Genomic DNA, 141,780 nt, shown 5'->3' on the forward strand with positions numbered 1-141,780 from the left:
TAATGTTTTTCTCCACAAAGACCGGCAAATTTCGAAGCATTTAATGGACCAAACCTATTATCGATCACTCTCTCGACCAACCGGTGAATCTTTATTTTGAAGAGGAAACAAGTAGTTTAACTTTGGTCATGCAATTCCAAAATTATTCTTTCAACTAGTTGAAATTATATCTTCACCAAACCAAACAACTTTTCTCAAAGGCAGCTGAATTTTGAATAATATTGTTCTTTCAAAAGAAGTTTATTTTCAAACTAAATGCTCGAAATCATCAAAATTACTTTTCATCGCAAAAATTGATCCGACAAAAAGTTTTAATCGTGTTTAATGGAACTTTCTTGAAAATATTATGATAAAATTTGGGTTTGGCATACATTTGATAGATATTATTCATGAATGTATCTGGATAACATCCATACAAATTTTGGTTCATGGAGTTCTAACAACACCTTCTAAACCAAGGTGTGGTATTAGGCAATGTGATCCACTATTCCCTTATCTCTTTTTCTTAACAATGAAATTCCTTACTAGAATCCTTGACTTTGGACATGACAAACTTATCATGGGTATTGCTATTTCAAAAGAAGGCCTATCATGTTATCACCTCTTTTTGTCGATGATATCAATTGTACCAAAAGTCTAAGCATCAAAGCAGCAATCAATACCATTATTATTGAAAAGGGATCAAAATTTGGTCAATATCTTGGTCTCCCACTTTTGATTTCAAAAGATTAAGCAAAGGAATGAGATTTCATTGTTGATCAAATGAAAAAAAAATCCAAAGTTGGAAATCAGCTATTCTCTCATTCTTTGCTTGCTCACTTCTTATAAAAAAATGTGTTTCAATGTATTCCTATTTTGGTGGGGTTTTGAAGAGGATAAAAGACATTAGATGTACATTCATTAAAGAATGAAGATTGAGTTCTTAAAAGAAAAACATTATAATATGAGTCTCTTTGTAAAACTAGTGGGAAAAATTGCTCATGATCTTGACCATACCTCCTTTTTAAAATAAGAAAAGATGATTCAATTTTGTATAGAAACTCAGGCAAAACATAACATCTTCTTTTTGAAAGATCTCATCAAAGTTAAAAATTCAATCATTCATGAACTTTGCTTCAAAGTGAGGATGACTCACATTAGTAATTTAGTATTTGTTTAGATCTTTGAATTCCCTTTCTCAATTATCCATTTATCACTCAAATAATTTATTGACAAAAAAAAAATCCCATCTACAAGTTTTTTTAACAAAAAATAAAATAATTGTGAGAACCAGGACGGACCGAGACTGAGAATTTAAGAATTAATGCAAATTTAAATTTTTAGGCTCTTAAAATAATAAATAATTTATCATTCGGAGCAGCTCGAGCCCTTTTGCTTCGCCGATGCTAAAATTTTAATAATATAAAATGAGATATAAATAGTTAATATATTATAATACGAGAAATAAGAGATTAAAAATGAGATAAAAAAAGTTATATATATATTATATATTATATAATATATATAATATTAAAAAAAAATAAGATTAATAATATAATATATAAATAATAATATTATTAAATATTAAAAAATGGGGTCTTATAAAAGTGGAGGCCCTATGCAATTGTATAGTTACCTTACCCAAATCGGACTCCTTGTGAGAACTGAGGATCTTATTATTTTTTTATTATATATATAAATTATTCTATTATTTTTGTATGAAAATAATTTAAAATGTTAAATGCAATTTGAATGACACGTACTAAGTGAACGAGTTTCTTGTCATGAATTTCGTATATATAAATTTCTTAAATAGTCAAACATATATAAGTTCTTTTCGATTTTCCTCAAAATGTTGAGCATTATGTATGAATTTTGTAAATTATTTGTTATATTGTTGAATTTTTAAATAACTTATTATACATTCATTAATAACCCAATTTCTAATTATGTTTTTGAGAAAGTAGAGAATACTACCTAGAAGTCATAGATATTAGAATATCATTATTTTTTATGAATGTTTTAATTTTTAAGTGAGGTATCTAATTATCTCTTGTGATGATCATCAACCTATAAATTAAGATGATGAATTTATTCTTAGATGAAGTATTCAATACAAATATATGCAATTTGTAACTAATCAATTGACATGATGAGTCAAATGATCATTTTGGACCATTAGTACAATCCAAATCCATGAAGAGGAACCCAAATATTTAATTTCTTCATGGGTAAAATGACAAAAATAAATAAAATTGATAATAGGTATTTTAGTATTCTACTCTATTTACATTATATTTCGGTAGAAATATTTCACTTTACACTAATTTATTCAATAAATTTCTTATTATATTTTGTTTGAAATATTTTCTTATAAATGAATTTGTTTAATAAACCTCTTCAAACATTTATTTTTATTTGTTTTTTACTCTTTATCATTGACACCATTAATTTTACTTTTTTTTATGTGACTTTGTTACATATTATTGCATTTTTTTTAGTTACAAACAAAATATTATTAAAAACTTTTATTTTGATAATTTTTTTTCTTCATTTTTTTAATCTATTTTTTGATATAATTTATTTAATCATTAACTAATTAAACTAAATAAAAATCTAAATAACCTTAAAAAAATAAAATAAAAAAATGGACAAAATCAGAAAAGCTTCCACAAAATACCAAGATCAAACAAATTCGTAATATTTTTAAAACAATATAATATTTTTAAAATAATATAATATTTATATGAAACTAAACTTTAAAAATCGATATCAACTATCTATTATTAGGTATATTATTTTTGTTAATAAGGATATCTTTTTCATATTTTTTATTCTAATTACAACTTGTAGAAACTAATTAATTTATATAATTTATTTTAAAATAATTTTTTTTAATATTTATATTTAAGTTAAAAAACTCAATATTATAACTAATAATAATAATAATAATATAATAAGAAATCAAAATATTTTTTTAATAATATTTTTATTGTAATTATAATTTTTTTTTTATAATTACACGTAATTACACCGTCTATCTAGTTATAAAAAAATCAACCATGGAGTAAAATTAAATATACAATAAGATTTATGAAACAAGTTAATATACATGGAAATATTTCAAATAAAATATAATTTATAAGAAGATATTTCAAACCAAATACCTATTACCATAAAAAAACAAAAATCAAGTCTCAATTTGTTCAATGAAAAAGTATAAGACTTAAATTGAAATGTTTGAGAGACTATAAGCCTATAATTTATTGTTTTGTCTAACATCAAATCAAGAACCCAGAAACAAGTCATTCAGTATTCCACAGTATATATATATATATATATATATATATATATGGAATGAGAAACCCACCTCTGCTGATCGTCTTCAATCAGGGATCCAATAAAGAATCCTCTTTTACACAGGACCCGTCTACTTGGAGCCATTTCTCTTTCTTCAGATAAGTTTACAGAGGTTTTGGCGATGTTACTTCAGCTCCCACGGTTAGCACACTCCCTCAGAGACCCATTCGATGTCGACCAGGCTTATCTCCAGCGTAAAACCATCTTCCAAAATCTCAAACCCCCCAGGTATTTCTATGTTACTCCAATAGTTATAGACACTGCAACCCATATAGGAGAATTGAAATTTGTTTAGTGGGTAGAAAATTGATCATCTTTGATAGGTGCAATTCTTAAAGTATAGGAAATCATTGTGGAGAAGCAACCAAACATGATCAAATCAATTCAATCATTAATTCCATCTTTACTGTTTATGGGTTTAGGAATGGAAACTCTCATGATGGATCAAAATTGGCACGAAGAATAGTTCATCTATGGGATGAAGGTAAAGGAAGTGCTAATGCTTGCATATATAAAAGTTGGATATACTCATTGTTAATCTTTGTGTGTACGCAGCGTCAATTGAAGTGAGACAAGCTTACAGACAGTTTATTGGGGCTGTCGTTGAATTGATGGGTGGAGAAGTGGAGTCTGAGGAGTTCTATGAGTTGGCTTTGACAGCTTACCGTCTTTTCGCCAGGCCAGAGGGTAACATCACGGTTGTTGAGAAGAAGTAAGTATTAAGCTATTTGTAAATCATTCTAGTGATCAAGTTTTGTTCAATTCATGGTCAGGTTCAGTAAGTTTAATTCTGTAATAGAAAGCAGGATCCAGCTTAAGCACAACTTAACTGAACTAGTCCTTTCTTATGTTATAAAATCTTAAATCTAGACTTCTGAAAAATTTGTATTCAGGTTTAAGCTATAAAATGGGTAAATTTTTAATCCCTTTTGCACATAAATCCTCCTTAACAAATTTACAGTAGGCAGGTTTCATTTGCAAAAAATCCGTACTTGATCTTGTTGCAATATTATTACTTTTAGTTCTGAAGATAGAAACATTAAGCATGCCCTTACCCCCAAATAATCAAAACAATATGCCCCACTCATTAGTGGGTTAAGGAGATTGCTTTGTGTCTGGGTGAGTTTGGTCTGTGCTAAAATTGCTCAAATCCGTGCTATCTTCTTTCTTGCACCTTAGGCCTTGTTCAGATTGGGCTATTTGAATAATCAATCTCTCGATAACCCACCATCTTTTCATCCATCCAATCATCAATCAAATCATCCACCAAAATACCTTATATTTCTTAAAAAAAATAACTTATATATTAATACCCTTTAAGTCTTTTTACCCAAATAACCCACATTTTCTTAAACCGAATTTAAATATTGAATCACCCATGGAGTTATTTAAATAACCCAAATTCAAATAAGGCCTTATTGGAGATACTTAAAGATATTACCTTGATTGAAAGATTTTGTGTTATGAATAACTAATTAGTGTCAATTTTGTTATTTATGTGTAGCACTAATCTTAAGTCCACATTTGCTGTTTTTGCATTTTAATATAGGCTGGAATTGCAAAATCTGCTTGGGTATGCTGCCTCAGATGCAGTCATTACTAAAATTGCCACCCTAGCACAGAGCCTTTATCACTTGCAGCCTACAGCTAGTTTTGACTTCCTTGGTCCAGAGAAAAAGATAATTGGGGCTGATGTGGATGTTGAATTTGGTGCTAACCTTGCATTTCAACCCCCTAGTCGGTTTGTGGTTGACACATCTTTTGAGGATGTGGACTTAGTGGGAGAGGAAATCATGCCATCTTTATATCTCCTTCAACAAGGATGGGGTGATAATGGTGACTTAACTGGGAAAGAATTAAGTGCTAAAGGTATGCAATTTGATCTCTGGTGGTTGAGAGATGCTTGTGCCAAAATGGTGAGACAAAGTACATCCCAACTTTCTCAAGATGAACTAGCAATGGCCATATGTAGGGTTCTCGATTCAGAGAAACCTGGTGATGAGGTAATCCTGTCTATGTCTACTTTACACATTTAATCAGTATGCATTACATTTAAACTTCTGTTTTGCAGATAGCTGGTGACTTATTGGATCTTGTTGGGGATAGTGCCTTTGAAACAGTTCAAGACCTAATATCAGTGAGACAAATGAAGAACTATATCCTCATTATATGTCTGGTTTATTTTGATGGTTAAATGTTATGTCTTGGGAAAAAAGATACATGAACTCAGTCCCATTTTATACAAATATGTTATTATCATTGTTCATAAGTTGCTTATTTTTTTAATGTTATTTTCTTTGACCTTTTAACCTTATTTTTGGGATGTGACTTACTTTACATAATATAGATAATAGTATTTACATATATCGGCATAGTTACATCCATAAATACTGACCTTTTCGGCATGTGTATTTCCCATCAAAATCACATTCACTTCTGAAAATTGTCAAAGTAAAAGGTGAAAGTGATTTTGATTGCATTTGGTATGAAAACTGTGATTGAGTTAGATGAAACTTTATTAGGTGAAAACATGTAGGTAAAAAGTGTTGTTTTGCAAAACCTTTTTGATTCAGGTACAAAAAAATTTTAGTTGATTTTTTCCGAACATATTCTTTTGTAGTTGAAAATCTGATAACTTACCAAAAAGGCTTATATAAGTTTTTATCTATCCGTGTCACAGTTCATTTTCTAGTTGTCATGTTTAACTTAACATTCCTTTAACTTTGGAGTCCTTCCATGAAAATGGTCATCGACTAGATTTTAATTTATCCTAGGATTTGCAGCCTTCAAAGTTTTAGAAATATACACCTGTGATTTGCAACAGCTTATGGGAGTTTATTGTTTAGACTACTATTAAAGATCATACACCCTTTTGAAACTGCATCTTTTGTGTGGCCCATCGGCAATTGGGAACTTGCTTATTATCTATTCTATCACAATTTATCATATGATAAGAGTTCAACTGACCAGTTTCACCATTTTCTTGCTTATTACAGCACAGAAAGGAACTTGTTGATGCCATACATCGTGGATTGCAATTACTCAAATCAAATAAGACTGCCACAAATACACAACCACGCCTGCCTAGTTATGCAACTCAGGTATGCTGTTGTGAAACAACTTGAATCCGTAAAAGTATAGATGCAAGTTCTTGTTATCTATTGAGCCTATTTGAAAACTTGTATTTTGTCACAATCATGATCACATTGGAAAATCTCCAAAGTTGAAAGTGATTTTATTTTTCCGTTTGGTATATTATTGTTTTTTTATCATGATCCAGATTAATTTTTGGATCATGATCTAGATTATAATGTGGTTTTTGATTTCATTTGGTATGCAAATAATTTTATGGATCATGATTCATATTATGGTGTGATTTTTGGTATCATTTGGTATAAATATTATTTTTTGGATCAAGATCCAAATTATCTCTTAGATTATGATGCAAATTAATTATAAAATCATTGTGATTCTTAGATTTTTCTGGATCATGATCGGATAATAAAATGTAATAGCAAATAGGCTCTACTACATCATTATGATAGAGAATGACACAACTGTTGGTTTTGTATGCTCTTTAGGTAACAGTACAAACAGAAACTGAACGCCAAATTGATAAACTTCGACGCAAGGAGGAAAAACGTAATAGACGGGGGACAGATTATGGAGTTGAAGACTTGTCCACCATAAGTTTTAGCTCTTTGCTTCAAGCAAGTGATAATAAAGGTGTATTTGATGATCTGGTGGGTGCTGGTGAAGCGTTGACTGCACCTGCCCTTCCACAAGGTACAGTTAGGAATCATTTCAAAGGTTATGAAGAAGTTATTATCCCTCCATTACCAACCGCACCCATGAAACCTGGGGAGAAATTGGTAAGGCCTGTGTCTATCTACATCTGTTCCTCTCAAATGCTATTATTTTGAACTTGGTTTGCTACATTTGAGATTCAAGCTGAGGTGACAATTTTTTAACAACAGACATTAATGCTGTCACTGCTATGAAGAAGGCTCCTTAATGCAGTGTCAACATGTAACTAGGTTTTTTACCCTTCTTCCAACTGTGGATGAAATATTTGGTTTGTGCACACCTGGATTGTTCTCAAAACTTCTATCAACATGCAATTTTGTCATATATTTGACCGGAGTATGCTACTTTAAAGATATACCTGTAACTGAACTGAAATAATAAAACTGCATGCCTGTTTTAAAGAAATTTTCTGTGATGCTTCCCGTTCTTCCAAGATTTTCCCATCAGTTGCTTAGCTTCTGAATCCATTTCTCACTGTAATATGGAGGATTTGCAATGCTGCAATTTTCCATTTTCCTTTCTTGCAAATACCTGAAAGCAGAAAATGTAGTACTAACCCAATCTCAATTAGCACTCTCATCATTTACTTCTGAATCCCTGTTAGAAGTTTAATGCAATCTTTTCGTTTGTTATAATCTTCCATACTTTTGCTTATAAATGTCGCCAGATTGGGATAACGGAGTTAGATGACTTTGCTCAAGCTGCTTTTGAGGGATACAAGTCCCTGAACCGTATCCAGAGTAGAATATTTCATACCACATATCACACTAATGAGAATATACTTGTAAGTGGTTGAATTTTGTAGATTGCTTTTTCCCTACTGTGAGATTCCAATTTTAGTCGTTTTGTCGTGTATCTGTTGGATTTGCAGGTTTGTGCTCCAACAGGAGCTGGTAAAACAAATATAGCTATGATTGCAGTGCTGCATGAGGTATAAATAAAATCCTCAGCGCTTATTAACCTCTTCAGCTGAATTTTCTGTTCTTACTGCACAAAGAAACAAAATCAAACTCATCTACTCATATTTCTGCTCGTGGCCTCCTTCTAAATATGTAGGAAATGTGTAGTATTTTCAGAAAAATTAGCTCTCACACACTGTGATGGGTGTGCATTGGATTAAGAACCTGATGTGTCACTATCATTTAAAAGAATGTGTAGTTTTTTTATCTGTTCTTACAGTTGAGAAGTTGTTTAATTAATAAAGATTACATTCTTATTGTTTAGCTTGTTATGCAACACATTTTAGTTTTAATTTGATTAATTGTGGCTTGTAAAATTTTGAAGTGTAATTACGGTTTTCAGTTAGTCATGAACCTAAAAAAAGGGAATTTGGAAGGAACACGTGTGATTAAGTTTTTGTTTAATTTTAAGGGTATATACAGTTTGATTAAAGGGTTTAGTCTTACACTTTACCATGTTGCATATATAATGCCATGCTGGGTCTCCTTTGCATTTTCATCATCATTTATGTCACTTTTATAAATTTATAGCGCGTAACTGTTTGGCAAGGCATATGAATATCTGATTTATTTTTGAGAAACAAATTTATAGATTGGACAGCACTTCAAGGATGGTTACTTGCATAAAAAGGATTTCAAGATAGTTTATGTTGCTCCAATGAAGGTAGGACAATTTATATCTTATATGTGCATCTCTTGGAAAACCTAATATATTGTACTCTTCAACCTAGGCATTAGCTGCAGAGGTAACATCTACTTTTGGCCGTCGTTTATCCCCACTGAATATGATAGTCAAAGAGCTCACAGGGGACATGCAACTTTCCAGGAGTGAACTTGAAGAAACTCAGGTTGGGTCCTGTCTTGTATTCTTGTTTTCCATATTGCTTGAGCAGAATATATTTCATCAAATCTTTGTGGTCAGATGATTGTGACAACACCTGAGAAATGGGATGTAATAACTCGTAAAAGCAGCGATATGTCACTCTCGATGCTGGTGAAACTATTAATTATAGATGAAGTACATTTACTCAATGATGATAGAGGTCCTGTAATTGAAGCCTTGGTAGCTCGGACTCTTCGACAGGTAAAGTATCAATATAGAAACTTGTTATTAAATCATGTGCAACTGTACTAGTATTTCATCTTTTCCCAAATCATTACACTAAATGCTTAAAAATTGAAATCATAAAGCCTTGATGATTACCATACTTCATTTATAAATTTTCAGCTATAACATTGTATTTATGTGTATTTCTGTCATTTATATAGCTTATTTGAGTGAAGAGGGTACTTTACATATTGTTATTAATGAGCTCATGGAAATTCCAAATTGTAACAAATTCATAGCCGGAATAAAACAAGTGGTGTCACACCTGATATGGGCATCTCACTTAAGTTTGACATCATATCCACATACACTCTTAACACCGACTATCAAGCAGTCGCCACCACACTCCACGACATTCCCTGCGAGAATCTCGACATTGACCCTTTGTTCGGCGATTGTCCTTTAAGCCATTTATTTTGAGTTGAATCAAATTCTTTCGAACTCCTTCGTTTGGGTTGAAATCTACTGTCTAGATTGGGGTTTGTGTGGAAATATCAATCTAGGCTAGAGGTTTTTGACTATCTAGCATGCCTACTAGCAACCCTAGAGACAAAAGTATCAACGATTGTTGTATCACCTTGTTTACTTCAGCCATTGCCACTACCAATCAAGAGTTTTTTATGTCTAATCTTGATGAAATCTAACTCTACTGACATGGACTTGGACTTTGTGAGTGCTGAGCATTCTAAGTTTTTTCAATAAAAGTTGACCTTAACAAAAACAAAATTCTTGTTCTGGGTTTATTAGGTTAAAGGGTTTTTGTCTTCACATTTTCTCTTGTAGCCTATGAAAGGAACATTTTGATTTTACTATTATCATGTATTGTTCAATCAAATCTAAAAATATAATTTTATTGGCATTTATTCTTATTTTTCTCCTTCTGTTTTTTTTTTGTTTCTCTTCTCCCTCCCATCTGTAATTCACTAAACGCATCTTGCGTTATTCTTTCAATGAAAAGTTGACCTTTTTAAAAAAAAATCTAAAAATATAATATGCCCATGATATGATTGAGGATAATCATAAGTAATTGGATTTGATTATATTATTCTTTACTCATGGGAAGTAATTCACGGGGGAGTGTTGAGTCTATTGACCACTGTCAAACTTAAAAGGGAGGGGACACACCTATATAGTAGGTGTGCTATCTGTGAGAGCAGTGAAGAAACTATTGATCGGACTCTCCTCCACTGTGATCTTGCCATAGACATGTGGGCTGCAGAACATTCCTAGTTTCCATTAGGATGTGCCACTTAAAGTCATAAGCTTCTGGGATAATGAATTAGTTGGGGAGCAAGGAATAACATCTCTGTTGGAAGCCTGTCCCTCTTATCATGTAATGGATGATTTGGAAAGAAAGAACATAAGAACATTCCAAGGGAAAAGTTTTGGAGTTGAAAGAATCAAAGACTTTACTTCATGCGTTCGCTTTTATTTGGAAAAGGAGTATTGCACGGGATGAGAATTTTATGATCTTATTTGCATTTAGCTTTGTACCCTTGTTTTTTTTCTCCCTTCCCCACCCCCGTTTTGTAATGCTCAAACGCTCCTTGTATTCCTTTTTGTTCTAATTAAAAGTTGACCTTTTTAAAAGAAGAAGATGATCTTTGTCTCTCTTAAGTAAGTTAATGTATTCTTAATAATATAATTTCCCTTTGGTATGAGAGTTTATGTTTACAACTAAAGGATTTCTTCACTAGATAAAGATATCATACAATTATTCCAAACTGTTATGTGATTTGGATCCGTATCTAGATGAAAAATGCAGAATTGTCCAGTTCCAAATAATCTATATGTTTTATTTATAGTTGCTATACATTAAAGCTGTCTCCTTAATGTGCATAATTTCTTTGAAGATTTTGGTCAAATTGTGATTACCATTTATGGTTGAAAGTTGAAACCATCTCGACAGCTCATGACTTGTTCCCTTCTTCTGATGCATGAGACTCATAGTTTCTAATGGGTGTTAACAAGTTTTAATTAGCTATAATTAATTGTTATTGTCTGAGCTTAGGCAATCGTAGAGGTGTTGCTTTACCGCCTACAACAATTAATATTCCCCCCTCTAATTTTTCCTGCAGGTGGAATCCACACAGTCAATGATCCGCATTGTGGGTCTTTCAGCTACACTGCCAAATTATTTGGAGGTCAGTCATCTCATGTATTCATGTAGTTCTTTCTGGAAATAGTTATAATAAGTTTGTCTGGATTAATAACTGGAATATAATAGCTAAAAAATTTCAGCCTTGTTGTCAAAGTGAAATATAGAAAACACAGTCCAAGTTTACCACTTATTTGGAAAGAAGATGAACGTTAGAGTTAAAAATAGAAGAGTTAAAAGTAATGTTGAGTTTATATGCTTGTAAGAGTTGTTAAAGAATAAAAATTTAGAAGAACAAAAACTCTGGATGTAAGGAATGTTTTTTAACTCCAACTAGAGTTTAAGAAACTAAGTATTACCTACCCTTATATTATATTGTTAAACAAAAAGCTTTTGTGATGTGTCATACATTTATTTTATTATTTGTAGGAATCACTTGTACTTCTCATGCTTTCTATTCATGGATTCAAAAGTGTAAAGCATTGTGATATGACTTTTATACAGTTGCTAGGGATATGCATAATTAACTGTTGATGTGCAATTTTACCATACCTGTATGTTAAAGATAATGGAATATTTATGTGGTTATTCTTATAAATATTTTTAGGTTGCAGAATTTCTGAGGGTGAACCCAGACACTGGTCTTTTCTATTTTGATTCCAGCTACCGTCCTGTGCCTCTTGCACAACAATATATTGGCATCAGTGAGCATAACTTTCAAGCACGGAATGCTCTGTTGTCAGACATATGCTACAAGAAGGTCTTCTTCACACACTAGCTATTGTAAAACTATGTCAATAGCAATTTTCTGAGTAGGATTCTATGGCACAGGTTGTTCAATCATTACACCAAGGGCATCAGGTTATGGTCTTTGTTCATTCAAGGAAGGATACAGGAAAGACAGCTAATAAGCTGGTAACAACTTAAGTCCTTCTAAAAGTGCTCTTTGTTTGTTGTTTATGGATCCTATTATCATTTTTTAAAATTCTTTTTATTTTATGAATCCATCTAGTTTTACAATGCCAATGCATATATTATTGTCTCTGTAAATTTTGATTTTCCTTTAGAAATAGTGAGTGATACAGGCATGCCCATTGAGGAGTATTCAAGTTTGATTTTTTGTCATATTTTATACATGATACATTGCTTAGGTTGATGATGCAAAGTTGAATGGCGATTTTGCGTTATTTAGCACTGAAACACATCCACAGTTTGGACTTATCAAGGCAAGATTTATGTACCTTGAACTTTACTATTCCTTTTACTCTGGTATCCTAGTCATGCGCTATAATTTCTTCTACTACATTTTTGTCCATTTAAGAGGGATGTTTTGAAGTCTAGAAACAAAGAGCTTGTTCAGCTTTTTGAGTCCGGTGTTGGCATCCATCATGCTGGAATGTTGCGAGCTGATAGAGGGTTGACTGAACGCTTGTTCTCTGATGGACTGTTGAAGGTTGTTCCTCTCATCTTAAGAATAATTTGGACATTTTGATTTTTTTTTCCCCTTTTTTAAGTTCTTTTATATTTGCAGGTACTTGTTTGCACTGCAACCTTAGCATGGGGAGTCAATCTACCTGCTCACACGGTTGTGATTAAGGTATGTTAAGTCTTGGCCCATTTAGTTTTAAATATGCACCTTTGTTTTCTACAGAATAATAACATTGCTAACTTCCTTACTTTGATAAGCAGCAGCAGCTTTGTGTTTTTGAGTCACTAGAACAGAAAAAACAGACCTCTCATGTGACCTGAGTCTGTATTTTAAAAGAGGGTAAACTTTTCATTAAAGAGAATTTTTTTGTGAACACAAGAAGCATTCAATTAGTACAAAACGAGCTGAAGAGAAAGGATACATAATCAAAGAAAAATTAGATTCCAATAAAATCAAGGAAGTACCATCCGTTGCATTTTCCTTTCTTCTTGATAGATGCGAGTGTAAGGAGAATGAAGCCTTTGATCTTAGCAATGCCATGCTTTTTCCCTTAAAAGATTCTTCAGTTCTTTTTTTCCAAATAGACCACCACATAAAACGATCAGCTTCTAGCTTGTGCCAATATTGTTAGGGGTGCTCCTCTCATTCAAATTTTCCCAACATTCCCCCAAAGTTAATGGCATCTTCCATTGGAAATTATGGAGGTTTTGAATGAGAGTCACATTTCCTTTGCCATATGGCAATGCAAGAGAAGATGATTGGCTGTCTCCTCGGAAGTCTTACAAAGAAATTAATAGATGGAGTCTGTTATGCTAACAAGATCATATAAACAAATATCTCGCTCCTTTCTGGCATTTGGAGCCGAGTTTGAGGGACTCAAGTAATCTAATGCTTCACTTTGATTCCCACCCATTAGAAATGCGTTAAACTTACCATTCAATTATTGATCTTCAGAAAACCACCTCACATGTTCTCAGTCTGTTCAAATCTTTTCCAATATCCTGGATGAATGATGGTTCCATTGCTGTAATTTTCACAATCTTACAAGTACACTGGTTCTACCTTTTCGGACAGCCAACTTATCTGAAAGACTCTTTCTGACAACTTCGAAATCATGTCTTCCATTCTATGACCAAAGGCTTGGCCAGGATTTTGTTAAACATTCAACCACCAACGAATTGTTCAGTAAGAGCAAGTGTTGTTGCACCATATTGTATCAACCAATAACTTAGGGTTGCTGGAACTTGGAGTGAAAGTTTGAACCACTCAAACAACCGACTAAGTCGTACCGACCTTTAATCTACCAAACTGAACTCAAACCATCGTTCAACTGCGAACCGACAATTGAAGATTTTGGAAAGCATTGATTCCGGGCTCATTTGATTTTGGTGATGATTTTAACCACAATGAAGTGAGATAGACTTTCATTTAATGAGATTGAGAAAAATATTATCAGTAATTTTATTTTTGATATCTTTCTTCTCTGTTCTTAGTTCTTACTGACAAACCTACATTATAACCGCCTAAACCGAACTGTTGTTCAGCCGCCAAAAGGCTGTTGTTGATTTTAAAGAAACTGATGCCGATGGTTGTGATGAAATTTTCGGGGAAATAACTGACTCAATCGAATTGCTTACATCCCTATCTGAAACATTATTTTTGAGAGACAAAAAAAGCTTTATGAATGTATTTTTTTTTGTAATTCTTCTGCATGCTATTACTTCAGGGAACTCAATTATATGACCCAAAAGCTGGTGGATGGCGAGATCTTGGTATGCTTGATGTGATGCAAGTAAGTAAGACTACCTTATTGGAGTCTACTTTATTTTCTGTGTCAAGCCACTTGGTTCTGAATATTTTTTTTCAAAATTATTTTTTAGAGTTATGAAAACTTGTGATCTTATTTGTTACAGATCTTTGGACGTGCTGGTAGACCTCAATTCGACAAAAGTGGTGAAGGCATTATAATCACCACTCATGACAAATTAGCTTACTATCTACGGCTTTTGACATGCCAACTGCCCATTGAAAGTCAGGTATTTATAAAGTATTTCCCAAAAAAAGTATTACTCATTTTCTTAGACTAATGTTTTCTTGCTACTCACTGAATAATGAGTGATATGCTTTAGTGCGGTCAATATACATGGTTCTTATTATGTTCAGTTATATTAAGATATTTCCATCAGTAAAAGTTGGTATCTTCCACATATCTTTGCATTTTCTGTTTGCAATTGTTAATTGTATTTGACATAATTGAGGTTTGTTTCTATTTCCAATTGATGGTTTTAGGATCCAACTCCAGAAATCAAATAGTTCAAGACATCTGCAAAATTCTTATAGTTATTAGATATCCTTAAGTTTATAAATGTTTATTTCCTAATATCCATGGTATTATCCATTTCTTCTTATTGACGAATCCAGCTAGTTTGCTTGTCTTGCTGATTCTGTTTGTTTGCTTGTTTTTGTTAATATCTTTGCCCTCTCAGGATAACTCTCTTTGTTTGTTTAGTAAGAAGAAAATATTATATTCATTTAATTCCTTGCTTGTTATCTTAGTATTATGATGTTCATAATCAGTTTATTGTTTGATATCTGTCCTAATTAATATGTTTCTTGTACAATCTGCTTAAATAGTAGTTTGAGCGGTCCTTGTCATCCATGGATCCAATTTTTATCCATTGTATTTTTGTGGTTTATTCGTCCCTGTAATTTCTTTATTTTGTTGCAGTTCATCAGTTCGCTGAGGGACAATTTGAATGCTGAAGTGGTTCTAGGGACTGTGACAAATATGAAGGAAGCCTGTGCTTGGCTAGGATATACCTACCTTTTTATTAGGATGCAAAAAAATCCTTTAGCATATGGTATTGGATGGGATGAGGTACTTTTTATTTCCAGCTGTCAATGCACTATGATATCTATCCTAGAAATCACTCACAATACAACTTAAAGCATCTTTCCTTCTTTTGTCTGTCACACATGCCAACTGTCCAAATTCCAAGTTGATTTATTTGATTTAGAAACTTCCAAACCCTAATTCTAGTTTGCAATTTGAACTGGAGTCGGCCATATGCAATCATGCATAACAATTTTGTTTTTTGGGAGTTCCTCTCATTGGGAATGTTCAGGAGTATCAAGGAGAAAATCAAGGACTTGTATACAAACTTTCATCACCTTTTCAAATCTCATTTAGTTTAAGGGATTTAAACAGTGATATCCTTTTTTCTTGTCAAGTATGAAACTATAATGGTAAAATATACTACAACAATTAAGGAGGAAATGTATTGTAATATTTGACTGTTCGGTTATGGGAAGATTTTAGGGATGATTAATTTGATTATATTGTAATCCCTTCCATAAATATACAAGGAACGCATCTATGTATTTTCTAGGCACCTCCTTGTACAAAGCATAAAAAAACAGAGAAATAAACATAATTCTTTCTTTTTCGTATATGCTTTTTTACTACAATAACTGGACATTTCCTGTTCTGAAAATAATCTATTATTCAGAATTCATTAGGTAAACTAACTCTCTTTTATATCTTGTCTATATATATACTGGATATGCTACTACTTAGTTCAATCAAATCAACTAATTATGTAAGATTTTCCTGCTAAATTGGATTGTGGTGCAACTTTAACACTGGTACAGTTCATTGACTTCCTATTTTCAGTGACTCTTTCATGAACCCCTCTGAAGGATTTCAATAAATTAAGCTATTTTTTTTTTCCGTTTGTCTGTGTGTATGGTGGAGGGTATTTTTCACTGAAATGTGTCTTCTTAGAATAACCCATCCACAGAAATGTCTAATATATTAAAAGGAAAGAATTTGAAAGGAAAATTTTGTGTGTTATTTTTGGGGGTGGGAGTAGTGGAGGAGCTTCTGTAATGGCATAATGGTGTTGGGACTTCTATAGCTGAACACTATCAGTTCACAACATTATAATGCTGACTTGCATTTTTACACTAAATCTAGTTAATTTTGCAGTGCCAACCATTGTAACTTAACAGGGCTATATGACATGGAATTTATACTTGTTTTTAGGTGGTTGCAGATCCATCTTTGACAATAAAACAAAGAGCCTTTGTGGCAGAGGCTGCACGAGCACTTGATAAAGCAAAAATGATGCGTTTTGATGAGAAGAGCGGGAATTTCTACTGTACTGAGCTTGGTCGGATAGCCAGTCACTTCTACATTCAGTATTCCAGTGTTGAGACTTATAATGACATGTTAAGGCGTCACATGAGCGACAGTGAGGTGATCATAGTGCTCCCTGTCATCTATTCCTTGAGCTGTGCTTACTTTTCTACTTCGACTCTCTAATATAATTTTACATTTTTTTAATCAAATCTAATTTCCCATTAATTTTACATGTTAATCCAACACTTGAGCGACTGTCAATGGATTGTAGTGCTCCCTGTCATATTTATCTTGGCACTGCTTGTTTACCTTTTTACCTTTTTTATGCTAGGGGTGAAGAGGTGAAATTCAATCACCTAGGTCACTTCGCACTGTGCTAATAGAACATCCCTATCTTTCTACTCTTATTCTCTATTTCATAGTTCTTACACCCATAGCTCTATTCTGATTGACATTTATGCTTTTGCATGGAAATATAGGTAATATATTTCTTCACCAAAATGCCCTCCTTTTTTTAAGTGAAAAACTATGTGGAGAAGACGTTTTTGTAAATTTATATGGAAAATGTTTTGATTTGATAGAAAAGTGTTAATTTGGTGAAAACGTAATAGTATAACATTAATTGTTTTACAAAATAGGGCAAGGAAAAGAAGTGTAAATGAGGAACAAAACGAGATGGAAGGTGGAACATATTTCTGATGTGAAAAGATTTGAGACTATTGAATTTTGAAAATAGTGATAAAACTTTAAATGAATATTTTCTAGGTTTACAAAGTTGCGGGTGATGTACTCAATATTTTCTTATTTAGCTTGTTACACATTGACGATCCGTGATACTTACCTTGCAGTTAAAGTGGCATTATTCTTATGAAGGATCCTTTTTCTCCTTGATCCTTGTGTCTTATCCCCCTTACATTTGTACTTCTTTTGTTCCTCCCATCAGGTAATTGAAATGGTTGCTCATTCTTCTGAGTTTGAAAATATTGTTGTTCGAGAAGAAGAACAAAATGAGCTAGAAAAGTTGATCCGATCATTTTGTCCTCTGGAAGTTAAGGGTGGGCCAGCAAATAAACATGGGAAAATCTCAATTCTCATACAGGTATTCTTGACTTGTCAAATCTGAAGTTGTTTCTTAGATGGGAGCTATTATATTTCACAATTTGTCTGTAACACAATTTGCAGGTCTATATTTCTCATGGGTCTATTGATTCTTTTTCGTTGGTGTCTGACGCGTCATACATAAGTGCAAGTTTGGCAAGAATAATGAGGGCATTATTTGAGATTTGCTTGCGCAGAGGATGGTGTGAGATGACTTCTTTCCTATTAGATTATTGCAAGGCTGTGGATCGTCAAATATGGCCCCACCAACATCCTCTTAGACAGTTTCATATGGATATTTCTGGTGAAGTAGGTTTAGTTGCTTACCGTTCATTTCTTATTGGTTTGTGTTTTGTTCTTGTCTGATGTTTCTATGGTCCAGATATTGAGAAAGCTTGAAGAGCGAGATGCAGATTTAGATCATCTTAGGGACATGGACGAGAAAGATATTGGAGCTTTGATACGTTATGCACCTGGAGGAAGAGTATGCTATTTCTACTAGATCTATCTAATGGTTGTTGCTTTCTTTATATTGGGATCTATGGATGATCTAGAACTTTGTGAATAATTGCAGATGGTTAAGCAATATTTAGCATACTTCCCTTCAATCCAGTTGTCTGCCACAGTTAGTCCAATAACCAGAACTGTCTTGAAGGTAATTGCATTAGATAAAGCTTCTCTTTTCCGTCGTACACTTTCTCTAGATTAAAAACATTTTTGGGTAGTCGATTCACGATTTTAATTCACCTCTATGCAGGTGGACTTGCTTATATCACCAGATTTCATATGGAAGGAACGATCTCATGGTGGTGCACTTCATTGGTGGATTTTAGTAGAGGTAAGCCGCTTAATTCATCCTTTTTTTATTGAAAAGGTCAACTTTTATTCAAAAGAAAATGTAAAAAGCGTTTTGAACATTAGAAAGAAGAAGAGGGGTGAAGGATGGGAAAAAATTAATAATCAGAGAACAAAAGAAAATGTTAGATGCCAATAAGATCAATGAATCCCCTTCTGCTACTTCCATGTATGAAGAATAGCTCACAGTGCATGGTTGTATTACCTGTAGTACCTTTTTGGAGACATAGACAATGAGTTCCAATTCATTGAAAATTCATCCAATTATATCATCCTAATATGTTTTTGTCTTTTCATATGTTAATTGTATAATATTTAATACATTTGTTTATTTTAATTGTATAACCTTATGTGTTAACTTTTAATTGTGTGAACTTATGTGTTAATAGAAATAAATAAAATGTCATTTTGTAACATAAAAACAAAAAAAATGTTAATTGCTCACTATTTCATCCAATGATATCATTAGAGATGATTTTACATCTAAGTTGAGAGACTCACCAACGAGTTCCAATTGATTGACATTTCATTCTACATAATTATATGTTTTTGGTTTTTAAATGCAAGAACTCGTGTGCTAATTATATATGCTTATTACTAATTGTATTAATTTTTATTTAATTATGTGTTAATTTTGAATTATATGTATAAAGTTAAACTATAACCCACTAAAGGTAGCTGAAGTGGCAAGAGTGACTCTTAAGAGACCAAATATCACGGGTTCGATTCCCACTTAGAACACCTTAAGTTGAAGTGAATATCTTGGCTGTGGGGGTCATGCTAGCATCCTCCACTAAAAATAATGTATAAAGTTGAACTATATGCTAACAAACAAATAAATATTATTTGTAACTTATAATTGCAAAATAAAATCATATATTTAGTAAGGGTAAGATGAGAAATTTCAGAATATAAAAATGAATCACAAACTAGCTAGTAAATACGTTAACAAATGATGTGTAACCTCATTCAATCACACTTCTTATACATAAAAAGGTGATTGGATGATATCACACTTTTTATACCAAATAAAAATCACTTTCAATTTTAACGATGACTTTCCAATGGAGTCGTCAAAATGCCATATATTTTGAAAAACTACCCGTTTCTATGTATGCAGGCTCATTGTATAATCTCATTTATAAGCCCACTTTGTCTTCTGGGTGAGGTTTTAGGGATCTGTTAAAATTATTATTGTCAGACAATAAAAGCTAAAACATTAAATGTATGGGCCTGTGAATATGAAAGGTAGTTTTGAGGTTATCGTGTTAAAGTATAGAAATGGCACTTAGTAATCTTATTAATTGGGACACTAAATTGGTTTTAAGTCATCTCATAAAATATATGGACGGAATAATATAAAATTTATCACCCTTTATAGAATTTAACAACTTCCTGAATTTTAACATGATATCCAATTCCCAACTTACCATGGTAGATTTAGAGAAAATATATGGTCACAAAGCTTGATGATGAAATATGGTTCAGCAATGCACCCCTGTTTCAAGTTGCTATATCTGTGGAATCTAAGTTAATCTCTGTGTCAAAATGTATCTTTTCTCATTGTTACACGCCAATCCTTGATCACAGCTTTAGCTTCCTAATATCTGGTTAGATACCTCTTTCTGATTCATCAAAGCAATTCTAAAGAAGATTCCTATACAGGATTCTGAGAACGACCATATCTACCACTCAGATTTCTTCACATTGACAAAGCGGATGGCAAAGGGAGAAGCACAGAAGATTTCATTCACTGTGCCGATTTTTGAACCACATCCTCCTCAATATTACATTCGCGCTGTTTCTGATTCTTGGTTGCATGCTGAGGCTCTATGTACAATATCATTTCAGAAGCTAACACTTCCTGAGGTCCTCTTTCTTTCCTCTGCAAACAAAGTGTGTTTTTTGCATTGTTTGCATTTGGCATCTGACAATCTGCGCTATTGTACTTGCCCAATTCTGGGTTTGCTTTATACAGGGCCGAACAAGTCATACAGAATTGCTCGACTTGAAACCTCTCCCAGTAACTGCAATTGGCAACGAAAAGTATGAAACCTTGTACAGATTCTCACATTTCAATCCTATCCAGACACAGGTAAACAGTTTAAATGTTTGGTTTCTTGTCCTAATGTTTCTAAATCTATTGAACTTTCTGAATCTATATTTTTACTGGATGCACAGGCTTTTCATGTTCTGTATCATACCAATGAGAATGTACTGTTGGGTGCTCCAACTGGAAGTGGTAAAACAATATCTGCAGAACTTGCAATGCTTCATCTATTTAACACACAACCTGACATGAAGGTAAATCTGGAATCTATAAATCTGTTGCATTTAGCTTTGGGCATGAATCATCTCCTTGGACAATAAGGCATGTTGTCGCGTTTGTAACTTACTATTTGTTCATATATAAGCTTCTTAACAATTAATCAATTCTGTAGAAGAAAATTCAGATATAGAATATTGGGATTAATGGATAATTCGACTATTATTTAGGTAGACAAGTGTTGAGGATAGTTATCTACTTAATTTTTGAAAAATGCTAACTTTTCATTAGAAAGAAAATGCGAGATGCGTTTAAAGAATTACAGATTGAAGGGAGCAGAGAAACAAAAACAAAAAGAACAGAAGAAGAAAAAGTGGTTAGAAGATAATTATCCTAAACGAACTATCCCATTAATCCAGGAAGTAACTCTATCATAGAATTGCATGTGTATTGTGTATTTTATGGGCATGACCCATGGAATAAAATCACCACAATTTATTCTCTCTTACTTTCTGCAATCCTTTATCTAGATTTTTCTTCTTGAGCTAACATAATAAATGAAGTTAAACCTCAATTCCAGATCATCTAGATGGAAATTTTGTATACGTCTTCACTTACATTCTTTTATTGATATTAGTAAATATTGATGTTAAAGTTGTTAATATTACTTGCATCATATTGATATTACTGAATATTGATGTTACAGTTTTTATTATTTGAATAAGGTCAACTTTTCATTAGAAATAATAATATGGAGCGAGATACAAATGAGATGGAATTAGATTCCAATGAGATCTAAATAATCCCATCCTGTGCAGACTCCCCTTTTTCATGACAAATTCACTAGAGTAAACCTCTAAGGTACTAAATGGTTTTCTTAGAAAGAGGGATAATCTAGCCTAGTTATGTTTTGTAAGTCTTCTTTGTACTAACTATGGATTAGGCTGGGTTGAGCAAAATAGATTGGATTTTAACCCTTTTTGGTTTGTGGATTTGACATAGGCACTAGTGCTCTAATACTATGTTTAGTAATTCACCTAAAATCATAAGCTAAATTAGACCAACTAAAGCTCACATAAAGAAACTCCAAACTACATGTTTAATTGCTTCAACGTTCACATGAAATTTTGAGACTTATTAGCCCATCTATGGTAGGATAATTGCTATGAGTACTCTTGAAGTCACCAAAAGTATATGTTGTGGGTGGGTTTTCTGCTACAAAATGTTACAATTTTGTTTAATGTTGTTTTTTCCCTTGTCCATAGTGTCTTTGTTGAGGCAATGTTTCCTCTCCTTATGTTATTTGACTTTATTTTTGCAGGTTATCTACATAGCTCCACTAAAGGCTATTGTCAGGGAAAGGATGAATGATTGGAAGAAGCGCCTTGTTTCTCAACTTGGAAAAAAGATGGTTTGATAGATTTTACTTCCACGTGTATGCATTATTTTGAGATATGCTATTAGTGGTAACATTGTTTTTATTAGGTTGAGATGACTGGAGATTATACTCCAGATTTAGCAGCTCTCTTGTCAGCCGATATCATTATTTCAACACCTGAAAAATGGGATGGAATTAGCAGGAATTGGCACAGTAGAAGCTATGTCACGAAGGTCTTTCATCCATATAATGTTTTCTCTTTAGTTATGAGACCTTTGAATACTATATTGTTTTGTTCCAATTATGAAACATACATTACTGCAACTATCTGATGTAATTGTTGGTATGATTTGATGTTCAAATACATAGGTTGGACTAATGATTTTGGATGAAATCCACTTACTTGGAGCTGATCGTGGGCCCATTCTTGAGGTTTGATCATAGATATATTTGTTTGATTTGATATTAGAAAAAGTTTTTTTTCTTTTATGTTAGACATCTTCATTTAGGATAAATTAGTTATGAAAAATGTTTAGAGTAACCCTTTGAACTTATAACTAAAATCACTTCTGATATCTAAATTGTCTCAATTCACCCATGAACATGTCTAATTGGGTCAAATAGATTATTTCATCTAAGATCGAACTTACGGTGTTAAGGTTCCATCAACCTAGTTACACTTAATATATCTCCCTCTCATTAAAATGGGTTCTCGTCTCTCTCCCCTCATGTCGGTAGTTGGACAACTTGCATAAGACACTTGTGGAAGAAACTGCAGAGTTGAAACTTGTATTCAAGATTGAATATACTTGCTTGGATGATCTCCAAGGGCTCTGGTGATCTCTAGTACTTGTGCTTGAAAGAAATATATTTTTGTTACTTATAGAGGCATGTTTAGTTATCACAGGGTTATAGTTTGCTAGCACAACATCAATTACTGGAGTGGAAGTTGTTCAAGATTACATAGATGTAGAGCTAACCAACCAATACAACAACAATTTTGAACTAGGCCTTTAAACCATCAATTTCAGTGAAAGAAAGTTGTAGCACCAGTAAACTTAGTAAATATGGAGCTAGACAATGAAACTAGTTTACAACAAATAGCTAAGAGAAATAAAACAGAGGAATCAGTAGGAAACAGCCACGGCCAGTTGGTAACCCTAGCCAACTAGCAATACAGTCCAGACCACAACAAATGGTGAGTTTTCATCAACGACAGTACAAGTCATCTCGTGTAAGCCAATATAAGTGCCTGAAAAGAAGTATTTTCATGTAGACCAATATAAGAAATTAATGTTTCATATTTATTGATTAAACAATTGTGAGTGTCTTGACATTTGGATGTTCAGTGGTTCACTTGAAAGTGACATCATTACAAATTAGAAGATGTGCGGTGATATTTTATTTAGAAATACTATGAAATCTTTCTCAGGAGTTATTCTCTTTGAGATCTCACATGGAGAATTCTGTCTTTTCAGGTTATTGTGTCAAGGATGAGATATATATCATCACAAACAGATCGTACCATTCGCTTTGTGGGACTATCAACAGCCTTGGCAAATGCCCAGTATGCTTTTAGTGCTAGATCACTTTTCTTTTGTCTTTGAACATTTGATTTCCTCTCTTTGTTGGATCTCACTTCTGTGCCTGTTTTACATAATTTATCTTCTAAATTCTCATTAAGCATTACACTATGCCTTAGTTCAATTTAAGATGAGCTTAATTCTAATGTGCAATAACTAATGGTTAGTCTTGAATGTTTTAAAATTACAACTTCTGATGGAATCTGTTAGTATTGTTGTCTTCCTTCTCTTCTAGGCCCACTCTATAATGGGAAGATGTTTTCCCTTAAAAATGGAAACAAACTACAGTTTTCTTCATAGAATATATAGTAATCTGATTCTGTAAATCTAACTTGTAATTTAAATTTTTTTTGTGTGTATTTAGTGATTTAGCTAACTGGCTGGGTGTTCCAGAACCTGGATTGTTCAATTTCAAGCCTAGCGTGAGGCCTGTGCCTCTTGAAGTTCATATTCAGGCAAGTGGCTTCACTATTTCACATTGTTGCACTTCAAATCCCGATCTCTCTTTTATGCCATTTATACTATGTGCCATATCCTTTATTCCCGGTAATGTGTTTAACTATTGCAAAGAGAATTCAAAGTAAAAACAGTTCATCCTTCATGATTACTTGAGAAAATCAAGGAGGGTTATGATGGTTGTACACAACCATGATGATAGGGGATTCCTTAGTAGAAGGCTTAGGAAGATCATTGCAGTTTTTCCCTCATATTACTAATATATTTTGAAAGTTCAGGACCTAATATACCATTTTAAGCATGATGACGACTCTGTAGTCTGGAATATAAATAATGATTGGTTATGTATGAATATATGTTTCATGAGCACGTGAATACAAGTGGTATTAGAACAATTCTTGAATGCTGTATTTATTGGGAGGAAAATACATCTCTACCATGTTAAATTAAATAAAAGTCACAACACACTTTCCAGAAGCTATTGTGCATTGCAATAGCAAATACATGTCAAAAGAAGGCTATACAATCCCAAACACAACACTACAAAAGGCAGGCATTATCAGAAGCATAAGTTGGGTCAGATTCCCCAATTAGAATTGGCTTGTGTAAAGAGTGGGGGTTGGAGGAGGCTACTATCCATTCTAGAAGATGAGTTGGTGTTCTTCGTTGGTCATATATCAAAGTAGGAAAGGTTGAAGTATTCTTCTACAATGGTTTTCTAGTTGCAAGCGTGTTAGAAAATTGCTAGGTCTGATGCGCTGGACACTTAATGCATGAGGCTGGTTAGGGTATCACAAACATCCTTTATCTTATGTAAAACAAGGCTAGAGAGAAGCCTTAGTATTTTACTTTTATATTTATATATAGATTTGAGGGCAACAAGCTTGTCATTTAGTATTTGCAAGCCCTATTATTTTATTTAATATTGGCATTGTCTTATCACCTAATTTCCAATTACTATTTTTGAATGTGGCCTGTTCTTCCAGTTCTACATAGACAAATACCTTCTCAAGTCTTAATAATGTAATGAATGTTTACATCTTTCGCTAATGCATGCAAGGTTTATCACATTTATAATTATTTCATTGTATCCATGGATGAACTTTCACCTATTGCTTCAGGGATATCCAGGGAAGTATTACTGCCCTCGAATGAATAGCATGAACAAGCCCTCATACGCTGCTATATGCACCCATTCTCCTACCAAACCTGTTTTAATATTTGTATCTTCTAGACGACAAACAAGGCTTACAGCACTAGATCTAATTCAGGTAGGAGACATCATCCGCACTGGAAAATTACTATGAGTGCAATTAGTAGATCAACATTTATAATGCAATGACAACTGTTGTGTACTTTCTTGTTATGAAGTTTGCTGCTTCAGATGAACAGCCAAGACAGTTTCTGAATATCCCAGAAGATGCACTACAGATGGTTCTATCACAGGTTACTGATCAGAATTTAAGGCACACTCTACAATTTGGTATTGGATTGCATCATGCAGGACTGAATGACAAGGATAGGTCTTTGGTTGAGGAACTTTTCGGGAACAATAAAATCCAGGTTGCAACTAATTTCGTAATCGTATATTCATGATGTTATTGATCAGTCTTGCACATTATTTCTGTTGAGGTAACTTTTTCTCTTTTTCTCTATTCTTTCTGTATAATGTTTCAGGTATTAGTTTGTACTAGTACATTGGCATGGGGTGTTAACCTCCCAGCACATCTGGTTATTATCAAGGTATGTATAATCAAACTAGCCTTTGGAATCTGTTTTAAACATTTTTTAAATCTTACCCAAATTGATTTTGGATCATAGAGAGAATCAGAGTGAGTGCTAACACCATTTATCTATTTATCAAGGAAGAACTGTGTAATCTGATTACAATAATTGATTAAAGATACAAACCATTGAGACCCATAAGCATTTGACACGTGAGACCCATAAGCATTTGACACGGTAGTAGTTGATTAAATACAAAAAGATGAACTTCTATTATTGATAGGAAAGGATACACAAGTATAAAGGACAATTCACAAACTTCACTATGACATTCAGAAATATCTAATTGTTGGTACAAGTTGGTAAACATGACTTAGGTGTAGATAGTGTAGCCAAAATACATCTTTACTGAAGGGAAATGAAGAAAGACAATGACAAAGTCCTCTTTAATTCAAGTGTATATGGTACAAATAGGATTAAGATTCAGGGGTAGACAATCCGTCGGTGGAGAGACAACCGCAATGGACGATCCATATTCATCTTCTAGAAATAGTTAGTAGTTAGAAGTAGTTATCTGAAATTACTAAGTCCTTGTACTTTTATTTTAGTTACAAATGAGTCTCGTTAGTTTTGCCAGCTCATTAATTGCTTTCATTTGTTGGTTATAACATACCTGACCTATATTTTATAAATAGGCCGATTGATCAAAGTAATAGATATCAGATATTTATGATTGAGTTGAAGTCATTAGTTTCTCACCTCCTCCTTCAGTTAGTCGATCTCCTGAATCATAAAACCCTATTGGTTCGGTAATATTGATGGCTTTCCATCTTAGTAAGTCGAATCTTACTCCTTGAGTTTTGATCCTTTAAAATACAGTAAGATGGGGAACAATAATGCTGTTTAAGATCATGGATATAAGTTAAACATGTGATGCCTCTTACAATGTCATTTTGGGAAACTACATTGTGGATGGAAACAAGGTTGGCTGATAGTTTTGGTACATGAAGAGAATTTTTAAGGTTTGTTAGGGTATTGGATATTATATTATGTGTGGGATTTGAATAATATCTCATAATATAATACTAATGCGATATCATTTGATGTTGGTACTATATATCTTTCTTAGAGAACTTAAGCATGCAGATGTCTGACCACTGTCTATTTCCACATGACATGTTTACCACATCTGGTATTTTTAACAAATTTGCTACTTTATTTGCAGGGTACTGAATTCTATGATGCAAAAGCAAAACGTTATGTGGATTTTCCAATTACAGATATCTTGCAAATGATGGGTCGTGCTGGTCGGCCACAATACGACCAGCATGGTAAAGCTGTTATTCTGGTTCATGAACCTAAAAAGAGCTTCTACAAAAAGGTTGCAATGAACTTCATCTTGTGCAGTTAAGCTCTTGGGCCATTCTCTATGCTATTTAATTGATGTTCTTTCTTTGCAGTTTCTATATGAACCTTTCCCTGTCGAAAGTAGTCTCAAAGACCAATTGCATAATCATCTAAATGCTGAGATAGTTTCTGGGACAATTTGTCACAAGGAAGATGCAGTGCATTACCTCACTTGGACTTATCTCTTCCGCAGACTGGTATTTATCTGTCTATTTCTTGGACATGCTCTATGAGATGTCCTCATATATATGTGCTGATGAAATTTAAGTTTCACAAGTGGGAGGCAGAAAATTTCCTGTGACAGATAGCTAATACTTGGAGTCTCTTATCAAATTGTGATGCTCATAGCAACACCAGACTGATATCTCCAAGCTTTTTTGTTGATGATTAACCAATCCTTGATGTAAATTGACTATATCTGTGTAACCATGGCCTTTTCTTTGTGCATTTCTCGTTGCATTTAAAATATCTCATGAACAAAAATGTATGTTGTTCTGCCATGGACCAGTGAATAGCTCTTCTAAATTAGAGCAAACTTTTGGGCCGCAGTCAGTTCGGCTTTATTTATTACATGCATTTATTACCCTGCCAAGAAAGGATAGATAAATAATTCACCTAAGACACTTGTGTGGAAGGGTATCCAGAGGACAGGGGATGCAACTCTTGGAGATACCAAAAATAAATAATGCTAGTATTTTATAATCAAACATTATGAATTTCTAAAATGAGATCAATGGCAAGATTTCTATACAAAGATTTTTACAACATCCTTTACACGAACTTCTAAAACTGGTCTGTAAGTCTATAAAGTTCGATTTATTTGAGAAGCAGTTTTGATTTGGAATAAGAGACAGGGTTTGGTTTGAATTATAACAAAGTCTACTTATTATGCAAAAGAAAGTGTGATTTAAGTAATCATTTCCTTTTTCTTTTTAATTAAACTATTTTAGGAGATAGATATGAATAGGTGTTTTTTTTCCTTTGGTAACAGATGTGAACAAGTTCATTTCATTAATGAGGCATTTAATTAAGAATCACTTGATATGGATATATAGTTATTAGAGTTTTAGTATGCCTTAAAAAATGTGTATTGTTTGGTATGGTATAGTCATCCTTATTTTACTTTAAATTTTCTTTATTCGATATCCGTCTCATAGATGGTCAACCCTGCTTATTATGGCTTGGAGGAAACTGAATCTGGAAGTATCAGTTCTTACTTGTCAAGGTAATAGTGTGGTTTGTCCCTTGTTTAATTGCAGTATTTGACTTCTCTCTTTTGCAACTATAGTAATCTGAATTTTTTGTAGCCTGGTTGAGAGCACATTTGAGGATTTGGAGGACAGTGGATGTATAAAGATCGATGATGATGGTGTGACGCCTATGATGTTGGGTTCAGTTGCATCTCAATATTATCTTAGTTACTTAACTGTGTCGCTGTTTGGTTCAAATATTGGTCCAGACACTTCTCTTGAAGTAAAACTTCTGACCAATAATTTCTTTAGCTTTGTATGTTTTCCTCTATGAGTACCTCTTTCAATGTTAAATTTCTACCTTAGGTTTTCCTTCACATACTGTCTGGTGCATCTGAATATAACGAGCTCCCTGTGCGGCATAATGAGGTGGTTTCCTATCTGAGATAATTCTGCATTCCATTATGTGTTGTATATTATAATTCTGAATGCAAGATACATATACTTGATGCTGGTAGGAAAACTACAATGAAGAACTATCAAAGAAACTTCCACTTATGGTGGATAAGAATCGCCTTGATGATCCACATGTTAAAGCAAATTTACTTTTTCAGGTTAGCACCAATTTTTCTTTTATCTCTGAAGACAATATTTTGATCTCTTCTCATCTTATCATCCCTTCAACATGTTGTTCTTGTATTCTCACATGGTTTCTTTTATGTTTGATGGTTCGCCTACAGGCCCACTTTTCTCAGCTAGAACTACCAGTCAGTGATTATGTGACCGACCTGAAGTCTGTTTTGGATCAAAGCATACGTATCATACAAGCAATGATAGATATATGTGCTAATAGTGGGTGGCTCACAAGTACATTGAATTGTATGCGTCTTCTACAAATGGTCATGCAGGTAGCTTTTTTATTTGCTGCATCTCCCCTTAACAAATGTAATCACATAAAATTACCATCCATATAGTAAGTATCTATGTCATGTAGAAACAAAACAAAAGAAAAAAAGAGATTGAATTAACTTACTTAATGGATATCATCTATATATTGGATACCATAACATAATTGTATCTTAACTATTCTCAATCATATTATGAGAGATTATTCTATTACAAGCCTAGTAAATTATATGAAGATATATAAATTTATGACCAGGCCCTGTATCCTTTAAAAAATAAACAAATATGGCAGTATTGCTGTTGTAGTTTGTGTTGGATTGATTTATTAATGTGACATACTATTTTATATTATTATACATTAATACTCTGATGTTAAAATCTTTCTTGAAACTATTCTATTGCATTTAGCATGCTTCCATCTCATGCTTATCCGGGGGAACTCCATAAACGTTATTCACTTGTATTTTCAGGGTCTTTGGTTTGATAAGGAGCACTCTGCGCTTTGGATGGTGCCATGTATGACAGATGATATTGTGGGCGCTTTACGTGAAAGAGGCATTTCTGGTGTGCAACAACTTCTTGAGATTCCAAAGTCAGATTTACTCTCTATCGTTGGTAGTTCAACAGGTTCAAGATTATACCAGGTATTTATTGACAAGAGTATTATAAAAGGGAAAAGCTTTTAACAGAGTCAAAATGAAAGCCATTCAGTCTCCTTTACTTTACTTTGGAATTGAAATGTTAATTAGTTATGTTTCGGAGTCTAAATGAGTTATGTTTCCAAACATGATCTTATCTAGTAAATGCCATATTTATTGTAAGCATGCATACACTTGGTGTTGTCAATATTTTTTGTTTGATCTTGCATGCATTTGTTTCATTATTTATGTGATTGTCCTCTGTTTAAAAAACGAGAAAATTTGTAATTTCCTCCAATAATATAACCTGGAAGAAAAAAAATGCTATTTGCAGGACTTGGAGCATTTTCCTCGCATTCAAGTTAGAGTAGAGTTTCAGGGGAAAAAATCTGGTACTAGTACAAAGTCGTCTTTGTTTCTGAATATAAGATTAGAGAAATTGAATTCCAGGCGCAAAACATCAAGAGCTTTTGTCCCAAGGTTCCCAAAGGTAAAATAGATAAACTCTTGTGTTGTTTATAAAGCGCTAATGAAGCAGAAAATAAATAATAATTTGAATTATTTTGAACAACAGTTAAAAGATGAGGCATGGTGGCTGCTGGTGTGTAATAGTTCAACTTCTGAATTATATGGTCTGAAGAGGGTTTCTTTCAACTCGAACCATTTAGTCACGAAAATGGAGTTTCCATCAACTTCAATAGCTGTCAAGGTTTGTTGGTTCTACTTCATAAACATGGGAGTCCATTTTTTTTCTCATTTTTTTTCTGATTATTCTGTTATTTTTTTGGCAGGGAATGAAGCTGATGTTGGTCTCTGATTGTTATATTGGATTTGAAAAGGAATATTCCATTGAACATTTTCATCAACGTGGACAGTAGCAAGAAAACACCCACTTGTTTATTTATTGTAAAATTTTTGTTTGATACATAGGAGTTGTGTTCTATTGTTTTTGGTCATAAGATTTTATAATTGTTATGAATTATGATTATAGAACAATAATTTTGTATTTATAATAAAATTCTTATAATGTTATGAGCTTCTTTCACACCTACTTTCTCAATTTTTTTGTATGAAACCTAAATCATGTATATTGTATAGAATTAAAATATAATAGCTCCATTTTAAACCTAATGGTTTGAATTTTGTAATGTGAAGTTTATATTTAAAGGTAAATGATCGGTCTAGTAATAATCTGTTACGACTTGTTTCGTAAGGTGTGTTTTGGGTTCAAGAATCAAGTTCTTGATCTCTAAGACCGGTGGAAATTCTACAATCAAAGGGCAATCGAAGGTTTTTGATAGAGAATATGGGGGGAGGGATGGAAGAACCAAGGATGCGAAGAGAAAATACTGTTGGTCTATACCAAACAGTCCATAGTAAATAATAATAGACGAACGGGGTCGAAGTTCATATTTTCATTATTCCATTCATGGGTCTTTGGGAAGAAAGATCAGCCTTATATAGGTGATGTCTTACCCCATAATATTCGGTTACAACAAATACTAGAAAATAACATAATTCCGTTTGTAAAATAGAAAAGGAAAGCAAAACAAAATATTAATACAACAAAACAGAAATTTGGCCCATTTGCACCATAGGATCGAGACCGGGTGCCGAGAATGGTTGCTGAAATTTATTCTAGGGTCGAGGCCTTGATTTTAGACCGTAACAATATCTCCCCTTCAAAATTCGTCGCCCTCGACGAAAAAGACCGTGGTCTGCCGAGTCTGCCGAGCCTCTAATGTGCATGCTCAATATTTCAAAGAATTCGGTCGGACTTCAGCAAGTCCAGCAAGTGTCGGAGTCTTAGGACCGCATTTCTTAGAAGCTTTCGGTCTTCATGCTCCACAACCAGTCCTTCCTTCGGCCCAACACGCCCGGTGCAGCAAAAATGCCATTTTTTTTCCGGGCATACTTTAGATTGTCTTCAAACAACCAAACTCAGTCCTTTATCCAGACCAGCAACACATGCGCAACAACATAGCCATGTCTTCCGACTACCTTCCTGGCTGGTGGTCGGTTGTTGGGTTGCTGGGTGAGCCCTTTGATTATTTTTTGGAAATTTTCAGGAGCGTCTTCCAAAACAAATGAAACACTTTGGCATTCGTTCTTGCTCTTTATTTGTATCGTGGCAACAACATTATGATTTTCCAATGCCTTTCTAGCTGATTGCCTTGTATTATGTTGACCCGCGACCGAGGGGTACCTTGCTGGACCGTGAAAGTGTGCAAGATAATGACATGTTTGTCCCTTGTCTCAAGCAGCAAAGGTGGGTCATAAAAACCTGATTCTTGGACGGGTTCTTGAACGCGTTCTTGGACTTCTTGCTGATTAGCCGGGGTCATGAACAATCTGGATTTGCACCTATGATTGAGCTCCCAATTATCATTGCAAATATAGCGCTGGTCTTCCTTGGGATCGGTTGTCCGGTGTTGAAATTGAGTTGATGGGTCAGGCCCAAATTTAATAGGCCCAACTAACTAAAGTGTCAAAGGCTTAAGTTTGTTAAGTTTGTTAAGTTAGTTAGGACAAGTTGTTTATATATATATATGAGTAATTCACACAAGAGTGTAAGAGATTTTTGAGAGGTGTGATTGATATATATGAAAAACGAGGTGTAACTGAAACGTTTAATTGTGATAGTGGAATCGAGTTCGTAACAGAGCTCGACGGAGACGTAGACCATCTTTTTGGGTCGAACTCCGATATCAAATCTTGTGTTGTTTTATTGGTTTCTTGCTGTTATATTTCTTAAGTTCTTTGATTGATTAGGAGGGAAATTCCCTACAGTGGTATCAGAGCTCGGTTCGGGCAAGATTAGAATCAATCTTGAAGAATCTTGAAAAATCTTGGAAAGGTCTTTAATGCTGGCTAGTGATACGGATAAGGAAGATTCTGGCTCAGGCGCAGAAAGAGACAAAGTGGACAAGGTTCAATATTATACAAGAAAGAGATCAACACAGAAAACGGCACCTTGGGAATTCCAGTGGCAGTCCATCTCAAGCATGAAGACTGACATTGACAAGTTCGATGGCAATGGAGATTTTCGCATTTGGCAGCGGAAAATCAGGGCTCTCTTGGCACAGCAGCATCTTCTGCGAACTCTAGAAGAACCAATCTCGTGGCCAATGGAGATGAATAAAGATCAAAAGATCGAGATGACAGAGACAGCGATTGGTACAATCATTTTCCATCTCTCAGATTCTGTAATTCGGTTGATAGACAATGAGAAGACTCCAGCATCGATGTGGAGGCGCCTAGACGAGCTGTTCCAATCCAAATCTTTGATTAACAAGATTTACTTGAAGGAAAGGCTGTTCAGTTACAAGATGATGCAAGAAAAGACTCTTACTCAAAATCTTGATGAGTTCTTGAAACTCAATATCGAGTTGGCAAACTCAGGCGAGAACGAAGCAATGAGCAATGAAAACCAGGCAATAATCATCCTCAACTCTCTTCCCGAATCCTACAAAGAAGTCCGTAATGCAATCAAATATGGACGAACAAGTATCACTCTTGAAGAGGTGATTTCGGCATTGAAGTCGAGAGAGCTGGAATTAAGAACAGAAAAGAAAGCGAGTTCGAATGGTGAGAATTATATGGCCAAAGGGAAAAACTTCTTCAAAGGGCAACCTCGCACCAATAACAAATCGAAAGACAAGAAAAGCAAAACATCACAATCAGAATCTACGGAAACAAGAAAATGCTATCATTGTGGAAAGGTTGGTCATCTTCGAAACCACTGCTATAGCTGGCTAAAAGATAACAAGAAAAAGCAAGTGGAGACTAAAGAATCAGCGAATTATGGTGATGGCTATGATAGTGGAGAGGTCTTAATGGCGTCAATGGAAGATACTAAGAGGGACTGGGTTCTTGATTCCGGTTGTACTTTCCACATGACGTACAGAAAAGATTGGATCTCTAATTTCCAGAAACTGAGTGGTTGCAAGGTGCTGATGGGAAATAGCAATGCATGTCAAGTAGAAGGTATTGGAGATGTCAGCATAAAAATGTTCGATGGTGTTGTAAGGGTTCTGAAACAAGTCAGGTTTGTGCCTCAGCTGTCACGAAACCTCGTCTCTCTCGGGATTCTTGATGACTTAGGATACACAAATCAGATAGTGTCGGGGAAGATGAAGATAATGAAGGAAAACAGGTTAATGATGCAAGGTATCAAACAAGAAGGTTTGTATCAGCTGATTGGTGAAACTGTGTCGAGACAGTCTGCACTTGTAGTTTCAGATGAAGACAAGAAGGCCACGATATGGCATCGGAGGCTCGGTCACATCAGTGAGAAGGGTTTGCAGATTCTCAGCGACAAGAATATATTAGGCTCAGATAGAGTCAAGGGTCTAAGCTTTTACGAGCATTGCGTGTTAGGCAAACAGCATCGGCATAAATTTAAGACCGGGGTTCACAAGTCCAAGGGCGTGTTGGAGTATGTCCATTCAGACTTATGGGGTCCTGAGAAAACATCGACGCATGGAGGTAACTCGTACTTCTTGTCAATCGTAGATGATTATTCTCGTAAAGTATGGGTTTATCTTCTGAAACACAAAAGTGATGCTTTTGAGAAGTTCAAAACATGGCAGACTTTGGCTGAGAATCTGACAGGTAGAAAATTAAAGATCCTAAGAACAGATAATGGGTTAGAGTTTTGCAACGAAGTGTTTGATAGTCATTGTCGTGAGCTAGGGGTTCAAAGACATAGAACAGTTCGATCCACACCCCAGCAAAACGGCGTTGCTGAGCGAATGAATCGGACTTTGTTAGATAAGTCTCGATGCATGCTTTTCGGGGCAGGTTTGTCCAAGTCTTTCTGGGGAGAAGCTGTAATGACAACAGCATATTTGGTGAATCGATGTCCGTCGACAGCAATTGAGTTCAAAACTCCTGAAGAAATGTGGACAGGTAAACCTCCAGATTTGTCTCATCTTAGACCATTTGGATGTACAGCCTTCGTTCATCAAAAAGAAGGCAAGTTAGAGCCAAGAAGTGTGAAGTGTGTGTTTCTTGGGTATCCTCAAGGAGTGAAAGGTTATAGGCTGTGGTTAAAACAGTCTGGTGGTTTTAAAACCATAAACAGCAGGGACGTAGTATTCAATGAAGAGGAGTTTGTGTGTCTCTCTCAGAATCAATCTAATCAAGGTGACTTGGGTAAAAGCGAGCAGGGGACTGGTCAAGTGGAGATTAATGCAGGGGATCATGGTCAGGTGGAGCCATTGATTTCAGATCAAAACACTGAAATGGTTGCTGATAATCAGGAGAAATTTACTGGTACAGATGTTGAACCTGTTGTGGCACAAGACGAGGAAATTACAGCTCAGTCGGAAGTTAGTTATCAACTCGCAAGGGACAGGGAAAGGAGACAACCAAAACCCATCCAGAGGTATGGGTTCTCAGCTTATACCGATATGTTGGCATATGCGTTTATGACAGCAGTTGAGTTAGACAAAACTGAGCCGGAAGATTTCAAAGAGGCTTTGAGTTCTAGTGATAGATCCAAGTGGATGGAAGCTATGAAGGAAGAAATGAATTCACTTTATAAGAATTCAACTTGGGAGATTGTTCCAAGGCCTGTCAAACAATCTGTAATCAAGTGCAGGTGGATCTATAAGATCAAGGAAGGTATTTCGATTCAAGAGGGGGTCAAGTACAAAGCAAGATTAGTTGCTAAAGGGTTCTCTCAAAAGGAAGGAGTGGACTATAATGAGATCTTCTCACCAGTTGTTAAGTACAAAACCATTCGGATAATGCTCTCGCTGGTAACTCAGTTCGATCTTGAGTTAGAACAGATGGATGTTAAGACTGCGTTTCTTCATGGAAATTTAGAGGAAACCATCTACATGGAGCAGCCAGAAGGGTTCAAAGTTCAGCAAGAGAAGAACATGGTGTGTTTGCTTAGGAAGTCGTTGTATGGACTCAAACAATCACCAAGGCAGTGGTATTTATGGTTTGATGCGTTTATTACTCAACAAGGCTTTATGAGGAGTAGCTATGATACTTGTTTATACTTTAGAGGGAAGAATATACTTGAAGCTGATTATCTTCTGCTATATGTAGATGATATGCTACTAATCAGCAAACAAGCTTCAAGTGTGAAGAAGTTGAAAATTGTTCTAAGTTCCGAGTTCGATATGAAGGACTTAGGCAAAGCTGCTAAGATTCTTGGGATAAGGATTAAGAGAGACAGGAAGAATGGTGTAATGACTCTCAGCCAGCAAGGGTATCTCGAGAAGGTGATTGACAAGTTCGAAATTCGAGGAGCCAAGCCAGCAAAATTGCCGATCACGAATCAGTATCTGATGTCGTCTGTGAACTCGGCAAAAACCAGGTCAGATCAGACTTACATGGAAAAGATTCCGTATTCAAGTGCAGTTGGGTCTGTGATGTACTCAATGGTCTGTACCAGGCCAGACTTGGCACATGCGATTAGTGTCTTGAGCAGGTTTATGGCAAGTCCAGGCCGTGAACATTGGCTCGCAATGAAGTGGTTACTAAGATACATAGCCTCGACTACTAATGTGGGGATATGTTACAAGAAAAGAAGTGGAGCAGATGTTAGTGTAATTGGTTACGTGGACTCAGACTATGCAGGAGATAAAGACTCAAGGAAATCAACTTCGGCTTTCTATTTTTTGGTGAACGGTAACTGTATCAGTTGGAAGAGCCAGTTGCAATCAGTAGTGGCCTTATCAACAACAGAAGCCGAATATATCGCAGCAACTGAAGCTGTAAAGGAAGCAATGTGGATTCAGGGTCTGCTGCAAGAACTGAAGGTGTTCGAAGGACCTGCGACGGTGTTCACAGATAGCCAAAGTGCACTACACTTGTGCAAGAATCCCGTGTTCCATGACAGAACAAAACACGTGGATATCAAGCACCATTTCATTCGAGAGAAGATAGCAAAAGGGGTGGTTTCAATCAACAAGGTTGGAACAGAAGATAACCCGACTGATGTTGGAACCAAGGTACTACCTCTAAGTAAATTCAGACATTGTTTGGATTTGCTTAGAGTTCAAGATATTTAGTGCAATGAAGGCTTCGAGCAATGAAGTGATGAACATATTCGATTTCACTAGAACAAGAGAAGGACCCTTCAACTCAAGGTGGAGATTGTTGAAATTGAGTTGATGGGTCAGGCCCAAATTTAATAGGCCCAACTAACTAAAGTGTCAAAGGCTTAAGTTTGTTAAGTTTGTTAAGTTAGTTAGGACAAGTTGTTTATATATATATATGAGTAATTCACACAAGAGTGTAAGAGATTTTTGAGAGGTGTGATTGATATATATGAAAAACGAGGTGTAACTGAAACGTTTAATTGTGATAGTGGAATCGAGTTCGTAACAGAGCTCGACGGAGACGTAGACCATCTTTTTGGGTCGAACTCCGATATCAAATCTTGTGTTGTTTTATTGGTTTCTTGCTGTTATATTTCTTAAGTTCTTTGATTGATTAGGAGGGAAATTCCCTACATCCGGTTTGAGCTCGGGCAGACCGTGTTAATAATGCATGGTTTGGGCAGCAGCGACGGCTTGGCACGGTACCAGGGCCTGCGACCGAATCGCAGCAAAAGATCCCTCTTGAATGCATCCCACGTCAATGTTACCTTTTGGTTGCGATTACATAGATATGATTCATGCCACGTTCTTGCCTCTTTTGAGACGTGAGTGCGGATAATGTCTAGCTTTGTGACATCATTCGTCTTACTCTCCTTAAAGACTTGCTCGACAAATAAGAGTCAGCCCTCCAAATCAGTCCCATCAAATTCAGGAATAACATTTGTGAGCCGGGTTGGAGGAAGGTAACAAGAAGCAATATTATAGGGTCGGGTGTGTGGATTTTGACCATTATTAAATGCACCTTTTTCAATGGTTGTCAAGCTTTTTCCAGCAGCATACCTTCTGTTCATATTTTGCAGAAAAGCATTGTGTAAGGCAGCCTGTTCGGTAATATGTTGTCGTAGGGCAGTATTCATGGAGGCATATTGTTGGGTCAGCCCTTCGAGTAGGGTCTTAAGATCATCCATCTTTGTTGCTATCGGGTTTCTACCATTTGGAGAATCGCCCAGCTCTGATACCAAGAATGTTACGACTTGTTTCGTAACATGTGTTTTGGGTTCAAGAATCAAGTTCTTGATCTCTAAGACCGGTGGAAATTCTATAATCAAAGGGCAACGGAAGGTTTTGATAGAGAATTTGGGGGGAGGGATAGAAGAACCAAGGGTGCGAAAAGAAAATATTGTTGGTATATATACCAAACAGTCCGTAGTAAATAATAATAGACGAACGGGATCGAATTTCATATCTTCATTATTCCATTCATGGGTCCTTGGGGAATAAAGACCAGCTTTATATAGGTGATGTCTTACCCCATAATATTCGGTTACAACAAATACTAGAAAATAACAGAATTCGGTTTGTAAAATAGAAAACAAAAGCTAAACAAAATATTAATACAACAAAACAGAAATCTGGCCCATGTGCACCATATGACCGAGACCGGGTGCTGAGAATGGTTACTGGAATTTATTCTAGGGTCGATGCCTTGATTTTAGACCGTAACACAATCCAATATTTAGAGAAGGTTAAACATGGGAAAGTGTAAGTTTATGATGAGAAAACTAAGGATGAAGCGGGTTATTAGAAAGTTGACACCATTTCTTAGAATTTGTTGACAGTGAAGGTAAAAAAAATAAAAGTGTAACTATTATTAATAAAGAGGACAATTCTGCATCTAAATCATGTATGACTTCTACCTTATTAACTCATGAAAATATATCACATAACTTGTCAATAAAACATTAAGCCAAAATCAGTTAATATTAAATATTTAAATAAATGGAGAAATTGGGGAAAAAATTAATTTATTGACTTAAAGTTTGATCAACAATATGCTGGATAGACTATAGTTGAGATATTTATTATTGATGACCTTTCATTTAACTTTGTAAAAAAAAAAAAAAGTTGATTTGGTTTTGTCTTTAAATAAATAATAAATATATATATATATATATATATATATATATATATATATATATATATATATAAAATGATGTTACAAATAAATGAAATAAATAAAATATAAAGAAGAAAGAAATTACCAAATACAATGTTGATTCGAGGCATTGATTCGAGGCATGTGTTTAGCACATTTCTCTTAAAACAGTTTCACCGTCTCCTTTGTTGAAGTTTATTACAGATGACTATCTCATAGGGTACAACGAATCTAATAGTAATTCAGCACCGAAATCACTACGTAGCGAACTTGATAAAGTACTTGAATTATTACCGGGTTTTAACCGAAATCACCAAATTCGTTATTAGCAATAAACATGGCTCATTCATCTGTCAATTAATTCATAACTTATTAACATCATTAATGTTGGACATTAAGTATTCAATGTTAGCTAATGAATAGTTGATGAAAAGTCTATTAGCCAATTAACAGGCTAATTAAAGTTAAATGTTTATCATTAACATTAAATATTAATTAAATAATTATAATTTTTAAATTAAATTCACCAATTAAAGTTAAATGTTTATCTAAACAATTAATATTTAATTATAATTTGAATTAAATTTACCGTTAATTCACGTTTGAATTTGTGTGAATTTTATTTGATTTTAATTATTCACAATTTTATTTCTATTCATTAATAGAATTATCTTAATTTCAACCAATTTTAAATGTGTATTTGTTGATCCAACTTATATACTAAAAGTTACTTCCCCAATTTCTTTATTTATTAAAGTATTTAATGTTAACTAGTTTGAAATTTTATTAACATAGTTGACAAATTTTTATTTTGGTTAACAAGGTAGAAGTCCCACATTATTTAGATAAACAATTTATTCTCTATTATAATAGTTACCCTTATACTTCTTTTAAATTCTAAGAAATGTTGCTAGGCCATTAAACTTTTGTTATATTCTTTGATTTCAGTAACTTTTAAATTAGACTCTTGGCACTCCTAAATTTTCTTTCCCATGTTTAACCTTTTCTAGACACTGAATTATCTTCATTTTGTTCAAACACATTTTATTTACCTTAGGTAATAAAATTTACCAACTAAAAAAAAGTGAATAGAAAAACTAAGAGATTTAAAAATAAATAGATTTTTTTCAATAAATATTTAGCATACTTAAATAATTGAACAACTTTCTCGCTAAAGTTAATTTTAATGAGACATTTAAGTAAATTATATATATCTTCATAATCAACTTTACATTACAAATCTCTTTTACTATTTATTTTGGTCATCAATCTTTAATCAACCTCTTATCTCGTGATCCATCTCCTCACATATTTTACAATATACAACATTATTTTTTTATTCTCATTTCGGATAACTAACCATTTTATTTCACATTTATCCACGCCTTAATCAACCTCTCATATTGTGTGACCTTACAAAATTTTATTTCGGTCAAATCAACTATCTCCAATGTTACCAATCTCTTTTACCCTCACTTTGACCCATTAACCCCCCAATCGACCTCTTATAGAGTGACCTTATTTACTTCGATTAACCAAGCATCTCATTCCACATTTTTATCCCATTAATCTCAATCGACCTCTCATTTCGAGACTTACTTTCATTTCGGTCAAACAACCAATCTCCTCACATATTTTACAATAAACAACCTAATTTACTTATCCTTACTTCGACTGAGCAGCCCATCAAATTTCACATTTATCCACCATAATCGGACATCTCATACCGTGACCTTAAACTTTCAATTTGGTACATTATCAATCTCTTTGATCCTCAAATTTTCCCACCAATCCTCAATCGATCTCTTATCGTGTGGCATACTCACTTCGATTAACCAACCATCTCATTCCATATTTTTATTCATCTCAGTTGACCTCTAATCTTGTAACATTGCACTTTCACTTCGGTCAAATCAACAAACAACAAACCATCTCTTTTCATGTCGTGAATGAATGTCATTTACCCAACCACCAATTTCATCGCATATTTTAACTATCCATCCCAATCAACCTCTAATTTTGTGAATGTCATTTACCCACCCACTAATTTAATTGCAAATTTTAATCAATATCATTCGCATTCAACCATCTTCTCATTTCGATAAACCAATGTTTTTATTTTACATTTTAACCATCAATATTTTTTAATAGTTTAAAAATTATGCTTAACTGGATTTGAACCACTAGATCACTTAACATTGTTGATTTATATTTATAATTTTATGTATGGATATATAATTTATATGATTAAAAATTTTAAAAATAGTTATATATATTATATTTGTATTTTAAAAATATTTAATAAATACTTATTATTTTAATATTTAAATTAAATTTGTTTTTTTTAATTTATTAATTTTTCACTAAAATTTATTATATATATATATATAAATTAATTATAATATTTTATTATTATTTTAAATAAATTTTTTAATTATTAATTTTATTTAAATTTATTATTAAAATAAAAAATAAAAAATAAAATAAGAAAAAAGATAACAATCTCTCTTCCATTATATTATATATATATATATATATATATATATATATATATATATATATATATATATTTATGAATTATTATACTATTAATGATGATTTTATAATATTATTGTAAATAAAATTTTAATTATTATTTTATTTATTTAGATTTATTATTAAAATAAAAAAAATGTATTAATATTTTTTTTAATTAAATAAATTTTCATTTTCACTCATTCATATATATTCAAATTAAGTACAACTCTCGATCCGACAACCAGACACTTTAAGCATTAATATATATATATAGATTAGTTACTTAAAAACTTGAACTTATATGGTTAAGAATGTTTAACGTTTATCAAATTTGTTGTTGTTTTAAAATATAAAGTCTTATTAGCCTAGTTAATGGTTGTACTTATTTTGTTAGGTTGCAATTTCAAAACATGAATATAACATTTATAATTTTATTTTTAATCGTTTTAAATATGTAAACGAAATAAACACAAAATATAAACGAATATAGTGAAATGTTTTGCTTCGGCCGTCGTCGTTCGCCGTTGAAGCCGCAGTTCGCCGTTGAAAGTTCTTTGCAGCTCTAGGCCATTGAATATAGTGGAATGGTCGACGGTGCCTCTTCGATTGGTTCTTCGGCGATGAAAAAGAAGAGAAAGTCTTCTCCGCCACCATTATGGTTCACGGCGGAGAAGACCTGGATGAGAAAGAAAATGAATCAAAAATGAAAAAAAAAATTATGACTTTATAGGGTTTTGGGTGCGTCACGCAACTGGAGTTGCGTCACGCAATTGGAGTTGCGTTACGCAAGGGTATAAATGTCATTAAAAAAATAGGGGTTACCAGCGCTATTTAAATTATCCTCTCCCACCTAACGCAATTTGGTCCTGTTATTAGGGTCATTTGCTCAAATTTCCCTTTTTCTAGTAAGGTGATGTGTTAACTTTAAAACTCCCATGTTAAAATTTATGATACCCATCACCAACTTTCAACATATTTTCCCAAAGATTTCTCAACAAATTAAAGAAATCTCTAGCTAATTTTTTTAAAGTAAGACCCAACAAATATTTAATACTCTAGACATGTTCTTGAAACTATTTATATTTATTTGCCCGGCAGCTTGGTCAGGTAAACTAAAAAACATTATTTAAAAAAGGAATAAAAAATAAAATCAAAACATTAATAACTTTGACTAACCATAATTTGCTTGGGTAGGCTAAAATACACCTCTCCAAACAAGGAAAAAATACTTACAAATGGAAAACCTTTTAAAATATAAATAAAAACAATAACTAACTTGACTATGCTGTTGAGCTCTCTTAAGTCTCAACCTAAATTTATCATTAATTTCTTATGGTAAATTGATTTGAAGATAGGTACAAATGTTCAAGCTATACTAAATTTCCAAATTTGACAGCTATATATCCGGTATGCAAATTATTGCGGAAAATATAAGGTGAACACAAATATTCTAATCGTTTTTGTAAGTCAAGACCCTCAAAATCTATTTAGATTCATTTGTCCCACACATAGTTTATAAGGTAAGATAGAAAACAATTTTCCAAAATAAATTATTGAGAAAAAACCTTTGAAAAACAAATAAAACAAAACATAAATAACTTGTCTAGCATGCTAAAACATCTCTTTGAATATGAGATAAGATCTTCTGTTACCATTTGAGGGTGTTCGATCCCTTTGTTCCTCCTCACAAGGGGAGGAGCATTATGGTAATAAAAAAAATATTTTATTACCATAATGCCCCTCCCTTGTGAGGAGGAACAGAGAGAACACCCTCAAATGGTGAAAACGTAACACGTTGTAAATATAAGTTTATGTACTTTACCACTAAACTATGAGTCTCCATTACATTAAATAGTATTGCATAATTGATAGATATTGCTGATTGTATACTTACCTTTGTTGATTCACCACCTAAAATATTTAATTTTATATCTGAAAAAATAATACAAGATATATGAAAATTCATGAATATTTTGTAAATATTATTGTCAATTTAATGTGGCATAGTCAATTCTTATAACAAGAGAAACAACTTATACATGATTCTCACATATTCAAACATTATTGATGATTACAAGTCAAGTCTTTAAAATATGACAAGTTTTTGATACTATTATTAACCACTAAAATTTTAAGGTTCCAATTTAAAATTTAAGATACTCATCAGTCATCACCTAACTTAACATATTTTTCCAAAGATTTCTCAAAAAAATTAAAAAGATCTCAAACGTTCTGCTGACCTATAAGCCCATTTCTCAAAATAATTAAAGAGTTACTAATGCCATATTTCTCTTTTCATTATTAATAAAGATGGAGGTAAAAGATTTCGGTATATGATTATGAAAGAAACAAAATATTCAAGGACACAAAAATAAATCACAAATTATAATTTGAAAAATAGGATTATTCGTGTGCTTGAATGCTAATAAAACTTTGTTTAAGCACACAACGACAACAACATATACAATCGCATTACAATGTCTAAAATATAAGATTCAATTGCCTATAAACATAATTTCATCCCAATTCATTTTCTTATCAAGGGTAACATCATTATTTCATTAAATTAAAACATAAACATTTAAGTAGTGTTGGGTGTGAATGCGATTGAAGTTTGGCTCAGTCATCTTGTTTATCGATTCTGTTGCACCACTATCTCACACAAAGGAGGCAACCCTCTCACTAGCATCCAAACACCACAAAGGAATTTGACATCTACCTCCCACCAAGAGAGTAGTATCTATTTATATTATTAGGTCAAGTCCAATAAGCGGGTTACTAGAGATTGGGCCACAATGTTGGGCCAACCAATACCCAACAATCTCCACCTTTGGCCCAAAACAGTGCAAAACATAATCACGGAATCGCAAGACACATCATCGCCAATTTATTACCACCGAGGCAACAAAGAGAATACCCAAGGTAAACTCGTATCACAAAGACTAGGGGCAAAGGCACAAAGCATGCGGAAATCACAAAGATCAGACGCAAGAGCAAAAAGCATGGGAAAATCACAAAGATCTAATGCAAGAGCACAAAGCATGCGAAAATCACAAAGATCAAACGCAAGAGCACAAAGCATGCAAAATTCACAAAGATCAAACGCAAGAGCACAAAGATCTAATGCAAGAGCACAAAGCATGAGAAAATCACAAAGATCAAATGCAAGAGCACAAAACATGCGAAAATCACAAAGATCAAATGCAAGAGCACAAAGCATGGGAAAATCACAAAGATTGAAGGTAAGATCACAAAGCATGCCATTCCCATAAAAGACGAACCTCAAAGAGTTTTCCCTAAGTCAAAATTTAAAATCCGTTGACACGAAATAATTTTTCAGCAGGTAGACACTTAGTACCCATATCAGCAGGATTAAATTCTGAAGGAATTTTCTCTAACTTAACAATGCCCTTTTCAACAATATCCCGAATGTAATGAAACCTAACATCAATATGTTTAGTTCTATCATGAAAAACAGGATTTTTACATAGTTGAATAGCAGATTGACTATCAGAAAACACAACCACATTTTTGTCAAGAAAACCAATTTCATACAAAACAGCCCTAAGCCAAATTGCTTCCTTAAAGGCTTCAGTGGCAGCTACATACTCAGATTCTGTAGTAGATAAAGCAACAATGGGTTGAAGTTAAGACTTCCAACTTATGCAAGAGCCACACAAAGTAAACACATAGGAAGTAGTAGACTTTCTATTATCCCTATCATTAGCATAATTGGAATCTACATAACCAACTAACTTTGTACCTACAGAACACTTAGAGAAAGTCAAGCCAACATCAACAGTGGTTTTTAGATATCTCAAAAGCCATTTCAAAGCATTTCAATGAGGAATACCAGGGTTAGACATAAATCTACTCAAGCAACTAACTGTATATGCAATATCAGGCCTAGTACTAACCATGAGATACATAACAGACCCTATTGCATTAGAATAAGGCACATTCTTCATTTCAGTTATTTCAGTTTCAGTCTTAGGAGACTGATCCTTACTTAACACAAAGTGGGAAACAAGAGGCACATTCACAGATTTAGCATCAGACATAGAAAATTTACTCAAAATTTTAGCAACATATGCACTTTGATTCAACACAAGAGAAAATTTTGTTCTATCTCTAATGATATTCATGCCCAAAATCTTCTTAGCATCACCTAAGTCTTTCATGTCAAAATTTTCACAAAGCGATTTTTGCACATGCATAACAGACTTCAGACATGGGCTAACAATCAACATGTCATCCACATACAATAAAAAAAATACAGGCACAGAGTCTATATTCTTGAAGTAAAGACAATGATCAGAAGAACTTCTTTTAAACACAAAGATTGCATGCACTTATCAAACTTGATATTCCATTGCCTAGGAGATTGTTTTAAACTATATAAGGCTTTTTTAACAAACAAACATGATTAGACAACTGGGGGTCAACAAACCCCTCAGGTTGATGCATATAAATATTATTATCAAGTTCACCATGTAAGAAAGCAGTAGTAACATCCATTTGCTTCAATTCCCAATCAAAGTGAGCAACTAAAGCAAGCATAATTCTAACAGTAGTGAATTTGACAACAGGAGCGAAAATTTTAGCATAATCTATTCCCTCCTTTTGAGTAAATCCCTTGGCTACTAACCTAGCCTTAATCTAACTTTTTCAGACTCTTGTTTCACCTTATACAACCACTTGCAATCCACTAAGGAGCAATTATGAGGTTTAGGAACAAGTTTCCAAGTATCATTGATTCTTAGGGAATTCATCTCATTATTCATAGCAACAATCCATTCAGTAGAAAACTTAGATCTCAAAGCTTCTTTGTAAGAGTTAGGCTCATTACAGTCTAGGGATTCAAACATGTTAAAAGCAAATTCAGACATATTGCAATCATTCAAATTATCATCCCTAAATCTAGAAGGCATTATAACAGTTCTTCTACTTCTATCCCTAGCAAGTTGATAGTCATGCAAAGCATCAGACAAATCATTTGAATCAGACAAAACATTTGAATCATGCAAATTATCAATATCATGCACATTATCATGCTCCACCTCATTTGGAGCATTCACATTATGTTCAACAGGTTGATCAAAAACTACAGGCACATGCTTCACCTTATTAGGAGCATCATTAACAGGAGTGGGGGACATAGACAAGCAAGGAAAATCATTCTCATTAAAAACAACATCTCTACTTATCACAATCCTAAGCCCAGGTTCACTCCTATCCCAAAGCCTATAACCTTTTACCCCTTCAGGGTAGCCTAAGAACACACATTTCTTGGACCTAGGCTCCAACTTGTCAACCTTCTGATGCACATAGCCAACACAACCAAAAACTTTCAAGTTGCTCAAATCAAGAGGTTTACCTGAAAACACAGATTCAGGACATTTCCCTCCTAAGGGAACACTAGGGGACCTATTTATTAAATAAGCAGCAGTATGCAAAGCATCCCCCCAAAACTTCTTAGACAAACCAGATGACGCTAACATAGCTCTCACCCTCTCTAGAAGTGTCCTGTTCATCCTCTCAGCAACACCATTCTGCTGTGGTGTGTACGGTACAGACCTATGTCTTTTAATACCCCAGGTAACACATAAATCATTCATCTGTTTATTACAGAATTCAAGACCATTATCTGTTCTAAGAGTTTTGATTCTCTTACCTGTTTGATTCTCAATCAAAATCTTCCACTCTTTAAACTTTTCAAAAACATCAGACTTATGTTTTAAAAGTAACACCCAAACTTTCCTAGAATAATCATCAATGATGGACAGAAAATATTGGTTCCCTCCATGTGTAACAACACTAGAAGGACCCCACACATCAGCATGTAAATATTCAAGGATATCAGTACACTTAGACACATTTGGGTAAGAGGAGATGGGAAAACTCACCTTATGTTGTTTTCCTAGCACACATGATTCACAGAAGGGATGGGGGACAATTTATCACTACCAAAGTGACCATCTTTATGCAAAATTTCTAGACCTTTGTTACTCATGTGACCTAATCTATTATGCCAAAGAATAGATTTATCACCAATCACAGAGTTCATAGAGTCACAAGCAGTCTCAGCATGACACACATACAGATTGTTCATCTTTTTAGCAGTAAAGATAACAAGAGACCCACGTAAAATTTTCATAACACATTTCCCCCACTTTCCCTCCAAACCATCATTCTCAAGAGATGCACAAGACAACAAATTATAACGCAAATCAGGAACATGCCTCACATTCTTCAAAGTAAACACAGAGCCACAAGAGAACCTTAGGCATACATCACCTATTCCTAACACTTTGCAATTTTTCGAATTTGCCATAGACACAAAACCATGTTCAATCTCTTTATAGTTGGAAAACAGATCTCTAAATGGAGTCACATGAAAAGTACAACCAGAGTCAATTAGCCAATCAGATTTGCACAAAGAATCAGATAACACAGAGTTTAAGCTAGCATAATCACATAGATTATTAATCATAAAAATATCACCCATAATGCCCTCACAAACAACCACATTAGCATTTTCAGTATGCTGATTTCTCTTAGGCTTAGGACAATCCTTGATAAAATGACCAGACTCATGACAATTATAACACTTTTTAGCACTAGACCTAGACTTAGATCTGCTTTTACTAGCAGGATGAGATTTCTTACCAGAACTCTCATTACTGACATTCTTTTGGGCATTCGACCTACCCTGAGATCTACCCCTCACATGCATGACTTCCCCACCAGACTGTTTACCCCTCTCAGAGTGTCTCAAATCTAACTCCTTACTCTTAAGACCATTGACAACAATATCAAGAGTGACACTGTCTCTACCATACTTAATGACAAACTTCACATCATTAAAAGAATTAGGAATAGCATTCAACAAGACAATAGGGGCATACTCATCAATGTTCTTATCACCACACAACTTAATATCAGAAATAAGTTTAGTGAAAATATCTAGATTATCTTCAATGTCCTTGGACATATCCAATCTAAATTTAAAAAACTTTTCAAGTAAAAACATTTTATTAGGCAGATAAGTTTCAGTATAAAGTTCAGACAATTTATCCCACAAGGTTTTTGCACACTCTAAATTACCAATTTTTCTCATCACAGAATCAGATAAATTCAAGTATATAGAGGCACAAGCATTTTCATTCATTTCACTATTTTTCTCAACGGTATCAGTAACAGCATAAACCTGACTAACAGCTTTAAAACATTTTTTCTGAATCAAAACACATTTCATTTTTTTTTCCAATTGCTAAAATCAGTTTTTCCGTCAAACGGAACCATACCATATTGATTAACACCAGACATGCTATCAAACAAATTAAAAGCAATCAACAATCAATTGGCAGAATTTAATAGGAGGGTTCAAGCTATGATACCTTGCGAAACTTAAAGAAAGTTTCGACTTACCCACCCCGCTCGGGGATTTGCTGCTTCGTCTTCTCAGCAGCGACACGACAGCGGCACGGTAGCGGCACGACAGTGACACGATAGCGGCACGACAGCGGCACGGTAGAGGCACAATAGCGGCACGACGACGGCTTTGATTCTCAACGGTCGCGACAAACGCGACACCGGCAACGGTTGAACAAGACAACAACGACTTCTTCTCCAGAGGCGGCAGCGGCTTTCTTCTTCCTCCAGTAGCAGCAGAAGCAGAGAATAAAAGACGAGGATTAAGGAAGAAACAAGGACAGATCTACGCTTATTGGTGAAGATAACTTATATCCTCCAACCCAATCTCAAACTCCAATTACAAACCCTAAACCCTAGCTCTGATACCACTGTTGGGTGTGAATGCGATTGAAGTTTGGCTCAATCCTCTTGTTTATCGATTCCGTTGCACCACTATCTCACACAAAGGAGGCAACCCTCTCACTAGCATCCAAACACCACAAAGGAATTTGACCTCTACCTCCCACCAAGAGAGTAGTATCTATTTATATTATTAGGTCAAGTCCAATAAGCGGGTTACTAGAGATTGGGCCACAATGTTGGGCCAACCAATACCCAACAAGTAGAAAACAAAATTTAGTGAAAATTACTATAGCACAAATAAACTCAAAAATATGCATAACATTATGATAACAATGAGGCAGTCCGATTCGGGGATCACATTGCCATCCTCATCCCGAATCTATCAATTTTGCCCCGACCGCGACGGGAATTTTAAATATAAATCATCCCTACCTGATCGGGGACGGGATTTTTCCGCAGTGCACCGAAAACCGAAAAACAGTTTAAACATAAAATGTAAATAATAAATATATTTATAGTTATAAATTATTAAAATATCAAATACCAAATAAAAATAACATCTAATAAATACCCAAACAAATAAAAAGATCCAAGCCACCATCAAAATTGCAAAACCTACAAATTTTATGTTCTTGAGGACCGAGATATCCAACCGAGGATCTTCGGTCAGGACTGAGAGGTCCGATTGATAAATCTTAGCCATGACCGAGAGGTTCGACCGATGTTCTTCATCTAAGACCGAGAGGTCAGATCGATGATTTTTACATTCGACCGAGAAGTCAGACCTAAGACCGAGGAGTCTCGCACCCGACCGAGAACTCCCGAACCCAAGACCGATGACTTCCACCCAGGATCGAGGCGTCCAACCGAGAAGTTAGACCTAGGACCGAGGAGTCTCGCACCCGACCGAAAACTCCCAAACCTAGGACCAATGACTTTCACCCAGGACCGAGAGGCCCGACCAAGATTTTTAGCACCCGACCGAGAATTCAAGTTAAGGACCAAGAGGCCTTAGCACTCCGACCGAGAGAGTTCCACACCCCAACCGTGGGACTTCCGCACCCCGATCGAAAGACTTCCACACCCCGACCGAGGATCCTAAACCCGGACCAAGGGATTCCCGACTAGGATCGATGGTTTTTTAGCCCCTACCGATAAAACGAACCCAAGACCTAGAACACCGGTCCTAAGGCCTATTTGGTTCCAATTTTAAAAACTTAAAATTATTTTTGTAATTTTGGAACCTCAAAACATTTTATAAAAATCCTGAAAATTAGAAAATGATTTCAAAATATTTTTGGGAAATATTAAAAAAAAATATTTTGACAAAGGCTCGTTTATGCTTTATTTTTAAACCCTACTGTCTTTTAATACTGATGTTTTTCAGGTATTTTCCTCCCTATCAATCATCACCAATAAGTAGATACCGTTTTTAAAACGGATATGGATGATAAAGCGCGAAAACCCTTTCTTAAGTATCACCAAAATACGAACCGAAAGAAACTCTGGCTAAAATACGTTTGTACATGTATGCCTTTTTATTAATTTTCAAAAATCAATTGGGGACTATTTTTTCAAATAAATAATATTTTTAATTAATTTAAACGACAAATTTTTAAAAAATCAAATTATAATTTGATTACTCCAAATCCAGTGATTATTTAAATTTGAGTCCAAATTAATTAATTTTATAATTAATTTCAAAAACTGTTCGGAATTATTTAAAATCTTTTAAAATAATATTTTATTTTAAAATATTTCTGACACGCAAACCGATGTTGTAATTCTTAAACCTCGAGCTTGTTCTACGACTAAAGTGTTTTCTGGGGGTTACACACATTTATCAAATTTAGTGTTAAATTTAAATTTAAAATATGATTAACTTAACTAGTTAAATGGTTGTACTTGTTATTGTTATAGGTTGTAAGTTCAAAATATACATATAATATTTTTTTTTTATTTTTTTTTTAACCGTTTCAAGTTTATGAGCGAGTCAACTCACGATCCGACCAAGTATTAATTTACGTTCGCGTATGTATATTCAAATTAACCAAACATTTCTATCCGGGCAAACCAAACAAATTCAAACTAAGTATTATTATATAAAAAAATATATATATATGAGTTTGGTCAACTCAAATATATAGGTTTATGTTTTATTTTAGAGTGATTGGGTAATTTTATTTTATAAATTATTATATAATTTATATTTATATATTAATTATTTATTTTAATTTTATAAATATTATTTTTTATAATAATTACTAATAATATTTATATTTAACTGAATTAACTATTAACTTATTATAAATAAAAAAAAAGAAATCTTACACTTCAAAAAGAAAGAGAAAGATCAGTGGACCTTTGAGTTCTTCGAAGCTTATGAGTATCCTATCTCCTATTACGCATATCACAGGTGATCTTTGAATCAAGAACCCTAAATTCATCTCCCACCAGATTCTATGTTGGCTCGAATTTGATGATTGAAGTCTTTTCTCCTCTTTTCTCCGCCTGCCTTCAATTAAGGTTCTTCCCCTGCTATTTTCTTTACCATACCCTTTTCAAAATTTCAATTCATGACTTGACATTATAGTCAGTTGTAAACAATAATTGAAAGGAAATGATCGTGCCCTATGGAAATTGAAGAAATTTTGTGGAGATAAAGTTGAACACCAACTGTTCGACATATTGCTTGGCCTAAAAAGCTGATAGTTTTTTTTATACTCTTTCATAAATTGAAATTTCAATCTATTGTATCCCGATGCTAGCGAGGAAGATACTGTCCACCACCAATTGCGGTGTAGTCTGGAAAGGATTTGTTCGATTTTCTTCTTCGATCAATCATACACATGAAAAAGTAACTCCATTGCCCGTAGGCAATAGCAATAAGATTCATGGAAGTGGATATCACCTCTCACCGTTGTTCTCTCATGGTATACATCAAATGGATGATTGCAAACTTGAGATTGTTGATTCAGATGCTTGGAAGGTTTCTTCTGACATAGCTGAGGCATGGAAAGGAACAAAAAGTTTGTCTGAAAGAATTACCTTCTTTGATGATGAATCAGTAGATGAGGCAACTAATTCTGATCAAACCTCCATTGATTCTCCAGACTTTGATGAGATAGAGGATATGAGAATTCGTGGGAGTCTTTTCTATAAGCTCGAGAGAGATTCCAAGGAGTATGATGAATACACCATTGAATTTCATCGCAGGAATGCTTCCCAAAATAAAAATGACAAGAAAAATGTTAGGGATAAGAAAAGCTTGGAAGGGAAATCGGTTTCTGGATCTGAAAATGGGCAAAAGCTATTAAAGCTTGTTAGGAAAGAAGCTCCACCTCCTTCCATTCATGGAATGGACACCTTTGTTGGAGAAGGGGTGAAGAAGGAAAGAAGAACTTTGACATTTAACCAGATGACAGATCGATACCATGAGCCATTTTGCTTGGACATATTCATATCAAAAGCATCAGTTCGAGCTTGTATTATTCATCGAGAAACTAGTAAAGTGGTCGTGGTGGCACATTCGATTTCAAAGGACATGAAATTTGATTTATCGTCAACCAGGAATAAAACAGCTTGTTTTGCAATAGGAGAGGCTTTAGCACAGAGAGCTTTGGCAGATGATATCCACAATGTGGTTTATACACCAAGGAAAGAGGAGAAATTGGAAGGAAAACTGCAGACCGTTCTTCACTCCATCATTGATAATGGTGTCAATGTGAAGGTGAAGTTAAAGCAATGGAAAATGAAGAAAGCTGCTAGCCATTATGGGTAGGTATTTTCTTTGATAACTCATCTTAATACAGATCTTGATCAAAATTATATGATCTTTATACAATTTTCTTTGATAACTCTTTGGAATATGAAATGGGAGGTTTGGATAATGATAAAATTTTGGTCTGTCATATGTTTTGACAGCTGGATAGTTTGGAAACAAAGAAATTTAGAAGTTGTTGAGAATAAAACACCTTGTAAACACCATTGCGTAGATGATTGGTGTGACTCACAGTTTTCTTCCTTGAGAAGAAATCCTGTAGACTCGAGAGCAAATGTAAAATAGAAACCGCATACTGAGGATTGTGTAAAAATAAATATTGATGTTATGGTTCGTAAAGAAGCTGATTGTTTAGGTATTAGATGAGTGGCTCTTGAAACTAATGCCAGTTTGATAAGATTTAACTGGGACATTCTCGTTTCGATTGGCTAAATCTATTTTGTATAACAGTGAGGTCCCTTCGCTATGCGAGTCGCGATTTTCAGAGTCGTGATATGTATCATTTCTCAAAAAAGAATATTGAAAATACAAATGATTTGTCAAGATATGAGAATATACTATAGTAGGTAGGAACAAGGCTTCTAAAGTTTGTACATAGGAAGGCAAATCAGGTGCCTCATTTTATTGTGACATATATTAGTTAGTGTTTCAAATTTAATTTGTAAACACCATATTTATGCTTAGTATAAGTGTTATTTCTACCCAATAAATGGCCATTTTTTCTTCCCATAAGGTCACTTGGAATAATTCCAATGAAATCCTCTCTTGAAATTTGTTCTATTGTTGCATGGAGTTGAATAAATAAATTCCCTCAGCTTAAAATAATACTTGATTGTAAATTTTGATGATTTGTTGATGTGAGTTGCTTGACATAAACAACAATTCTGAAAGGCGTACACATTTAGATTTTTCAAAATTTATATTATACTTTTGCATTGGAATTTTGCTTACACTCGCATCTTGATCTATCAAGATGAAAAAATATGCAAAGATACTTTGAACTTATTATAATCTAATTCTCTTTGATTTTGTTCTCTTTCTTTTTCAGTTAAATTTTTACTTTTTGAATGCTTTTGCATTCACAAAATTTCTCCTAAAAAATATTTTACCCTTAAAAATATGTGAATCATCGATTCAACATTAGATGAAGAGAAGAGGAGACTGTTTTTAAAATAAATTGTTCAAATTGTTTTATCAACATGAGTGATCTATGTAAAAAAAAATAAAAAATAAAAAAAATAACTGTGCATAATGATAAATTGACAAATGGTCAGAATTGGTTCAATTCCAACTTATAGAAAATATGTTGTTTACAAATTATTATTATAATTATTATACTTGTTTCTTGCAGATTGGAGCATCAAAGTTGGGAAAAACAATGAACTTGATGGACAAAGAAGGAATAGAGATGGGAGAATTTACACTAAATAACAAATGATTCAAACTCGGGATATCTCCTATATTGGTCAGCTCTAGCGGTTGTCCATTTAGCAGCATGGTTTTGCTATGAAGGGAACCATCTTTCGAAGTTAAATGGTACTCTTCTCTCAAGCTTGGTACGTCGGATGCTTTGCTTCCCACCCACGAAAAACTTTTCTTAATTCGGTGAGTGAAAGACGCTCCATCATCATCGCCATAGTTATTTCTCATGTTTAAGCTGATGATGTTCCTCACATTGACGATGAAATCCGTTTGGTGGCTTAGATTGATTAAGAGAAGAGTTATACCCGTCTGTATGCAAACAATTTGAAGTTGTTAGTTATCGTAAACTAGAAACAGGCATATCTATGAATTGATGAAATTCTAAAACATGTAAATTTTGTGTTTGATCTAAATGAATGGAATATTTGCTAAAAAGAAACATAACTAGGAGGGTGCCAATGGTATTCCCATATCAGTCAACTAGAGAATATCAAAACAAATTTTACTTTTTGTCTTGGTGAATGTTTTGTTACCACATTCAATACGATTGTAGAATCGGTCATGTGAAAAATAACAGTACATTACATTCAAGTCACATTCAAGTCATAACATATGCTATCCTGAGTTAATCAATAAAGGAGACAACAAAAGAAAGTCCATCAAAATAAAACTTCTCCACTGTAGCTAGTCTCAAAATCCCAAACAAAATGTTAAACTATTATATATTATGAGATTATAGTCTATAAAGACTTCATTTGGAAACACCATTTAATCCAGTTTTAGTTTTCTCGTCTGGGTGTGGATTCAGAGGAGATTTCTTTTGAAAATATGGTGTATCTGAACTTATTCTAGCTTAAATCCAAAAGTGGCAGTTTGACAATGTTCTAAATGGCGGTAGGTGGTGCGGTAAGTGACTGCCTACTGCCTCGGGTGCCTAGGCTGTGCTTAGGCTGTGCTTAGGCAGTGCTTAGGCAGTACCTAGGCGGTTAAAATGTTTTCTCTATATAAGTATAAATAAATTTAAATATAATCTAGTCATCTCAGGCCTCACATTATCTCTTCTCTTATTATATTTCCTCATAATTGTCAAAGTTTTATGAATATATAAATATTGTTAGGGCTTTTGCTTTGAACAAAGTGTGGAGGTCTTTCATTGATATGCATATATAAATAGTGAATAAATGGAAGGTAAAGAGTCATTTTAAATAAATAGTGAATAAGTGGAAGGTAAGAGTTTTTATTAAATTTTTATATATATATTAATATTAGAAATTAATTAATTAAAAATAATAAATAATTAAATAATTAACGGACCGCCTCATGTATAGGCGGGGCGGTATAGGACCGCCTAAACCGCCATTTAGAACACTACAGTTTGGTAAGAATATAACTAGGAGGATGGAAATGCCCAAAACAAAATGCTCAAGCTGAGGACATACTATAAATTTGTTGACAATATGTTTATGTTAGTTCAAATAAACATATTGTCAACAACTTTTCATAAATATTATATTATTATGCAAATATGATTAGATATTAACGTTTCAAACAGACAGAACATAGTGAAAGAGTCGGGGTGGTTAACTTACCCGTCCTTTTGTGCAATGGGCATAGGAGCGTAAATAGGGAGAAGCAATTGCATTAACCGAAAGAACTTCTTTACCCATTAAGCGATGCCAGAGAAGTGCACTGTAGATCAACAGAACATAACAGAGATAAATATTCAAATCAAGAAATTGAAGAAATTAAGGTTGTGTTATTTTACCTGTAATAATCAGGGTTGGGAATATATGTTTTAATGTCAAGTAGACCATAGTTTGCACCAATTAAAGTCTGTCTGCAGTATACTTTTGTTCCATAAGTAGATGACATCCCAAGCTGGTCCAAGTACCTAATCAATTTCATCAACAAAACAAAATTATTATAATAATCTAATTTTTAACTATAATAGTTCCCATATTAAGGGACACATAAAAATTTACACAAGTTTACAGATTTGAAGACAGAAATTTTTTTAACGAGCCCAATCGGATATCACCACCTTTCGGAAAGTATATCTGGATCTGGGCAAGACTAAGTTTGGATCTTACCCAGATAGGAAAAGAAATATCTCATTTTATAATCTGGATCATAATCTATAAAATAGTGAAATATCCCATTTGAAGACGCTTATAATTTTTTATCTAGATAAAAACAACTTTAAATTTGTATCTAACTAAGTTTAGTTTCCAACCATAATACTGTCTAAATAAGTTTCTGGATCCTAAATTTTAGAATCCAGATGTTTTCAAATGGGATTAATCTGTATACCAAATAACTCCAAAAATGAAACTAATCTGGATCATGATCTAACAAATCATCTTTATACTAAATGAAGCAAAAAAAATCACATTAAAATCTAGAAAATATTCTTATACATCGAAGAAAAATCACTTTCAGTTCCAACTTCGGGGATGATTTTCCAATTGTAACGTAAATATCAGTTTCCAAGAAGGCTCGACGGGCAAAAAGTAATAAGTGGGCAGACATAAAGAAGCAAATATGATTGAGGAGCAAAATAATTTTCATGAATATGATTGATAGAGATGTCAAGTGATCAAAGAATATTCATGAGAGGTGAGACAACAAAGATTTTACCAAAAGCTGTTCACAAAAGTATCAGAGACATTATGAGCGCCATTGTTATATGCTCCTCCAGATTCTCCAACCCAGGCAGATGACCAAGGGCCAGACGTCTCAATAGTTTGTTTCAGATTGGCGAACATTGTTGATGCTCTAGACAAGTGATTCGGATCGAGAATTTTATTCGTTATATTTTTATCAACACCTGAAAAATAAGTCAAACAAATGGCTTAATCTTTCTCCATAGTTTCCTTTGAATTCAACAACATTGAGGTATTGCATGTTTCCTTTTCTGTGCATTTTGATTCATCTGTGAGAATTGTTGTGACTTGTTTTGTAATGGTTTGTTTTTCCACTATAAACGCGACTTTTAATTAGTGAAAAGATTCTCAGTTTTCAAAAAGAAAAAGCATTTTGAACTTACCTGCACCCAAATTGTACATATGATGTGTGAGAAGATTGACAACATTGGGACCTGAAACTTGAAGGAGTTTAGTGTACCATTCCTTATCAAAGAAACCTCCAGGAGCAGCAAGTAGAGGCTTCTTCAGTTGGGAATTATGATTGTTATCGTACAATTCATCTAGAATAGCTTTCAGCTTTATTACATCCTTTCCATACTGTTCTGCACCAACTCTTGCACCAATCCCCTTACCACTCAACTCATTACCTGCAAGAATAAGCAAGGAAATTTATGAAATTGAGAGAGAAAGGTAAAGAGAAAAGAGAACTCACCATATTCCCATGAATCTATCTGATATCCTTTGGAGATTGTGTACTTTATAAAATCATAGGCATTAGTGGAATTCCAATTTCCCACCCAACTTCCTCCTTTTATCGCATGCCTTCCACGCAATGCATTCAACCCAAATGTAATCCGTGCTCTACAACCAACCATATATTCATCACTATTTTAACTCAACATCCATAGTAGGAATTGGAGGAAGTTTCTCAATTGGTTGTTCTACAAGGAATGGATTTTCAGGGTTCTTATATTTTGTTTCAAACTCCTTAAAGGTGGTTATTACATATGTTTTGGTTTTCGTTTACTTTTGATGCTTGGAGGTACTCGCATGTCGAGCATTTTCCTCTATCCTTCTATTTTGGGAAGTTGTGTGGCCATTTCATGTATTAGGATAGAGACAATATCTTTTTGCATAAAAAGAAAACTAAGTCTATTTGGAAAAACTAAGATTTGGAGAGTTTCTCAATTGATTGCTTTTCAAGGAATGGAGTTTCTTAACGTTTTAATTTGCTTTATTGGTAGATAGATTTGAAAACGGTAAGAATAATCATTTTATATCATGTCGTTTGAGCAACAACCACAAAGCCAAAGTCTTACAAAAGCTGCAAGAAAGAGTAAAACAGAGAAAACAAACTAAAACGTTGAAAAACTGAAATTAACTAGCCCTCGGTTCCTCGAGAACATTCACAATTTCTCTTGTCAAGTAGGGGTATCGGGTCCTATCCTTGGTTTTATTGGTAGATAGTTTAATAAACTTTTGATGTTTTGAGTTACTCAAATGTTGACTATTTTCCTCCCCTTTATTCCGAGAATTTTGTAAGTCTTGTTTGGAAGTTTCATTTATTAATTAAAAACAATCTTTTCACACACAAAAAAAAAAAAACATAACTAAGCCTGTTTGGAAACTAGGATATGGCCAAAAAAAAATTTGTATCCCGAATCCCGATCCAATTTAGATTTCGGCGATTTATTTTCACAAACACATTAATTTTAGTTTGGTAAAGAAGTATCTAGATAAGATCTAAATTAATTCTTAGAAAAATTGGAGTTGAATATGGTTGAAACAATCAGGAATTGAAAAACAATAATAACAAAAAAGTTTGATTAAATCATGAATGGAATTGACTGAAATCATAAGTTCACATTAGATCGAATAGTAGTATCATTACCTTGTCTCTTTGAAGAACTGGTTCAACTTATCCCACCTATCCATACTTAAGCATCCTTTCGAAAATCCGAACAATCTACCCGCCATCTTTGTGAATGGTTGGCATGAAGCATTCACATCTCCTATTCCATACAAGACTTGATCTTGTAGAGAACCTCCAATTCTTATTCTCAAAGAATTGAAAGCTGTAAGAAACAAGAGTATGAAACACAATTAGTTCTCTTAAATCTTATGAATGAAAATAAATGTCCATAATCAAGTACACAAACCTAGAACTGCTTTCGCCAAATTGGTGTTAACCAAGTCCTGACAAATTGAGGCATCCATAAAGATGATTGTAAGTGATGTGAAGATGATATTTTTCTTTTAACTAATTGTCATGACCCTCACTTTTTCAATGAGAATCAAACTTGAAACTTACGAAGATGTATATGAAAACCGTTATTTACAAATTTAGCCACAAACAACAGATTTACCAAATTTAACACGGAAGAAGATCCCCATGGGCAATTGTTATAGTTACACTTATCAGAAGGCCACCAGTCTATAGTAGCACAGACAAAACTGTCATCTGTAAAAGCAACCGGCATGGTAGCATTGACTACAATTGCTGCTTCTTCAACATTTTGAGCTAAGATTTCATTATTAGCATAAGCTACTAGAATGAGGAGGATCAAAGGGAGATAAATGCCCATCTTTTAAACCAACACCACTACTAGTGATGAACCAACTTCTTGACTACAACATCATCTACAATAAAATAAGATAAATCAAAATTGATCCAAAGATAAGTTAAAAATGACATCAACCTATACAATAAAATAAATGGGTGGTTCACAGAACTAAAAGGATTTGAATTTCTCAGAAGAAGAAGCTGATTCTCCTCTTTAAAATCAAACTAAATTTACAATTAATAAATAAAATAATGACCTAAAACAGCTAAGCAAATGAGTTTACAGTCCAAGTTGAAGCTGCTGGCATTTTCTTCAAATCTAGAACCGACATTAATGGAAGAAAGATCATTCCTTGATAAAACGCAAGAGAAAGGCTCATAATGGGGTATTCATTAGCTCTATATTAATGTATCAAAAACAGCATAAACATTTGATTCGCGCAAAACCCAGAACGGAAAACAGCAAACCCATGTCTATTACTGGAAATCAGTTAAAACCCAGATGAAAAACTCACCTAATTACTGCATTTGATGCCGATACAGAACCTCAAATATGGATTAAGAAAGAACAGATCGAAACTATTTAAAATGAGCAAAGAAAAAGCCAGAAAGAGTTCATGTGGGTGGGTGGCTTGGCGTTCGAGATGAGAAAGGAAAGTGCCGCTTAGCAGCAAAGACAAACTGGTGGGCCAAGCGGGATCGATTAATATAATTACTACATTATGATTAGATTAGACATTATTTATTTTATTTTTTATTTACTAAATTATTAGATATTATTGATTTGGAGTTTGAACTTACTATAATAAAGAAACCAGTTAGAGATTTAATCTTGTTTTTTATGGGTTTTAAAAAGAAAAATTCTTTTAATAAATAAATGAGTTATTTGAGATTTTTTTTTTATGATGGTTTTATTAAAATATTTTGTTATATTTAATGTAATAAGGGTAAAATAAAGATATTTTTATTAAATAATTTAATTATTAAAATACTATTGATATGATAAATATTATTTTTTAAATTTAAAAATAATCCATTTTTTAAATTTAAAAATAATCCACTTTTTTTAAATCTAACAAATATTTAGACAAAAAGAAATTAGAATATGTACATGAAAAAAATATTGTATTATGATTAGTCGTACGTGTCACGAAAAAGTTAAATTGATAACTCACTTACTTTTATATTGTGGAGAGTGACTAATAGTTGGTGTCTTTTGTGGAGTATAACTATAATTCATTGGGTGATGCCCGAGATATTGGATACTTTATGGAAAAATTGGATTGATACGGCTAATATGACATATCTACATAATTAAGTTATCATCCAAGTTATTTTTTTGATAGACTGTCTGGTTTGAGAGAAATCGTCGAACTTTTACTGATCGTAGTCGTCCGATGTCTATCATTCATAATGCTAGTATTATGATGATTTTTTAGATTTATTCCATAAAGTCGATAGAGTCCGTCGGGAGGTAATTGTTCTTCCCGTGGACTTACGAGTTCGATAACCTATTGAGTAAGTTTTTTAGATTTTTGTTTTAGTTTTTTAGTTTTTTTATTTTGTTTTTTATTTGTTTTCTCTTCCAGTCATGCTTGTGTTGTTGTGTATAAAAGATTTTTATTGTTTTTAATATACCTTACCTTTAAAAATAAATAGAATAGTTTGACAAATTGATTGATAACAACTTGATTATAAGTTTGTTTAATTCAACTTATAAGTTTATTTGTAATAGGTTGATATAACAACATAAGTAAATAAAATAAAATAGATTTTAGCATTAATTGAATAATTTGTGAATAAATTAAATCAAACAAGCCTAATATTTTTTTTAATTTCAAATATATATATATATATATATATATATATATATATATATATATATATATATATATATATATATATGTGTGTCTTTTTTTAAGTCCTTCCTCACCATATAGCTCATAATGTGACCAGCTTGAAGCTATGATATTAGTCCAACCATTTCTTTGCTTTTTAAATAAAAAAATTATAACACTTCTTCTTTCATTTTCAAACATTAAGAACATGTTTGGTAATTTAAGATTTTTATTAGATTTTTTTGAAAAAATCTTGTTTGATTACTATGTTATTTAAGTTTTTAATTAGCTGAATTATATATTAGAGTATGTTTTTGTATTTAAATTTTATAAAAATAAAGTTCATAAATTTTAGTATTTTCGTGTATGAATTAAGGATTAGATAATTGAAAATAATAAGAAGTGATAAATTTTTATTTTATAAGAAATTAAGTTTTATTAAATTTATTTGAGAGTTACATAAAGAAAATAATTAATAAATAATACAAAATTAAAATAAAATGATATATTTAAATTAAAATAAAATGATATATTTGTTAAATTGTATGAAAATTTTACAAAAATAAAATTCTCAATTAAATTTTTTTGATGATAATACAATTTGTTGATCTGTGTATTATTTTTATAAATATTATAAAAATTATTATTTTGAAGATTCAATTCAAATAATTTTAAGTTTTAATTTCCAAATTCTCACAAAACTGAATCTAACTGAAGAAACAATAATTAACAAATTATTTATTAAAATCACTAAGTTAAAAGATGTTGACAACTCTCTTTATTTGAAATATTTTTTAAAAATTAACAAGCATAACAAAATGATCAAGTTATAGTCAGATAAAATTAAATACTAATATATAATAATTTAATTGCATGTAACAGAAAGTGAGATTCTTATTTCTTGCCTTTAATACATAAACCACAATTATAAAAATTAAAATAAAAAACAGATAAGACAGCATAAAACACAGTCAAACTGAAAAAAAATAAAAATGCACAACCCACTTGTGTCTAGCACAACACCATATGAGTAAATCTATTATAATTTATGTTAATTTGTAATAAAAATGAGTTAAGATAGTTTGATAAATTATTTATTTATAAATTTATATTTAACTTTAGTTAAGAAGAAAATAAAAATATTGACAAATTTCTCCAAGCTCCAATAAGTTATTGATTTAGGTAATCAAAAAGAAATAAACATTTTTTCTGTTTATGTTATTTAATAACCTACACAATTGTTCATTCATATTCTCAATAATCATATTTTTTTAATTATCAATTAAAATATTATTTTTAATTATATATATATATATATTTATAAATTATTTATTTAATATTTTTACATAATTTTTTTATAAAATTATTAGAACTTATTTATTTTTAGATAAAATTTTAAATTTATATTCAATTATTTTAATATATATTGCTTTAGTATTTTAATATAAGAATTGTATACTACAAATTAAAACAGAACAATGATAAAATGAATATTTTACATTCGGTCGTGATTACTAAACATTTTACAAGTAGAGAAATTTAAATAATATTTTTTCAAATTTAATAACGGATATTTATTATATAAAGAAATGAAAAAAGTTATTATATATGTAAATTTGAAGTGGGGAGAGGCAAGGGACATCTAGAGACAACACAATAAACATTTTAGAAATTGGAAAAACATAAATATGTAACCTGCCTAAAATTATAAATAATAAAATTAAAAAAGTAAAAAAGTTTTGAAAAATAATTAAAGATATATATCTGAGATTAATCCTTATATAAAATATTTGAAATTTTTGTTAAGAATAAAAAATAAACAAGTTAAAGATAATACTGAATAAGAAAAAATAAAAATTATAATATAAACTTATTAAAATAAGATAAAGAGGTGTAAAGAAATAATTAGAGTAAGAATTAAACAGTTTCAGTTGCAATGCAATCTTCTATTTACATATTCACAAAGATTATCAGACTAGTGATTTTTAATGAAAAATTAATTAAAATAATAAAAAAATATATATATTGTTTGAGATTTAATATCTTCTTTATGACAAGTTACATGCTAGCGGAGGAAAAATTATAAGCCTTCAAGGATAATTAATTGTCACGATAGAATTGGAGCTCGTGATTATCGTGTCTACACGATAGTTCAAAATTAAAAATAAAAGACGATTTTCATAATTATTAATAGTGTATGTTAGGATTCAAATAAATAAAATGACATAAATTAAAAACAAAGAAGAAGTCATGCATAAATATGATATCAAACTTTCTTTTCAAAAAAAAATTATATTATTCAAAATTAAGTTGAGCCACACTACATTGAAGATATTTATTTGATAAAATAAGAATTTGAATTTAGACAATCCTAAAAGAATATTGACAGAAAAATGGTTAAAAATAAATTGTACAAAATATATACTTAAATGTGAAAACAAATATATCATCCCAATAACTAAAAAGAAGGATCAAACATTAATTTTAAACTAAGTGTGGGGGCTAAATTCTCTGGTTATAAATTCTTCTCTTGCTATTTTTATATTTCATATACTATGTTTTGATCCAATATCATAGATAGAGATTACTCTAGAACCTAAAATTTACTGCAATACAATAATGTTATATATGAAAATCATAAAAAAAAAAAATGAAAAACATGTATGATTTAGTTATATAAAACAACATGATTTTAAAACTGTGATAGTTTAATTATTTAATCAAATTATTTTGAAAATATATTTTTTGAAATTTATTTGTCTTATTTGAATTCGTGATTTTTTTTTCCGAAAATCGTGTTGGTGTGGGCGCATGCACCTTTTGGGCTATCTAAGAATGTAAAGTCAATTTTTTTTAATATCACTCAAATAAAATGTAATTAAATTAAGAATAAAATTTCTTTATAAAAACTTATATTTTTTTAAATCTTAATTTTTTTTCCGACTACATTATTTAATATATTTGTAAAAAGTCCCTAACTCTAAGTTGATATATTTATAGATTCGGACAAATATGATGGGCTAAGTAGAAAAAAAAATTCATTCGCCGGCTATTACATTTTTTTAATAGAATAGTTGATACATAGACATAACTTAAAATTGAAAGGGGTGAGTACAAACAAATATAAAGGAGAATGGAAATTAATAAATAATGGAGAAAACAAAAATTGGAATTTAGACAAATTTTCAAATAAAACAAGATTTGAAAATTAAATGGTAAATAACGTCAATAAAATCAAAATTTAAATGTTAATAATATGATAAATTTATAATAAATAAGGTTTAAGAATCTTATAAATTTTTCAAGTGACTCTAAAATTTGTAACAAAGTGATAAGTTGAATAAACCGATCAAATCAATCAAACAGTATCAAAAAAATCTCTATTAAATATTCTGAGAAACAATGAAAATTATCATTGACCGAGAGATAATAAAGAATGCCGAAAAATATTTTGTGAGGTGATAACTAAACATTTACATATATTGTCCAAATAGTAAAAAATCTAATAAAAATAATTGGAAGATAGTTGTAAGAGAGTCTCAAATTAAAAGATCTGTTTTAACGACTCTTTATTGAAAAAATAAAAAACAACTCCAAATCCGTTAAGTTCATCTTCTTTGTTACTAAGAAAGAGACGAACACACTCAAAAAATGATCAACAAGACAATCATAAAGTATGAGTAAAAAATAACCCACTAACCACTGGAAATATTATTTGGATTATAAAAATTCAGAATGAAAAATCCGACCCGGTTAAACAAAATACCGCATAGAACAAAAACAATATCAACTCAAATATGAGTGGTGAAATAAAAACGAAGCACAATCCGATACTAAAGAAGTCATTGGAGAATTTAGTTATCACTTGACATAATATTTTTTGGCGTTCTTTACCAACCCTCGGTTAAGGACAATTTTTATTGTCGCTCAAAATATTTGGTAGAGATTCTCTTGACATTGTTTTATTGGTTTGTTCGGCCTGCTCTACTTCAACACTCATCGTTTAGGAACTCAAATGAGTTCGTATTAGAGTGACCTTCAACACATTGCATGATTATTTGATTTTTTTTTTAGAATTTTAATTTTGTAAATTGTTCATCTAATTCGACATTTAGATCACCAAATTGTTTGTACTTTGTATTAATTTTGTATGTTTAATTTTATATTATTTATTAATTAATTTTCTATGCAACTCTCAGTTCTTTATCAAGAAAATAATAATTAATTTAATAATAAATTATCAACTCAATTCATATCACGTATCAATTATTCTTTTTTTCTCCATCTCTAGAAAAAAAAAAACTATAAAAAGTTGAAAAATCATTTCTTTTTGTCTCTCTAATGATTTCTTTTAGCATTGGAAGGTGCATCGTTTCTTTTACATCACTTAGATTTGAGTTGGTGTTGCATTTTGGTTAGTTCGACATCTTGTTTAGTCAGATCGAATTTTCCGTCTCGGTTTTTATAATTCGAATAATATACTCTCAACCGTTGGTGAATCATTTATTGCTCATTCATTCAACTATGTTGGTGATTCTTTCTCGAGTCTGTCACCCCTTTCGTATTAGCAAATGAGACGAAATAATTGAATTGGCTATTTTTTAGTTTTTTTAATAAAGAGTTAATTACATGATACAATCTTTCATATTTCATGTGGAGACCCTCTTAAATGTATCTTTCCATTATTTTTTTTATGAGTTTCTCACTATTTCGGTCACATACATAGATTATCCATTATTATTTGGTAAACGTTTTTCGACATTATTTACCAACTCTCGACTAATAATAATTTTAATTGTTGCTTAAAATATTTGATAAGGATTATATTGACTCGGTTTTATTGGTTCATTCGACTTGCTATATTTCAATATTCATCTCGTGACTCAAATAGTTCATATTTGAAGTGACTTTTATAAAATTGTATGATTGTTGAATTTTTTCATTAAAAATATTATTTTTATAAGTTTGTATACAATGTGATATCTATATAATTAATTACTAATTTTAATTTTGTATTATTTATTGATTAATTTTATATTTAATTCTTAAATGAATTTATTAAAAATTAATTTCTTATACACAAATAAATAATAAAGTTATAAATTATGTAGATGTGTCATTTAATTCACTTCAAACTGGAAAATAAATAGTTTAATTAATTAATTAATAAATAAAAAAATAATTAAATACATATTTTTGAATTTTTTCCTATTGTGGCCTGACCAGGTCGTAGAATGTAATAAAATCATGGTACTATTAGTGTCTCTAATCTTTTTTTTAAAGATTTAATTAGGCTAATTACAATTATATATAATAATAAGAATGTTTAATTTTATATCTTGAAATATAATTATACTTATCATGAATTAAAGAAAGAAATATCAAACATGACAAGCATATCACTCTTTCCCAAAACATATCACCTTAGATTTCATTATTATATAATTTTTAATAAATTTTATTAATACTATGTTTAGCTCAAGGAAATCATGTCTCCGGATAAAATCACTTTTATTAGGGTATAAACAAACTTTTATTAGGGTATAAACAAAGTAGATCAAACCCAATAATCAGAAAAGATAAATTCAACCCTAAATTAGTCGAAATATACTGATAATGGTCAAATTCAAAAAATGACCCAAGGTTGATAAATTTTGCAAAAATAACAATTTCGGTTTGCGAAATGTCCGTCTTGCCCTCCGTGAGTGCCCCGCTTCCGTGTATTATGTAATATGCGTGAAGCGCATTACAACCAAATACACGTGAAGTGAATTATAATGCACTTCACGCGTATTATGTAATGAGCTTCACGCGTATTACATATGCAGCGCATGACTACACGCACAAACTCTAATATATATACCTAACACGACTCTCTCTCCTAAACTCTCCAACTTAAAAAACCCTAAACTCTCCCTTCTCCCTACAAACCCTAAACTCTCCAACACAACCGCCACAAACTCTCCTTCTCCCTAAACCCTAATCCCCACGACTCTCCTCACCCCCACCACTCTCCGTTCAACATCAGCAGCCAACAACCAGGTTGAAGTAGACCCACGACTCTCCGTTCTCAAATGGGTATGTTCATTTTATGTTATAGTTAGTTGATTTGATGATTTCTTAGTTAGTGACCTGATTTTATGAACAATATGTTATATACTATAGTTGATAACTCTTGGATGTGAATAGTATTTTATGAACAAACACAGATTTTGATGCAACATTATGCAATGACTCACATGTATTACAATCACCCTCACGCGTATTGCTCGCTGAGAAGGAGTTTCCTACTAGGTTTTGGAAATTCAATGTGGCAAAAATTGCTCACAAGTTTTCTTCAATGAACCTATTGGATAGGGGACTCATATCCATTAGATCCATTGCAGCGAACTTCTGGGAAAGTTGCTACATTGATTTTCCAAGAAACCCTAGCAGGAAACTCCTCCTCAATTATGGTTGATGTCATCTTCAAAAAGCAACAACAGAAGTAAGTAAAAATCATGAGTGAGGAACATTACAATACACGTGAGGGGAATTTTACAATACGCGTATTGCAATCACCCTCACGCGTATTGCTCAGGAGGAGTTTCCTACTAGGTTTCTTGGAAATTCAATATGGCAAAAATTGTACACAAGTTTGCTTTAATGAACCTATTATATAGGGGGCTCATATCCATTAGATCCATTGCAACAAACTTTTAAGAAAGTTGCTACATTGAATTTCCAAGAAACCTGACCTAGCATGAAACTCCTCCTAAGCGATATAGGGAATTTTACAATACGCGTATTGCTCACGCATGAGGAGTTTCCTAGTAGGTTTTTGAAAATTCAATACGGAAAAAATTGCCCGCAAGTTTGCTTAAATGAACCTATTGGATAGGGGACTCATATCCATTAGATCCATTGCAGCAAACTTTTGGGAAAGTTGTTACATTGTATTTTCAAAAACTATAACAGGAAACTCTTCCTGAGCAATACGGGAAATTTTACAATACACATATTGCAATCACCATCACACGTAATATTAATACATTCAACTTTCTAGTTCAAATAATTATCATTTATCTGTTTTCAATTACAGCTCAAGTAATTATTTACTATCATGGAGAGTGGAAAATTATGGATGGTTTTAGTTATTTTGATGCAAAGTCATCCAAATGTTTGAATGTTCCCATAAATTCTACATATGCCGAAATAGTTAATATGATATATTGTGCTATTAATGTTGACAAATTTAGATATAATTTATTGCTTCATGATAAAAATAATTGATTCTATTACTCAATTAGGAATCCATTTATCTTTTTCATTCGTATAAAACTGATGTTTGTAAATCAATAAAAAATCAACAAATCAATCATCTTTCTATTAACATCAAGAACAATAATCAACTTGTTCTTCATCTTTTTCAACTTGGTATCAGAACGGTAAAGGGAAGACTCCCACTATTACAATAACAATGGAAGGCCACAATTAAGTGCTTCCAAATATTCCAGTAAGTATAAAATTAGATATGAATAATTTCACTTACTGGCGATCTCATGTTATGCCAATCTAGGAGAGTTATGATTTTTTGGATTTGGTAGAAGGAACCCTAAAAACCCCTCTTAAGTTCGTCAAATCAAAGAACACTGAATTAGTGATAGTCGAAATCTTCAACCCAGACTACAAATCATGGCGAAATATAGATCAAAGAGCACTCACTTGGCTCTTCTCAACACTATCAGATCAGACAACAATGTTCAAGATGCACCTCCTCACAAGAACTCTGGATGAATCCGTGGAACACATAAGTGACACAATATAAGTAGACTGTTACAATTGCGTAATCAACATCACAATGCTCATAAAGGCTCTCGTCCACTACACGACTTTATTTAAGAACTCAAAAATATAGAAAATTCTTTAATGACCGTCGGACAAGAAATATCAAATCAAGATCTACAACTACAACTCTTGAATAGAATTCTCGAAAAGTATGAATCGATGATATGAACTCTCACGCCGGTTAAAGATGTATCGTTTGATGAGATGACCATTATACTCCTTAACCATGAAAATATACTGAATTTCAAACTGAAGAATTATGGAAATATTTCATCTTCTTCTTCTATTAATGTGGCTTACCATGGAAGGAGAGAGAATCGAAAGTCACGTGGTGCAAGATCTCATCAAATATCTTCAAATGAGTATATATTCTAATTACTCACGTGACCATGGCCCACCATCTACAAATTTTAATTCATCTGGTCATTCATCACCTACTTCTAATCACTCTATCGCCCACCGTCATTATCAACCTGCCACTTCAAAAGTAATTATGTTACTGACTCACCATTAAACAAACTAGAAGCAACCCAATGTTCTAATTCTAAAATTAATTTGGGTCCAATAATTTTTGTCATTCTGAAAATGGGTATAACTTATGGGACAACAATCGCCCATGGTGTACCTATTGCAACAAAGCTGGTCATTGCTCGGAAAATTGTTTCTATAATCCACCGTGCTAAATTTGTAATGTATAAGGACACACTACACTCGGATGCTCTCGACTTACATCTTCAATGAATTATACCGCCTTTCTAGCAACACTGTCTACTATTGATGATCTAGCTTGGTATCCTGATTCAGGTGCCACTGATCATATCACATCTGATCTAAATAATCTAGAGGTCAATGCTCCTTATAAAGGTATAAAAATAATTAAAGTTGGTAATGACACACCTTTAATTATTCACAATATTGGCACCACCAAAATCACAAGTTCTCAACGCACTTTTTATTTACGTAATATATTACATGCACCATAAATCACTAAAAATCTTATTAGTGTTGCGAGATTTTCAGCTGATAATAATGTATTTTTTGAATTTCATCCGGATGTTTGTCTTATTAAGGATCGGGACACAAAGACGTTGATTCTTAAATGATCACTTAAAGACAAACTTTATTGCTTGAACCTACTCAAAGTTCGTCTTCAAATCGTTCAGAAAAACAAGTGTTTATTGGTACCCGATCTTCAGCTCATATATGACACTCGCGACTAGAACATCCCTCTACCGCTATTAGATTGTTAGTCATATCACAATTTAAACTACCACTTTTGGGTAGTAACACTATTCCATTTTGTACACCATGCAAATATGGAAAAGCACACAAACTACCTTTTTCGCTTTCTAATGATACATCTTATGCGCCTTTAGACTTAATTCATTCGGAAGTTTGGGGACCTGCTCCTAAATTTTCGTCTAATGGTTGTCGTTATTTCGTATATTTTGTGAATAATTTTAGTCGTTTTATATGGATATATCCTTTAAAGAAAAAGTCGGATGTTTGTCTTGTTGAAAACCTATTTAGTTGCAAAATCAAAATGTTACAAACAAACTGGGGTGGTGAATACATGAATTTTAAATTATTAACAGATTATCACGGTATTCTACATCGTTTATCTTTCCCACATACACGTGAAAAAAACGATATTGATGAACGCAAAATTCGTCACATAACGGAAATTAGTCTTACATTATTATCTCATACTTCTATGCCACTATATTATTGGAGTGAAGCTTTTGAAACATCTACATATCTAATAAACCGCCTTCTGACTTTAACTCTACATCAACGATCACCGTTTGAAATTTTATTCAACTCTCAACCCGATTATGATTTTTTAAAGACTTTTGGTTGTTCTTGTTATCCGCTTACACGACCGTATAATCAACATAAGTTTGATTTTCGTACTACTCTTTGTAGTTTTCTTGGTTATAGTCCGTCTCACAAAGGTTATAAGTGTCTTCATATTCCATCTAGACGTATTTTGTCTCTCGACATGTTACATTTGACGAACTCACTTTTCCATTCAAAAATAATAACGTTGTACAATTATCTCCACAGTCTCATGATGTTGAATCATCTCTTTCTACAAATATACTAAATGTTCAAACTCGTAATAATTTGTCATCGCCACCATCTTCCTCTTCGATCACGCCCACACCTTTGAATACTACAAATTCAATAGATATTACTCAATCAAATACTACATCTACTATCTCATTTCTACTACAAACTGACACAACAAATCACACGTCTACATGTTCTAATTATCATATGATCACTCGAAATAAATCACATTCTATGCCATCATCTGCCCTCATTACTATTACTTCCGCTACTACATCTACGTGTTTTACTAATGCTAATAAAAATCCACAATAGAGACTTGCCATTAAAGATGAATATAATACACTTATTCAAAATAAAACATGGTTTCTTATTCCTCGTAAATCATCACACAATATTGTTGGTTGCAAATAGATTTTCAAACTCAAACACAAATCAGATGGGACAATTGATCGTCATAAAGCACGTCTCGTGGATAAAGGTTTTCATGAACAACAAAGCATTAATTATGAAGAGACTTTTAGCCCAGTGGCCAAACCTACAACTATTCGTATTATTCTAACTTTGGCTATTCGCATCAATGGTTTATACATCAACTAGATATCAATAATGCATTTCTTCACGGATTCTTAAACGAAGAAGTCTACATGTCACAATCGTCTGGTTTTGTGCATCGAGACTTTCCTAATCATGTATGTAAACTTAACAATGCAATATATGGACTCAAACAGGCTCCTCGAGCTTGGTACTCCACTCTTAAAAAGGTTTTAGTGTCAATTGATTTTACTAAATCAAAATATGACATTGCTCTTTTCATATGTCATACATCAACTATATCCACCTATATTCCAGCTAGTATACGTGGATGATATTATTCTTATAGGAAATTCTCAATCATTTATTAAAGAAATTATTCTTCGCTTAAATATTTTATTTCCAGTTAAGGATTTATGTCAAATACACTATTTTCTTGGCATGGAATCCACATGCACAAAGGATGGCATTTTCTTATGTCAATCAAAATATGTGAATGACATTTTGACTCGGGATAATATGCTTCAATCTAAGCTATTATATACTCCAATATCTTCTGGTTCTTCTCTCTCTAAAGATGATGGAGATCCTTTACAAGATCCTTTTCAATATCGGAGCATAGTTGGAGCCCTTCAATACCTCACTTTAACTCGTCCCAAGTTAGCCTTCACAGTTAATCGAGCATGTCAATAAATGCAAGCTCCAACTACTTCTCATTGGGCAACAATAAAATGTATTTTACAATATCTTAGACACACTCCTCGTCATTAGATTTTTCTTCGTTCAACGCCACAACTCACTCTTACCACCTACTTTAATGCTAATTGGGTAGGATGTCCTGATGACCGTAGATCTATGACTGACTATTGCACCTTTTTGGCGAAAATATTATTTCTTGGAACTTTAAGAAACAACAAGTTGTTGCTCGTTCCAGTACTAAATCTGAATATCGCGCTCTTGCACATGCAACTACTAATCTATGTTGGATTCAATTTCTACTCAGCGAACTTCGAGTCTCGCTACCTTCAGTTCTCATACTTTGGTGTGATAATATTGGTGCTGCCTTTTTATCAGCAAATTCAGTATTTCATGCTCGCACAAAACATATTGAGACTGATTTTTACTTCATTAGAGAAAAAGTCTCTCGTAAACAATTATTCATAAAATATATATCTACCGAAGATCAAATTGCTGATATTCTTACAAAAGGTGTTACCTCTCATAGGTTTGCTATTTTACGTAGCAATTTGTGCCTCACCATTTCGTTTGAAGGGGATGATAAAAATACCTGATTTTATTACTCAATCGGCTATTAGTTATGCTAGATTTTAGTTATATTTTCCTCTTTTATTAATTAGTTTTAATTAGTTATTAGTTAGGAATTCAGTTACCTTTTTCATTAGTATAAAACTGATGTTTGTAAATCAATAAAAACTCAACAAATCAATCATCTTTCTATTAACATAAAGAACAATAATCAACTTGTTCATCTTTTTCAACTCTTCAAACCAAGTATAATATTTCAGGTATGGATGACAAATTTTCTGTTACAACTAATATCAAACAAGATATGGATGTGAAGTTCTTTTTAATAGAAACGATGTCAATCCACCATTGCACTACACTGTGTGTCTCTTCAGTAGAGAAGTCACTACCTAAAAGTAGAAACCCAACAAACCCAACTCAAAAAGTGTAGTGGTTCTAAAAATTCACGATCCTAACATATTCCCGATGCTTCAGCAGTAAAAGGTTGTCTTTGAAACTCAAAATGACATAAAAGAATACCCACGTTTGCGTTTAAATTAGGGGGTTGGTGATTAAGTTTCTAGTAACCCTTGTTTGCGTCTAAATGGGGGAGGGTTTGGTGATTGGGTTACTAGTACCTAACTAAACAGTGCTTGAGTTGCTAGTACCAAATCAAGCAGCATTGATTGGGTTGCTAGTACCAATCTAAGTAGTGATTATGTTTTTAGTACCATACCAAGTAGTGAAAATTCGATACCTGAGGCATTAACTTGCAAAATCGGATTGGATGTTAGTACGTTGTTTGAGAATAAAAAATATCTTCAACTGATGTTACATAAATATGCGATGGATAATCATTTTGAATTCAAAGTGTAGAAGTCAAGAAAAGAACTTTGGTATTTGAAATTTTTGAATGAGAATTGCAAGTGGAGATTGTATGCTGTGAAAAGAAAATTCTAGGGGATGTTTAAGATTCGGATATTTGTAAAAGATCAAATGTGAGGGTGATTGCAATACGCGTGAGTCATTGCATAATGTTACAGCAAAAATTTTGTTTGTTCAAAAAATAGTATTCGCATCCAAGAGTTATTATCTATAGTATATAACATAAAGTTCATGAAATCATGTCACTAACTAATAAATCATCAAATCAACTAATATAACATAAAATGAACATACTCATTTGAGAACGGAGAGTTGTGGGTCTTCTTTAACCTGGTTGTTGGCTGCTGATGTTGAACTGAGAGTCGTGAGGGGTGAGAAGAGTCGTGGAGATTAGAGTTTAGGGAGAGGGAGAGTCTGTGGAGGCTGCGTTGGAGAGTTTAGGGTTTGTAGGGAGCGAGAGGGAGAAGGGGAGAGTTTATGATTTTTAGAGTTGGAGAATTTAAGAGAGAGAGTCATGGGAGGTATATATATTAGAGTTTGCATGTGCAGTCACACGCTTCATATGTAATACGCGTGAAGCTCATTACATAATACGTTTGAAGTGTATTATAATTCACTTCACGCGTATTTGGTTATAATGCGCTTCTCGCGTATTACATATTACGCGGAAGCGGGGCACTAATGGGGGGCAAAAAGGACATTTCGTAGACCGAAAGTGTCATTTTTACAAAGTTTATCAAGCGTTGGTATATTTAGAATTTGACCCATTATCATGTCATCTCGTTAAATTTCCCAATTCAACCCACTAAATTGAATTCAATAGTGATATAACAGTCAAACCGATTAAAATTTAGAAATATACATAATTTAATTAAAATTTATTTTTAAGTATAATTGTATTATTTAAGTATAACTTTTAATAAATAAAACCAATTGGATTAAACAAATCACCAATACACCGAAACTGATGGTATAAAGTTTACACAAACCAACTAATAAACCATATCTGATTGTTTGAAATTTACCCGAACCTCTCAAGTTAAAACGATACAAACCTAAGTGTAAACACCTAATTTTATATAGACTAATTTTATATAGATGTAATCACTACAAATTTACACACTAATTTATAAAAATAAAATAATTATTTTAATTTATTTTTGAATAAATAAAATCAAAATAATTAATCATATGGTCAAAACCCAATTAAAAACAATTAATTAGACTAATTATTATGATAATTAAAGCCTCGTTAATTAAGGAAAATAGTCAAAATAATAAAAATAAAACTATTTAGATAAATATTGTACTCATTTCTCTTAAAATAATTTTAGAAAAAATTAGGAATTAAAATAAATAATTTAGAATGAAATAAGGACCCATTTCATCTCCCAAAATTATTTATTTAATCCTAAAAATATGCACAAAAATAAAATAAAATAAATTGATAAAATATTTGTCATATTCATTATAATATTTTGTGTATTTAAAAAGATCAAAATTAAAGTGAAAAGGGTGAAAGAAAAAATCAATTTCAAACAAACCATTAAAGTTTTAAAATAAAAACAAAATTTGTAATCGGGTGTAGCAGAAACACTATGAAAAGGCTACAACCGAAACAACAATCGTCAGATGGATGTTAGATTTTCATCCAACTCCCAAGGATCGCCCGCATAGCCGGTTGTAACCGGATCAGCACCGGATCAACTAACTGAGCGTTAGCCTCGTTAGCCAGAACGCCAACGTAACGCCTAATCGCTAACGGAACACTGACGGAACGCCAAACACGCACGAAACGATGTCGTTTTGAGCGCCACCTTCATCTTCATTGCGATCGACGAAGAAGATAAGATCAAAGACCCATCTTTGATTATCAATTTTTGGAACTTCCTCCACAATTAACCAAAATGGCTAATTCAAAAGGTGAAATAATCACCCTATTTTGGCGATCATTTCTTCTACAAAAATAGGGATGAATCATCTCTATTCTGGCCAGTTGACTCAAGAACAACCAAAATGACATTAATGACTTTTGGCTGATTCGATCCACTTGAAGCTCATAACTGACCTTGGGCAGTTGTATATAAACCCCCTAAGTAATTTCGGAGGTAAGATCCACTCTCCACCTTCAAATAAAAAAAAATCAAAAATCCGCCATTAAAGCTTGAAGCTTTCAGATTTTTCGAATTTTCTGTTCGGGACCTTAAAACTTGGATCTGAGCATCCCAAAAATTCTCTAATGATCAAGGAGTGTTCTCTAATCATTGGTAAGGTTCCAATCACCCTCTAATTAATATTTACAATTTGAATTTGAAATATTTATATTTCAAATCGCATAAACTTGTATGCTTGTTGTTTATGGTTGGAAATTCATCCTTAGATGATTTATGAACTTTCTAGATAAGTTAGAAACAATCAATCAACCTAAAACAGAAAACCCAAATTTGAATTTCCAAAATAATAAAAAAAACGTATTTGCTATTATTGGGCTTATTCTCTTGAATCACAACCTAGAAAGGATCCCAACATGATTGTAATGATGTTGGACAACTGTTTGGATCATGTTTGATTCATTCCGGTCATGTTTGATTTAAATCAAAATTTTCAAAATAATTAAAAATTTTGAGTTGATCAAAACAAACAACTAGTGTTCTTGTTTTGATACCAATTAAGTATAATTTCTTCTCAAAACAACTTTAAAATCAAAAACTCAAATTTTGATCACAAACTATTTTGAACGATTTGATCATCATTCAGGTTGATTGATACCTTGAGATGACGATCAACATGTTCCTAAGAGGTTTGTAAAGCTACCCAAATATTTGGATCAAAGAATCCAAGCTAAAAAAACGAATTTAAAAAAAATGAACTTTGGTGTTCTTAAGGACCGAGGTTTGTTAGCCTAAGACCGAGAGATCCAACTGTGGATCCTCGGTTCGGACTGAAACCTAGGACCAAGAAATTCGAACCTAGGACCGATAATTTCAATAGAAACGAGAGGTTCGACCGATGTTCTTGAGCTAGGACCGAGAAGTTCGACCGAGAATTTTAATCTAGGACCGAGAGGTTCAACCTAGGACCGAGAATCCGTGAACTTAGGACAAATGAACTTAGCCTAGAGCTAACCCAGGACTGGTGGGTTTATACACCCATACCGATGAACTTAGCATAGGGCTAACCCAAGACTGATGAGTTTATACATCCAGACCGGTAATCGCAGTCAATGATCGAAAGTCTTTAGCACCCAGACCGAGGTTTTTTATTGATATCTTGAGATGATGATCTGGGAGCTTTGTGAAGCTACCCAAACCTTTAGATCGAAAAATCCAAGCTTAAATCAAAAATACAAAATCTGCATTTTTGTGTACTTGAGTATCGAGAGAACTAGACCTAGGACCGAGAGGTCCGACCGACAATCATTGGTCCAAATCGAGACCTAGGACCGAGAATTCCTAAACCCGAGACCGATGGACGTAGCCTAGAGCTAACGTGAGGTTTATACACTCAGATCGGTAATCTCAGCCAAGGACCAATAGTCCTTAACACATAGACCGATGGACTTTAACACTCCAACTGAAAGTCTCGAGCCTCGACTAAGAGGCTCCTCGACCTAGACCGAGGGATTTTAGACCCCGATCAACAAAAATGGACCCATGGCTAGGACTCCGGTCCTAAGGCCTGTTTGGTTCCACTTTTCAAAACTCAAAATTATTTTTGTAATTTCAGAATCCCAAACCATTTTCTAAAAGTCTCTAAAAATTAGAAAAAAATTTCAAAATTTTTTTGGGATATTTCCATAAAAAATATTTTGATTAAGGCTTGTTTGGTGTTTATTTATAAACTCTAACACCCTTAAAAATGACTGATATTCTTCAGGTATAATCCTCCCTAGTTATTATCAACATGTACCATAATTTAAATATTGTTGTTTCAATATTTTAAATAACGCTAAAACCTAGAAGAATGACTAGGACCAGAAGAATAATTGATTAAAACTCAAACGTTATACAACCGATTTTCAAAAGCCAACCTTATAAGTAGAGAGCGTTTTTTTAAACGGGTACGAAAGATGAAGCGCGAAAGCTTTTTCCCGAGTATCACCAAACTATGAACTAAAAAAACTCTATCACTACGTTTGTATACGTATGCTAACTTTTATTGATTTTCAAAAAAATCAATTGGCAACTCTGTTAATATTTTGAAATTAATTATGTTTAATTAATTCAAACCTAAAAAAAATCAATTTGTGATTTGATTATAGTAAATCTCCGGATTATTCAAAATTGAACTCTAAAATTAATTATTTTTAATTAATTTTTAAAGCTGTTAGAGATTATTTAAAAATATTTTAAATAATGTTTTATTTTAAAAGAATGTTCCTGACATGCAAACCGATGTTGAAATTCTTGAACCTCGAGTCTTTCTGCGAAAATCGATACCAAAAGATTTTTCTAGGGTTACAATACCCCAATTTAAATAAAAAATAAATTAATAACAATTTTAGGTTATTTTAAAATAATATAATAAGTCAAAACCAATATTAATTAAGAAAATAAACTAAATAAAATTAATGATAAGTGATAGGAAATGAAATTGGGAAAGAAATGATGTGTTATGATGAAAATAAAAAAATAAAAAAGGAGAGAAGAAAAGTAAAATTTGTTATTTTAAATAAATAATGAAGAGAGAGAGGAGGAAGAAATTTTTTATTTTTCAAACGAATCAAATTGAATGTCATGTAATTCACTGTCTCATTCACTCTCCCATATTCATTATTAAATTGTGAATTCGGTTCTTAAATATGTCGGATAAATCAGTCTATTTAAGAAGATGCTATGGGTTTTTATTTATTAGGAGAATTAACAAGGAAAGAGGATAAGTAGAGAGAGGACAAATGCTTTGTTTGATTAGTTGAACAGAGAAAAGGTTGCTGGGCTCTCAAAAATAAAACAAAAGTAATTAATAATTGAAGTTTATATTCAAATCATATGAGAAATTAATAATTGAAGTTTATATTCAAATCATATGAGAAATGATGCAGGGAGATAAATTTATAAAATTACGCCTCTTCATATTCCCATTACCCACAAAAACTTGCACATGGCTCTCAAAACCCATTAAAAGCCCAGACATTTAAACTCTAGCCCCCTTCCAGGCGATTTTTAATTATAAGAAATGTTGATTCTTCTTAACTACTTGAAACCTTCGTGTATTTAGTATAGTTGTGTGTAACTTTGTAAACTTATTGTAATTTTAAGAATCCGATAAACAAATGGTGCTCTTTGAATCATAAAATAACAAATCTCATATAAACTAAGATAGTTAAGAACATTACATATAAACAAAGTAATTCTTTTTACTGTGTAATTTTTAGGGTAATAATCCAAATAATGTAATAACAAATATGGTCGTACATTCTCATTACAAAGAACACATATCTTGACTCTCAAATACCAGATCCAGTTGTTAAGGAAATGGATACATCCAAACTATTTCGATATATCAATCAAATGGACAATAATTAGATACTGTAAAAAGAATGTCAATGGCATAAAAAATCAATGGAACTACCAATTAATGGAGTGATACCGCATCTTCATCTCCACTTTTATCTTCTTTGTTCGGAGGAGCAGGAAAATATGCAAACATTTCAGGTGCCATCATTTTTTGTAATGGAATAGTGGCATCATCATTCTTCGTCGTAATGGAATATGCGCTCCCAGGAACCATAACTAGGAGATGATCATCTATGGTTTTTTCTTGCCTCTGAAGGAAAGAAAAAAAAAACATCTTAATAGAACAAGCCAAAATCACAAGTGTTAATTCAACTATGGATAAAACATATATATGAATTTCAAGGTAATATTCTCTTCCATTTCATACATCTGAGATTCATTCTTATCTGTGGAGAATATTATGAAAATAATGTTCAAAAGCAGCATAACCATACAAGGAAGATATGAGGGAAATCAAAAGATATAATTTGATTGTAATTACTTTCTTATGTAGTATAAAGAACTTTTGTATATATTTGACCCTTACTCATGTACAATGCTACAGTAAATTTCGTATTGAATGTTTTGTTGTACATGAGTAAGTATGAATATAAATTACAATCAAATCATACAAATTATATCTTCAATCATATCTACTAATTTACCCCCAAATCTTCGACTAAATGAATTTGCAACAACTTCATTCCTTTTGAACATTATTTTCATATTATAGGAGTCTTGAAAGACTTGCTTTACAACTAATGAAAAGACATCACATTTAGATAGAAGACAAAGTGTTGTTCTACATGGAATGTTGGTGTGAAACAACAAAGTTAGGATAGAACACACCATTATTAAAATACTCATTTTGGTTATATTTCCTGCTGCTCCAATGAGCCGAAACATATATAGTGTCTAATTTATGGGAGCAATTTATGTATATGAACTGGATTTTATTTATTATTCAATATCAGGTTAACAGTAAACTCTAGTCTCTACACGAATGATAGAATACCTCAGAAATAGAATCTGTTCGTTTTCCGTCTCCCTTTTTGAGGTTATCCATGACAGCTTTAATTTGTTTCTTGGCCAAGGCCTTTCTTGTGCGTCGATCAGCACATTGAGCGGATGTGACCTCAGCATGGCAAGCTACACAAAGTGTCCTCATATTCTCTAGATTACATTCACCTATTCAATGCAAGAATTAAGTATAAAGTTAAAAGGATAGGTACTCAAAGCAACAGTGTATTGTGAGATTTGTAATGAGAAACAGTTAATTCAGCAGAAGAGTAGAAGAGTAGTTTTATGATGTAAAATGGGATACAGAAGTAGAATAAGGACACATAAAATGAATATTATCAAACAGTTTATTAAAAGATGACTGCTTACCGGTGAATATAAATGTTTTCTCCCATTAACATCAAATTTAATCTGGATAAGCAAAACTAGCTTTATTAAGGAGGCTGAGGCAACAGAGTTAAACTTATGGTCAAATCTAGTGTTTTATGTGGTGGACAATTTGGAAAGAAATGAAAAGAAGAACATTTCAAAAGAAAAGTTTTGGTGTGGTTTATGCTTCACGTGTTTGCTTCTATTCATAAAAGGGGATTTTGTACTGGATGAGAATTTTTTGAGCTTATTGACATTTAACTCTCTTGTGCCTTTGTTTTGCCTTGTTTCACTTCTTTTGTTATTTTGTATTTGTCTTCCCCTTTCACCATGTTGTAATGTTTGAAAGCTTCTTGCGTTCCTTTTTATTCTAATGAAAAAGTTGAGCTCTTTTGCTGAAGAAAAAAAAGTCATGGGATAAATCTGGGTATATAACATCTTCTACATTTGTTACAAACTACTGAGGAACTCAAAAAAAATCAGTGCTCTAACTCTTTGGAATAGTATAGTCAGCAGAAGCTAAACTTTGCATTTAACATAATGAACTTATGTAACAATTATATAGAGTACAGATGGAAACTACTCTTAGAGGTGCCAACTTAAGAAAGCAACGGAAAGTACTAAAAAGAAAGGTGTGTGACTTTAATCTGCATATAAATAGAGAAAGGCAAATACTGAACTATAATACCTCCTCCAAGGTAGACAGCTATCGTGTGATCTGCATGCCATGCATTGCCTTCAGTTGGATGATGAACAAGCTTGTCAAGCCTGGAAAGTATAACAGAAATTTGGTCAGAAAAAACATACGAATGAAATAAAGTAAAATCATAATTTAAGCAAACCAAGTCAAACTTGACTTGATGGTTGAGTTGTTCAATTAACAATGCTCAACACTTGGTATACACCTTATTTGTATTATTAGAAATCATTCTCACAACAACTCTATTTATAGTTCTCAGATGGAGAAATCACAAGTGTATTGAAGCAGTCAAAACATAAATGAACTGGATCAACACTTTTGCAAAGGTATCCAAAATTTTAAATTAATGTAGTAGGAAATCATATAAGTGTAAAAACCTCCTGGTGCTTAAAACTTTAAATCTCCTGGTGCTTAAAACTTCTTTTATTGAACATATGGGGATATGGGCTAAATATTAAGAGAGATGACACCTCTTGAGTGTGCTTCATATAAGATTTCTTTTGTGGATGATAGGTAGGAATATTGAAGAAATAGAAAAACATTATCAAAGAAAAGTGAGTTCTTCCATTCCTCTGCATGACAAAAATTTTTAGATCAAATTCCCCTATTAAACTTTCAAATAACTGAATTTTGGCATGTTCGATCATTTAACGAAAACACGTAATTCATTAAACTTAGTAAGAGAGAGATACCGATCCAGTAGCTTACAATTTCTTATGCTCGGACAATTTTGGCGCAACCTTCATTATGTACTTCAGCCGGTTTTCAAGTGACAAGGGTCTTATGTCTTTCACAAGTTTGTGGCAGTTCAGCTGGCAAAATGTGCAAACACCTTTCTCAATTTGAAAAAGCTCCTGGATGATCAAAATATTTCAGTGATGAAATTCATGTTCTAAAAGAAAGAAAAACATGTAAGCAAATTAAGAACGAACCCGTCTAAGAAAGTTGTTGCTTGTTCGCATACGATATTCTTCGTGGCAAGCCAACTTACAGAAGAGATCCTCAAAATACTCGGGTGTCTTGGCATGTTCACTCCTGAAAATCAATAATAAATGAAAACTCGCCAAATAATTGTAGCAATAATAAATTTTAACAATTCTTACTGGCAAGGTGATTGACAAAATTTGCATAGTGGCTCATCCATGACACTCCAACCCTGATTGTATTCTTTTTCTCTTTTACCGTGACCACTGCGCAGATGGACCTTTTTCCAGACAGCATTTAATGGCAATCCAGAGTTTATCTCGTCCAAAGGTGTTGTACGCCTATTGCTTCCTACTTTCAGAAGTCCCTATTAAAGACAAATAACTCATAGCATGTCAATATAAACAACTAAAAGAGCTAAGGTGAATTAAGGGAGACAGACAATAGTAAGTGATTGACAAGGTACAGGGCAAACCTCACTATTATGATTTTGGTGTTCCTTCAAGTAGTACAACTCAAAGGACAAAGGAAGCTGTAGAGGCTTAGCAAGAAGTTTGTTTCGTTGAATGGGTGTGAGATTATTCCACTCTTTGACAAATGCCGAAAGAATAGACCTATAAGCTGGGTTATCCTTGATGCATTTGTAGATGGCTTTCTCCTTATTATTGTTAGCAGGAGGAGGTGGGACCTCAAGATCCTCTGGACAAAAACTTTCAAACAAAGGTTTTGGCCTTGAATCAGTTCCTCTATGGCACGTGTATATGTGGATTCTTCTAGTATACTGGCTCACCTGAAGCAGGTATGATTAAAAATATTATAGCATGACAATAATAATATTTCAATTTTTAAGAAGCCAAACTATCCTTCTGGAAGCACTTTTTACATGTCTTACCAAAATAATTCATATAGATGGTTGTAAAACAACTAAAATCATTGATCAAGGAAAATAATTAGCCACGAAAGAATATCATGACACAGCCTGTTGGATGCAAATATCATTTAAAAATAAAAAATAAATAAAGATAAATAAGCTCCTGAACTTTGATCGAAGGTGATAAAGTAATTAACTATGAAATAATGGTATGATACTGCAGCACATAGAAACAACTACCACTTCAACTTCAAAAACATGACAAATAAGCTTAGGTAAATACCTAGATCTTACCTCAAAACGTAGAGATTCAGTTGGGATACGAATGTTAGAATCAACATCCATCACTGCACAACATTCATCGTGTCTTAAATTTTCAGCCTGCAGTTTCAAACATTTTAGCATTAAAAGAATATAGGAAAGGGGTGAAAAAGCAAGAAAACCAAAAAACAGATAAGCACAAAATGACCAGCTTGTTGATAATTGTCTAGGTCACTAAGTGGCACCTTTAGTGAGTTACCACTGTCCTTGAGATCCTTCTCAATGGATCCATTCCCTTCTTCAGTTTGAACTGATTTTAGTGTTCCATTGTGATTGGAAATCATGATAGCCTGTTTCCCCTGGCAGAATTGATTTAAAATTACATAGCACAAAGTAAAAAAGCAATGACGATTTGTAAGAGGAAAATGCTACAAACCTCATTATGAAACAAGTCATCATGAGATGAACTGCAGTCCTTCACATTTTGTCCTTCAGTTGTATTTTCTACTTCAGATCCTTCATTAATTGTTTTGTCAAGGTCTGTGCATAAATTAAAGTCAGAGATCGATTTAGAAGACACCATTGATTCAATTCCGGATGTTCCAATAGATCTTGATTCTTTAAAATTCGGATTTCTTGAATTTCCATCTGTTTCACCTGATATCCCTATACTCGTAACTCTGTCAACCTGTTTTTTTAGCAATAAATAAATATTAACAGCATGGTGATAGGAAGCATACAAATGTAATGTTAAATTATTGCAAAAAAAATGCCAAGAGATTGGGAACATTGCAGCCCAAAGTTAAATCTAGTAGAAGTGAAGGAAATGGTAGACCCAAAGTTGACCAAGTAGAAGTGGTTAGGAAGGATATGATAAAGAAATATAATTGCATGAGACCACTCCCGATGGAAGCATAAGATTGAGATAGATAGCCCAATTTATTCAGGAAAAAATAGAGGCTATATTAAGTTTAAGAATGCATGTTAAATTGTGGCAAATTGGTGGTTGGGAAGATATTGTCAATAGGTAAGCATATGCTGCTCAATAAATTCATCAGTGTATTCTGATATTCTTTCCAGAAGTTTATCAAATATCAATTCATCTGTGCAATCAGCTTGAAGAGATAGTAAATAAGATGACAGCCAATTTAATAATCATGAAAGTATTTTCAAAAGGAACAGGTAAACAGAAGACATCAAGGATGAACACTACTAACTAACCCTAACTTGACCCTATCATGGTGTTGATTCCCTATCTTTACCATCTCAAGTTCTATGTTGGACTGAAAGCACATCACTGTTCTCTGTATTAGAAGGAATGAGGAAAAAACATCTCAAAATCAGGTATATGAAGTTGATATGAGATAAATATGAAGGCATGAAGGGACATACAAAGATGACATGTGACCGAAAATTTAGAGCAAACAAGAATATGATAGTTATGCTGATTTAATTAGACAATTATAATTAGTTAAATAGGATAATACTTGAATTACAATAAGTAGATTAGATAGGATTTCATTCAAATTAGAATAGGAATAGAGCTTCACTAGGATTATGCTTGCTACTATTATTTACATTGGCCAATGTTCTGTAGGCAAAGTAATGATCAATCAAATGAAGTAGTCTATTTTATAATCAATATTTCTCTCTATTATCACATCTCCTTATATGTCAACCCAATTCCCTGTAGTCTCGCCACAAATTATCTCTATCTTTTCACCTCTTGTACCCGAGAAAACAACACATAAGAATCTCCAAATAATGCAGTAAAAGAAAATTTGTCACTGTCACAAAAATGTAAACACCAAAGACAAGCTTCAAGGAGATTACCTCAATTCCTCTTACAGAACTATACTTTCCATCCACGGTGGACGAAACACGATTCAAGCTCTTGTTAAGGCTTCGCCAACATGCCAGATCAGAAGTGTCCTAAAACAAGATAAATTTGTAAACTTCAAGCAATAGAAAGAAATATTTCGTCAATGACTCTTACATTGGCACAGAAGATATATATGTTAACTGCCTTGGTTTGCCCTCGCCTATGAGCTCTATCTTCAGCCTTCAAAAGTCAGAAACACATTAATCACAAATTAACCATGCAAAGAAAATTAAAGAATATACAATTACAAATATACTTATTAGACTATAACTGGAAACCATATGCCAAAACATATTCCCCCGCCACTAGTTTTTTTATTTGCAATTCCACTAAGATAGTGTGTTTTTAAGCTAATAATGATATGTTAGAATATTCTTGCATTGAGGCATTAATTCCTTGCAATTAAAGGATATTTAAGTTTCAAAAATTAGTATACAGGCATATTGAATAAAGTGTTATTTAATGATAAATTGAACTGGTGCATAATGAACAAAATGTCATTTGATAAAGGAATTGCATATGGAAAAACCGAAAAACTAATGACAAGATAATTATATTAATTTGCACCCAATGTGAAAAAACAATTCTATGAGAATATACTATATTGAAACCAAACTGATACACTAAAACCAACAAGGATCTAGGAAAATACTAAATTAAAAGAGAAACTAATGAAATGTTAGCATGAAAACAATTCTCTACTAGAATCAATAGTCCTCAATACATAGTAGATATTTAGATAAAGCTAGAAAAGCTTCAAACAGTAAGAGAAAAGTACAGGTAAATATTTCAATAATATGTTGAAGATGAATCTAGCACTGAATGTTCAAGGAAATGAAGTATTCACCTGAAGCATGATAGATGGGCTCAAAGGCAACTCTAGGAACACAACATTTTCTGCTGAGGATAGATCAATTCCAAAACTAGCAGCCATGATCCCAATGATAGCAATCTTTACCTGAAAAATAATTAAATTGTATTATTAAATAAAGGGAATATAGAAAAATAATGGTAAGAAATTAGAACAAATATATGAATTATTCGGATTTTACTGGATTTTCTTCCTTTTCTTTCCTCTATGGAGACATGCACAAAAAGTTCGGATGATCTGTTCTCTCATGGTTCCACTAGATTAGAGTGAACCATGAGAGAACAGATTATTCGAATTGCCTGGATGTCTATAATTTTCGTGGAAACTTAAGGGATAAAGTCCATAATGATTATTGTTATGCCTAAATTGCCTGGATGTCTATAATTTTGTTTGCCAATTCTTTATATTTGCATTAGATATATGCATGACAATATATGTTACAAGTATATCTATATCATAACTAGAGAATCATTCTCTTTAAAAATTCAAAAATACCCTTAGACATTATTTAGCAGGAATTAGGCTTCCAAATTATTTTAGTAATTACCCTGTAATTTCCCCGACTATATTCATCCATAATAACTTGCAGAAATTTAAGAGAGAAAATATGTAGAGAATTGTATTGCTTGTGTTCAGTACATAAGAATTCTAGTGTTAAATAATGAAAATTACATTTGCAGGAAAGGATTTAAACAAAAAAATCATATAAATTATAATTGATTTGACAACCAACAACAAATTTTCAATCAATCAGCAAATCAATTAGTCTCATGGATTTGCTACTGATAACATTACATTCTCGGAATCGTTTGACTTTCCATATTTCATTCCAAGGAAGATAGAGAGATAATTATACACTCTCCCTCGAGTTGGGTAAAAGATATTGAGAGTACCCAACTTGCCACATACTTCCTCAAATCGACTTGAGAAGAGCTTTGATGAGAATGTTAACCACCTAATAGGAAAGGCCTTGGGCAGCTATGAGAGTGGAGAGGATGGAAATGTTGATGACATTCTTTCAATTTGATTGATTTTAATCCATGATTCACTTAGTTAGAGGAGTGGCTCTTGGCTCTTGGTTCTTGAAGTGAAAAATTATAATTTTGGACAGATGAAATGTTGGAAGAAATCTGTCGAGACACGAAGACGATGCTCGATACAGATTCGACTGAAGTGCAGTTTCGAAACGACAAAATTGCCAAAAAAAAACGCACTGAGATTTGTGATAAACAATTTTAGAAAAATATGAGATTATAGAATCATTTGAGTTATCCTCCAATGGCTAATTACACCAATGGAGGAGGCAGCGAAAAATTGTGAATCGGTTTTTTCAAGATGGAAAAACTCGCTCTGATACCATGTAGAAATTTGAGAGAATTTTATTGCTTGTGTTCAGTACATAAGAATTCTAGTGTTAAATAATGAAAATTACATTTGCAGGAAAGGAAATGATTTAAACAAAAAATCATATGAATTATAACTGATTTGACAACCAACAACAAATCTTCAATCAATTAGCAAATCAATTAGTCCCATGGATTTGCTACTGATAACATTTCATTCTCGGAATCGTTTGACTTTTCATATTTCCTTCCAAGAAAGATAGAGAGATAATTCTACATAACTGTTTCTTGATGAAACAAAAACAACTATTCTTCTAAACTTCAAATTAGAATGATTATTTACTTTTATAATGAATATAATAGAGGTAAACATGTGTTTCGTGTACAATGACATGAATGTTTTGTACAATAATTCAACAAATGAGCTTATTTCAAAACACACTGTAGAATGTTTTGTATCCTCTACTTTCCAATTAAAAACTAACATTTGTTAGTATCATACACAAATAAATACACCCAAATTCCCATTTAAGCAATCACATGCACCAACATCTAAACTCAACTCTAGCTATTTCCAAACAGATTCAATTTCTGGAGACAAAGAAAGAAGAATCTTTGCATACCTCTCTTGATGATTGAAACAAATGCACAGCTGATTGTCGATCTCTGGGAAGAGTAGTTCCATCAATTCGGATGAATCCAATCCCCTTTTCACATACTAACTCCTACAGAAAGAAGTGAATATAGAAAAACATAAAACAAAGACTCATTTGATGACAATCCAAGATAATAACACCATATACTGACTGTTTAACATTCAAAAGAAACATGGCAAAGAAATATGATGGAATGTGGCTTCTTATATGTATGCTTTCATCTCGTTGCATTTAGCATGAGAAGAAATTTTGTTCTACTGTAAGCTAGCTAATTTTATCTTAGGAGAAGATGATAAATGGTATCATCAGTAACAACATACCATGCACGGACCTTTCATAATGTGAAAACATTGTAAATAGGCGGAAACTCTATGATAAACTCTAAATAAGCTGATATCCAGGCTGGATTTAAGAGTTTTAATCCCTTAAATGGAGGAACTAGTCAATACCTAAGTGGTTAATTATCTCCAGTTTATGAGAGTTATGTTTCCTTATTTCCCTGATAGTATTTCATTTTCTAGTCTGTAAGTACTATATAAAGCATTTTAAAATTTTAAATCTAACGCAAATTAGTAGAACTGTTTCTTATATCTATTCACTTCAAGATATCAGAGCTACTTCCACATTTACAACAGCCAGGCACTTTAGCTATTATGTTCTCCAGAGCTCCAACAAGAAAATTACATTATGGGAATTGATTCAAAGAAACAAAAATAATCAGGTAAGAAATCAAAAATCATTTCAGGTCAACTTCATTATATTCTGTTTGTTCCTGTTTAAATCAATGATGTTTGAACATGTCTTAATTACTTTAGAATGACTAACTAACATGCACTTCATTCCGCCAGAGAAGCACTTTCCCATTACAGTTTTGGAGCTGTAACCAAGTTGAAGTTCATTACAATGAGACCAAAAGTACTATCACACATGTGCAACATTTTTATAAAAGTCAGGACAACCCCTTCTCTAGCTTTAGAAGATTTAAGCATAGTTTCCCCACACCAGAAGAAACTTAATGATACATGTGCAAAGTGAATTCCACTATAGCGTGAGTTATACAAACACATTCAGCGTCCAGCGTTAAAGATTTAAACCTCAACTACTAAGTCCAAATTTGATATGACATAACTTGCATATGTATCGTCCAATAATTGCTACTCAAGGGTGCCGTATGACTCTTGTTTATGCCAAATGAGTTCAATATTTTCCCCAAAAAAGTATACATCTTAATTCCTAATCTTAGGAGAAAAAATGTTAGCGACCACATATTTAAACATTATGTTAATACCGACATATTTTTGTCAACTGTAGCAACTTAAAACAAAAAGTCATGAAATGTTTTGTATTTAAAGATCTAATTACTCCATAGGAAAAAACATTGTGTGTACTAAGTTTGCTCACCTGTACACCATCAAGAACTTTGTGATGATGACCAAATATTATCATCTTTTGACATGAATGGTTAGTTTCCATATCAGCGTCATCTGAACCAGCAAAACTTGGATGCATGCAAAGCCAGTCACGAAATCCTGACAGTTTGGCAATTCCAATCACCTGCTTGGAGAGTGTTTTCAAATACTCACAACACCCACCACCATCTGAAAGAAAGTTACAGAGATGCTTAGACAAACTGTACAAGAATGGTAAGCTCAACCCAAAGTCCATACATAATTTCAATTTTTTACATTGAATCTATCAAAAGGTTCTATTTGCTTCAATCAAATTCTTTATTGTCCTGATTTTGATAGAAAAGGAAAATTTAAGGATATGAAGCATTTCTTCTGCAAACTGTTTAGGCTTGCGTTCTACTCTCCATTTCAATAAAAAGTTGAGCTTTTTTAAAAAAATAATCATAAAATTCTCATCCCGTACAAAACCCTCTTTTCCTAATAGGAGCAAAAGCATGAACAAACTAAGCATGTGGCACAAATCCTGAAATTTCAGATATTTCTATCAGAATTGACATTCTTTTGGACAATCCATCATAAGTAATACAAATGACCATTCTAGTAATTCTCTAACAGTTGATAATTCCGGAGGACATTATGTGTGGGAGTAGAAAAATAATTCAGAAAGTTAAGTGCCTACATGATTCAGGAACGAAAATTCTGCAGGAAAAATTAAGTGAGAATTTATTTAGGTTGATCAGGAAACATGACAATTGACAAAACATTATATAAATCATGCAAAACCTCAAATACTTAGCATATAAAGATGAGTATAAGTTATCTATAGAAAACTGCAAGTGTGGAGAAAATTCAGCAGCATTACCATCAACATCCTCAGAAACCTCAGATGGAATGCCTTCTGCAGCATCTGTAGAAGATTTATCATTCTTTACCATCTCTATTGCCGAAACAATATCTGAATTTTTCAATTTCAAATTTATGAGCTGTCGACGCTTTGGTGGCAATTGCATCAGTACATGCTGCTTCAAGCGTCTTATCTAAAAATGAACACATATAAATCTGAAAGTCAGTTTCCATCAGTGGAAAGAAATTTGAGAAAACAATGGTGATAAATCAATACTGTTAAGCCACTAGGGTGACTCAAGTGGTAAGAGTCGGTGTCTAAGAGACTAAAGATCACGGGTTCGATTCCCAGTTATAACGTCTTAAGTTAGAATCAGAGTCATAACTAGTGGTGCTAGCTTCCTAAATTCAAAATAAAAATCAAAGACTGCTAGGGCTTAAGCATTTCTACTCAGCTAGTTTTTACTTGCCTTGGAGGAGCAAGTTTTTTCATAGAATTTACACATTCTTTCTGATTTCAAGCTAAAGATCTCGACTACTCTCCCTCATTTATCATAATTTGTTATTCTCTTTATCTCTCCATCAATTTTCAAGAAAGACTTATATCAAAGAACTTATGCGATAACTTCTTTCTTTGACAACTGAATTTGACTAGGCCGGATTATTCAACATTGAAAATGTTGAATATATAATTATATATACAAGCAAGCATGCAACCTCATGACAACTCATCATCTTATCCCTTCTCATTTAGGCATGTGGCTTTAGTCCACATGCTTCCACTAGATGTTTAATGGATTTGGAAATATGTATCTCATTTATTCCCTTTCACATACATTATTTATATATTTGTATCTCATGTAACATTTGATGTCATTCACAAATACTGTAAGGGTAAACCAAGAAGACATAGCATAAAAGGAATAAGATAGCATGTAGCGATAGAATCTAAGATTTGGGCAGTTGTAACTAGTTAAACTTTCAAACTGATGTAATTAAATAACAGTTGTATTAACTTGGCAGCAGTTAGGCCAAGTCAAGGGAGCTGCAAGATAGAAGTTATGAATTGAATGTTTAGTTCCTCCCTTGCAATCTAAGTCTTCTTTCTTCCTCTATTGTCTCATCTCTCTCTCTAGTTCTTCACTATCCCTTTCTAGTCAGTCGGGAAATCATAAAAAATAAGTATGAATTCGTACTGTGATGATTTTTGGCTACAGTTACCTTCTTAGGTATCTTTGGGGCTTGCATTTTCTATCCTAGTTGTTTTTCCAAAGGGATCTATAACTGGTCCGGGAACAAAGTGCCACATACCACTGCTTGAATCCTACGGGGACAAAATGCCATGTGTGTGAACGGGACTAGGATTGGTAATGAAATGCAAAGTGGGAAGCTATTGGACTTACCTTCTTATGCAGCTGTGGACTTATTTGTGATGGCACAATTATTTTGCCTAAGGTGTATATAGTGTATAATTTTCGCCAATGTCCAGGAGTCCAGGTTGTTACAACATTTATGAACTCATCATAAGAAAACCGTAACTTGTACAATGCCTAAAAGTCATATAAGCCATAGAAATATACACAACCTAGTCATTATGGGAAGAAATCGCATATTTTAAATTACCTTAAAGTAACGTCACCTCAAAAGAAGTTATAATTGAACCCCGTGCATTATGTCAAAAACTAAATAAATTTGGGAAAAGGCAATGCCTTTTTTTAAATAAAACCAATAACAATTAAAAAAAGCTAAAAATAAAAAGAATGATGTGAAACAAGCTGAGGAACACAAAAATATCAATTCAACTCTAACCCAATTGAATATACATCAAGAGTGCAAAGAAAATGCATGTGGTTAAAAGAAATGAACTCATGTTGCACTATGGTCAGAAGAAATGAAGATGAAATTTGGAAAGAAGTGTACTCATGTTGCACGACTCAAAGTAAAACCTGGAACAAAATACCAAATACACTCAACAATGGGCTGTTTTGCATTGCATGTTAATAACTTTATATTTAGTTCTTAATAATTTACAACTATTATCTAACTAATTATTCAAATATTCCACTTATTCGGGTATTTTTCTGCATATTTGATTTACACTGTATTTACTTCTATTCTCTAACATGGATAAGTTTTTTTTTGCTGTTCTAATATCTTTTTATAGATTTATGTAATTAAAATCTAACATTTGTTAAAATTCATTAGGTTTAATATTGATATCATTAGATATAGTTAAATTGCTTCAGTAAAAAAACTAGTATGTGCAATGCACAAACATGTTGATTAGTTAAGGAAGAAACATGGACCACATTACAAAAACTAGACGCCATCTTGAAATAATTAACTAAAGAGTATGGTCATAAGAGCAAACAAGTACTGTGATATTTTAGCAAAAGATTATGTAAGAAAACAGCAGAAATAACACCACATTATTAAGCTTATATATATGAAAACCATGTAACAAAACCATACCATAACAGTTTGCTTTAGCAAGACATTTAACTCCTCCAATCGAACACCGTTAGAAAAATCCTGAGAGAAGGAAGGAGATGCATCTCAAAATATGGATAACCATAACTATAAAATCACTGCAAAGTTCATTAAATTTCTGACCCCACTGGCCAACCATCAAGAAACTCGCAATATTAACTTATCAATGTGGCATCTCGAATCTAGAAAAATACATGCGACCAAATAAGATAGAACAATCACATAACATAAAGTGAGTAAAACAACCAGATGCTGCACAAAGTATTGCTTTCCTAGTGTAAGATATCTCCCATACGGGGAAATCCACTAAAAGCAACAAGAATATGCTAACTACTAAACCAAAAAGGTGACTGGTGGACATAAAAGGGAATTACCTTAAACATTTTCCCCTTGCCACGTTGAACAAGTTTGGCAGAACAATAAGTTTTTGCAAATTCATATTTGTCCTTTCCCAGCAAACCTGGCCTAACAAAAATGAGCAACTCAAGCAAACTGAACTAACTTAAATCATCACCAGACTCCAGTAGGATGGGATGGAGATGAAAAAGATTACCACAACATGTTTATCTGTTGAAAAATGTCATATGGCCTGCAATCACCTAGGACGGCACATATAAAACCAGGTTAGCGTGCATTGAGCATACAACATAGAAACATTAAAATAAGTTGATAAGACATTTAAAGGTATAAAAAGGCTAACAGGGAAATAGTTTTGGGACCAGGAGAATTTTTTTTTGGAATAGCATGAAAGAAGAAACAAATGTGGTGACATTTTTGCACTAGAAAAAGTATAATAATATAACCTTGACAGAGAAGGGGTCCCGGACAACAGAACTATTCGATTGATCCTTGCGGACACATCAAGTACAGCTTTTACCTGTCATATGGTAAAAGGGAGACAATAAGGCAATCTAAAAGCTTTAAGGAAGCATAAAAATGTGAATTTAAAGTATGTAAAGAATTATTCTACAATCAAGGAATAGATAACAAATAAATATTCCATTCCCTGAGCAAGAAGAAAAGTAATAATTTAATCACCTCATTTAAGTAAGGAATTTAACTTAATTCAAAAATTTAAGCATTTGCTACTTGGGCTTTCTTTATTTTTGAACATCTTAACTTGTTACACCACTTAATGTCATTGATTGGGCTCTCACTCAAAATGTCATTTTGATGTTTTGGGTCCACAGGAGACCATTGTTACGAGAGGATTTTAGGGTTAGGTTTTCTAACCCTTAATAAGTCGACGGATTGTTAACGAAGTCGGCAGGTTCGGTAATTTCGGTAATTTTGTTGTTAATAAGTTGTATTCACACAGCAGGGTTTTAGTCTGGAATAAGCTGTTACACAGCATATGAAAGTTCTTAAGTTCTTGTAGCAGTTGAGTAACTGCATTAGTTATAACAGAGAAGAGTAGTAACAGCTGGCCTTGCCAGCTGGCAAAGGAAGTTAGAGAGTCATGTAAAGGGGTGAATGATTCTGCCTTGAATACTTGCTGAAGTGTAATAGAAACGACTGACCGATGAATTGACTCTTCAGGTAACCCTGATTAACTCTTCCTATTCTCGTTCTGCATCTCTTCTAATCTTTTCTTCTAATTAATCTCTTCTTCCTATCAATTGCTGATTTGCAATTATTCTCATTCTCTACTCCTCTAATCTCTCATCTTATCGGCAGCTGTCAAACCTAGATTTCATATTGTATACGTATAGTTTTCATAATATCAACCATCAGCAAGTAGAAATGATCTTTTTCTCATTAATAAAATGTCTTTTGAATGTGTTTTTGGGAGGCACATTTCCTAAGCAGACCAATCTTTAATAAGCACCACAAACCAACCCTAGACAACAACAACAAAACAACAAGAAGGGATCGTAAAAGAACATTAAGTAATTTTATAAAAAGGATAATAACCACTTCTAACCCCCACTTTTTAAATAAGAGTCGGTTCTGATAAAGGGTGGGAAATTTTCCACAACTTCTACTTTTAACAACATAGCACCCTCCAAATAACTTTCCACACTTACTCTTCATTTCTTCTTATTCTTCCAATGACTCAATTATTTCTTAGTCTTAGGGTTTTGAATGTATATAAATTATCCTCTCATTCTACAGCTTATTAGAAAACAATCAAGTCCAGAGGTACAGAAAAGATGAACAAGAAAAAGATCTTTGCATGAGACATTTATTTACATGGAGAGTATCTGAATGACTTTCTGTCCCTTACCAGTTCTATTTATACAATGTGCTCCAAGACAAGGAGTTCCAGATTAAGTTCAATAATGCCAGAATAAATTTCAAGAGAATAAATAGGGAATACATTTTAACACAATATTGCTAACAAAAAGACATAGCAAACCCAAGCAGCTTTAGTTTCATTGGCAAATCAAATGTCCAAAACATAGATATAATCACGTATGAATTCCTAATAAGCAATTTTCAGCCCTAAAGTAAACTAGACAACAAATAATTCATTAGATATCAACAGAACAAGGTTGGACATTACTGGTTGAAATGTCAGAAGAGATCAATGATTTAGTTATCGCTAGGTTTCAAACAATTTTATACCTATGAAACTCCTGCTTGAAGCAAAGGGAAATAGAAGTTTATCAAAAACTAAAACAAGAAGGCTAGTCCTTTGCAGCAATGTAAAGCTATTCAGTTTAAGACAGACCTTAACTGAAAAAGGTTTCAGTTGTAGGGGCATTTTAAGCTTAAAACTTGTTATATGTCACAATCAACCCCACCCATAAGACTCATTCTGAGTTGTGCCTTATTCTTTTTATTTTAACACGGAAAATCGTGCCTCCCCAAAAAGAAAAAGACTCATTCTACATTGTACATTGATTTTGACCAACAGATTATCATAAACTCTCTTACACCTAGAATTAAAGCTTGGCTTAATGGCTCATGCGTTTGATTCCATACAAGAAATCAATTATCTAATTCTCCACTCCAACTGCCAAAACAAAGAAGAAAAAGATACCCCTTATTCAGTCAATACCATCCAAGTAGTATGAAAAGACCACATTTGTTACGCAAAAGAGGAAGTTAAGGTATGTTAGTTAAAGGCAAGCTAAAACTAGATGGCTAAGTTCGGTAATGGCCTAGGGTAAGCTAAAAAATGATGAGTTTCCCTTTAAACAAGAATCCTCAATAGTTTTATGTTATCAAACTTCTGCCACATATACATCAGTATCTTTTCTTCCAACAGTCTAGTATCAGATAATATCTACAACCATTGACCAAGACTTGGCTTTTAGAATTAGCAAAAGATGAAAGTTTTAGGATGGAAAATGCACTGCAACATCCAGAATTGTCAGAACTTGAATTGGATGACTTTACCAGCTTATAGAAAGTAAGATACATCAAATTACTAGCAAAAGACATAGTAAAGCAAAAAAGTAAGCAGTATAGCACCTCGTGTGTTTCTCTCAACTTCTTTGAGCTTCGTACATAATGTGATTCATCTACTATCAAGAATGCCCACTGTAACTTTAAGATATTGCTCAACAAATGATGAAGCATTGTGTATGAAATAACCACAACTCTGGGGCATCTTTCCAAGCGCGTAGGATCATTTTGACGGCCAAAAACTAGGAAATGCAAAATTAGTATATATAGCATGAGATTAAGATTGAGTAATCAACCAATAACACAAAGTGCAACACAAGCAATTTTCAGTATCAATTAATCAATGAACTACAATATTTCTAAGGAACGGAAATAAGGGTTGGGAGAAGACAATGAGGAGGGATGAAAAGAACCATTCAATAGGTCAAAGCATCCTCAAACGATGAAGACACTAACCAAAAAGCACAAAAAGGAAAAATCAAACATTACGACATCAATTGCATCCACAACCACCAACAAAGAGCACTCGAGCGAACATCTATCAAATAATACGACAATAACCCTAAAACTATCATCTAAAATCGCACAAACTCTTATCCACACACCACCCCCCACCCCTGCCCTGATATTACCCACCTAATGAGTGAAGTAAATGAAACTAATTGAAAGTTTAGATAATTACCAAGATGGATGTCTGAAGGCAAACAGAAGGGAAGCCATCGCTCCAATTCCTCTGCCCATGATAATCGCAAAATAGCTGGGCAGACAACCAATACAGGGCCTTCATTCATGAAACATGCAGCAATTGCAATTGCCTGAAAAATCAACGAATGCAAATCAGTGACTAATTGCAACTGCCTGTAAGTAACCACTCATGATATGTGCCAGTCAATAAACAAGCAAATTTGAAGACAAATGCCATTTTTTTGAGAAATTTTTCAGTGAGGATATGATGTCAGGTTTCTTACTTCCTTCCAGGAAAAAGATAATTCATAAGTCATTATAGTTCATTTATCCAAAAGAAACACAACAATACAATCAATTATTTTAACACATTAAGAGAAATGAGAATAACTGTAGCCTAGAAATTCTCTGAGATTTCTAATGACATCATTCTACAAGCATTTCAAGGACTGGTAGCAATTTAGCAAAAATAAAAGGACTGCTAGAAACATTATATATAAGAAAAAGTCATACATTTACACATTTTTAATTAATGATTAATTCTACAAGGAAAAGACACGGACCATCAAGTTCGTGCATTTTAACAACACAGTATGTCCAACCTAGCAGTTGAGTCAATTGCTTATACAAAATGTATTTGCATCAGTGGTCAACAAAAAGAACAAAAACAATTTAAGTGCATAAGAAAGATCTAAGGATTATTCCAGAGTTTTAAACCATTGTATGGGTATTTCTAAGTGAATATGTGACTCCTCCTTACTTTAGAGAGACACCAAGCAATTTTCAAAATATATAGTGTTATTCATAATCAGTTTATTCCACATGTCACTTAATGACAATGTAGACATCTTTATCTTTCATTTTTTTGGGGGGTCCGTTTTTTTCTAGAGGAGGCTACCACAACATCCCACCGCCATGACCTCCGACATGTAGACCTCCTATCTAATTCACTATTAGCCAACAAATGGACCTAATAGAAATCTTAGTGTACATAATTTTAAAAATGTTTGGCTGATGAAAAAGTAGTCAACACTATAATACAGACTTTGAAATGAATCATAAAGATAACTAGGCATACTTAATTTGAACTCCTCAGTCGCTGCCTATCAAAGGAAGGCATGTCAAAAAGAGGATTATGAAACCCTTAAAATAGAGTTATTCTCGCCCATGATCATTTCTTCCTTCCATCATTAGTTTAAAGCATAGAAAATGGTTCAGCATTATAATGTATCATAGTTACTGTTACCTGCAGTGTTTTCCCTAGGCCCATTTCATCTGCAATAAGACAACGAGCTCCTCTACGTAACCCAAATCTAAGTCCTTCAAGTTGAAAAGGAAGAAGAGAATCAAGCAGTTTCCGTGGAAGATTCTTAAGCAATTCGTCAACCTTCTCGTCGCAAAAATGTTCTGGCCTACTTGGAATCCAACCGCCATCAACAAAAGTATGAGATAGCCTTTCAACAACATTAAATGTTCCCCAGGGTATCTCTTCAATCTCAATTCCCTTAAAACTCTTCAAACATCTCAAAACTGCGTCATATTCCACAAGTTTGTAAACACAAGCCTTGCCACCACCATGGAGTTGTGTGTAGTGAGACAGCAAAACCTAAGAAAATTTTCAAAAAAAAAAAATTTGAAAAATTTGAAGATGAAATATTCGACAAAAACCTTTTTATTCGCACCAAACTATTAAAAAGTAAGCCAGCATAATCTGCTAGCAGATTCGTAATTATATAACAGCTACATAACAGACAATTTTCAAAACAATAACATGCTAACAGTTGAACAGCTGATTTTGAAATTTCAAACCCATCAAACTGGGAAGATAAGTTGTTATGCATAATGAGAATTAGAAAGTACTGCAATTAGAAACATGATATCATCACACTTCAGGGTGCTCTGGTGGTCAATTGGGTGCTGGATAGCGTAGAAAACAGTGCGAGTTTCAGTAGTATGTTTTCCAACCGGAATTCAAAATTCATGGAAACAAATCCTAATGTTACGAGCATGGTTGTGCAAGAAATCACGATGAAGAATCATGCATTAGGAAAAGATCATACATTTGCTAGGCATTCCCTCAGTCTCTCAAGGCATACAGCTTCACCCGGATAGGAGATGCCCTTCAAGGGGGCAGGCGTTATTGAGAACGAATCAGGAGAGCATATTTCGAGCCTAGCTTTAAATTTATCAACAGGAACAGGGACTTGTGGTGGTTTCTGAAATTGGTCATTACAGGAGGAGGCATCATTGGTTCTTGAGGAAGTTACACACTGCTGCAAATTAACTTTCTTGCATTTGAATAGCTTCCATACGTCTTGATTCGAGTTCGTGGCGGCGGTAGTGGTGGGTCTGGTGGCGGTAGCTCCTTCCAGTGTCTTGCGCTTGGCTAGAGCAGCGAGGCGGTTCGATTCGGCTCTCTGCCTCTGTTCTTCTGTCATCGCATCGCCATCCATGACGAAATTCTAGGGCATGAGAGTTTTCGGCTAAATCTCCGACTGCCGGTAGACTGACGGAAATCTAGATATGGAGAAAGAGAGAATTTGATGGCCAAGGGGCGTGTCAGTTCGAAATGGACGAACACTTTGCAAAGAGCGCCAGATTGAGGCAAGTAAGTTTCTTTCATTTTTATAGCAAAAAATAAGAAAGTGTTCTTAGTTTATTTGTTTTTTTTATTTTGTTAAAAAAAACGATAAAATAAAATTGTAATTTAATTAGAATTTTATGTTTGGAAAAATGTTTAATAAAAATAATTTAAATATATAATATATATTATTAAAATATTTGTTTCACTGAACACGTTAGGATATTTCAAGTATCAAAAAGTTTTTTTAGAAGTCGATCTCACCAAAAAAAAATATATATATATATATTAGTTAAGCATATTAATTTAATTTAAAAAAACCAAAATATTGGTTTCACATTTAATTTCTTAAATTCAAAAAAAATATTTATTTGAATAATAAATATATCACATTGTAACTTTTTAAATTCAGAAAAATAAATTATCGAATTAATATGTTAATTCTGTTATAAATGATAAAATAATAATATTTTTATTTAAGAAATATAAAAAAAATATTATAATTATAATTTCTAGGGGTGAGAATTATAAAAACACACTAATTTAAATTTCATTGAAATTTTAATTTTAATTTTAATTTTTAATCTTAAATGTTTTAGGAATTGGATCTCAATTTGAATCTAATTCAAATTCTAATTTCATGGTCACCAAACACACTAGTATGTGTAATCAAGATAGGAAAAATAGAAAATAATTACTATATAAAAATTTGACATATCCCAATTTATAAAATATTTATAATTTTAAAATAATATTTTGAATTTTTTTAATTCAAAATAATCTAAAGGAAATGTTAGGATTAAATTATGATTAAATATTGTGATAATTAAACCTTAATTATAAAAATTAATTAAAGACCAAAAATAATTTAAGATTAAAATAGTGTATTTATTTTACCCAAACTAAACCTGAAAAATGTTGAAATAATTTAATTATGATTTTAAACATGAGTTATATGTAATTTATGACTTAAAATAATTAAATAAATACTCCAAAATATCTAAAAATACTCAAAAATAAAATAAATGAACATAATTTTTATTATGTTGTAAAAAATATTTTTATGTATTAATTTGGTGGAGAAAATGTAAGAAAGAGTTAAAATTTTGATTTCAAATAATCATTTTAATAAAAATTAAAAATGATAATATAGTGCGGCCGAAAATAAATAAATCAGCAGCAGCAAGATTTTTGTTCATTGTATCAACGCTGGATTTTCATCCAGCGCCCAGGAACATGTCGCGTAGCTGGTTGTAACAAAAGTAACGCGCGCCCGGATTCATACAGGATCAACTAATGGGATGCTAACCCCGTTAGCCCAGACACTCGAACGCCACCAGAAGGAATGTCTAGCGATGGACGGAACGCCAACGACGCGTTTATTTAAATTAAATGACGTCGTTTTGTTTGTCTTTTCCGATGATACAGGGCGAACACGGAGGCTCGCGCTCGACGTCGGTGGTCCTTCCAAAAGCTCTATCTCCTTCATTTCTCATCATTATCCCTCCAAACTTCGCCAGCGTGCACGTCTCTCCCTCTTCTTCATTACCCTGAGGATTGAAGTCAAAATCTACCCTAGAACTATGCTGGCGAGGACAAAACAAAAAAGAAGAAAAAGAGTTTCAGAAGTCAAATTCAATTTGAATTCGACTTCGAAATCGATCTAGCTTGAGTGTAATTACTCCATAGGTGTTCTTTTTCCAATCCATCGAACAAAATCCAATAATTACAGTCTACTTGAAGATCTTCAAAGAAGTTCTGACGACTGGTTTTTGAATAAATCATTTCGGCGTATCAATCTTCGATTTAGAGCTCTAAAAAATTTCATAAAGATCATTGGAGTGTTCTTCAATCACTAGTAAGTTTCCAGACCAGCTGTAATTCAAGTTATGATTCAAAATTGGAATTTTTCAAGTTCGATCGGGTTGATCTTATTTAGGGTTCAATTTCGTGCTTTTTATTGTCGAAATCAATCACTAGATGATGTCCAAAAATTATATTGTAAAAGATTTCATCAATTCAACCCCAATCAAAAAACCCAATTTTGATTTGAAAATCTAGAAAATTTGAAATTCGTGTTCTTGAGCTTTTGAGCTTGAATTTTGATTCAAATATCTTTCTAACATGTTTCTAAACATGATATGATGATTTTCAAATGATATTACATACATCCCGATCATGTTTGATCGAACTGAAATTTTTAAAAATTAAAGTTTGAATTTCAGTTTTAAATTTTTTACGGAGCTTGATTGATGTCTTTGTTTTAGTTGTGTTCGATTGTAAACATCATTTCGAAGTTGTTGGAACAATAATTAGGCCATGAGATGGCTTAATTCGAAAGTTCACAAAATATGCCATAATAATCGTTTTGAAAAATCAGTCATTATATCCAATGGAGTTGATAGCAATTTACAGATCATGCTTTCATGATTTGTATCAAAAGATAGAAACTAGTATTTTCATACCAAATGAAGAACATTCGGTGTTCTTGGACCGAGTCCTGTAGGACCGAGGACCGAAAATTCTCGGTCCTGAGCGAGACCAAGGACCGAGAAAATTGACCTAAGACTGAGACTAAAGACCGGTGTTCTTGAGTTAAGACCGAACCGTATGACCGATGTTCTTGAGCTAAGACTAAGAAATCCAACCGAGGATTCTCACATAGGAACGAGAGTTCTGACCTAGGACCAAGACTCCTAAGACCCACGACTAGGGATGGCAATGGGTACCCGTATACCCGATACCCGTGGGTACTCGATGATCGGGTTCGGGTATTTTAAATCGGGTTTGGGGCCGGGGTCGGGGATGGGAGTGAAAAATAGTACCCGATCGGGTTCGGGGTCGGGGATGGGGAGTGTTGGAAACCCAAAGCCGATACCCGATACCCGAAAATATTAATATATATTAATAAAATTTAAGTGACTTATCAAATTCCACATCACAAGTTGTAACTACTAAATATCATTAGATAAATATATTAATTATTTTATCATTACTTTTAACATCATGCTTAACATCATTTTCTAGGCACACATCACGCTTAACATTATTACATTCATTTGTAATAGTTTCTCTCTCATGGTATCTCCATTCAACTTACTTAAGAGTCTTCAACTTCTATCTCTTCAACATTTTTCTAGTTTTTGTTCAGAGTCTCCAATAACAAAAAAAAATGTTATATTTTTCAACCTCTACCATATAAATTACATGGTAAGTAATGTTTTCATTTAATAAAGTTATGCATGTTCTTCATCTTTTACAATCTTATATTTATTTATTAACTTAATCTTTATTTTTTTTAGTTTCTTCTTCCGTTTTAAAAGCAACAAAATTAATTTTTTTAGTAAGTTCTACAAATATGTAAGTAATACTTTCATTATTTCTAAACTTTTTGTTTAATATGTGAAATTTCTGGATTACTTGACATTTTCCTATTATATATATATATATATATGTGCATAATTTATATGCGACATACTTTCATTATATATATAATATGTTTATCCGATTATTTGACTAAGATTAAATAAATCACATTAAACATTGTATAAATCAGTGATGGATTTTTATAACTCACAAACTAGGGTTCTAAATTATAATAGAATATTAATATTATTAATTTTTTTTATGAAATAATATATAATTTAATAAAGTAATACAATAAATAAATTTATTTTTTATAAGACAAAAATAAAGGGTCAAAGTGTTTTTTTAAGGAATATTAAAAGTTCCTTATATTTAGTTCAATATATTAGTTCAAAAATAAAAGAATTTTTTAAATACTATGTTTAACTATATTTACGGAATAATAGTTCAATAGTTAAATACTTTAATCTTAATTCTATTTTTTTTATTTGTTAATGTTGATTTTTTATTTATTGATTTTGTAGGTGGTAATTGACCTGTTGAAGAAGTGTATTCAAGAAGAATGCTTTTTATGAGAAAATTAATTTGATGATTTTTGAAGTTTTTGTGTTTAATTAAAAATTGCATCCCTTTTAAGTTTATTTGTATTGTTATAGTATGGATGAATTTATATTATATAGTATGGATGAATTTATATAATATAGTGTAAATAATTTTCTATCTATTGTTTAATGATATAATATTTATTAATAGTTTTAGGTTAATTATATTTTGTAGTAACATATTATATTTAATTTATATAGTTTTAATTAATTAAAATATATTTTTTTTAATATTTAATATCGGGTAATGGGATATCCGTCGGGGATCGGGTACCCGACGAATCGGGGATGGGGATATAAATAGAGATACCCGTCGGGGTCGGGGTCGGGTAGTAATTTAAAAATCGGGTTCGGGGATGGGTACTTCACTACCCGGCAGGTAGGGTACCCGTTGCCATCCCTACCCACGACCGAGAAATCTTGATCTGAGCTGAGACTCCCAGACCTAGGACTGAACAATCCAAATTCAAGACCGAGCCTCCCGAACCCCAAAAGTGAACACTTTAGTTCTCTGACCGAGTATCTCGAGCCTCGACCGAGAGCTCCCTCGGTCTAGACTAAGCTCATCTGGTCTCCGGTCGATAAAACTAGACCCAACCATTAAGACTTTGGTCCTAAGGCCTGTTTGGTTTCACTTTTCAAAACCCAAAATTATTTTTATAATTTTGGAACCACGATCCATTTTCAAATAATCCCGAGAGGTTAGAAAATGATTTCAAAAATATTTTCAGGATATTTTCCAAAGAAATATTTTGACTAAGACTCCGTTTGGAATTTATTTTTAAATTATAATATTTTTCTGATATTTTTCAGGCTTTTTACTTAATCTTATATAACCATAATAGAATGTACGCACTTTTAAATAATTGTGTACAATGCTTTACATAATTTAAACTTATCATTGTTTAGAACCATCGGACTACTAATTAAAAGAAATAAATGTTATAAATAAATCTTTTGATAGCCAGACTTTTAAAAAATAAAATCGTTTTCAACGGGGGCGGAGGACATAGCGCGAAAGCCTTTTCCCGAACGTAACCAAATAACAAACCCATTATGAAAACTCTAATATAAAGTACGTTTATACACGTACTTTTTACTGATTTTTTTTAAAAATTATTTGACAACTTTATTTTCAAATAATTATTTTTTCCTTAAATTAGTTATGTTTAATTAATTTAAACTAGATTTCAAATCAAATTGTCATTTGGTCACAACAAATCCCCAAATTATTAAAATTTGAATAAAATTAATTATTTTTACATAATTGATTTTAAAATTTGTCAGGTATTGTCAAAATCTTTAAAAATAATGTAATATTTTAAAAAGATGTTCGGCGCGCAAACCAAAGTTAAAATCATCGAACCTCGAGCCACCCTAGGTCTCTGTATTGCCACGTGTCATTCGACACATGTTAAGATACGGACCAAGGACTTTCCCGGGGGTTATAGTAATGTTTCTTTAGTATCGAAACATGCTTCATTTATCTTTTCATTACTCAGATTTGAGTTAGTGTTATATTTTATTCGGTTCGACATCTTATTTAGTCGAACCGAATTTTTCATCCCAAATTTTTATAATTCTAATAATACTCTCAATTTTTTTTGATTCGTTTGAAATAGATGTATTTTTTTACCTTTTGTTCAATAAAGAGTTATTGAAATCGACATTTCTCTTTTACAAGTATCTTCAAGAAATAATAAATTTATCAGTCACTCAAAATATTTAGTAGAAATACTTCTAACATATAACTTACCAACACACTTAACCAGATGTGGTGTCGACAAGCTCGAACCCAAGATATCAGTGAGACTATGAATATTCACATATTTTTTTATGTTAAGGCTAGAAGAAATGATTCTTCACTATTGTTAGTATTTAGAATCACCTTAAAAAAATCTAAGATTATTGGATTTTTTCAATCAATTCTAATTTTTACAAATTTACATAGAATTTAATATATAAATTCTCATGAGATGTTATTTTTTTATTATTTATAAATTAATATTTTTTATTATTTAATTGAATTAATGATAATTATTATTGCATTCAAAATATTACTATTTAATGTTAATATGTAATAGTTGTTTTTATCATAATTGAAATATTGAATTTTATAAATTTTATTTTTATTAAGATTCATAATATTTAACTTGTTAGGTATTAATTTTTTTAATATGAAAAAATGAAGTTTTTTTTTGTTTTTCTTGGGTTGTTAAAAAATGTTATACTTCTTAAGCAATTCAAATGATTTCATTGAATTGATTTTTTTTTTATTTTTCAATTATTGTTTATTATTCTCATATTTATTTAGTTTAAAATTTTATGTTAAATAATTATTATTTATTAATAATACTTATACACTTAATTTTTATGTTTTCATATAATAAAATATTTGTTTAAGTTGATTTATAAATGTGAATTATTTGGATAAGATTGGATATTCAAAATATTTTATACATCGAATTGATCAGATACAATATACCGTCAAGTAAAATCTTGATATTGATGGAAATGCACCACAACAGTAAACAACAAATGCGGAATTTATCCTACGTTTGACAACACTTTCCCAAACCGTTTAAACCCGTGAGGAAGCTAACAAATAGGTATGCAAAATGCAATCAACACAGTCCTAAAACAGTGAGTAACACACCAAGCAAGCACACACAAACAACACAGAATTTTAGCGTGGAAAACCCCTCAATGGGTAAAAACCACGGGACACCTAGTGCCGCTTAAAATCCACTATCACCAGTAAGAGAGCAATACAAAAGTCTTCTCTAGACAATACTAGAGGCATAAAAATTCATAATACCCTTAGAACATGCACATCAAGGATATAGAAACAATCAAAGAACAAGAAAAAAGGAATATCACCAAAAACAACTGCTACTGTTCCGGCAACAAAATCCCGACCTCCAGACCTTAGAATCCGATCTCCACCGTCCAGAATGTTGGCCCAGAAGATGTGAAGCTGCTGTCCAAAAATTAGGACGATCCAACGGTGCAAACTCCGGCAATCATCAAAACACTAAGGCTGTAACTTGAAGTTTTTCTCTCTTTTCTTTCTTGATTTTCTCTCTCTTTCTTTTGCTCTTATTTCTTGCAAAAGAAGATTTCTCCCCTTTTATATTACTCTCAAATAAGTGAATCAAGTGGGGGGCCCAAATGGACCTATTTGCTGGGCTTTTCCTCATGGACTAAGGAAACAAAAAACCCAACAAATCTCCCCATTTTCCTGACTATGAGGAAGAGTTCGTCATCCCGGCGATCGAACAACACACCTTCAACTTTTCCCTTGCCAATGCCTTTGTCAACATATCGGAACCATTATCATCAGTATGAACTTTATCAAGTTCAAACAACCCATCTTCAAGAGATTCTCTAATCCAATGATACCGCACATCAATATGTTTCGTTCGCTTATGAAACTTGGAATTCTTAGCAAGGTGTATTGCACTTTGATTATCACAAAGAACTACGTAGCGCTGTTGCTTGAAGTCAAGCTCCTGCAGAAATCTTTTCAACCACAATAGTTCTTTGCAAGCTTCCGTTGTTGCCATATACTCAGCCTCTGTTGTCGATAAGGCCACACACTTTTGCAATCTTGATTGCCATGAAACAGCTCCCCCTGCAAATGTCATCAAATATCCAGAAGTGGATTTCATGTTATCCTTATTTCCAGCCATATCAGAATCTGTGTATCCCATAAGCACCGGCTTTTCATTTCCAAATGTGATACCCAATTTGGAAGTACCGCGCAGATATCTGAGAATCCATTTAACTGTTTCCCAATGCTTCCTACCAGGATTTGACAGAAACCGACTAACAACACCAACTACATGAGCTAAATCTGGCCTTGTACATACCATAGCATACATCAAGCTACCAACCGCTGAGGCATATGGAACCTTATCCATATCTTCAATGTCCTCCTTTGAAGTAGGACAATCTTTATCTGTTAGCTTAAAGTTGGTAGTAAGAGGAGAACTAACCACTTTAGCTTTGTCCATGTTAAACCTACAAAGCACCTTCTCAATGTATCGCTCTTGTGACATATGCAACTTCTTGGCAGCTCTATCTCGAGTGATCCGTACCCCAAGAATCTGTTTCACAGGCCCCAAGTCTTTCATTGCAAAAGACTTGCTCAACTGCTGTTTCAACTTAGCAATTCTTCCTGCATTCTTGCCAACGATAAGCATGTCATCAACATAAAGCAATAAAATGATGAAATCATCATCACCAAACCTCTGAAAGAAAACACAATGATCTGAAGTAGTCTTTCGGTAGCCTTGCTCCCCCATAACAGACTCAAACTTCTTATACCACTATCTCGGTGCCTGCTTCAGCCCATATAGACTTTTCTGAAGTCTACACACATAGTCTTCTTTACCTTTTACCTGAAACCCTTCAGGCTGCTCCATATAGATTTCTTTATCCAATTCACCGTGAAGGAAAGCAGTCTTGACATCCATCTGCTCAACCTCGAGATCAAGACTGACCGCTAAACCGAGAACCACTCGAATAGAACCCATCTTCACAACCGAAGAGAAAATCTCATCAAAATCAATACCCTTTTTCTGGCTGAATCCTTTGACCACCAATCTAGCTTTGTATCTAGGTTGTGAGGTGAACTCATCAGTCTTCACCTTATAAACCCACTTGTTCTTCAATGCTCTCTTGCCTTTAGGCAACTTCACCAACTCATAAGTATTGTTCTTATATAAGGAATCCATCTCATCTTGCATAGCTTCAGCCCATTCTTTCTTATGCTCATCTTCTATAGCTTATGCATAACACTCAGGCTCCCCCTCATCAGTGAGAAGAACATACTCATTTGCAGAATAACGTACAGAAGGATGACGATCTCTCGTAGATCGTCTGAGTGGAACACATGGTGGCATGTCTGGAACTGGTAACTCTGGATGAACAACTTTATCTACATCTTGCTCTTGAGCATCAACATCATCAGCACCATTGTCATCAATAGGAACATCATCTCCAACCTGTGTGTCAACATGTTGTAGAGGAACTAGACCCAAATCAATAAGATCATCACTATGTCGAGGAATTGTCTCTGTCTTCTCAACATCCTTCAAAATCTGATATTCAATAAACACAACATCCCGGCTTCGAACAAGCTTCTTCTGAACTGGATCATAAAGCATGTATCCAAACTCATCATCGCCATAGCCGAGGAACGCACAAAACTTAGACTTCACATCAAGCTTTGACCTTTCATCTTTGGGAATATGCACAAATGCCTTGCATCCAAAGACTCGCAAGTGACTGTAAGAAACATCTTTGCCGCTCCAAACCCTGTTAGGAACATCAAACTACAAAGGAACACAAGGGGTTAGATTAATAACATGTACCGCCGTGTTCAACGCTTCACCCCAAAAGGAACGCGGCAACCCTGAATGTGAAAGCAAACATCTGACTCTCTCAACCAATGTTTTGTTCATCCGCTCTGCTAAGCCATTCAACTGTGGTGTCTTTGGAGGAGTCTTTTGATGCCGAATACCATGCTCTCTACAGTAAGCATCAAATGGCCCAATGTATTCACCTCCATTGTCTGTCCGAATACACTTGAGCTTTTTTCCAGTCTCTCTCTCAACTGAGGCATGAAACTGCTTAAACACATCTAAAACTTGATCTTTAGACTTTAAAGTATAAAGCCATACCTTCCGGGAGTGATCATCAATGAATGTGATAAAATATGAGCAACCACCAAGTGTTTTTGTCTTCATAGGACCACAAACATCAGAATGAACAAGATCAAGTATGCTCTCTCTTCTGTAGGGAGGATGGCTCTTGAAAGAAACTCTGTTTTGTTTACCTGCAAGACAATGAGAACACCTCTTCAACTGGACATCATTTACACCTGATAACACTTCCTTCTTTGACAACAAAGCCATGCCCTTTTCACTCATATGACCAAGTCTCTTATGCCATATCTCAGTCATGTCAGCATTCTCCACAGCATTAACAATGCTCTTGGAGATCTTCGGTTGTACCACATACAACTTTGAGCACCTTTTACCTCTTGCCACAATCAAAGAACCGCGAGTGAGTTTCCACAAACCATTACCAAAGTAGTTGTTGTACCCATCATCATCAAGTAAACCTGTAGAAATCAAATTTAATCTCATATCCAAGACATGTTTTATATTTTGTAAAACCAACTCCATTCCAGTATCAAATTTCAAACAGACTTTTCCAATGCCAACAACCTTTGATAGCCCACTATTACCCATCTTGACATCCCCAAAATCACCTGGAGTGTAAGATGAATAAAAATCTCTTCGTGATGTAACATGACACGAAGCTCCACTGTCAATCACCCAACTCGCCTCATCATGTGCAAAGTTCACCAAATTATCATCACAACAAACAAAGAAATCATTAGTGATAGTATTCACTTCAACCTTGTCACTGCCATCGTCATCTTTCCTTTGATTGTTGTTCTGGTTGTTGTAGTTTTTCTTTTTGTTCTCTTTCTTTGCCTGTCTGCAGAACTTTACTGTGTGCTCCTTTTTACCACAATAGTAACACTCAACATTAGCATACTTCTCTTTACCAGAGTTGCTAGTACCACGTTGATTTCCTTTGTTACCCGGACCTCTACTCTGACTTCTCCCCCGCTTTTCAAAGACCAAGACATCTGACTGTGAAGAGGAACCCTGTGACTTTCTTCTCATCTCTTCATTCATAACACTGCCCTTAGCCAATTCCATGGTGATAATACCATCCGGTGCAGAGTTGGACAAGGATGCCCTAAAAGTCTCCCAAGAATCCGGTAATGTACCAAGTAGCCATAGACCTTGAATCTCATCATCAAACTTGATACCCATTCCTGAAAGCTGATTCACAATACCTTGAAACGCATTTAAGTGATCTGTAACATGAGTGCCATCTTTGTACTGTAACTTGATCAATTGCTTAATCAAGAACAGTTTATTGTTCCCAGTCTTCCGAGCATACAACTGTTCAAGCTTGTTCCACAAAGTACGAGCATGTGTCTCCCCAATAATATGATTCAACACATTATCCTCCACCCATTGCCGAATATATCCACAAACCTGTCTATGCAAAATAGTTCATTCTGCATCAGTTTTATTCTCAGGTTTATCAGTAGCAAAAACAGGTAAGTAATAATCTTTCACATATAGGAGATCTTCCATTTTTGCCTTCCAAACATGATAATTAGAACCATTCAAATTAATCATCCTACTTGTATTAGTTTCCATCGTTCAAACAGTTCAATTCACAAATAAGCAACCAATGCTCTGATACCACTTTGATGGAAATGCACCACAACAGTAAACAACAAATGCGGAATTTATCCTACGTTTGACAACACTTTCCCAAACCGTTTAAACCTGTGAGGAAGCTAACAAATAGGTATGAAAATGCAATCAACACAGCCCTAAAACAGTGAGTAACACACCAAGCAAGCACACACAAACAATACAGAATTTTAGCGTGGAAAACCCCTCAATGGGTAAAAACCACGGGACACCTAGTGCCGCTTAAAATCCACTATCACCAGTAAGAGAGCAATACAAAAGTCTTCTCTAGACAATACTAGAGGCATACAAATTCATAATACCCTTGGAACATGCACATCAAGGATATAGAAACAATCAAAGAATAAGAAAAAAAGAATATCACCAAAAACAACTGCTACTGTTCCGACAACGAAATCCCGACCTCCAGACCTTAGAATCCGATCTCCACCGTCCAGAATGTTGGCCCAGAAGATGTGAAGCTTCTGTCCAAAAATTAGGACGATCCAACGGTGCAAACTCCGGCAATCATCAAAACACTAAGGCTGTAACTTGAAGTTTTTCTCTCTTTTCTTTTTGATTTTCTCTCTCTTTCTTTTGCTCTTATTTCTTGCAAAAGAAGATTTCTCCCCTTTTATATTACTCCCAAATAATTGAATCAAGTGGGGGGCCCAAATGGACCTATTTGCTGGACTTTTTCTCATGGACTAAGGAAACAAAAACCCAATAGATATAGTATACCCGGCACAATAAAATTAAATTTAAATTTATCCAAAAAAAAAACAAATAACTCAATTGGCTATCAACCCTAAATTCAACTAATTATGCCCATAAATGAAAACAAAAGATCTTAGACCATTAAGGGAAATTTGAAAGGTATCACTATACTATTATCTCGAGCAACCCAATAACATAAATGAGTGTAAGCCAGTTAATTTGAATCCCCAAAATTGTATCCATGTTACATATAATTGAATTTGTCACATAAAAAAAATATAGACATAAACAACTGACTAACAAAAAAAAATGAACATGCCCCAAAATTTAAGCTTAATTTGGCGACAGTTTACAAAATTGAAATGGACAAATCTCTCATAGGGATCGTTTTCGTGATAATGATTTGGCATCTTGAATAGACATAACCGTTTCGAAAGCACCCACCAAAGCCTTAACCTTATTTTTCTTAGACCGCACAAGCAACTTGTTCGCGGCCTCTTCAATCATATCATCGAGCGAACTTGGTTTGTCTTTCTCCAACTCATCGACGTGTTTTAGATTGATTTTGTCCTCATTTTGAGATTCACACATCTTTTCGATCGTTACAACTTCCCTCAATTCGATTTCTTCTTTACCAACCTCGCCCAATTGAGAAATTGTGCTTCCTTCATTAAACTTAAGCCTATATGGACCATTGTCCTCATTTTCCACATCTATTATTGTTCCTCTCTTGAACTTCATATTCTCAACATTATCAAGGTTTTCTTCCAATATTTCACTTCTCGCGACATCATCTTCGACATGGGGGATCAAGATCGAAGACAATTGAGAGGAGCTAACATTGTTTTCATTTGTAACATGACATGTGGATGATAATGTCTCGATTTTCTTTTCATCAAAGAATTCATCTAATTTAGCTAAAGAAACCTCGGGAATATGTTGTTGGTTGTTTCGTGTTTCACGGGTTGAATTATTATTTGTTTTCCTAGGGGTTTTGCTCAAACCGCCTTTGGAGGATGATGGCCTAGACGACAATACATTTTGTACATTTGGTGAGCCCGAAATAGTCTTCCTTCGTTCGATTACATCGCTTAACCGTCGGCTAGTCGAAGTTGGAGAATCGAGAGAGACTTGACTTCCAAGTTTAGTTTCCTTGCGTAAAATCACTTCGCTCATCCTTCTTATATTCCCTAACCGTGGCTTAGTTTGGTCTTCATCTTTATCTATGGGTGACAATAGATTATTTGAAGACATGGATGTCGTTTTGGCTAATCTAGGAACAACTTTCTTTACAAATTGGTGTTTATCTATTAATGTTGTCGAACTTTTGGAATCTTCTTTTTTTCGTGGCGATCTTATTTCGTTTGGGCGTTGGCGTTCGCTATGTCTGGCTAACGTTGTGTCTATTGTCGAATTTTTAGCTTCCTTCTCGAATGAATATGTTTTTGCTAACAATTTTCTTCTATGGGGAGATTTAATTTCTATTTCGGTTGGCTTATACCCGATTTTGCAATTGATGTGGCAAGAACCATCCGGAACTTTGAGGTAATGTGGCACCACCTTATCTTTTTTGAGGACACGAATATCGCTGGTTGAGTTCGTCATTTTTGACACTTTGGTTTGGTTTCTTCTACCAAAGGAAATGGTGGTTAATGAATCTGCGATCAAAGGAATTCTTTATCAATGAATCATCATCATACATGGACATGAACATATATTATTTTGAAATGAATAAAAAGAGATGAATTATTATCATTGAAATGGAAACATACCTTTTTTAGCTTTTTGTATTCAAAATTGGTTGTTGGGTAAAGAATTCTATGAAGCCAACAATGACATATCCACGGAAAATCTGTATGTAAGAAGAGGAAGGAAAGAGAGAATCATAGAAAAAACATGAATTTTAAGGTGAAAAGTTTATGCATGAATTTCTTTTTACATATCTAATAATTGATTGATTTTCATTGGTAGTTTTGTTTTTGTTTTTTTGGCTGAAAATGGCATAATGATGGATATAAGACCAACGGATGGATGTGTTTTTTTTTTTTTTTTGGAATAAGGAAAAAATCTTAAAAACAGTTTCTCTCTCTACGAATTACCACAAAGAATTGATTTTGTATGATTAAAGGGATACGTTCGATTTCAAATTTGAAATGTCTCATCTCATGTTTATGAGTTCGTTTGATCTGGGTTATTTGGGGATAAAAGTTGAGTTAAAAAAAAAAAGGTAAATTAGATATGATTGGAGAAAAATATGATTTTTTATGTATATATTACATAAATAGATATCTTTTATTTTAAATAAATAATAAAATATTTAAATAAGGCTTAATTTGATATTTTGTTTAATATACTGACTATCCTGGGATAAGTCCAGTACTCCGGCCAGCTCATTCAATAAAAAAAATAGTTAGTTAAATTTATTAAATATAAATTAGTGTAATATAGTAGTTTAAGATAAAAATTAAGTGTTTAAGTTATAAGTTCAAATCTCATTAAAAAAATAATTTTATTATTTTAATATTTTAAAATAAATATAGGGCAACAAAATATTTTTTTTTTAACTGAGACGACTCTATTTTGAAATGATTGATTGAAAAAATACAACAACATATTTGATGATTGAGTTTTAAGTAAAATTATTGTATTACTCATGTGCTTTCATTACACTTTGATAATGATATGCTATATGAGCTTGTTTGATATTGTTTTTTTATTATCTAAAATTTAATATTTTTTTCATCTGTGCACTTTATTTATTTTATCACTCACTTTATTCACTAAAATATCATTTAAATTTTTTTATTTAACAAATTTATTTATAAATTATATTAAATAAAAATAAACTTTATATATTTGTTATAATTTGATATGTTCTTAACTAATTTGTTAAAAGAATATGAAAAGACCTAAAGCTGATTTTATCTAGATGGTATTGACATATTCTACAATTTTTCTTAGCTTAACAAATTTAATTAATTAAATCAATTATGAATTATATTATATATGCATATCAAATTATGAAAAGTATATGAAGTTTTTTAATTTAAAATATAATGTATTATAATAAAAGTTTAATTATTTATTATTATTTAACTAATTATAATATATATATATATATATATATAATAAGAGTAATGATAGGGAGAAAAAAACTATAGGGAATGAGGTGTCATTTTTAAATTAGATTGAAAATCTGAAAATTCTCTCTTCTATTAGATTTTCGGTCCATTTAGAAAGTGACACTTCATTCTCTATACATTCTTGTCAAGTTTTTTTCCATTCCTTATCATTACTCATATAATAATGCATAAATCTAAATGGTTAGAATTATGAGAGCGATGATCAATTAGGATTTGGCTTTATACAAAATCAATAGTGCATGGATTTGAATTAAAAAAAAAAAAAATTGTATTCATTTTTTTATTTCTCTTTTTATCTAATAATAAATGAAATATATAAAAAAAAATTAATTATATTAAAATAATAAGTGTTTTTTCATATATATATTAATATATATAGGATAATTTTATTTGTATTAATTATTTTTATAATTATATATTATATATATGGATAGTTTAATATATATATATATATATATATTTAAAACTTAATTTGTAATATTTAAATAAAATAATTATTTTATTATTATTTGTCTATATATTATATTTAACACAAAAAGGTAAACAATATTTTTTATACTAAAGAAATAATTAAAAATAAAATTAATATTTTTTATTATTTGTCTATATGGTATATATGACACAAAAGGTAAATGCTATATTTTATACAGAAAAAATTAGTTTTAACTTATTAATAAAAAACAAAATATTATTTGTGAGTTTTATAAAAAAAAATCAAAATTTTCAAATTTTATTAGTTACAATAACGTACCATATTAACACAATTATAAATATTCATCAATCATAAATCCACACAGATTATAATTCAAATATTTGCGAATGCAAATTTAAGTGAATTATATGGGTGAATAAAAGGTCGGTAATAAATTAAATATTGATGATTAAAAGTATATGAATCATATATTTGATTAACTAGGTCACGAGTTTTGGTGGTTGGTTTGACGAAAGATAAGAGATGTGTGCAAATGTGTGAAGTGAGATCATGATATTAGTAACGAGAGATTCATTGGATTAGTGATATGATGAGATGATTGATATGCCAAAAATAAGAGTAAAATATGTTGGTACTTTTGAGATGGATAAGTTCATAAGTGAATGAAGTCACGAGATTAGTAAATATGATTGGTCTATTAGGTAAGTAATGGTATTGTCGGTTGACCAAGAAATGAAGGTAAGAGGTTGAAGATGAAGAGGTTGTTGAACTGATGAGAAAAAAGTTAAATGAATGTCTCTTTATCAAATTTGTTATATATTTTTTTATTATTATTAATGAAAACAAAGATGAATGTGAAGAGTGAGACGACAACTAGATTATCCTAACCATTAAAGCCAGGGACGGACCTAAAAATTTCAGTTGGGGTGGGCTTGAATTCATTCGAACATTGTTGGAGAGAACCAGCCGCACACGTGAATTCATTTGAATTCAATATTTTCTGGTTTATTAGAGTATGATCATTTGAATTTTCAATTATTCGCCTAAACATTATGCTGCCAGGATGCCCAAGTCTGTCGTGCCAAGTAATAAATTCATTAGTAGCCTTTAGGCCTACTATATTTTATGTATTTCAGATGCATATATTTTTGTATAATATAGGCCGGATGAGAAAGTACGCAGTTTTTTAAATACCATTTTCTGGCAATCTATTATTTGAGTAATTAAGATATCTTCATTTGTCGTTTTAGTATGATATCCATTTTTCCGAATATCATTAAAACATAATAGATTTCTTCGAGCAATGCTCGAGAATAAAGCATTCTTAATTGTAATTTTGGTTCCTTTAGGGAGAAATATAATTGCTTTGCTTGAACCTTCAATGCAATTGACATTACCGCATATGGTTTTTACCACGGTCATTCCCATCTTAAGGTGGGAGAAAAATATTTTGCTTTTCAAAATATTGTGTGTTGTCAAAACAACTATATAGTCGTGCTTATAACGTGTTGTAAAACAACATACTATTAGCTAATGAAACACTAAAATAAGTAAATAGATGGAGAATAATATTCAAACACAAACACAATATAGAAAAATTAAGAGAGAAAGTTGAGAGATTTATATATTATTCATCATGAAAAACCTATTTATAAAGATGAAGGGTTACATGCATATTGTCACATATATGCTCATGTGTTGAGAAGAATTAACATCCACTTGTTAACGTGTTGTTTCATAACAACATACATAATGACACATTATTATACACTTGTAAGATATATTAGTATGTGTCATAATTAAATTATCACACTTGTAAATATTATTAACATATTTTTGTTGGATTGATTTCATCTTTGACTTTTATAACTTTCAATCATATCCCATCATTTTAATTAGGGCCGACAATTTTGGACACGACACGAAAACACGACCCGGACCGAACACGAAAAAATTAAGTTAGGGTCATGTATTTTTTTGTTTGGGTCAAAATTAGGTCGATCTATTTAACCTAATTAATAAACATGTCAAAATCAGGTTGACCTAACATGATCCAATGTAGACCCGATAACCCGTTTATAAGTTTCTTTTGTTGAGTTTTGTGTTATTATTTATTATTCACTCACTCATTTTCTTTTGTAAATTTGTTCTATAAGTGGATTTGTAATTAATTTCAATTTTAGTTTGTATTGATGTCATTTTAATTTGAAAGAGATGTGAATTAATTACATCGGGTTTGGTTCGAGTTGAATTAGTTAAATCGGGTTAAATGGGTCAAACGAGTCAGGTACATGTCAATCACAAATAAACAGTTCAGGTTCATGTTAGAGATTTTGACCCGAATTACTAAACATGTCAGGTTTAAGTTAGAATCGTTCAACTCGTTAACCTAACAACCCGAACCCGCCAACCTAAAATTTACCTAGATTGTCACCCCTAATTTCAATTAAGTTATTTGTTCATCATTTAAATATTTAAATATTTTAAATTTATTTTATAAAATTTAAATTTAAAATAATATTTTAATAATTCAATTTAAATAATTTTAAATAATTCAGTTTTTCATTAAATAATATTTTAAAAAGATCTTTATGCACAACTCTTTTACACTCACTGCATAATATCAAATGTTAAATAATAATAATAATAATAATAATAATATTTTAAAGTCACTAGGTTTTATGTCAAACACCATTTAAAGGCTTTAATCCATGAATATTAAATTATCTTGAAAACTACAAATATGAAATTAATTATGCAATTTGTTTGGATAGATGGACTGCTATTAACTTACTCTCATTTTCTTTTTAATAAACTTTAAATTACAAAAAGCATGTAAATGTCTAGATTATCATAATGATTAATGCGATTTTTTTACTCTCAGAAAATCGGCTTGATTTTGGAAAGAAAGGTTATTCAACCTCGTTTTTATTTGATAATTTAATCAAATGAAAATTATTAGAATCTTTTTCTTCTTCACATTCACACATTCTAAAATTAGAACTCTTGTGAATATGACTCAAGTTCTATATCCATACCTGCAATATCATTTTTTTTCACTAACTAATCTCATTAACTTGACTTCAACAAATTCTATCTTCAAGCTCAATCTTATATTCCAAAACAAAAAATAAGATAATAATAAATTTCAACTCAACTTTGAATATCAATCCATGCTTTTTCCATGAATATTCTTCTTGTGAAGCTTGTACAATTCTTCCACAACACCATCAATATCTTCTTCTCCTTTACTTTTGATATTGTTTTTCATTTCTCTTGCTTTATTCTTAATCTTATTCCCATCTTCATCACCAACTATGACTTCCCTTATCAAATGTGCAATCTCTTCCCCACTAAACCCTCCATTATCATCTCTATTTACTTCCAACCCCACACCAATCTCCTCCACAAGCCTTGCATTCATTGGTTGGTCTATGTTCATGGGTATAGCCACAATTGGGATTCCAAATGTCATAGCCTCCATTGTAGAACCCCATCCACAATGGCTTACAAATCCTCCAATATTTGGGTGCACCAAGATTCTAGCTTGGGGAGCCCATTTCTCAACTACAAGCCCTCTATCTCCTACTCTTTTAAGGAAGCCATTGGGTAATGCTTCTTCAATTGAAATCTTCTCATCAAGAGAAAATCTAAGCACCCAAATGAAATTCACCATGCTTAGCTCCAACCCTTTTGCTATTTCTTCCCTTTCCTCACTCGATAGAAACTTCTCTGTTCCAAATGACACAAATACTGTTGATGATTCCTCTTTCTTGTTAAGCCACTCCATGATCTCCTTATTATCTTCACCTTTTTCTTCTTCTTCTTCTTCTTCTTCTTCTGGTTCTTGAACCAAAGGACCTGTGGGGACTATCCTTCTGCCTAATAGTTTTGATCCAAACTCAATGTATTTCCCTTCAATTTCTCCAAAAGTCTTCACGAATATTATCTCACAACAGTGTGGTACTGATGTTTCTATTCAAATAAATCATATCTCAGTTTAGTTCTAATAATATAATTCTGAAATGATCTAAACCCAGAATATGAATTACCTCCACTCCGAGCTTGATTTCTCCGTTTTACCATTTCTTGACATTTCTGGTTCCAGTAAGTTCCCCGAAGACTAATGATGGGATAAGGGAAGTCATCGTCCTCTTTCAGAGGTTTTTGGTGGAAATAACAGATGATGGAAGCGCTAGAGGTGATGAACTGAACTGCTGGTATCCCAATTGTTGCTGCAGCAATTGAGGCCCATTCTTGGTTGAAGTCATAAATGAGTATGTCTGGTTTCAAGGTTTTAATGATTTCAATGAAAGATGGACTGGCCATATCCAAGGCTGTTTTGAGAACTGAGTTGAGGTGAAGTGGGAGGCCATTTGTTGAGTGGAAACTGGGATCAGGAAGGTCAGGTTGAGATGGGATATGGAATTCAATGAGTTTGATCGAATGAGTGTATTTCTGAGTGACCCTTTTCTTGATAGAGCTCAGATTGATCGGAGTTGAGCATAGATAGAGTTGGAGGTTTTTGTTGGAAAGTCTTTTGGCAAGCTCTAAGTAAGGTGAGATATGGCCATGGGCTAGCCATGGGACCATTACAACATTCAAGCATGGCTTCTTCGTCTCCATCTGAATTGAATCTCAGTTACAGCAAGCTTTGGTGAATCAATAGAAAGTAGATGGAAAGAGAGGGCAAAAGAAAGTTAAAATTATAATAATAAAATAATTTTTTTTATAAAAATATATATAATATTTTAATATTGTATTTAATGAATTGGGTGGGTGAAAAAAAAAATCTGACTTTAATCTGCAAAACCAAATGATATCAATCTAAAAAAGTTGTGGTTGCAAATGGTTAATCATGATCCAAAAAAATAATTTTTAAATCCATCCAATCCAATGATTGAAAATAGAAATAATCTAATTAAATTTTGAAATATAACTTTTGGCGGGTTGATAGAATATATAATTTTTTTATTTATATTTCATTAAAATTTTAGACATAGAAAAAATTATATATTTATTACAAAAAAAAATAAATGAGTAAATTATGAAAAGAAAACGTTAAACAAAATTAAAAACATATATCATAAAATAATTTATTTTTTTAAGAATTCAACATTCTTAAAAATTAACCAATGTTAAAAACTAAACTTAGTTAAAAAAAATTAAAATTAACATGAATAAACATAAGTATAATTTTTAAGTTATACTAAAGTGGAGGAGAAGATCCATAATGGTCTTAATTGCATTTGAATTTGTAGAAGTTTTTTATAAATTTATAATACATCCATGTTAGATAATAATAATAATAAAAATGATTTGAGTTAACATTATTTAATTTTCAAAAATTATGTTTAGATAATTGAACTTACATAAAATCTATTTAGAAAAGAAAATAAATATGTTAAGTTTAGATAGAGTGATTAGTTGATGACCTATTTGATCTAATTGAAAATTACATAATGGCTCAATGAATCCACTCAATGAATCCAATTTCTGAAATAAAAATTAAATCATAATTATTTATAATTTCACTAGTCATTATATATATATATATTAGGCTAATTTAAAGAATTAGCATAATACAACTATAACACTCTGTTTTCATTTAAAACATTTTCGGTGGGAATCGAATTCATGACATTCTGGTATATTAGGTCGACTTTTTCCACTAAGCTACTTTGGTGGGTATATATATATATATAAATATCATTTTGGTATATATCGATAGTTTAAAAATGTATCAATAATTTCAGTATCAATACCTTACCTTACATTTTTTTTGGTTTATCGAAAAAATAATATCTTTAATATTTTGTCATACAATATTTTCGATAAACTAACAATTTAATATAAGATAGATAATACTCTCAACCTAAATTTGTAACCTTAATAATATAATGAAGAGTCTTAAACTAGTCAATAATATTTTTTAAGAATTGACCAATTATCCTACCTTAATAAAGCATAAATAACCCAAGATCAAACAAAATGTGGAGTTCTTAGGTAAAATCTTTGTACAAATTAAAATTCAAGAATTATTTAAAGATGTATAATAATAACATTAAAAATGATATGTATCGAATGACAACGATCATTGAAAGTTCGACGATTTCTCTCAAACCAGATAGTCCACAATAAAATAATTGGGATGATAACCTAAATATGTAGGTATACCATCTCAACCGCATCAATTCAAATTTCCAACAACTACCCAAAGACTCAGACATCACCCAATGAATCCCGGTAATACTTCATAAAAGACTCCAAATACTAGTCACCTCTCGATAATACAAAATTAAATGAGTTGTCAATTCTACCTATTCGTAACACATATGACTAACTATAATGCAACTTTTTTCATGCACATATCATCCGTAAGAATTCCACTGTGAATAACGCTCCATCCAAAGAGCGAGATCTTGAATGAAATCTTTGACTCCCAAAATTTTTCTCAACAAAAATTATATGGAATCATCTTAGAGGACAACTTGTAGCAATGTCACACATAAAAACTATTTATATCTTGCCAATGCATAACATCTTGTTCAGATGGGGACACTTGCTTGCGTCTTATCAAAAGTAAAACTCTATTATGGGACATAATCTCCATAATTTTAATCTCCTATATTTAATTCGGTTAGTGAAACCACTAGATGATCAAACATGTCATTAACTGTGGAATTTCTACATATAACAATTGAAGCAAGCTCATGATACGTCGTAGCTAGACTTTTGATACTACATCAAATCGGTTTGCGTTTTAGGAAATATTTTTAAATAAAACATTATATAAAAAATTTATGAAAATATATCTTGACCTTTTGAAATTAATTATGACAATAATTAATTTTTGATCAAATGTTAAATAATCTTTTGGATTTAGAATAATTAATTTAAATTTTGATTAATAAAAAATTGTGTTTTAAATTAATTAAAAATAATTAATTTAAAGTATTTTTTATTTGATAAAGAGTCGTCAATTGATTTTTAATTTAAAACCAATAAAAATGTATATGTACACAAATGTATTTTTAACTAGAGTTTTATTGGTTCGTAGTTTGGTAATACTCGGGAAAGGGCTTTCGCGCTATATCTCCCGCACCCATTAAAAACAGTCTCTACTTTATAAAATATTGACTTTTGAAAAAAATGGTTGTATACCATTTTATTTTAACCAATTATTTTTTCGGTCATAAACATGCACATGTTTTTGTGTAATTAAAATTGTAACAACAATATTTAAATGCACATGTAATTGATGATGATGACTAAGGAGGAATGTACCTGAAGAATATTAATTTTAAAGGCATTATAATTTTAAAAATATATCTCAAACAAGCTTTTGTCAAAATATTTTTTATAGAAATATTCTAAAAATATTGTGAAACCATTTTCTATTTTTATGGATTTTTAGAAAAAAAATTAGGTTTCCAAAATTATGAAAATAATTTTGGAATATTAAAAATGAACTCTTGGGATAACTTTGGTGCAGTGCTCTCAGTCTTATGTGCACTTTTTATTGGTTGGGGCTAAGGCCCTTGGTCTTGGGTCAGAAATTCTCGGTTGAGTGCAGGAATCCTCAGTCTTAAGTTTGGGAATTCTCAGTCGGGTGCGAGAATTCTAGGTCCTAAGTTAGCCTGGGGCTAATTTATTGGTCTTGAGTGCTGATGTCCCTCGGTCATGGATTAGCCTTGGACTAACTTTGTCGGTCCTAGGTGCTGATGTCCCTTGGTCTTGGGTTAATCTTGGGATAACTTTGTCGGTCCTGAGTGTTAATGTCCCTCGGTCATGGGTTAGCCCTGGGCTAACTTTTGTCGGTCTTGAGTGTGAAGAACACTCGGTCTTAGGGTAGCCTAGTGATAGTGTTCCTCGATCCTAAATGTGAAGAACACTCGGTCCTGGGGTATCCTGGGGCTAGTTTTCCTTGGTTATGAGTGTGAAGAACACTCAGTCCTGAGTTAGCCTTGGGTAAGTTTTCCTCGGTCTTGGGTGTTGAGGACTCTCCGTCCTGGATAAACTTGGGCTAGGTTTATCGGTCCTCAAGAACATCAAAACTACAAGTTTTATGGTTTGGTTTTAGGCCCGGGTCCTTTGATCTGAGGGAATAGGAAGCTTCACAAAGCTCCCAAGATCATTTAGAACATCATTCCAATGTGTCATTCAATCGGGATGAGGTCACATTTAACCAAAACTGTTTTGGTACAAAAAATGAGTTTTTGATTGTAGGGCTTTGATGAAGCGTAAGGAGCTTGTCAATAGCTCCCTTATGCTTCATATGGTTGAATGGATACAAAACATGAACACTAGTTGTTCGTTTTGACCGATTCAAGAACTGTAATTTTTATTTTTTATAAAAAAATTACTTTTTGATCAAACCTGATCGGGATGGATTGGAACTGGTCTAGAGACGAATTTAATAAGGGGCTGAAGTGGGCTTAAGCCCCCACCCCTGAAAAATATAAAATAAATAAAAAATCTTTTTTAAAAATAAAAAAATAAAAAATATATATTATATATTATATTATATTATATGTATAATATATTATATATATCAAATAAAATTAAAAATCCAATCATTTCCAAGTATATTAGTATATATATTTAAATTATTTTATACATCATAATTTATTTATAGTTTTACTATCGATTTTCTTTTTAATTTCCTCCTAACTCGTTTGCAAACAAACATAATTCCTAAGAGGTAAAATTCATTTTTTTTCCTTCTAATTCTCATCTTTTTAATTGGTATAATTATCAATTTAAGTATATATATATCATATTTTTAATTGATTTTAGGTATATTTGATTTAATGTAGAATTTTGAAACTTTATCATGTTAATATTTTTTTTCTACTTTTTCATGATTGTACTCTAAATCTTTAACTGTTCAATTAAATATTAATTTTGATTTTTTTAATGTTTTTCGATCTTACATTTGATAAATTATTAAATCTTGAAAATTGTCTATAGGTATATAAAAAATTGGAACATGAATCTGCGGTAAAGAAATAAAAGACATTGATATCTTCATTTTTTTTTAAAAGAGATCGTCAAACTAGTGAAAGTTCTCCATCTGTTGTCTCTACAATCCAAAATCAATCTAGTGAAAGTCTTCAAATTTTCTCTTTTAACAACAAACATAATTCATTTTGTTTTAACATTACCTGTTTCTACCGCCACTACTGAGCGATCATCTTGTTTAACATTACATGTTTCTACTACTACTACTGAGCGATCAATTTTAGCAATGAATAAGGTGAAGACAAAACTTCACAATAAAATGGAAGATGATTTTCTTGCCGACTGCTTAATACTCTATATTAAACGAGATTTAACTAAAGATATAAATGTAGATTCTAGTATATAGATGAGTTTAGGTTGTAAAATCTCGTCTTATTTAAACATTATAATATTTTTCATACATATATATTTATATAATTTAGTACATTAAATTCAAGCCCACATTAAATTCAAGCCCACCCCAAGTCAAAATCTTGGATCCGTCCATGAACTGGTCTAAATAGGTTTCCAACATCATTAAAAACATGTTGGGAAGCTTTATGGGTTAACGTTCTTGATAAATAACTCAAAAACACAAAACCCTATTTTAAAATTTTCCAAATTCAAATTTGTTTTTTTTTTGATTGATTGATTGGGTTTTGCTTCAACAGAAATCTTGTAAATGATAGTATGATCGTTTTCCAATCAAGAAATCTAACAATCAGACTGTATATGAAACTGTGAAAACTTAAATATAAAAATTTTATTTTTAAACTACAAGATTGAATTAGAGGGTGATTGAAGCTTATTGAGAGTTTGAGAACACTCCTTAGATTTTAGGGAAACTTTGTGAACGCCTGGATCAGAGTCTTAAGTCCTTACACGAAAATACCAAAAAAAAATCCAAATAGCTTGAAGTTTTAATGACAGATTTTTCAAAAAGTTTGATTGAAGGCTTGAGAGTGGATCTCTTGTCTCTGACTTGCTCAAGGGAGGCTAGTTATAGCCTCTCAAGGTCGGTTAATTGACCAAGTGACTTCAATTAAGTCAAAAGACCATTGATGGTCTTTTGGATGTTCTCTGGCCAGTTGTTTGTATAGGCAACAATGATGCTCCTAGGTGTAAGGGAAATGATCACATGAGTTGGGTGATCATTTTACCTTTTGAACGAAGTCAAAAGGTGGAGAAACGATAAAGTTCCAACTTTGAAAAATCAAAGATGAAATTATTTTTATCCAGTTTGTCGTCGCGAGGAAGAAGACAAACTAGACGTGATACGATGTCATTTCAGGCGTAAATCCGAACGTGGAACACTTTGTTGGCGTTCCGTCTATGTTTCGTCCGCAATCGAACATTTCGTCGCGTTTTGGCTAACGACATTGAGACTCCTGTTTTCTAATCAGGTGCTGCGCGAAAGTGCTTTCCTTCCATTGCAGCGGGCGACGTGGACAACTCTTTGGCGTTGGATGATTTCCAACGCCTATCTGAAGGTTGTGGCTTTTGCTGCATCAACTCTTCTGATTTTCGGCTACACCAGATCTCATGCAGTTTTTAGCCTTAAGGGTTTGTTTGAAATTGTTTTTTCTTTTTTTTACCTTTGACTTTATTTTTTTAATCTTAAAAATATACAAAATATTTTTAATAAATATGACATATATTTTGTCAATTTATTTATTTTTATATTTTTGGATTTAATAAATAATTTATTTGGGATAAAATGGATACAACATTTATCCTAAATTATTTATTTTAATTCTCTTTTATTTTTCTAAAATTAATTTGAAATAAAATGAGTACAATATTTATCCCAAATTATTTTATTTATTTCCTTGGCCATTATTCTTAATTAATTTGGGTTTAATTATCATAATAATTAAATCAATTAATCTTTAGATAATTTTTTGGCATTGATTTTAATTATTTTGAATTTATTTATTTAAAATAATCATTTTTAAATTTATAAATTAGGTATGTAAAATTTTAATGTTTACATAGTCTAAACTCTAAACAACATAACAATATAATTAAATGTGAAGGGCTTGCAATGACGGTTTATAGTAGCCTTTTAAGTATAATTACACATAAAATACATTCTCATGTCAAATCCTGCTCTGGAATCTCATGTTGAGCATCTCCCAAATCGTGCTGGAATCTCATGAGGAGCCTCTCCCAAAACATGCTCTGGAATCTAAGGAGCCTCTCCCTAATCCTACTCTAAATTCTCGGGATGATCCCTTCAAGAAGTGGAAGGCGTGCAACAAGTCTCCCACGTCCAAAACCACCTCTTAGAGATTATACCAAATACTATAATCATGATTCTCAACATATTAGTCATTCTTAATCCTAAATTTATTTAGTTAATGTCTTTTTTTTTTATCTCTTACTTATTTTTAATTAATTAATTTAGTTATATTAAAATATACAAATAGTTTATTTATTAAATAATAGAAAATTAAAGTTATATCAAAATAAGATAAATAAATATCCAAAAAAATATGTAACTAAAAACAAAATAATAACAACAAATATACAAAATATAATTAAAAATAATGATGAAATATTCTGACTTAAAAAAATTTAAGTTGAAATGGAGAATGTTACACTAGCTTCCTATATTAAACAAAATTTATTGACAAATATATATTTGTGACTATCTAACGGACTTTAGCTAGATAGACTACACCAAATTTTGAATTGTATATGAAATTCAAAAAGTAAAACCATAAAAGTTAACATAGAACTCTAAAATAATGTTTATTTGGAGTTATTTAGTATTAAAATTTGTGATGTAGAGGGTCTTTTATTCAGTGAATTTTTTAAATGATATATATATAATAATGTAAATTTATAATTCCAATTGACTAATCACTATTTGTTTTTATATATATATATATATATATATATATATAATTTTTTCTTTCAAATTATTAATTTTATTATATATAATTTTATAATTTTAATTGACTAATATATTATTGAGTTTTTATTTATTTATTTATATATATTTTTAACTTGTATTAGTTTAATGTCACCATATATCATCTAGATATTTGCTTATGACAATAATAAAAAATCTTACACACTATATCAAATCAAAGGAAATAAAAAGTTATTTGAAAAACAAATTAATAATCGATCAAACAAGCATTGTATTATTCCATAAAAAAAAATGACTTTCTTAATCTCATTCAGATTATCAATATATTTTAATTATTTTGACAAAATAATTCAATTTTCAAATAAAAAATAATTTTTTTTTCAAATAATCCAATACCAAATTTAAAAAAAAGTAAATCCAAACAAATTAACGTGTTAACATATTCAAATCAATACTTAATCAAATCCATAAAATTATTAAAATATTTTTACTTCATCTTTGTAATATTGTAAATATTAGTATATTTTGATAATCTAATATCCTACATAATCTATTTGTATCAAATTTCATTTTACTTAATCAACAAATATTACTTTCTTAATCCATAGTCATATTTAGTTTATTTCTTTTAAAAAAATTACCAAATTCTTAAATCATCTCTACTCAATTTACATACATTTAATCTTAATAATTATTAATCAAATATTTTATTTTTAAATTACATCTAACATTAACATAACTAAAAAGATAATTTATTTTGATATTTTCTTTTAAATATCATAATTATTAAAATTATACAAAATGAAATTTTTACTTAATGATTTCAAACGTCGTTAAATTATTATATACGTGATATTTATAAATAAATACAAGATCCATGTCATTAATTTAACTATCGAATTCAGCGAATCGAGGGTTTTGACTTCGATTCTTAAAATTTAGTAGTTAAAACTCAAAATCATCAATTCACTAAAATTCGATGGTTAAATTAGAGATATTGATATTTTATTTGTAAATAATGTAAATAATAAATTAATGACGTTTGAAAACGTTAAAACAAAATTTAGTTTGCATCATTTTAATGATAAAATATTATAAAATTTTAAAAAAATTTCTAAAATTCTAATTTATCTTTTGGAGTCTTAATTTTGAAAATTTGACCAAACAAATTTACCAATAATTGAGTTTTATTTTTTAATATATATTATTTTAAAAAATCAGAAAAGAAATAGAAGAAAAAGAAAAGAAAGATTAATGAGTCAAGGTCTTAAAAATGGCATACTTCTATCTAAACCTTGACTCTGTTTTCTCTCTCCTAAGATATATAAATAAGAAGAGCACAAACGTGCTTACCAATGGCAATCAATGCGCTTTACCCCGACATTCTGGCCCATATTCACCAATATAGTAATGGCGAATAGTACACTAAACCTTTCAACCTAACATATCTGAAAATTTTCAATCTTTGTTACCATTTCTGCTCATTTCACTCCATCTTGTTCACCGTTTCCATTCTTTTAACAGACCCATTTGTTTTTGTAGAGTTTTAAAACCCTATTGCCGTGATTGTTGCTATGAAAATTTGATTTTGGTACAGATGAAGAGATTAAACAGGGTTGATCCTTCGAAAAAGGAAGAAAACAATTCCGATTATCTTCATCAGGAGGCTGTTAATAAATGGGGTGGTCTGAATCTAAGGAACTTGTTGGGGATCGTCGTTTTACTTTTGATGGGTATCTCTCTTCTGTTTTCAATTTCTGCGATTCTTAAGGACTCACCTAGTGATAGAATGTGGGCTTTTGCTGAAGCTAGGGTTCTTGAAGTACATACAAAAGAAGGTATTCATATTTTGATTTTCTTTCGTTTTCTTTGTTATGTTCTTGCTTTCTGTTCATTTGACATGGATAATCTTCTTAGTTTATCATTGGAATCCTCTTAAAGATAATGATCTTATTTCATAATTGTGATTTGTTCCAATTTGTTGTAGACAAATCTCCAAATATTGAAATTGTCTATGAAAACACTAGTAGTTTCATTTGGCTGGATTATGATCCCAAAATTTGACTAGTCTTTAAGGCTAAATGACAAACCAATTATCAGGCTAAAAGTCTTGGATAGGAAAAAGGGTATTTTTATATTTTCATTTATTTGTTAGGTCAAAACCCACAATTATTTAGAAAATAATTTGGTTCATGATATAGAAAATAATGTTATATGTAAAAACACACTATAATGTGGATCATGATGCAAAGAAAATCTATAATACTGAAAATTATGGTAATTTTCCAAAAGGATTGTAATTGTGACAGAGATTTTTGCAATCCAAATTTTGGTTTTTGTTCTTCATGTCTCCATTAGTTGCTTTGGAAAGGTATTCTTTTTATAAACATCCATTCTTGGTGTTTGGTTTAATCCAATGCTTTCCTTTATAATCTCATCTTAGGCATCCATTTCTACCTAAAAAACTGAAGAACATCAAATGCTGATTGAAACCCTTTTCTAATTGACCTGATATAGGAGAGAAAAAACCAGATTCGGGTTAAGGGCCCTTTTTCAGACCCTTAATCTGAATAATCCTTTGTTTATATGGTTTTCCCGCCACTTTTATGTTTAAAATTTGTCTACTGCGCATGAACGGCCTAATTTACTAACAAGTTCTTTTTCTTTTTGGTTGAAATGTAGGTCGAGTGAATGATTTATCTCGGAAAATTGACATCCCTAAAGATTACTTACTTGACGGCCTTTTATCTCCCGATTTCAACAAAAGGTCTTGTCTTAGTAGATACCAATCAACGTTATATGGTAAAGGGTTGAGTCATAAACCATCCTCTTACCTTATTTCAAAACTTCGCAAATATGAATCTCTCCACAAAAGATGCGGCCCATACACAAAATCTTACAACGAAACAATCAAACGCCTCCAATCCAGCCAAGATTTCACTTCTTCCGACCCTTCAGACTGTAACTATTTAGTATGGATTTCGTTTAGTGGTTTGGGAAATAGAATACTTACTCTAACTTCTGCATTTCTCTACGCTCTACTCACGAATCGAGTCCTACTTGTCGATAGAGGAGCAGACATACCCGACCTCTTCTGCGAACCCTTTCCTGAAACCTCATGGCTACTTCCTAAGGATTCTCTTCTGGGTAATAATGGTTTCGATAGTTTTAATCAAAAGTCACCTCAAAGTTATGGAAATATGCTGAAGAAAGGTGTTGTTTTGAATCAGTCTTCTGTCTATGTACATTTGGTACATGATTATGACGATCAAGACAAACTATTCTTCTGTGATCAAGATCAGATGTCGCTAAATGCTGTGCCTCTGTTGATTATGAAGACGGATAATTACTTCGTTCCATCTCTTTTCTTGATCCCGTCTTTCGAGCGAGAACTCGACCGTCTCTTTCCGGTAAAGGAAACCGTCTTCCACTTCTTGGGCAGGTATTAAAATTTACCCGATAACCCAACAGGTTTTTTCAAGTTACATGCACTATGGCTCATTTGGAAACATCTTTTGGATTTGGATCAGGATTTAGATGATAAAACGTACATAAATTTATTTGCGAACACATTTTATTTCTTTGTCAAGTATCTCATCTTCATGTGTATCCAAATATAGACACAAATTCATAAATTTGTTGATATTTTCTCCATCACCCAGATCCATATCCAGAAAATGTTTCAAAATGACTTTGCATTCTTCAAGATATTTCATTCTTTATGGATAATACCCCAATTATTGCATAATAACTTAATTTGGAATGAATTTACTACTTTTAACAATATCATATTCTTGAATTTCTTTTCATATTTATCCGTTGCTTCTATTATTGCTCCCATAAATTCGTAATTCCTTTTCCTTTCAAATTTCATAAATGTATTGGCAGGTATTTGTTCCACCCAACGAATAAAGTATGGGGGTTTATTACTAGATACCATCGTGCTTACTTGGCGAAAGCGGATCAGAAACTCGGAATTCAAATAAGAGTGTTTGATTCTGGCAATGGCCCGTTTCAACACGTTTTAGACCAGATCTTGTCTTGTACAAGGAAGCAGAATCTCCTTCCCAATATGATCAGTACAGAAGAAGAAGAAGAAGAAGAACACGCCTCTAACCCAAAGACGAAAGCAGTGTTGATTACTTCTTTAAGCTCTGGGTATTCTGAACGAATGAGAGACGTTTACTGGGAAAACCCGACTAGTAATGGAGAGATTGTTGGTGTTTTTCAGCCTAGCCACGAAGAATATCAACAAACGGAGAAGCAAACACACAATGTGAAGGCATGGGCAGAGATGTATTTGCTGAGTTTGATGGATGAGTTAGTGACGAGTTCATGGTCTACGTTTGGTTATGTTGCTCAGGGGCTTGGAGGGATTAGACCTTGGATCTTGTACAAGCCAGAGAATCGAACGACTCCAGATCCTCCATGTCAGCGTGCGGTTTCGATGGAACCTTGTTTTCACGCCCCTGCTTTCTACGATTGTAAGAAGAAAGTGGGTGCGGATACAGGTGCTATGGTGGCTCATGTGAGACACTGTGAAGATATGAGCTGGGGTCTTAAGCTGGTTGATCCTCCTGCACATTGAAATTTTGTAAGTAACAATTTAGAAGCAGCACTATTGTTTGTTAATGAAATTACTATTAGTTTGCAGTAAATATGGTCCTTAAATCTCAAATTTATACATTTTCATAATCAGAGAATTGGTATTTGTTGAGTCTTTCTAAAGATGGAGAATATATTCGAAAACTCAATCCAATGTAAAGGATTACCAATGGGAGATAAAGAGCTGACATTCAAAAGTCTCCAGTAATTTTGTTACTTCAACTCATTTGTTAGGTTTGGTTGGGTTCTCCTTTTTTTCCGATTTCGTTTCAGTTCAATTGTTAAATCCAAGAGACAAGTGTCCTGCTCCTTCATCAAATGTCTTCAGAATTGAAAAGTTGCAGTGATCCTTCATGTGGATTATAAGATCTCTTGGATCAAGCTTATTGAACATGGAAAAGGGAATCAGATGTCCTTTTGGAATTTTTTTGTGGGTTTCTGTGGCTTGACTTAGCAAACTGTTCGAGCTGCAACTCTTGATCATATTGTGATTAAACAACATTTTATTGTTTTGAATCCTCATTTTCTATTGTGATTGTCTTTGGCATTGTTTTAGTCATATATTTTTTTGGTGATATCTTTGTTTTGCTTGTATTATGTTGTCATATTTTTTGACTGGTAAGTGGGTTTTGAGTGTTAAATAAAGTAATTTTTTTTAACTCATTATCGTAGTTTAAGGGAGATTATAGTTTTGTCGAAGAGACAAAATATTATGGGTTCGAGTACTACTAAATGATCGTGTTAGTTTTATAAACTATGAAAGAAAATCTCTTGTAAAAATTTATTTAAAAGTGTTTTCAAATCATATTTTATATTCTAATCCATTCCCACCCTTTAAAAAAAAAACTTTGAGCAGCCTTAGATTGTTATTTCAGTTTGTGAAACATAATTATTTATTTAATTATCTAACTAAATCATAGTTAATTTAAATATAAATATAAATATTAATATTTTAGAATGTTATCATTCATGAGTAAGTCATGTCTCATAGCTAATAAGAACATCGAGATGTTCAAGATGTCTTATTAGCAAGGAATGAGAGTACATTATGAAAAGAAGAATATGAGTAATTTCCAAGGAAAGAGTTTTGGAGTAATTAAATATTCTCCACTTCAAACTTTAGTATCAATCAAGAAAAAAAGAAATGTGTTTTGGATTGAACTATCTCAAGCTTATAATCTAAATTTAGTGTAGTTTTTTTTTCTTTCTTCAGTCTCTTGTTTTATTGTAAACTGTTTAGATATTTTTTTTTTATTTAAAAAATAACATTTAAAAAAAAAGAATTTTTTAAAATAAAAATGTGTTGAAATTAAGCTAATTACATTAATGAATGAAAATAAAATTGTAAATAAATAAAATCAAATAAAATTCAAACTGAATTAACGTTGAATTTAATTTAAATTATAACTAAATATTAATTATTTAATTAATATTTAATGCCTAATTAGAAAATTAAAGTTTAATGTTACAATAAATCTTAACTTTAATTAGCCTATCAATTGACTAAGATTTTTCATTTAGTTAGCATTGAATAATTAATGTCCAACATTGCATTTCAACAAAAATGTAAGACAATGTTAATTAGTTATAGATTAATTGACAAATGAATGAACAATATTTATTTTTAATAAACATTTGGATAATTTTATTTGAAAGTTTAATTCTAAGTAATATATATTCATTTTTTTATTCATTTCATATTACTTCATCTTTTTTTTTTTCTCATTTTAGAATTTAAAAAATCTCTCGTTTTTGTGAGTGTTTTTCGAGTTCTTTGCTCGGTATTTTTCGTTGAAACACGGTGATAGTTCATGTACATTGATCAAGTTCGATGCGTAGTGATTTCAGTGCAGAATCAATACTAGATTCGTTGTACCATTGGGAGACAACCATCTGGGATAAGCTCCAAAACAAACGGGAGACGATGAAACTGTTTTAAGAGAAATGTGTCTAACATATCCCTCAAATCAACATTATATTCTGGTAATTTCGTTTTATTTGTTTTTGTATATTCTACTTTATTTAATTTATTTGTAACAATAAATATATATATATATATATATATATATATATATATTTTCTGTTTATTTAAAGACAATAATACTAACAAAATGATTTTTTAAAAATTATGAGAATGAAAAATCATTTCTTTTTGAGATGCAAAATGTTATACAAACCGACCAAGTTTTTCCGAAAAGAAAGATAGATCACGACATCTTGTAAGTTTAATTTTTTTTTTTAACATTTTATATTGGATTTAAAATAATTTATAAACAGAAATACAACCAAACATAGACATTACAAATTTCTTATACAAAATGAAAGGAAAGTGAAAAAGATTGTATCAATGAGTTAAAAAAAAGTTGTATAATTAATTTATTTGTAATTAATCCATAATTTATTAGGTTTTTTATGCTTGCTATTTATATTTACTTGAAAAGCACTTGCTTCATTGGAATCACAAAATATCACAGATGAGACAACCCTTGAAACTGAATAGTTTTCATGATGCTTATAAAAAAAAATAAAGGGAATAACATGTTTTTTTATTGCTAGAATAATGAAATAAGTATTATTTATTGTTTTCAAAAGGGAAAATACATTGCATCGGTTGGAAAGTGCTGAATATATAGAGATTTAAAATCACCAAATAGGTTGTTGAGCAAAATGTAAAAAAAAAGGAAGATTAATGAGAATTTTGAGTATTTTTACATTGATTGAAAACCCAGAATTTGAAACAAATGTTGTAAACATGTTAATTTTTATTTTTTCAAATATATAATTGAAATAATTTTTTAGATGTAATAATATTACGAAATATATCTTTTATTACAAAATAATAAGAAATAACATCTAAAAGTCAAATGAACTAAATAAAATTTAAAATGTTAAATAATACAAATTTACATGTATAACAATCATTATTATTATTAAGATATACTTAAAAGATTCCACTTTTCTTATGATTATTCCAATCTCTTTTAAAGTTCAGGAAATTCTATGAAAAATTAAAAACATCGAAGTGAGCTGTGGCTTATAAATAGGAAGAATGTCATGTTTTTCATAATCTAATTAGACTGTTTTCAAATGTATGATCCACGAGCGCGATCTCGCCTTGACCGATCGCCTCCGTGTATCTCCTAATATGACTAAGATGATCTTCTCGTTGTTCAGTTTAATATGTTGATGCATCTGATTCAATAAATGTCGTGTAATACTGCGATGGTCTTTGAAATGTATAGGTATATTCTAGATTTGATAGTAGGGTCGTTCTTCTGCATATGCTTAGGATTTGCTCTTTGAGCTTAGTCCGATCGTTTAGCAGCTTTATAAACACTAAAAATCTACATACCCAATTTATAAATTTAAAAATAATTATTTTAATTATTTTTAAATGAATAAAATTAAAATAATTAATCCAAAAGCAAAGTCTAATTAAATAATTAATTAGATTAATTATTGTGTTAAAATCTAATTAATTAAGGGTAATGGTAAAAATAAATAAATAAAATAATTTAGGATAAATTTTTACTCATTTTATCTCAAATTAATTTTAGAAAATCGAAGGGATTAAAATAAATAATTTAGGATGAAATGTAGTACTTATTTTATCCCAAAAAATTATTTATTTAACCCAAAATAATGCAAAAAAATAAAATAAATAGAAAAAATATTTGTCATGTTTATTTTAAATATTTGGTGTATTTTAAAGATATAAAAATAAAGACAAAAGAGTAAAAGAAAAAATCAATATCAAATAAACCTTTAAGGTTTTAAAATAAAATTGAAATTAGTAATCTAGTTTAGCCGAAACCCAAAGGATTCAGTGCAGCAAGAATTACAACCATCAAATAGGCGCTGGATTTTTATCCAACGCCCCAGCGCTGCCCGCTACAAAGAAAAGAGCGCGCGCCCGCGAAGTAACGTATCAGCTAATGCCATGTTAGCTGAAACACAACAGAGAGCTTAGAACATGGAAGGAACGCTAACGGACTGCTTCGCATCCGCGTTTTTGCTTGAAACAACGTTGTTTTGCTTGTGGCCTTCGTCTTCATTGAGATCGCCGGAGGGATAAGAACAACAACTATCTTTGATTTTTTAAAGATGGAACTCTGCTATTTCTCAACCATTTTGGATGATTCAAAAGCTAGAAAGATCACCCTACTTTGGTGATCATTCCTCTAGGTGCATCATTGATGCCTATCCTAACAATTGGCCATAAGAACAGTCAAAATAGCATTATGGCTGTTTGACTAATTCAAGCCACTTGGCTCCCTCAACTGACTTCTGGAGGCTATTTATAGTCTCCCTTGATAATTCTGAAGTCAAGAGAACACATTTCAAGCCTCAAATTGGAATTTACAGGAAATTATCTATTGAAACCCAAAGCTTCTAGATTTCTCAAAATCTATACCACACCTTAAAGCCTGGATCTAGGTATCATCAGAAGCTTCCTTAGGTCAAAAGAGTGTTCTCCAACACTTGGTAAACTTCCAATCATCCTTTAATTCATACTTACAGTTTGAAATTAAAATTTTTATATTTCAGTTTTCATAATCTTGTATGATGTCTGGTTCTTGAATTTCTTGATTGAAAATCGATCTAAGGATCATTTACAAGATTTATGTGAAAGTTAGGCTCGATTAATCGATCTAAAACAAAAAACCCAAATTTGAATTTGGAAAATTAAAAACGATTTTTTTAAGTCTTAGACTAATCTTTAAGAATAGTAGCTCAAAAAGCTCCCTAGCATGTTTCTAATGTTGTTGGAAACTATTTGGATCATCTTTAATCCATTCCGTTAATGTTGGATCAAAATCAAAAATTTCAAAATAATTCAAAATTTATAGTTCTTAAATTGGTCCAAATGAACAACAATGTTCATATTTTGGTATCAATCAATCATATGAAGTATAAGGAAGCTATTGGCAAACTCTTTACACTTTATTACAACCTAAAACCAAAAACTCGATTTTTGGCATTCAAACTGTTTTGAACGAATCGAGCATCACCCAAGTTGATTGATACATTGAGATGATGTTCATAATGTTCCTAGGAGCTTTGTGAAACTATCCAAGCCCTTACATCAAAGAATCCAAACAATTTTGATGTTCTTAAGGACTAACATGTCCGACCAAGACCGAGAGGAGTGACCGAGAAATTCCTACAAGGACTAAGAGGTCCGACCGATGTTCTTCAGCTAGGATTGAGAGGTCCACCGAAGTTTTCCAACTAGCACAGAGAGGTTTGACAGATGATTTTTACATTTAATAGATAATCGAACCGAGGACTGAGAAGTCTCGCACCCGATCGAGAACTCCTGAACCCAGACCGATGACTTCCACCTAGGACCGAAGCGTCCGACCGAGAATTCTAGCCAAGGACCAAGAGGCCTTTGCACCCTGACCGAGAATCCTAAATTAGGAGCGATGGATACCTGACTTAGGACCGAGGGATTTTAAGCTCGATCGACGAAAATGAACCCAGGACCGAGGACACCAGTCCTAAGGCCTGTTTGGTTCCAATTTTAAAATTTTAAAATTATTTTTATAATTTTGGAACCTTAAATCATTTTCTAAAAATGCCAAAAAATAGAAAATTATTTCAAAATGTTTTTGGGATATTTCCAAAAAAAATATTTTGATAAAAGTTTATTTAAGATTTACTTTTAAACCCAAATGCCTTTAAATATTGATGTTCGTAAGGTATTTTCCTCCTATTAAATGTCATCAACAATAGTTACCAACATTTACATATTGTTGTTCCAATTTTTAAATATACACAAACATGTGCATGTCTAGGGTTGGAAAAATAATTGGTTAAATAAAACGTTATACAACCGATTTTCAAAAGCTAATACTTTTTAAAGTAGAGACCGTTTTTAAAACGGGTACAGAAGATGAAGCGCGAAAGTCTTTTTCTGAGTATAACCAAACTTCGAACTAAAATGAAACTCAAATGAAAAATACGTGGGTATACGTACACCTTTTATTAATTTTTAAAATCAATTGGAGACTTTGTTTTAAATAAATAATATTTTTAATTAATTTAAACACAAATTTTCAAAAATTAAATTTTAATTTGATTATAACAAATCTAAAGATTATTTAAACTTAAACCCAAATTAATTATTTTCATAATTAATTATTTTCATAATTATTAATTATTTTCAAATTAATTCAAAAAGTTGTCAAGAATTATTTAAAATTTTTTAAAATGATGTTTTATTTTAAAAAGATTCCCGATACGTAAACCAAGGTTGAATTTTTTGAACCACAAGTTTTTCTGGAACCAATGGTTTTATGGGGTTACAAGCTATTTCTAAGAAACCTAAAAAAGATTGTTGATGGATGGCAAAAAAGAGGATTTGACTTTGCTCATGCTCCGTCAGATGCAAAACCCGCTGCTATTGAATTAAGAACCTCTTTTATGGAAAAATGAAGAAGTCGATTCAATGGACCTGTTGAGATTTGCTGAATCTATTGACCAAACAGGTGCCAAAAAATAAATTTGATTGAAGCAAACTAGGCACAAGTGGTTTCTTTCATAGAGGGTTTATCGGGTATAGAAATTGATCTAGACGATGAAAGGCGTTGTCCCCTTTATTTTATAGCCCGGGCCTAGTAGCACGCTTGTAAAAGATTGAGTTGAAAGTAGACAGATGTTCCCTCTATTTTCTTTGAGAAATCGAGTTAGCTGGGCTTCCAGAAGCAAGTAAGACGAGGGCGCTCTACTTCTCATTTACAACATCGACATATGTCGGATGCTTGAAGGCCACGTTAGAGAGGAAGCTCAACTATAAAATGTTCAGCTCTTCAAGACGCTTGAACAAAGACAACATAATCCGAGGGGAGCCCACGATGTCAAAAGAGTTTGATATCTAAAAGTTCCAAGAAGTGTTCTCTAAAAAACTAGGCTGGTTCTTTTGCTCGTTAGTAGGGAAAGGTTAGGACTGTCAAACCATGGGAATTGGTTTCGCCTGAAGCATCGTAATAGGTTTTGGGGTAAAAGTTCATAGGTGAAGAGCCATTAGGATCTAGAGAATAAAAAAAACCTTTAAGGTTGGTCTAAACTAACATGGGTCTCTAGCATTCTTAGATTTGAGAATATAAACTCACCTTGACCATCCTGGGATCTCAACATCCATTGTTCGCCGGAGGTACAACTCTAAGTCTTATTAATATTTAGAGTAGCGACCGTAAAACATTAACAATTTAAATAAATTTAAAGTAGGATTTTCTATTACATAGGCTACGTGTCCTTTGGACCCTTCGTCCGCTAAAAAGTCAAGGATCTCCAAAACGCTCAAGCTTAGTTTATTCAATCATTCAAGGAGGATGAGGATCGAGTGATATTAAGTCACTAAGAGAAAAAGTCCTCCGACCTGACTATGAGAGAACACACGGTGAAGTCAAGCCCTGACTTGTGGTGTTGCTAGGTTCGACCAAACCAACCTAGATAGCCCCTCCAGAATGTTGATAAATTGGATAATTTCCCTACTAAGCTCCTCAAAGCTTGCTTGCAAAGAACTCATTCTCGTACTGATTTAGACTAAAGAATGTATTTTTGCTCCCTGGCCTAGTATTTCTACCCAAGACCTCGGTGGAACCGATGAACCATGTGAGCTGGTTAAATGTGTGGCGTTCATTTCTTCCCGACCATGTTAGGCATTGATAGAAAAATTAAGTAGATTAATTTTGGAACCGGCCAGACAAACTAAACAGAAATTAAACTTCATGTGCAGGTACTGAACAAACCGGAACCGGAAATCGTGCATCAATAACCAGCTGCTATTACATCAAAGAAACCGGCTTCAAGTGATCAAGACAAATGATCACAGGAACCGGCTTCACTTTCTCAAGCAACCGGTTAGCAAAGAACAAAAGAATACACTTCAACCGGATCATAATGCACAAAGACACAGAAACCGGAAAGTACAGATCAAAAGTCAGAAGATTCAAATCTCAAGAGTGTAGTACTGTGACGGAGGAAACGTGTCTCGAAAAGATAAAAGAAGATCGGATCCGATCAGAAGCATGGGAGGAAAGCAATGATGCCTTGGTGATCCGATGCTGACGACCGGAAGCGGATGATCAACACGTGTATCAATCTGAAAACCGGTTATGTCATCATCTGCTCAGAGTCACCTGCATGAATGCCAGGTGTTGAGGAAGTTGAAGCGTGCAAGAAATCCTCCTTCAGATAGGCGTGCTAATGATCAACCAATCCGCAAGAGAGAGAAGAAAGTAGCCGTTAGCTACTTTCAGCTATAAAAGGAAGATCAAACGTCCTCATTCAATGCAGCAGTAAATACGAGAAATTGAGTAGTTGAAATTGTGAAAGTCATAAAGCATTCAATTCTAGAGAGATAAAGTTCTATACTCTAAAGTCGGTTTGCCTAAAACCGGAAATCCTTGTGTGTGATTATTGTGTTGTGTTGTATTACATCAAAGTGTGAGTTTGGTGTAACCGGCGAGTAGCGAAGTTGGGCTCGACCGGAAGTGTTATTGTAACTCTAAAGAGTTAGTGGAGATCCTTCTCATAACCTGAGAAGAAGGGGTGACGTAGGAGGGTTTGCTCCGAACATCCATAAACAAATTTCCGTGTCTTGTGTTCTTTCATTTCGCTTTCATTTCCCGCTATCTTACCATAAAACCGCAAACCAATCATACTTCCAAAACCGGTCACTCACTCTCATTAAACATCTTCCTCCTTAAACATCATCTAAAAGTCGCAAACGTTGCTTCAACCTGAAACAGACACTTCCGCCCTTGAACACCGGTTCAAGAGTCTGTGACAGGCTGTGCAGTGCTGAGAACGGTTTTAGTCTTTAACCGGACTATCACCAAGTAGTGTGTGTGTTGTAAGCGGCCTCCCTTACTTAAAACCGGAAAACACCCCCGGTCCTCCAAGGGCGTCCTCGATCCTAACAAGTGGTATCAGAGCGAGGTTCTTAGCACTCAAGCAACCAAAATGGTGGGAAGCATGACTCACAGCGACAAGCCGCCAATGCTAAACAGCGAAGCATTTAGCAGTTGGAAGAAGCAGATGTATCTACATCTGATAACGCTAGATGATGAGATGAGCCGAGTCCTGAAAGAAGGACCAATCAAGATTAACAAGGAGATCACTAGAGAAACCGAAGAAGACGACGTTTCTAGTCGTCGGAAGCCAGAAAATCAGGTTGAAATGCCTGATCAAACAGAAGTCCAACCGGTCGATGTGACGACCAAGTCAACAGAAACAGCACCTCCGGCTCAGAAGGAAAACATTGAAGAAAGAGAACCTTCCGGTTCCGCAGGAGACAAGGCAGCTCCAGAAGGTCCTACTCAGGCAGATAAAGGCAAGGGCATTTTGATTGAAGAACCGACTGAAACCGGAACGGGCACATTGCAGATCGACCCTCAGACTGAAGCCACAACCGGAGAAGAATACCCATATACTTTAGAGCAAGAAAATGAGTTGTTCGACGAATTCATCCAAGATATGAACAAAGGTG

The 141,780-nt window shown here is 32.5% G+C and overlaps 7 protein-coding genes across 9 annotated transcripts; 3 read left to right on the forward strand and 4 right to left on the reverse strand.

Annotated features, from left to right (window-relative positions):
* Positions 1–3,411: 3,411 nt before the first annotated feature.
* On the forward strand, positions 3,412–31,392 carry LOC124936977 (DExH-box ATP-dependent RNA helicase DExH14). Its single transcript, XM_047477503.1, has 49 exons — positions 3,412–3,567; positions 3,762–3,823; positions 3,895–4,051; positions 4,889–5,342; positions 5,411–5,476; positions 6,336–6,440; positions 6,921–7,211; positions 7,814–7,930; positions 8,018–8,077; positions 8,698–8,769; positions 8,837–8,953; positions 9,028–9,189; positions 11,292–11,357; positions 11,919–12,071; positions 12,143–12,226; positions 12,463–12,537; positions 12,633–12,764; positions 12,843–12,908; positions 14,467–14,532; positions 14,654–14,776; positions 15,469–15,618; positions 16,786–16,998; positions 17,825–17,980; positions 18,064–18,288; positions 18,362–18,463; positions 18,554–18,634; positions 18,737–18,817; positions 20,500–20,703; positions 20,813–20,929; positions 21,016–21,138; positions 22,422–22,511; positions 22,586–22,711; positions 22,848–22,910; positions 23,957–24,045; positions 24,426–24,516; positions 25,639–25,788; positions 25,889–26,080; positions 26,195–26,260; positions 27,468–27,623; positions 27,703–27,846; positions 28,807–28,874; positions 28,957–29,122; positions 29,206–29,268; positions 29,358–29,453; positions 29,580–29,747; positions 30,216–30,389; positions 30,718–30,873; positions 30,958–31,092; positions 31,175–31,392. The coding sequence occupies exons 1-49, from the start codon at positions 3,461–3,463 to the stop codon at positions 31,259–31,261; spliced, it is 6,267 nt and encodes a 2,088-aa protein (XP_047333459.1). The 5' UTR covers positions 3,412–3,460; the 3' UTR covers positions 31,262–31,392.
* Positions 31,393–52,214: 20,822 nt separating this feature from the next.
* LOC124935677 lies at positions 52,215–55,029 on the forward strand. Its single transcript, XM_047476094.1, has 2 exons — positions 52,215–53,453; positions 54,809–55,029. Exons 1-2 carry the CDS (start codon positions 52,438–52,440, stop codon positions 54,837–54,839), a joined length of 1,047 nt encoding a protein of 348 aa, XP_047332050.1. The 5' UTR covers positions 52,215–52,437; the 3' UTR covers positions 54,840–55,029.
* On the reverse strand, positions 54,789–60,139 carry LOC124935676 (heparanase-like protein 1). The gene is made up of 9 exons (XM_047476093.1): positions 59,891–60,139; positions 59,684–59,720; positions 59,416–59,599; positions 58,237–58,385; positions 57,926–58,171; positions 57,517–57,706; positions 56,645–56,770; positions 56,469–56,568; positions 54,789–55,188 (listed from the first exon to the last, which is right to left on the reverse strand). The coding sequence occupies exons 1-9, from the start codon at positions 60,107–60,109 to the stop codon at positions 54,790–54,792; spliced, it is 1,650 nt and encodes a 549-aa protein (XP_047332049.1). The 5' UTR covers positions 60,110–60,139; the 3' UTR covers position 54,789.
* Positions 60,140–80,048: 19,909 nt separating this feature from the next.
* On the reverse strand, positions 80,049–100,185 carry LOC124936208 (DNA annealing helicase and endonuclease ZRANB3-like). Of its 2 annotated transcripts, XM_047476689.1 has the most exons (25): positions 99,722–100,185; positions 98,908–99,267; positions 97,660–97,792; positions 97,044–97,219; positions 94,427–94,500; positions 94,177–94,212; positions 93,998–94,088; positions 93,606–93,665; positions 91,153–91,327; positions 90,283–90,479; positions 88,849–88,950; positions 86,859–86,969; positions 86,126–86,191; positions 85,963–86,061; positions 84,787–84,817; positions 84,566–84,669; positions 84,375–84,488; positions 84,163–84,249; positions 83,473–83,787; positions 83,177–83,364; positions 83,006–83,108; positions 82,782–82,927; positions 82,062–82,141; positions 81,000–81,172; positions 80,049–80,255 (listed from the first exon to the last, which is right to left on the reverse strand). In XM_047476689.1, the coding sequence occupies exons 1-25, from the start codon at positions 100,112–100,114 to the stop codon at positions 80,064–80,066; spliced, it is 3,606 nt and encodes a 1,201-aa protein (XP_047332645.1). In that variant the 5' UTR covers positions 100,115–100,185; the 3' UTR covers positions 80,049–80,063. The 2 variants fall into 2 exon arrangements, with proteins under 2 accessions (XP_047332645.1, XP_047332644.1); XM_047476688.1 differs by having other exon boundaries at positions 84,566–84,817; positions 99,722–100,184.
* A 12,409-nt stretch (positions 100,186–112,594) lies between these two features.
* On the reverse strand, positions 112,595–113,824 carry LOC124935307. The gene has a single exon (XM_047475751.1). It carries the CDS (start codon positions 113,822–113,824, stop codon positions 112,595–112,597), a length of 1,230 nt encoding a protein of 409 aa, XP_047331707.1.
* Positions 113,825–118,961: 5,137 nt separating this feature from the next.
* Positions 118,962–120,421, reverse strand: LOC124935308 (beta-D-glucosyl crocetin beta-1,6-glucosyltransferase-like). Its single transcript, XM_047475752.1, has 2 exons — positions 119,848–120,421; positions 118,962–119,770 (listed from the first exon to the last, which is right to left on the reverse strand). Exons 1-2 carry the CDS (start codon positions 120,419–120,421, stop codon positions 118,962–118,964), a joined length of 1,383 nt encoding a protein of 460 aa, XP_047331708.1.
* An 8,907-nt stretch (positions 120,422–129,328) lies between these two features.
* Positions 129,329–132,821, forward strand: LOC124936043 (galactoside 2-alpha-L-fucosyltransferase-like). Of its 2 annotated transcripts, XM_047476494.1 has the most exons (4): positions 129,329–129,514; positions 130,359–131,118; positions 131,565–132,270; positions 132,376–132,821. In XM_047476494.1, exons 1-3 carry the CDS (start codon positions 129,406–129,408, stop codon positions 132,262–132,264), a joined length of 1,569 nt encoding a protein of 522 aa, XP_047332450.1. In that variant the 5' UTR covers positions 129,329–129,405; the 3' UTR covers positions 132,265–132,270; positions 132,376–132,821. The 2 variants fall into 2 exon arrangements, with proteins under 2 accessions (XP_047332450.1, XP_047332449.1); XM_047476493.1 differs by having other exon boundaries at positions 131,565–132,821.
* Positions 132,822–141,780: the final 8,959 nt, after the last annotated feature.

This window comes from Impatiens glandulifera, chromosome 4 (assembly GCF_907164915.1).
Source record: "Impatiens glandulifera chromosome 4, dImpGla2.1, whole genome shotgun sequence".
Classification (NCBI taxonomy): domain Eukaryota; kingdom Viridiplantae; phylum Streptophyta; class Magnoliopsida; order Ericales; family Balsaminaceae; genus Impatiens; species Impatiens glandulifera.

Coding starts and splice junctions, on each gene's coding strand:
- LOC124936977 (XM_047477503.1), top strand. CDS start 3,461: ATGTTACTTCAGCTCCCACGGTTAGCACACTCCCTCAGAGACCCATTC. Junction 7,931..8,017: donor ACACTAATGAGAATATACTT/GTAAGTGGTTGA, acceptor TTGGATTTGCAG/GTTTGTGCTCCAACAGGAGC. Junction 28,875..28,956: donor ATCAGTTCTTACTTGTCAAG/GTAATAGTGTGG, acceptor AATTTTTTGTAG/CCTGGTTGAGAGCACATTTG.
- LOC124935677 (XM_047476094.1), top strand. CDS start 52,438: ATGCTAGCGAGGAAGATACTGTCCACCACCAATTGCGGTGTAGTCTGG. Junction 53,454..54,808: donor AAAGCTGCTAGCCATTATGG/GTAGGTATTTTC, acceptor TGTTTCTTGCAG/ATTGGAGCATCAAAGTTGGG.
- LOC124935676 (XM_047476093.1), bottom strand. CDS start 60,109: ATGGGCATTTATCTCCCTTTGATCCTCCTCATTCTAGTAGCTTATGCT. Junction 56,771..57,516: donor ACTTTTGTGAACAGCTTTTG/GTAAAATCTTTG, acceptor GAAATTGATTAG/GTACTTGGACCAGCTTGGGA. Junction 55,189..56,468: donor CCCATTGCACAAAAGGACGG/GTAAGTTAACCA, acceptor GTTTGCATACAG/ACGGGTATAACTCTTCTCTT.
- LOC124936208 (XM_047476688.1), bottom strand. CDS start 100,114: ATGGATGGCGATGCGATGACAGAAGAACAGAGGCAGAGAGCCGAATCG. Junction 83,788..84,162: donor CTGAATCTCTACGTTTTGAG/GTAAGATCTAGG, acceptor TACCTGCTTCAG/GTGAGCCAGTATACTAGAAG. Junction 83,365..83,472: donor ACCAAAATCATAATAGTGAG/GTTTGCCCTGTA, acceptor TGTCTTTAATAG/GGACTTCTGAAAGTAGGAAG.
- LOC124935307 (XM_047475751.1), bottom strand. CDS start 113,824: ATGACGAACTCAACCAGCGATATTCGTGTCCTCAAAAAAGATAAGGTG.
- LOC124935308 (XM_047475752.1), bottom strand. CDS start 120,421: ATGGAGACGAAGAAGCCATGCTTGAATGTTGTAATGGTCCCATGGCTA. Junction 119,771..119,847: donor AAATCAAGCTCGGAGTGGAG/GTAATTCATATT, acceptor TTATTTGAATAG/AAACATCAGTACCACACTGT.
- LOC124936043 (XM_047476493.1), top strand. CDS start 129,406: ATGGGTATCTCTCTTCTGTTTTCAATTTCTGCGATTCTTAAGGACTCA. Junction 129,515..130,358: donor TGAAGTACATACAAAAGAAG/GTATTCATATTT, acceptor GTTGAAATGTAG/GTCGAGTGAATGATTTATCT. Junction 131,119..131,564: donor GTCTTCCACTTCTTGGGCAG/GTATTAAAATTT, acceptor ATGTATTGGCAG/GTATTTGTTCCACCCAACGA.